General features: G+C 39.2%; 7 protein-coding genes and 1 pseudogene across 12 annotated transcripts; 5 read left to right on the forward strand and 3 right to left on the reverse strand.

Annotated features, from left to right (window-relative positions):
• The first annotated feature begins 14,026 nt into the window (after positions 1–14,026).
• Positions 14,027–19,611, forward strand: LOC104606142 (heat shock factor-binding protein-like). The gene is made up of 5 exons (XM_010271200.3): positions 14,027–14,161; positions 17,026–17,079; positions 18,645–18,668; positions 18,780–18,822; positions 19,238–19,611. The coding sequence occupies exons 1-5, from the start codon at positions 14,042–14,044 to the stop codon at positions 19,381–19,383; spliced, it is 387 nt and encodes a 128-aa protein (XP_010269502.2). The 5' UTR covers positions 14,027–14,041; the 3' UTR covers positions 19,384–19,611.
• A 2,409-nt stretch (positions 19,612–22,020) lies between these two features.
• Positions 22,021–22,722, reverse strand: LOC104606140 (rapid alkalinization factor-like). Its single transcript, XM_010271198.3, has one exon. The coding sequence runs from the start codon at positions 22,712–22,714 to the stop codon at positions 22,295–22,297; it is 420 nt and encodes a 139-aa protein (XP_010269500.3). The 5' UTR covers positions 22,715–22,722; the 3' UTR covers positions 22,021–22,294.
• Positions 22,723–37,339: 14,617 nt separating this feature from the next.
• LPA1 (tetratricopeptide repeat (TPR)-containing protein) lies at positions 37,340–56,125 on the reverse strand. 3 transcript variants are annotated; one of them, XR_736737.3, is made up of 9 exons: positions 55,759–56,125; positions 54,740–54,843; positions 54,268–54,403; positions 53,441–53,672; positions 52,569–52,726; positions 51,790–51,978; positions 51,111–51,207; positions 50,729–50,825; positions 37,340–37,725 (listed from the first exon to the last, which is right to left on the reverse strand). XR_736737.3 is itself a non-coding variant. In XM_010271196.3 (9 exons), the coding sequence occupies exons 1-9, from the start codon at positions 55,987–55,989 to the stop codon at positions 37,651–37,653; spliced, it is 1,323 nt and encodes a 440-aa protein (XP_010269498.1). In that variant the 5' UTR covers positions 55,990–56,125; the 3' UTR covers positions 37,340–37,650. The 3 variants fall into 3 exon arrangements, 2 of the variants coding, with proteins under 2 accessions (XP_010269498.1, XP_010269499.1); XM_010271196.3 differs by having other exon boundaries at positions 51,111–51,211; XM_010271197.3 differs by lacking the exons at positions 54,268–54,403; positions 54,740–54,843 and having other exon boundaries at positions 51,111–51,211; positions 55,759–56,116.
• A 17,571-nt stretch (positions 56,126–73,696) lies between these two features.
• On the forward strand, positions 73,697–81,191 carry LOC104606234 (pectinesterase-like; annotated as a pseudogene).
• A 5,000-nt stretch (positions 81,192–86,191) lies between these two features.
• Positions 86,192–86,635, forward strand: LOC148800784 (uncharacterized). The gene has a single exon (XM_088903842.1). It carries the CDS (start codon positions 86,192–86,194, stop codon positions 86,633–86,635), a length of 444 nt encoding a protein of 147 aa, XP_088759968.1.
• A 12,213-nt stretch (positions 86,636–98,848) lies between these two features.
• On the forward strand, positions 98,849–112,857 carry LOC104606138 (dephospho-CoA kinase-like). 3 transcript variants are annotated; one of them, XM_088904005.1, is made up of 5 exons: positions 98,849–99,385; positions 99,650–101,540; positions 106,352–106,500; positions 111,104–111,249; positions 112,235–112,857. In XM_088904005.1, exons 3-5 carry the CDS (start codon positions 106,393–106,395, stop codon positions 112,677–112,679), a joined length of 699 nt encoding a protein of 232 aa, XP_088760131.1. In that variant the 5' UTR covers positions 98,849–99,385; positions 99,650–101,540; positions 106,352–106,392; the 3' UTR covers positions 112,680–112,857. The 3 variants fall into 3 exon arrangements, with proteins under 3 accessions (XP_088760131.1, XP_088760132.1, XP_088760130.1); XM_088904006.1 differs by lacking the exon at positions 99,650–101,540 and adding an exon at positions 103,574–103,663; XM_088904004.1 differs by lacking the exon at positions 99,650–101,540.
• A 609-nt stretch (positions 112,858–113,466) lies between these two features.
• LOC148800785 (vesicle-associated membrane protein 724) lies at positions 113,467–117,880 on the reverse strand. Of its 2 annotated transcripts, none has more exons than XM_088902614.1 (5): positions 116,500–117,880; positions 115,311–115,452; positions 114,808–114,928; positions 114,086–114,148; positions 113,467–114,014 (listed from the first exon to the last, which is right to left on the reverse strand). In XM_088902614.1, exons 1-5 carry the CDS (start codon positions 116,690–116,692, stop codon positions 113,991–113,993), a joined length of 543 nt encoding a protein of 180 aa, XP_088758740.1. In that variant the 5' UTR covers positions 116,693–117,880; the 3' UTR covers positions 113,467–113,990. The 2 variants fall into 2 exon arrangements, with proteins under 2 accessions (XP_088758740.1, XP_088758739.1); XM_088902613.1 differs by having other exon boundaries at positions 113,467–113,981; positions 116,500–117,879.
• A 21,750-nt stretch (positions 117,881–139,630) lies between these two features.
• Positions 139,631–141,552, forward strand: LOC104606231 (cytochrome P450 86B1-like). Its single transcript, XM_010271331.2, has one exon. The coding sequence runs from the start codon at positions 139,700–139,702 to the stop codon at positions 141,299–141,301; it is 1,602 nt and encodes a 533-aa protein (XP_010269633.2). The 5' UTR covers positions 139,631–139,699; the 3' UTR covers positions 141,302–141,552.
• Positions 141,553–144,179: the final 2,627 nt, after the last annotated feature.

Here is a 144,179-nt window from a genome sequence, read left to right on the forward strand (position 1 = left end):
GTCATGCCTCAATTCAAGAAAAGAAGTATGAAGCCAAGCAAAAATCATGTTGCAGAGATTCCACAGTCATCCAGCATGTTTCCCAACACTTGGGACACATAATCAATATATATAACCACTCAAAATATTCATATGGTTGGCAGATGTACATGTGATTGGTGCAATAAGGTCAGATGGATCGAGGAATTCAGCATTACAGAACATAACCGAATCAACTATTTTAGATGGTTCGCGATTTAGGAATTTTCATTATTTCGATACCAGTGGTTTTTCTTAACATTTCTCTTTTCCTTTATTACTTGAATAGTGTAGATGAAATCGCATTTCAGTATTTATTTTGCATAGTAGTAGACCGTATATGTTAGCTAGAAGTTTACTTTCCATTACTCTTAGACTTATCATGTCTGCACATATGCTTGCATATGATCACTTCATACTTTTATTTTTCCATCATTTGATCTTTCATTTTTACCTTATCATACAATTACTCTCCATTCATTTCTCTTTCACTCATTATTAAGGATCATAGCACATGTCAGTCTTGAGTTTTGCATTCCTTTGTTCACTTGATTAATAATTAAACATCTTACCAATTTTTCTTGGGTTCATATCCTAGACACCCCACATTTGAATGCAGCAATCCTTCAAGAAAGTTAATTTCTAATCAGATTTGCATGACCACCTTTTTTAGCATAGATACGTAGAGATTTCTGTTATTTCTCATTTATCTCCCTTCAAATTACTGGCTTATTTATCATGTTTTGACCAGCCTTTAACCATTTCCCACGTTAGGTCATATTACCAACCGGTCTCACTGCATCTAGTCATAGGCATCTTTCAATTCATGGTATTAGTATGGTCCCATAACTCTTACGAGCCTTGGGCCTTGAGCTGAATTCATAGTTAACCATTTGGGCCTTGGATGACACCCAAGTCCGAGGCCACAAGACTCCCTACAACTACATAAGTAAGGTTGCCTGCTTCCCAGCCCAACTACAGGTAATCTGAATATCGGTGCACCATGGGTTAGTCTTAATCACACATTTGACTTTGGCTTGAGCCAAGGCCTAACAATTTATCGCAATAACTTGATTTGTTAGATCCACCATGGGCTAGACTTAAGCCCATATTTGTCCTTGGATCAATCAAAGGGCCTCACAATTTTGCAGAACTACTTGACCCACCATGAGCTAAATTTCAGCTTATCTCAGGCATAGGCCCAAATCTAGGGCCACACAGCTTTCAACTACATCAAAACTTTAAGCAAAACTCCCTTTATTCAAGCATGAAGCGGTTCAACCAAGGACCCATTACTAATTTAGGCTCATGTCTAGAGCCTTCACATGTTTTGCAGGATGAAAACACTACCAATCAAAGAAAACATCATGATCCAACTAGATTAGCGTTGCCCAATACTTCGACGCTCCCAATCAAGTAAAATACAAAGTCATGCATGATCCCCTTTTTCTAGTGGTTGTTCATCATCTTTACTTTTATCCCTTTATGTGGCCTAGTCAACAACTTTCAAATTCAAATTGTTTTTGCATTTTTTCACTACTTTTCCCCATCCCCTGATAGGACGGACCCCTCTCTTCCCCGAACTCAACAACACTATACATGATAAAAACAAAGAACGAAATCAAGGGGAGAGACTCACCTAGAATGAATAGACTGACCTCACCGACTACACCAATGACTTCGACAACACCGAGCTCTATGATCTCAATGTGCACTAGAACTCTAGAGTTAGGGACGAGTTAAATGGGCCCCTGAGAGTCCTATTTATAGATAGTTGAACCGAGCTATGGATGGTTGAGATTGGTTGGATTCAACGGTTAGCAAGGACACGATGGTTCGTATTCTGAGGCAAAATTAGTTTAGTGTGTTTTTTATGTTTGTGTGACCTAATGGCTGCATGGCATCCGTGCATGCCTGGAACGCTACATAATGCCTAAGTTGAACTGATCGAGCCAACCTGATCCTGATCCATTGGTTGGACCATGATCAAAGTCGAAACTCGGACCAAATCACCTCAGGTTAATACTACTCCCTCACCGGACTGGTCACACCGGACTAGAGAGTGGTAGGGCAATTAATGAGGGGTGATTTGGTCTTCCAATGATATCACGACACATGACATTGCAGAATAGTAGAGTGACACATTGGCACCACGTAAACCGACCTCAAGAGCACTTTGAACACTTCACAATTGCCTTGACGACCTAGGCACCACTTTGGTAGGCTGAATTGCGAACGACTAGACAAGACCTCAAGTCAGCATAAGAGGTGACTTGCTTCCACCGATTTGACCTGACTTCAGTTAGCTACCTGCCTGACGCGTTGGGCGACCTCCTCCTTAAGTGGGCTATCGTCTTCGACTTCCTCAGGATCATGAAGCCACATCAGAAGAGCCAGTTGTCACCCTGCTTGCTTTGGGCATGATTGGATAAACATTACCCGCTTACGTAGAGCCCACCTCTAGGCATGAAACCACCTCTAAACCAAACGGGCCGAAGATCCTGGATGCACTTCGTGAGGCTCACAGTAGCTTACCTATATAAAGGCCTCACCTTTAACCTCACAAGGTACACGCGATTTAGATTTCATATATTCTAGCTCTCTCGCATTCTTGTAAACACATTATCAGTTCATTGACTTAGGCATTGGAATGCCCACCCCAGGTAAACGCAATCCAGACACTCTAATCACTTCTTTCTTGCAATTCGACCAAACAACCTACTCAGTTCGACGTCTGAGTTGTCAGCCAATCGGGAGCACCAGATCGCACATCATTAATACCATTTATCAGCATTGCCATATAAACTTGCTACGGAAGCCACCATTTATCCACTTAAAAAGAAAACAATCGATGTAAATTATATATTCGGTAGATAAATCACTCTACATTATGCGATTCAAGGTCTATCAACTGACGAAAGAATTTTTCAAGTTACTATTCATATGGGCTTCATTCCTTAACTTTAGAGATGTCATAAGGAACTCTGGCAATGCAGTATTTTTTTTTTATTTGGAATCCAGAATCATTTGATTGGCTCAAAATTTGGCCTGGGAGATGTCAAGGAACAAGTCCACAGGTGGTAGGACACAGGAGAAAACTATAGAAGAGTGGTGACAATGAAGAAGAAAATGAGAATTCCTGAAACAAAGAGTCAGAAGACGCAAATCCTTTTTTAAAGAAAAAAAAGTAAGGGCCCGTTTGGTGCGTCTTTCTGCGCAGGCTTTCAGTTGTTTACAAGTCGGGTAGACCAATTTTTTGTCTATTTCCGTTTGGCTCATGGAACATCTAGCCACGAAAAGCCCATTTTGGACTGATTTCAGGAAGCTCCAAATGAAGCTTTTCACATCTTTTGTGTTTTATTCTCGCACGAAAAGACATGAAGAAATGCACAGAAAGTCGTGTATCTACCAAACTTGCTTCAGGCTACTCAAATCTTCATGCAAAAGCTTAATGCATCTTTTGATTGTCAGAGCTATTAGAAGATTTCCCAAAAAAAATGCACCAAATGGGCTCTAAGTCTATATAGATAAGACCCTGTTGTGTTGTCTATCCGACAATTACTAGAGTATTTTTGGGCCAATTAGGTTTTGAGAGAGGATGGAAAGTAAAAGAAAGTAGAGGAAGTTTAGTGAAGTATTTTCGAGGGGCATTTGTTACAATATAAAAGTTCAGGGTGGTCTTTGTTGCAAGTTAAAGTATAAGGTGTCTTTGTCATTGAACTTGAACTTATAGTAAAAGGGGGCTTTTGTAATATGATTTAAATTTTGAATTTTAAAATTTAAAATTTGAAGGACTTGGCTCAAATGAATGATTTGAATGGCTTACTGTCAGTTTGATTGTTTCCTTGCTTGGAGTTGGATTGACGATGTTTAACCAAATCCGAATCAACAAATTCGGTTTAAAATGCATCCGTCATTGTCTTTGGGTCACGAATCAACCGATATGAAGCATTCGGCTAATCCTATATACAACACAGCCATCCCCCGTTCAGCTTATCTGGATCCAGACTTGCACCCTATGGCATACGAGTAGTTACGATGCTGTATTAAGGGCATAATTGTGTTTTTGAAATATTTTTTTATAAGGAAAATCTATGATGCAGAAAAGGTATGGTATGGGAAGAGTTTTTATCAATCAAAACCCACCTAGGAATGGCAATAGGGCGGATTCGGGGCGGAGATTACATTCCCCATCCCCGACCCCGACCCCCAAATCACCCTTCATCCTTGTCCCGATCCTCGACGGAGAAAAGAATCCCCCCTCCATTACTGTCGGAGACCCGAATCCCTGAATTCCCCATCTTCTCTCTTTTTATTTTCTCATCATAGCATTAATTTTAAATTTATTCAAATAAAGAAATTTTCTTTATTTAGTGCAAGATGTATGAGGTCCAATTTTATAAGTTAGTGAATGTGTGTGCTATTGGTTTGAACATGTAGAGTGTGGTCATGTTCTGTGTGGAAGCCACAAAGGACCCATTAAATCATATTTAAAACCATGGACTTGAGGTATTAGTGATGCACAAGGTTTCTGATGCTAGCATTGTTCATCATTTTGTAATAAGTGCCATAGGAGAATCATCTAGCTCCTTCTACAAACAAAACCCCATCTGACTTAAGTGGCTACAACTCCATCCTGGAAGGGTGGAGAGGAAAGGTAGGTGGAAGGTTAGGAAAGTAGCACAAATCCAAGTTTTCCTGCCTGTAGAGAGTTCGTAGTGGTTTCAAAAGGATCCTCTTCTTTGAATCTAATGTAGGATCTTTGCGATTCAGCAACTTCTCTTGCAATGAAACTCAGTTGCAGATATGTAGATCAGAAACAAATAGCAAAGAAGAAGAAACAATAGAAGAGGTGGATGGATGTAAGACAATAGCCCTAGGCAATCACACCTAATGATGAGGCCATTCATATCCTAAACTTGGCAATCACAACAAATTCTACAGAGAAACTTTATTTGTTCATTATTCAAAATAGCCTTTTGGCTAGGCAAAGACCTACAAAACGGCATAGCCTCCGATAAAGTTATCGATCTCGAACTATCAGAAACTGACTGAGCCACCAAGAAAGAGCCATCGAAATCTGATCCAAAATACTAGCTAGCTTGAACATTGACCAAAAAAATTCCATCTGCCCAAGCTAAAGAAAAATGTATGTGAGGAGCACTATTCATAGCAACCGGGACTCTAGCAACACCTAGCACCTAAGTTTTCATGTACCACTATGCTTTGAGATTGTATCAATCAGCATAAGCAGTTCAAGAGAGAACATCTAAGTTCCCTCATCACATTGTTGACCCTAAAATCACTCTTTAAAACCATGGAAACTCTATCTCCATGGATGACTCATTTGACTCCCTCCAACTTACCTTTTCATGATGAGGGTGGTTCTGGAACAATTGAAACCAATTTGTCTCTTAGAATGTTTGGCTGGGAAAATTTTAATTATGAAAGCTTGACTAACAACCATTAATATATGTATATATGTATAGGTAAAGGAGTTATGTTCTTGTAAATATTATTATTCTTATTACTGGTTGAACTGCAATTTCAATTCAAGTTCCTCGCCTATTAGTATTGACAGCCTTACACTAATACTTGCTGCCATTAACAAAAACAAATTTCCTTAATCTACAATATCATCATACAATTTGGTTGGATAAAACATTAACTGATGCATACCTCTTCCTGGTACAGATTTGGGATCAATTAATTTGATGCCTTAGCAGCTTGAAGCATCTCCACAATAAGAGTCTTCACATCCCTACAGGGAAAAATTTTCATTAGACAGGAAAACTATCCCAAATCAAATACTGCATAGAAGCATGAGGCTACAATTGGATTAGTTTGATTAATAAAAAAGCATTTTTCAATAAGTGAGTATCATAATACATATGAAAGAGTGTTAGCCACAGTTTTAACCAATCTGAGATCCTAGGATTAGAGCAAGCCAAGATGATGCCCTTTCTAGTCCATGATTTCATGTAAGAAACATACTCAAGTCGCATCAACTCCACCTTTTATGTTGACACGAATCATGACACATGGGGAAGATGTTGGCACCATTTGATACCACTTAAATTAAAATTGGAATTGGTGCTATCGTCATGAACACAACTATATCACTAGATTCACAAGTATGCCCAACATGCAAGGTGCCTCTCTGAAGTTTATGACTAGCATTGCTTTTTCCTTCCTGGAAAAATGAACATGTTTATGTATAAAAACACATAATATATTTTATTGCATGAGTTAGTTTTCACTTCACTGAAGCATTAAGGATGAGTTAATAGAACGGAATCAAATATCATTTGAACTTTTGATGGAAAGCAAACAAGGTGCAATTTGACAGGTTAAATCGGTTTTACAAGGGGAATGGGTTATGAAACAGCAGTTTTAAGGGATAAAATGGGATTTAATATTTCGGCTCTGTTTGTTTGTAATAGCATCTTAAAACAGTAGTCTTAAGGTGCAATTTGACAGCTTTAACCGGCTCCGTTTGTTTGAATGCAATTTCATTTGCTCTAATATAAATTCATGAAAAAAAATGCAAAATCTGGTCCACATTTGCTACAGGTTTACTTCTACAATGCAAACATGCAAAACAAGGCAAAATCTGAAGCAAAAGTAAAGCAGAGTCTACACTAAAATCATTTCCACTTCCATGACTTTGCATCACTATAGATGAAATTGCATAGGGGCGAGAATGGGTCAGTTTGCGTCCTAGGTTTTTGCCAGATATGGAAATACTTGTTAACAAGAAAGTATTCAAAGATGGAGCTACTTGTTAACAAAGAAAGTATTCAAAAGAAGGAAATAGCCACATCACATGGAAATACTTATTAACAAAGAAAGTATTCAAATCTAAATTTTTAAGATCTTGTCTATCAAAAGATGGGACTATTTTTAAAATCAAAGATATTGAACTTTTTTTTTAATTTTTAATCAATAGTAAACTTTGATCAAGATAAAAAAAAAGGATGAAAAACGTGACCAAGTGAAACAAGATAAGTTCAACCAACATAAATACAGCCAAATGGGAAACCAAACGGGTTTCTTGATGATAACTAAGAAGTTATAGGGACAAATTAGATAAACCAAAGACAAGAAAAAAGAGTATAGTTTGGGGAATTGCTCAATCCAAGTGTAGCAACTAACTTAAACTGAGAGGACTTTCTCAACTCCCAGTGCCTAAGGGGGATGTGGGGCTTCTGGTTTTCATTTTGGTTCAACCCTCTAGTCCCAACAATCCCTTTTGTCATAGAAGAATTCAATTAAGGGAGGACTGATGAGAAATACTAACATACCTTGGATATGGAGACCCTTTAATGGGCTTTTGTCCGTATTTTCTCCATGAGAAATCATCTTGAGGTATATCTGCTAGCTTGCTACTTACAGCAAGAACTTTGATTGCTTTCTTTATCCTCAACTTCCTACCACTAATGAAAGAAGATCGAGTAGTGAAGAAATTAAGTGGCAGCATAGGAAATTAAGCAATTCAAGGAAAACTCTATGAGGAATAATACATACAAGTCAAAAGCAGAAGGAAGGTAAGTATATGAGGAATAATACCTTCACTTTGAGCAGTGACAAACTCCAACCTGTTTGAGTTGCAAAACTACATCCAAACCACCATTAATAGTCACTGAAATTTCCTCTTACATTGAAATAAAGATAGAACACTAGGGTGGTGATTACTTGACATGAGAAATGAAGAGAATGCTAAACAAAGTAAAAGAAATGAAGAGAATGCTAAACAATAGTTTGGTTTCTAAAATCTGAATACTCCAACCATGAAAAAAATAGGAAAAAAAAGACCAACTGACCAACCTACAAATGGTGTTTACTGTGTTAATGGAGAGAGAGAGAGAGAGAGAAGGAGATTCAACACTACCAACATTGAAATTAAAATTTGCCTGACATTCAACACCAAGTAAAATGTACTAAATTAAAAATAGTTTAACTTCAAAACAACCCTTTCATGGTTTATAATGACATCATAAAACATTCAAATAGTCTGACTTGATTGAGATTGACTTGTCAAGAGACTTTCCTGCAAAAATTAAAGTAATTATCAATTACAAATACAAATAAGAATCATAAAATTCATGAACATCAATAATCAAATTAAGAAGCACATTTAATACCTCATCAACATCAGAATCATATTCAATTGTGTGGTAATATGCATTTGTAACTTTCGAATGAAGACCTAAAAAGAAAAGACAATAAAATAAAATTAAAGGCATCAAATTAGATATACATCAAAGAAAACTAATAGTTTATAATATTAATTCCAATACCTTGTACTTGCTTCAATAACCAATTTTGGGTACACATTAACGCTTCCAAAGTTTCAACATGAAGTCTACTGCGATAAGGATTCACCAATCTACCACCGGTACTGAAAGCAGACTCGGAAGCCACAGTTGAAATGGGAATAGCTAAAATGTCCCTAGCAATCTTCTGCAATGTTGGATACTTGATTCCCTTGGACTTCCACCAAGCCAATATATCAAAATCTGGATCTCTTGGCAAGACTTTCTCATCCAAATAATGATTCAACTCAGATTTCATCATTGTATCATTAGAATCATCAACAAATGAATCATACCCACAAGGAAAATTAGAATCTATAGAATCATTCGTTGTTGGACAACGAGATGAAGATGAAGGAATTCCCTTCCGCTAATGAGTATTCTTGCTAGAGTTTGATCTTGATTGATACTCATTGAGTAAATCACAACAAAGTTGACGAACCCTCATAATTTCATATGAAGAAAAACTTCCATAAAGTTTAGGAAAGAAATACTCTAATAGCTTCAACTTGAACCTTGGATCCAAAACACATGTTACGACCATTACTCCATGAATGATGCACCAATACTTATCAAATTTCGCCAATTTACTTGATGTCATTGTTCTAATAATCTCATTAGAACATGAAAGCTATTGAGATAATGAAAGTCTAATCTCACAAATCAATGGAAAGAACTTGTTTGCCGTTGGATATTTAGTTCCAAAAAATATTTCAGTCACATTATAGAATACTCGCAACCTCTCACAAATCTCTTTAGCTAAATCCCAATCCTTATCAGTTGGCAAGCGTTTATACAAAGGCTCTCGCTGTTTCAACCGATGAAACACATCTTTATAAATTAAAGCAACACTAAGCATCAAGTATGTCGAGTTTCATCGGGTCTTACAATCAAGAACCAATTTTTTTGAGCTTGATATTTGCAACTGATGTGCTACTTCTCTAAAAATTTGCTTTCTTTTGGGTGATGTTACCCAAAAAGCCACACTATTTTTAACCCTTTCTATGCCTTTTCCAATAATCCCCAAACCATCTTGGACAATCAAATTGAGAATATGAATACAACAACACATGTGAAACAATTTTCCATCTAACATAAGTGCACAGTGTTAAGCTTACTCAAGATAATCTCAATGAGGGAATCATTAGTGGAGTAATTATCAACTGTTATCGTCGACAACTTCCTATAAATATTCCAATCCATCATGCAATCGACTAAAACATTAGAAAATGCTTCTAAAGTGTGTGGACAAGGCACATAAACAAACCTAAAAATGCAATATTAATTTACTAGTAAGAACAAGTCTCAAATTTTTGTTTTAAAATCAAATTACTAATAATACAAAAAGAATTTTGACTATGTATTAAGGAAATTAAATTTCAAAGTATCATGTTGAAAACTAAATACCTCATAATTCGACTTTGCATTTCCCAACTATCATCAATGAAATATGCCGTGATAGCCATAAAGCCTTTCTTTTGGTTATTAGCCGTCCACATATCAGTAGTTATTGCAACCCTACTAAGATTCTTCTTCAAAAAGTGCAATGTTTTTTATTTCTCATTGTCATATATCTTCAAAATGTCACTTTTGATAGTATCCCGAGAAGGAACCTTAAATAGAGGTTGAAAACTAGTTGTGTATTTCCTAAATCCACAATGTTCAACCATTGAAATTATCATGGAGGCTAGGTCTTTCCTTGAAGCATCTTGATCAAAATGATAATTACTAACACAAACTTTCCCATTAGCCTTTCTTTGTTCTTTTACTAGAACATGTTACTTTATATCTTCATAAGACCTTCTTGGACAAGTCTTATAATGGTCATGCAAATGAGTTGTCCCATTTTTACTACTGCCTCCAAGCTTTTTATGACAATAATTACACTCCGCCTTATCCACCCCAGTCACTTTTATCTTTTTGAAATGATTCCAAACAACATATGTTAATTTCCTTTTTACACCAACAATAGCATTGGGGGCTTGACTAGGTGAGTCTGAATCATCAACCAAATTTTCATTAGAATTTTGAGCAGGATATTCAACAGGTGACTCACTTGGAGAACCAATTGGAGTTGATAAAGCTAAAGTTTGAGAGTGTTCATGTTCAACCCCAATTGGAGATTGATGAGAGAGAGTCTGAAGGGTGAAAGCGACAGCGATGGCGATCGGCGACGATGACGAAGGTCAGAGGTCGGCGAATCGGCGTCCGCGATGAAGACGAAGTCTCTTCCTTAGTTCTCTGGCCTTTGTCGAGACTCGAGACTCGAGTATCTCTTCCTCTCCTCTGTTCGATGTCCGACGGGCGAGTGGGCAGTGGTGACAATCAACGACGGTGATCGGCGAATTGGCAACGAAGATGAAGCTAGGGCTTACTGGTTCTGTGGTTCAGTCGCCTCACGCCTCTCTTGAGTCTTCACTTTGTCAAAGAACGAAGACTTAATTATTTGAGGGTTAAGGTTTTCTAACTTTTCTTGGAATTCTGTTTTAGTTTTTACTGTTTTATGAATAATTATACTTATATAATATAATATAATATTAATCGGGAATGGGTCGGGGCGGGGATTGCATTCCCCGTCCTCGTCCACGTCCCTGATTGGGGATTCATGGGTAGCCCCATCCCTGACCCCAACCCCATCGGGTCGGGGAGCCCGGGTACTCGTCGGGGATGGGGAAAATTGCCACCCCTAAACCCACCCATGAATTTTGATAAATAATACTTGATTGGCTACCAGGTTTATGATTCCAGCTGACTAGTCAGATGTTTTTCAGATATGATAACTTTTCCATATCATAGTTGAAGCCTTTTTTATATTGGAAGGTAGTCTCCTTATCCCTTTTATTTTAGGGTAAAATACAAAAACTTTTCTTAAAGTTTTTGACAATCATAAAAATCTTCCCAATAATTTTACTTTAACAAAACCTCCCTTGAATTTTTAAAGAATTCCACAAAACCTTCCTTTCCTCAATGATTCAGACGAAAAATGTCTATATTTACGAAATTACCTTTGAAACGTCATTCAATGAATTTGTAAAATACCTTATTTGCCCTCAATCGAACATCTTATTCACATTTGTTGTTTATTTTGTCATAGCAAAAAGAAATCAAAAGAATATAAACCCTTACAATTGCATGGCGCTATTTCCATTTTTTCAAAATATTCCATCCATTTTTGCAACAACTATTATTCACCATATACTTGATCGGAAAGTGTTCTCTAACTCGTTATTTATATACTATTCATCATCTCTCAGATGCTATGACATTTCTGTTGTACACCTTCCTACCCCCATACATGTTAGAATGGATGAAGGAACAGGAGAAATGCCTTCCTCCCCCATCCCCCACCTCAAAAGGAAATACAAGTCAACAAATCAAAAGAAAACAACAGCCTTAAAATAAAGATTTTAGCATTTTAGGAATGACTGAAACTGGTGGCGATGGGAATGATGACCAATATGATGAGAATTTGGAGTAAAATCAACCCCACACACATCCACTTCCTGTTGTTCTTCTTGAGACGGTGGAATTCCAAAAGAGGAAAAAAGAGGTTGGTCAGAGCGGAAGAAAATAAGGTAAATTTCTTAAACTATTCTTATTATTTAACTAATTGACTAATTCTACCCTTATTGTTTAATTATTGACTTAGTGTATCCTTAAATTTTCTGACAATCGACTAAAACTTTTCCTACCGTTAACTTTCTGTCATACTCAATCACATATAACATCATGTGACCAATATTTTTTCCAAAAGTCCCGAAAATACCCTGTTTTTCAAAAACCCCGGCCACTACTGACAGAATTCCACTGTTGTCCAAAACCCCTCGGCCACCACTATTGTCCAAGAGCGAACAGTCAACATGCTATGTTCTCCTTCTTGCATAGGGAGAACAGAGAATTCATTGCTTGTGAACCCCTGTGCTTTTGCTTTTTCGGTTTTTCCTTCTAACTTCTTTCATCTCTCTCGATCCATCGAACACAATGGATCAACAAACATTCGACGAATTGATCTTCTGCGACCTAACTTGCCTGTCGGAACTAAAGTTGGAGGAGTTCTTGAGGCGAGTAATGGCGCCGAAGACCGACGAGAATGAGAACAAGAGCAAAAGAGGAGAGAGCTAGAGAAGATAACATCCATAGAGCGAGAAAATCTGGCAAAACTGACGGCTTCTCCAAAGCCATGCTCTCTGTGCCATAAGCGATAGAGAACATGATCGTTGTGCCGGAAGCGACAGAAACAAGGTCGTGCGGGCTGAGCCCCTCAAAATTTTCAATCGGCAAAGCTGCTTCTATTGAAATGGGGAAGTTGCTTCCCCACCGGCGATGGAGAATAGAGGGATATAGGAGAGTAGGACGGGAACCAAAGGGAAGTTCTTTGAAATTCACAGTCAACGATAATAAAACAAGGGAGAGAGAGAGAGAGAGGACCTAGTGCGAAACTGACTCACACCATCGCTGTCAGTTGGTTACATCCAATGAGGCTTCGTCTCAGGTCTCTATGCATTATACAGAAATGAAGAAGATCATGTTCAAGGCTTCGTCTTTGGTCTTTGGTTTTTGTTGGGCAGTGTTGTTGACCGGCGAGTTTAGGACTTGGAGGCATTAAAAGAGCACTCAAAGTTCGCGTGCGAGACGGACCTGCCAGTGTTTTCTTCGCCTTGAGACAGGAAGCTTTGACGGAGCCAATGGCCATCGGTGGCCATTCAAACACAGTTTCGAACAAAAAGGTGATTCATAGCAGTAATGGGAATATTACGAGAGAAGATTGAGGATATGAATGGTGGAGATGGGTTAAATGGCAACGAAGGTATTAGCTCGAACAGCTTCTTCAATAGTAGTGGTGATGGTGACGAGGACGGCGATGACGATGATGGCGAGGACAGCTTCTTCTTCTTCTTCTTTTTCTTCTTCTTCTTTTTCTTCTTCTTCTTTTTCTTCTTCTTCTTCTTCTGTAGAAATGGAGATTGCGGCAACATGCTCATTAAAAACACCGGCAACAGCGAAGAACATCGCCGGATCTGCACTTCTCTTTTTTTTCTTGTGCGTTTTGGCCAAACAAAGCAGCAGATCGAGCAGCGACGGATCTCCCCTGTTCATCTTGTTGAAGCTCTCCGAAAGCTGGCAGATCCGCCACTACTCTTTGTCGCTTGGTCTGACCAAAACACACAGCAAAGCAGCAGCGGATTTCCTGTGTGTTCTGTTATTCTATCCATGAACCCAACAAACGATGGAAAAAAGGAGAGAGAAAGAGGGAGAGGTCGATGGGGAAAAGAGAGAAAAATAAGGATTGTGAGAGAAATAGATCTAAAGGGTAAAATAGTCTTTTACCTTTTGTTAACGGGAATTAAGGGGTATTAACGGTAAGCGAAATATTAGTCAATTGTAAAAACAGTAGGGGTAGCATAAGTCAATTTTCAAACAATAAGGATATATTTAGTCAATTCACTAAATCATAAGGATAGTTTAATAAATTTACCCAAAAAAATAATAGGTCGATTTCAGTATAAATGTATGCAAATTAATTTACAAAATGGTAAAATGGGTATTTGGAATGACGTTTTCTGTTTGGGTCATTGACTAAAAGAAGGTTTTTGTCAAGTTCTTTAAAATTTTAGGGAGGTTATTGCTAAAAAAACTATAAGGGAGGTTTTTATGATTGTCATAAATTTGAGGGGAGGTTTTTATATTTTATCATTTATTTTATATAAATGTGCGATGAGTTCCTGTTACTTTCTTTAACTTTTGAATTTGTTGGAGCAGCTCCCGTCGCTGGAGAGAGGAAGAGGAAGAGGAAAGTCAGGAAAGAGAGGTTACGCAGGAACAAAATGGTAGGTTTTCTTGTTTATTCTAGCCCAGATAAATGATCGATCATGTCTATCTTCTTTCGTTAAGTTTTTGTCTGTAGAACTAGCGATCGATAAAATGTGTCTTGCTCTTTAAATTTTCTTACAAATTGCTTGATGCATATTATCAATTGGCACTTGTACCTGATACTGAGTTAGGGTTTTGATAAGTTCTGAGTTCATTTTTTATAGTTCTACGTCTCTGGTTAAAACCATTGATCATTGTATCATGTTTAACTACTTCCGTAGATGCCATCTTTACTCTTTAGGAAGCCAAACCTCACTTTTCTCTTACTTTAACTTCACTGGTTTAGTCATCTTATCATTCTTTTTCTGTATTTACACGTAAATAGAAATTTAGACATCCTTGGTTGGCAGCTTTGTTAAGTTGAATCATGTAGAAATGTAGACACCCATTGCCTTTTTTTGAGTGTTGTAGTTGTAGATTGTAAGAAGAGTTTGAGGAGTAATCATGCCCCCCAGTTGCAGAGTGACGGTGGGAAAGGGTTCCTTGATCATTTTGGTGAAATTGATGGGTTACATACATAAATTACACGTATAATGCATTAAAATCGAAATGCACTAAGCGCCGGTGTATATTTGATTAGTCTAATTTGAATGTAATTTGTGGCCTATCCTCTATGGAACCGTCAAGTTTGTTTTGTTCCTTGAGCGAATTAGTATTCTATTTCTGCTAAGCGCAGATCATGCGGCAATGCTTATATGAAAAACGCTGAATACCTTGGTTATTCGTTTTGAACCAACATATGGATCAAACACAATTTCAGCTCATTAATAGTGAACAGCAATATAGGTTGCACCACGTGATCAGAAATTCGTAGTAATGCTTCATTTTTTTCTTACTTGTAATGTTTATTTCTCTTGATTCTTTCTGATAGTTTTTGACATATAAGCAGTGTTTCATGGACATGGGCACGGGAATCAGAACCTGGCATGTGTCCAGGAGTCTGGCTAAGTGAACCCAAAAAACTAGGATTCATAGACACATCTCACATAAATAATATTTTATTTATACATAAAAAATTATGAATTTTATTCTTAGAATCCAAAGAACTTGTAAATATAACAACTTAAATAGCTAAATTACAATTTACCTCACAAGCTTTGCCTATTTGTCATGTTGCCGCACTAATTGCTTTCATTGCTTTCCTCATTTTAATGTTAACTGGAAAAGATCCAATAAATGATGTGTTGTAAGTTATGGGTAAACTGGAAGAATACAAATGCTAGGGTCACCTATTGAACAGTTTAAGTGGTTCAACCACTGTTATATAGAGATGTATTGAAAGCGAGGATTTGTAATTTTGGAGAGTCAACACAGCAGACATTTTTTGGCAAATCTGCCTTTGCATTGTAGCTGAGTCCAGCACATATTTATAAGATCCAGATCAATCAACTCATGGTCATGGACACATGTCAGTTGGCGTGTACCCTTCAAAAGGTGGTGTGTCCATGTAATGCTTTCTATAAATAGAAACTTTACAGAAATCCCTAGTACCTTTTCTCTGTGATATCATGTGAAATTCCTTGTACTCGATTTTTATGATATTTTAATTTTTAACGTATAAACTAAAACCTTCCTGCTTTTTTTTTCTTTCCCCCCTCTTTCTGAAGATAAGTTGAAGAGGTGCAAGTAAGGATTCAAGAATTAGCATTTGCTTTGGATTTGGGTAGCACCCTAGTGATGGAGTTCTGTTCAATGGTTGAACCACAATTATGTTTACAAGTATTTGAGTTGGTCCAATTGAGTTGATTATATTATTATCTACTTACATTGGTGTTATATGAACTGCTAACTGAGAAGAAAAGATTGTTGAAAAAAAAAATACTCCTACAATCAAAAATTGTTTCCCATATCAAGTGTAGTGGCCCGGGAAGGAAATTGAAGAATGTACTAATTTGAGGAAAAAAATTAGTATGACTTATGGAGTTTTTCTTTATCTTATTTCTCTCTAAAATAGGAATGTAGTTGCCACCTGTCCTCAATCACAACTAACTAGGTCAACTGCAGTGATCCCTCGCCTCAAAATGAATGCACCCATTCAAATATGAAGTGTCAACCTGGTAAAGCAGAAGCTATAGATTTAGTTAACAAGTTGCTCTGGTTGGGCAAGTACTTCAATTGTTATTATTAGAAGCATCTTTTGTTTTTCTTTGTTAAAGAGATAAGTTGCTTTACTGGCAGAAAGTATTTGAATCAAGAAGAAATGTCATGCAATAAATGCAACTAGGATCTCCTTTGTTCCAGAAAAGGAGTAATGTGGTAAAGCATTTTTAAGTATCAAAGTTAGTGCTGAAGGGGTGCTCTATTAACACTATTTCTCGATCTTCTAGAACAGACTTGTGATGGTAAAATCATAATTTTGAACTGACGTGAATAGTAGTTAATTCTTGTGATGGCAAAATCTTGGGCTGACAAATGTGAGAATCTTAGTAGTTAGTTCTAGTCTGAGGACTGCCATTTTGTGAAAAATTGGTAGTTAGGTTTTATCCAGTACACCCTTCCCAAGACCTTGGATAGTCAGAACCAGCATGGAGTAATGGCTTCTTTCTTCATGGTTGACATGCAATCCGAGGCGTTATGCAGCTTTTCTTTAAATTAGTTAGGTTGTGTTCTAAACATCGCACACTTGGGACAGGTCGACCTGATTGCATGATCCCAATCATTATAATCTCTTTTGTCATATCTTTATACGGGACTTAAGATTTTGAGTTTGTTTCAGTTCAAAACTTAAGCTTATTTTATATGTTATTCCAAGCTGTGGTTTCTATGGCTATTTTTCAAGTATATATGTTTTGTAGGATAATCTTATGAGTTTTGGTGGCAGGATGGACACGATTCAGAAGATCCTAAGCAAAGCACTGCAGATATGACAGTTTTTGTAAGTTCCTTAAGATTTTATATTATGAATACTTGGTTTCTATGCCTCCTTTTTTCTTTGTGGGAGAGGGGGTTCCAAATGCCCATTATCTGGCCTTGAGGATGGACTTGTCATGATTAAGTGGCCCGTCTCAGAATATAAAGGTTCTCCTTGTCAACTGTCAATCGGGTTGAGAGCCTTGAGTTATGTTACTGCATATTTTGCATAGTCAAGCTGTTAGATTAGGAGATTTCCTATGTGTGTCCCAAATAGACTAAGAACATTGATTGTCATTCTACTGCATTCTTTCTTTCCATAGTTGTTGGATTAGGAGATTATCCATGTGATTCCTACCAAACAGTTGCTATTGTATCTGCACATACCTTTTTTTTTTCTTTTTTTTGCTTCATGGGACTACACAATGGGGAGTAGCCCATCCTCCACTCCCTTAAACCCGCCAACCCTGGTGGCAGCAAGATTTGATCCCAGGTCTCTACTAGGAGTCAGAGATCCTACCAACTGAGCCACCATCAGTTGGTGTGCATTTTCAATTTATGGCATCCTAAAAGTCTTTAACTATTATTTTTGGGTCCCCAAGGGGAGTGGTCCAGTATAGGATAGCCAAATCATGGTGTACTGTGTACGGGTGTGCCAAATGGGTCGGGTTCGGTTGGGAATTTATTAAATTTTCAATGGGCCCAAGCCCTAACCTGAACGTGATGTAATTGGAATTCTTCAAATTGGGCAACCTGACTTGCAGCCCTAGTACCGGGCATATATCTATGTATACCTTGTTTATATTTTTATTCTTTCAATAATGATCAACAAAAATGATCAGTTACCAATAAAATAAAGATAAAAAGTTTAAACATTAGGAAACTAATTATTGAAGGAGACTCCAAGCTGTTTGTGGGTTGAGGAAGCAAAGTTGTGGAAGTACAATAATGAAAGAAAGAAGTTCAGGTGGTTGACAAAGGACATGGAAGTGAGGCTCCATTGGGTCAAAAAAGTGCTAATTCTTTAGCAGATGCCTTAGCCATGCAAGGGGTGGGGAGAGATCAATTCTTTCGGGTACAATTGTGAGAAAAAGGAAGAATTTTTAGGGGAGAGAGAAGTGATTTTATCAATCATAACTTTGTATTTTCACTCTATACTCGGTTTATATTTCGTCATTAATAAAATTCAAAGTTATTGATAAAAAATAAAATAAAATAAAGATGTGATTGATGCAAAAGAAAAAGTGAAAATCACATTCACTTGAGGTTCAAATTTATTTGGACTTTGGAGAAAAAGCTTGCATTGCCTGCGACTGTAGTCACTTAACAACTCAGCAATCCCAGTGAAAAATAAACACAACACTGTTTTCAATAAATCAACACATTACATCAGGTAGTTTTTAATTTCAAGCGGTTTCATGTTCACATTTCACTGGGGATTGCTGAATTGTTCTGCAACGACGGTTGCAGGTAATGTTTTCTCTCGGAGAAAATCGTTATTCTGTTTGTATCATGCATATGCTTACTTGTTTATTGGGTTTATTAGAGCATAGCTTTGGGCTTAACTGTATATTTTACTTGTTTTTCCAGGTGCAAAACCTTCTTCGACAGATGGTGAGTTTCTTATCCCATGTGTTTACACTGCTATTTACACCTGGAGTCCCCATCACCTATATTTCTTTTAGACTTCTCATTTGTTACTAAAATGTAGTTGTGGTCTTGCAGCAATCCAGATTCCAGACAATGTCTGATTCCATTGTCTCAAAGAATATCCTTTTCTATATAAATTCTATTTTCTCAAAGAATACCAGGGGCAACTTCATTATTCTGATGGACATGGTAAGAAGTCTGGTAGATAGGTAACTGCTTGGTGTGCAACTTGGGTCAGGTAAAAGGGCCATTAGTCTATGCTGGTACTGGCTCTCGGGGCATTCTCCTGAGATATGATATAAATGTGTTGCGTATGCCGGGTGGGGGGTGATCACTGATCAGGGCTGTAATCCAGTGGGTCTCTCCCTGATGACCTCCCAATCAAAAATTCAGTTTTCACAAAAGCATTCTAGTCAAAATTTCCTTCATTTCATTAGAGTTCAGATGACAAACAAGTAATTTAAATTTAGTTTTTGGCACTGAGAATAATGTGAATGGAGAAGATGTCCTTGGTTTCTTTAACTGCAGTGCACTCGATGAGATGGGTCACCGAATAGATGAGCTGGAGCAAAGCATCAACGACCTAAGAAACGAGATGGGTACTGAGGGCTCTCCTTCCCCTGTTGCTCCTCCTAAGCCAAATCCGGAAGAGGCCAAGTCATCAGATGTCCCTGCGTGATACACTGATACTTGGATCGTACTATGTGAAATTTGAAGGACTGAGTCCACCCACCCAATGCATTGTTTGTTTGTGTTCACAGGATTCTTTGAAAATTCAGTACTGCTTTAAAGTTTAAGCCACACATGTATGTGCCAAATTTTCTGGAGAATCCACTCCCAACACTTGAATAATATCTGTTTGTCAAAATTTTGCAGAGACAAAAACTGAGATTTGGAATTTGGATGATGTGCCAATCTGTGATTAGGGCCTAATAAGTTTTATAGGTAGTAGCCTATCTGCCAATTGTCAAGTGCCCATTTGGCCATGAATTCAGCCAAGCAGACCACACTTGACTCAGTCGTAGGCGACACGATCAAACTCCCCCATTTTTCAATATCTGAAGCATGAAGAGGAAGAATTATTTTTGGCCTAATTAGGATGAACTCTGTCTGATATGGGAGAGTACACATGAATATGTGGGGTATTCCATTTCATGGTCAGATTGAATATTTGAATTTTTCATACAGCACATATGGCCAAGGAGCTGATCAAAGTGGAGCATGAGTAGCAGAGCATCCAGTTGGTGGGCCACCTGTTAGGTGTGATTTGAAATGGAATAGGCCCAAAAGTCGAGAGTTTCCAGGATCTTTCCTCAAATCCTAACTTCCACGCATGTGGCGTGTAAAGTTGGAAAATTTTCCGTTCATCAGAGGCCTCATGGGCCAAGGCTGGCCGTTGGAAGTGTCGGTTGGCCCGACATGTTCCATCTCCCATGCCCTACACAGGCTCTCTTTTCGTGCAATTGATTTAGGTACCCTGCCCATATCAAAGTAGGTTACCCGCATCTCTATATGTACTCCTAATCTGACGTTAAAATAGGCTATGCTGACGTGTTATCCCTACTGAATCAAATTCCGTAATCAGCAATCATAGCGTTGAAATTGGAATAGAAGTTTTAGTCCAAAATTAAGGCTATGTTTGGTAAACATTACTGTTTATATCTTAAACGTTTAGGGTTTGATCAAAACAAATTGACATATAGGCCCCGTTTGTTTACTGTTATTTAATTTAATTGCGGTAAGTTGGTGATCCATATTGGGTCTTACACTTAAACAAAGTTTCCATAAGAATAATAGTTATTTGGGTAATTGATGGTAAAAGCAAACTCGGTAGAAAGGGGCATTACCGGCATAGTAGTTCAGTTTTGAAATGGCCCAATTTTCTGCATGATAACACAAGAGTACATAACTAGAATTTTCAGCCCAATTCTAAATGGACAAAGAGAAGCAGCCAAAAACATTTAAATAGAAGGCTCTCCAAACAGAGAACTCGTCCTCAGCTTTTAATAAGAAGTTAAGAACCTCCCTTTTAAAACAGCTTTTAATTTAATTTATTAAGGAAAGTAGAAAGGACTGATTAGTAACAACTCATTTTGTGAAAGAAAAGACTAAACAACTAACAACTATCTCTGTAAATAATTTGATCATGTAAGAGCCCACTTTTAATAATTGAGTGGGCAATGTGTCAAATATTGGCCCCCACAGATAGTTGGCGTTGATTTTGTAGGTGTTATGCCTCCATCATTAACAACCCCCACTACCACATAAAGAAATTAAGCAGCATCTTTCCTTTTTTTTTTTTTTTTTTTGATCAATATTAAGCATCTTTCCTGATTAGATCAGGGCCAGAGAAATTTGCTTGAGCCTTGAGTGAAATCCCAAAGCACAGATTTTTTTTAAAGCAAAGGATATCACAGAACGCAATAGCAGCCGTCGATTCTTGACAAACATTGATTGTGATTTTGTGATTTAATCTAAAAAATAAATGATTTGTGGGTCCATTGCCTCATCACCGTTACAGATTTTCTTTTTCATTGTCCCCCACATCCATGATGAATGACAGATTGACAGAGACAGAGAAAGTTTCCATAAGGATGAGGTAGAGGTTACCAATTATCATTCCTGATCACAAAAGAAGGAATAGATTTTCAAATTTTCAAAAATGTTTCTTAGAACTATTTTGCTGCTACACCTTCTGTACTGTCTAAAATCTAAATATAACCCAAAACTAATAAATGCGTGTATCCTACTTAAATTTATCTTCGTATTTGTGGTCATTATTAGATTTAGATCCCTAATTTTGAGCTCTCCACGCGTCAACCCTATCACCTCTGCTCCTGGAAAATAGTCAAAACGGCTTCTTTCATGGATTTTCACTTGCCAAAGCAAGCTTACTTCTTGCTTAAAAACTTGAGGAAGACGAATTAATGGTGTCCACTGTCCACTGTTCTGTTCCTGATTTCTATATAGATTTGCTTAAGATAGAAAAAAAAAAAGAAATCCACTTTTTTCTGCCTTTTCCTTTTCTTCCTCCACTCTTCCTATTCTTTCCTTCACCATACCTTTTCCCCTCGACTACAGTGGAAGAAGGAAGAGAGAAGAATTCAAATTTCAAACAGAAAAACAAGTTCCAGCACAAACCCATAACTAAAAGAAATGGCATTAATTCTATGGTAGACACAGACCCGCTAGATAGAGGGAGATGGACATCAATGAACACATCTCAGAATACCATGAAGAGAAAAACTGTTTTTTGAACTGTTCTATATGGATTTTAGACTGCCTAAACTCCAAAAACCCATTAATCCTTTCAATGTGCAGAGCAAAAGAAAAGATGATCTATATCAAATTATAAACAACAGAAACAAAAAAGAAGAAATATGTAAGTGAATAACAATGATGAAAAAAAAAGAATGTTTTACACAAGCAGCCAATTATAGTTATAATAACACCTCCAATATAATTCAAATCAAACACCCCCCTCCCCACCAGCTTCCTCCTCTCCTCTTCCTCTTGTATAACAATTAACAAACACCCCCATTAAATCCCAGAATAAGGATCAAAGAAATAAGTGAAAGGAAAACACAGAACTAGCTCCGGCACCGAGTGATGGCGCTGCAACCTCGGTTGTAGGGATTGGCTTGAGCTCCGGGTTTGCAATTGTAGTAAGATGCACCGCGTCGGGAGCAGGGTACAGTGTTGCGCTGCAGGGCTCCGTAGCTGATGTACTGGCTGGTTGCTAGAATGCGGCGGTTGATCTCGGAATCCATTTCGAACTCGTTGCCGCCGGCCATGCACTCCTCCATGGAGCCTTGGCAGGTCGATCTCGTCGGCAGCCAACCCAATTGGTACTCCCCGCTGGCATCAATGGTGGTAGAAGACGAGATAAGTAGAGCCGTGACGAAGACGACGAACATCACGAAAAACCCAGAAGAAGTCGCCATTGTCCTGTTCGGTTCCAAGCTCTTCCCTCTTCTCTCTCTCTCTGTCCTTCGCTGCTGCTGTGACATGAAGGATGGGCAGCCAGAAAGAGTTATAATGTAGTTCTACACAAAAAATTGACATTCATTTGTTGATTATTTACGAAAATGACACTTGATTCCTTCGTTTAGACTTCCTTCATGGGCACCCACTAACTAAATTAAATAAGAAAAAATGTCAGATGTAAAATTAAATTAAAAAATTATAATTGGTGGGTGCTGACTGCTGATTAATTGAATCAACACTGATGGGTTGGCTCTTACAATAAAATTAGACTTAAATTATCAAAATCAGAAAATTGAATTCAAGGATGAGATCAGACTGATTCACTGTCTGAGGGGCAATTTCGTAATAAAAATGAAAAATGTGGTTGTTAGATGGTGGGCTTAAGAGGGGGATTTAGTTGACCGAAGATTAATATTAAATTGTCATAAAAATTATAAAGAAAAAAAAAAAAAAAAAAAAAGAAGAAAGAATTGGGAAGAAGGCGGCAATGGCATCTAGGGCTTGCGAGTTGCGCCCTTTCCCGAATCCCAGATCCGTCCAAGAATCGGTTAACCGAAACACGTCTGACATCTCCTCCCATTATACCCTACCTTTTCCGTTACCGTTAACACGCTCGCCGACGTCGCCGTTAAGTTTAAATCCAACTTTTAACTGTTTGAACGGATGGGATGTGCAAGTGTACCATGGATCTTCATGCTGCTCAGTCAATCCTCCGTGCACGTGGAGCTAATCGTTCAATCACCAGGGTTTTGGTGCTGGATATTCAAGTGGGGACTGTGGGTGTGAATCCAAAATCCATGATGCGGGAAATATTTTTTAGATAACATATCTTTTTTATATCATAGTCGAATACGTGTTAGGATAGACGGTCTGGATCTACTAGAGTGTCATAAAAAAATGAAAGAAAATTGTAGACCCCAAAGATGGCTTGTTGGATGATGATAAGCATCTGATACAAACAAACGTATTTCCTTTTTCTGGGTGGGGGACAGCTACCGTATGAATAGTCAAAGACCCATATCTGCGCGACACGTGGAATATAACGGGATAGCTAAGACGACCATGATGTGGTGGATCACAGTTGGCAATTTTTTTGGGTAAAGATCACAGTTGGCAATTTTTTTGGGTAAAGATCACAGTTGGCTATAGTTATCATCTTTCTTTTCGTTTTTTTTTTTTTGGGTAAAGCAAGAGGAGCTATAACAGCGGGCCCATCCCCCAATGGCCCAACCCATAACCATAAGCCCCTACAAAATACATTAACACACTTCTACGCAAACACACTTGATGCATTTTGGGTGATTTATGATTTCTTTTATTTCACATTTTGTACAAAAGATCTATAGTAGTTTTAATGAACAAGAAAAAGGTAACAAAACAAGGGAGAAAATAATCCAAAGATAATTTTGTTATATAAAAGTTAATTAATAGGTAAATTGGTTGGTAAAGGTTAGTTTTGTCATTAAAAATAAAAATAACGGATATCAACCAATTTTATTATTTATACGTTTATATGTCATACAAAATATATATTTATCTTGATTTTGATGAGGGCTATAAGAATTAAATCCAAACATCATAAATCATAAATGATTTGATTAATGCATATTTGTCTAACTATAGCATGTGCTCTTATAAAATGCTACTTGATATAAGGTATATATATCAAATTAAAGTGTATAAGAGGAGGCTCTCTGAAATGTTGGAAAAGTCTGAATAACTTTAAAAAATGTTAGAAAAATGAAAAAAAATTCAAATAATAACCTAAAAGTGACTAAACCTGTTCATGGGTTGGGTCGGGCTTTCACTTTGTATTAACAGATTTTTCTAAGGCCTGAGTCCAAATTTTAGCCCATATTGTTATTACTGCTGAAGTAGCTGAATAGTGGGAGAGAGTGAGAAAGAGAGAGATTATAAAGAAAAGAATAAAAAATGTATATATTAAATTATAAATATATATATTTCAATAAATATTATATTATTTATATATTTTAATATATAATGCTGAGTTAGGCCGAGCTGGGCTCGAGCCGGGCTTTTTTGACAAATCCCGAGCCCGACCCAAAACATAGTCAGGCTTACTGTGTTAGGCCCGAAGTCTAATTACATGACCAAGCCCGACCGGGGTGCGGGCCGGGCCATTGGGCTACCCGGCCCATGAACAGGTCTAAGAGTGACCAGACAAAGCCAAACTTAGGATACACAAGGTTAGGGGCTACAAAATCATAGAGAATATATGGACATATAGATAGAAAAGTACTTTTATTATTGGAAGAAACAGTTTACATTGGAGGGCCTCAAAAAAGTTGAAAAGTCCTTCCGCCTTTCAAGTTGTCCCCATTAAGGTAAGAAAATTAGTGGCATCAGATATTTTAATCATTAAAAAGATTTAAATTAATTACGTTAAAGATGTCACAAGATTTTATCTACAGATCAATGCAGATTTTTGAATTTCACTGCAGATCTATAAATATTTAAAATGTCAAATACCCACATTCTATGCATCAATACTTGTCGGTAGATTGGCAACAATTCCGAACTAACACCTATCCTAACATTGGGCCTAAAAATTCTGACCCTGAGCTGAACCATCATTCTCCCTCTTACGCAGATAAAATAAAAAAAAAAAAATAGCATTGATTATATTGATATATATTCTGCCCAGTTTTTTGATATAAGGCTTATCAATATTTTGATCTTTGGCCTTTTTGGCGAGTGGAGAAGAGAAAGGGGATTAATGGTAACTTAGGGAAATTATTAATAGAATATTTAAAGGGGTTTGTTTTGAAGTTTTTGGGATTAATTAAAAGTTAGAAGAAGTTATAGATATAAATTTCGATAAGAAAAAGGAGAAAAACATGTAATAAAATAAAAAAGAGGGAACGGCGCGTTATCCGCGTAAAGAAGAAGAGGCGACGTTGGTTGTTGTGTCGTGTTGAGACCTGATAGTGGGGCCCAGCGCAGATCGCTAGGGCGGTGTTTGCGCGTCTACAAAAATGGAAAAAAAAAATTATAAAACTTTGGGCAAGCCAGCTGTCGTCGTATATTAAATTTATTACTATTAATTAATGCAAATTACTATCAGAACAATTAATCGTTTCACGTAAGTGGAATTAAAAATTTAAAAAGAAAAAAATAAATTCATGCACGACTGTTGCTCAGTGGATGCTGACCGCTCAGGCCGGAGGTCAACATGTCAAATTAGAAGTTTGGGTGTGTTTGGAGTTGAGTTGTGAGATTTTAGGGGAATAGTTAATTAACTGGTAAGCCGTATGTAGTAGTGGATTGGATTGGATTTTAGCTGTAGAAATTGAGATGCTTGGTAAAAGAGAAATAGGTTGACTTGTTTTTCCCACCGAGTTGGTTTACATCTATTTTTAATGATCATCGTTCTTTAATTTCTTTTAACAATTTTGATTTTTTCATTTGTTATTTGTTTTCTAAAATCTTCATTTATAATACAATACTCCCTTATTACAATTTATTCAGTTAAAATCAGAATAAAATGAATCAAAAATTTTAAAACCAAAATTTATACAAAATTAGATCGAAACCAAAAAAATGAAAAACTGAAATAACCAAAAAATTGTATATTTTAATATATAATTTATTATATATATTAATATATTATATAAATAATAAAGTTCAATTAATTCAATATTTTTGGTTAACCAAATTTTCAAACCTGAAAACCAAAATCAAAATCAAAATTTTCAGTTCATTTTTTCAGTTTTAAGTGAACAATGCACAATTCCATTAATCTGTTATTGTTCCCAATTGTACAAATAGATAAAAATTTATGAGGTGGGGGGAATTTGAAAATTTACCCTTTTTTCTATTATTGTCTCGGCTTTGCATCTCTATCATTTGGGTGGATATCAATGAATTTGACTTTCTCCAAATTTGCACCTTACAAATTTGTATTCGTATTCCAACCAAACGCAGTTTAAGGGAATTAATTCAGTGACGGTGGCTTTTAACTAATGCTCAATTGGCTATGAGTACAAATATAATGTTTGGGTATATAGTATACAAGGTTTTGCATTGTACATATTTGTATTTATGCTCTTTAAACTGAGCGTAAACCTTGTAATATCAAAAGTTTTTTTTTTTTTTTTTTTCTGTGCTACAACATTGTGGGCTAGGGTGTCAATTGGATTGGATTTGGTCCAATCCGATCCAGTACAATGTAAGTCCATTAGAAATGGACCAGGTCCAATCGAATCCAATGAATATTTTGGATCGGTCCAATTCAATGTCTAGACCGTTCAATATGTTCAAATTGGTTTTAATTCAAACCTGGTCCATTGATACTTAATTATATTCTTATCTTCTATCAATGGATCAGATATTGACTTAATCCAACCCAATCTAATATAAATTCATTACAAATGGATCAGATCCAATCCAATCCAATAAATACTTTCAACCATTAAATTTAGACTAGTCCAATTCAATATTTTTTGTTGGTCTGTCCAAATTGATTTTAGTTTAAACGGGGTCCAATCCTAAATCGGTACATTGATACCTCTAATTGCGGGGCTAACGTCACCCTTAGAATTCACGGAACCTAACATATAAAGTTGTATTCTCAACTTCTCACCATCAGTATGATAATCGATGTTCTAACCCCAGTCAAAGTCAAAATTCTTAATTCTTTCATTTTATGATATTTCTCATTCAGATTCATGTAAGACGGAACAATTTAGATCTATTGTTTTAAGTTGGGAGTCATCTAGCAATATTCAAAAGTAAAAAAGTAAGAGTGATGTTGCAAAGGGCTCAAAGTTGAAGGATGGAGAATTTTTAGCTCAATTCTGAACCATTGATTAAGTGGAAGATCACAGTGATCAGGAACCACCACCATTGAAGGGTAAGCGCGTCTTATTATTTTCATGCAAAATCATGTAGATGATATTTTGCATGCATTAAACTAAGTCAGTAGTTTTGTATTAACTAAACAAGTTAATACATGAAAGCTCCAAAAACATTCTAAAATTGATGTGATAGAGATAGAGCAAACATAATTGAATGGTGCTTACATACATGATGATATTTGGTACATACACAGAATGTTTAGATGGGACCTACTAATTAAAGGGGTGGGTGCCCATACCCAGTACCCTTGTCTTATAATAAAAAGTTGAGACTGAGACATGAATATATATATAGAAAAACAGGTTGGGAGCTGGGACTAATTTTGGGAGGGTGAAGAGAGCAAAGAGCACACCAATAGAAAAGAAGATACAGGTTTTGATTCAGCAATTCTAGCCAAAAGGATGGATACAACCTAAATGATAATACGGCCATCAATGTAATTAGCAATATACCCACATCCACGAATCATGAGGATAAATCAACCAAACCCAAACGCTTAAATGAGGGTCTGTTTGGTTTATAATCGGAATAGTTTATTCCTATAATTTATTTGGTCCAGGCAAGAATGAGAATGAGAATTAAAATAAGCAGAAATGAGATTTCATTCCTAAGGGAAGAACATGGAATGGTCATTCCCTTAAATGGGAGAATGCCATTCCAGCAGAAATAAAAATGGGATTCCAATTCTATCTAACCAAATAGTTAGAATCCAAATAATCTATTCCGATTCCTCCCATTCCAGACTTCCATTCCTACAAACCAAACGGACCCTGAATATCTACGCTTTCTCTCAATACATAAAGAAAGGGACAGCTCAGCTCAATGTATAAATCTTGTCTCAATGTGGGGTCTGAGGAAGGACAGGTGCAGACAAGCTTACCCTTACGCATATGAAAAAGCTGTTTCCAAGATTTAAACTTGGATCGCCCAAATTATAATAAAGCAATCCAACCATTGCGCAAGAGTACGTAGAGTTGAAGCGTGTGGGTACTGGCTACAGGGCATGGACGATCTTCACAAATGACAAATGACAAATCACAATCAGGTGGGGTAGGGCGCTTTTAGCTTTGACCACCACTGTCGATTTGCACGCGCATGTACCATGCATTCACCACCTTTTCGTGTTTGTTTGGACTAAATGAGTTGTTGGCTTCGCTTTGATTCAATGTTATTGTATCATGTTCATGATAAAAGATCAGAGAAGTGCTTTATTTTTTATTATTTTATATAATAAAATATCAATATATACCTTAGCAATGGTTCAGCAATTAACATTTAGGATCAGTTTTAGGGGGGTTCAACAACTCCTTTCTTTTATTTCCTTCGTGGGTGAGGACAGAGCGGTAGAGGTGTCGATTGGACTGGATTTGGTCCAATCCAATCCAGTCCAATGTGAATTCATTACAAATGGACCAGTTCCAATTCAATCCAATGAATAATTTTGGATTGGTCTAATTTAATGTTTGGACTGTCTAATTTGTTCAAATTCATTTTAATTTATCTTGGTTTTAACCTAAATCCAATCCATTGACACCTATATTCTTATCTTATATCGATGGACTAGATATTGGCTTAATCCAACCAAATCCAATATAAATTTTATTACAAATGGACCAGGTTCAGTCCAATCTAATAAATATTTTAGACTAGATTGATTCAATCCACTATATCTTTTCCAATCAGTCCAAATTGATTTTGGATTAGACAGGTCCCGTCCAAAACCAGTCGATTGACACCCTTACAAAGCAGCATGCATGTGAGATCCATTAACCTTACAATGGAAATCCTACAATTTTGGGGATCTGATCATATACCTTCATATTCAAAGGGATGTCAAGTGACCATTTACTATTGCTCACCGGTGGTTCAATAACAATCAAGCAGTACCGAGTATTGTATCGGACTAATTGAATATGGATACGGATACAGATACGCTTTGGAAACGCATGAATACGAATGAAAGATATAGAAACGCTTGGATACGCTACGGAAATGTATACAAATCGCATAATTACATTAATAATACTAAACTAAAAGTTGAATTATCTATGAATAAGATACAAAACATGAGAAATGCATGCTTCAATAGGTTATATGAAGAGAAATATTACAATAAACAATGTCCACACACTAGAACATTCAAAACTTCATATAGTAATTATCACTCTTTCAATTTTTATAATTATAATTTTAAATTTTTATTAATTTTTGGAAATATTTATTAATTTAGTATTTTTATTTAAATAATAACTCTTTTTTAAATAATAAATATATTTTCATTTAACATATAATTGTAAAATAAAACAAATAAATCATTTAAGGTAGATAAAATAAATTATTTATAATTTTTAGTTTTTATTAAATTTTTTGGGGAAATTAAATCTTAAATTATTCATTTCAGTTTTTATAATTATAATTTTATGTTTTCCATTAATTTTGTTGGGAAAATTAATTTATTTAGTATTTTTATATAATAACTATGTTTTCATTTTTAACATATAATTTTGTGTAAAATAATATATATATATCAACTAAGGTATATGAAATATATTATATTTATAATTTTTAGTTTTTACTAAATTTTTTGAAAAATTAAATCTTAAATTATTTATTCTGGTTTTCATAATACTATTTTTTAATTTTTATTAAAGATGAAAAACAATCCAAAAGTAGTCAATATACAATTTTATCAAACTAGGCACAGATACGCCTCCATGTCAGTGCATCAGACCGATACGAAGACATATCATGCCGAAACACATGACTCATGAGATACGTATCCAATCATGGATACAAATTGCCCGTAGTGAGAGTATCTTATCGATACCCAAAGCTCAGGCCCAATATAGTGTAAAATCTTCAAATTGAAAACCCAACTTACAATCATATGCCGTAATAGTCTTCAATGCCCATAGTTATATCATTTATGGATTCGACTATGATACCGGATCAAAAGACATGATATTGGAAAAACTTGCAACAAATCAACTGGAATCATAAAAGTGATAATTAGGTGGGTTTTCATTAAAATTCATGGAAAACCTTTCTAATATCATATTTTTCCGGTATCATAAATTTTCTCATCATTCATAACTTCATATATCGAAACCCCAAGAAGATGTTGATAGTAGGTGGTCTTCACTACAGTTGCAAGAAATAAATTAACACCGATTGCTACATATGTATGTGATGCAATTAATTCTTGCTGGTTATAGAATTAGGGTTCCATCCAGCAATTAAAATACATAGTAATGAAAATTAAACAAGGGTATATATGCATGTCATACAGAAACAGCAAACTCAGAAACATATACTTTATATGACAACGACGCTAATGCAAACTGTTTCATAAATCATACAGACACAGCTAATAACAATCACAATAAAACCAGCTCACCACCCTTCCTTGTACAAGGACCAAGAAGGAAGACTAAGCACCACCTCCTTCTCTCTGTACAAGGAAGACTGGAAGAGCAGTTGCTGCTCTCCTATATCTTATTTTCTTCTGAATGAAATGTAAAGGAAGGACAACTAACTAGTTCGGCATTGAGATATTTTGCTGCAACCGCGGTTGTAGGGATTGGCTTGACCTCCTGATTGGCAGTTGTTGTAGTAGGATGTACCGCGTTGCGAGCAGGGAACGCTGTTGCCACTCTGAAGTGCCCGATAACTGATGTAATCGGTAGTTGCTAAAATGCGTCGGTTGCTTTCAGAGTCCATGTCGAATTCTTTTCCACCCAGGCACTCAGCGATTGTGCCTTGGCAGCTGGTTTTCAGTGGAAGCCAATCTAGTTTGCTATAAACCCCACTAGCCTCAACGCTGTAGGGTGAGGATGTAATCATCAGAGCACTGATAATCAAGGTGGCGACCACCATACAAAGCCCAGAGGAGTTTGCCATTGTTGTCTACTCCAAGCTTCTCCGTCTATCTCTCTGTGCAGAGAGGAGGGATGGGTGGTCTGGGTTTATAAGGACATTTGGGTTTGGGATTTGACATTGGTTTAGTACAACATTTGCACACTTGCCACTTGACTTGGTTATGGTATAAACTCTGGAATGAGTCTTTCAACAACCACTGTTATTAATTTCCTTTTGCTTGTTCTAACAAAGTGGGGAAGAACAATAAAAAATTAAAGGAAGAAATAAAGAAAGATGGGGTGTAAAGATGCCCAATTCAACGATAAGGCTACAAACAGCTTAAATTTAATCCCATTAAGGGTGACCCAAATTTGATCCATTTATAGTTGGATAAAATATGCTCATATATAATTAAAATTTAATAATATTGTATCTATCAATAAAGTTGTTTAAAATGTTATATTTTTATTAAATTTTCTTAGGTTCAAGTTTCATATAACTAATTTTCAATTAACTTTGTCCAAAAAACATAGTTCCAAAGTCCCTTTGTTCATTTTATTAATAAATACCCAATTACAATCTGAATTCGATTCAACATAATGGATAAGATCCAATTCGAATTTGAAGATAAATGAATTAAATTTGGGGATTCATTTGGCAGCCCTATTCAATGATTCATGGACTCGATTCCATGCAGTTTCATCTTTGGCTGTTGTTGGGTCTATTTTTGGAACGAGGATGATGATAACTTTTCATGGTGTTACATGTAACATAAGCTTATCAATGATCTAAATCACATATTATTAACTTTCTTTAGTATAGATTGGTTAAATTTGATATTCAATTATATTTGTGGAAGGAGAAAAGGAGTTTGAAATACTACTGATGAATGTTGTTAAAACGTCAGATTATTTGGTAGGGTTAGGTTTGATTTATGTGATTAAACCAAATAGTAGTTTTGCTTTTGCAAATTATTGCAATTACATTAAACAGCAGAAGGTGACACTTGCACTGTTGGTAAGTGGTCCAAAAGCTAAGAGGAATTGTAGTTAATATGACTTCACTTAAAATTGATTAATAACTAATGTAAGGATTGGGGAATTGATATGGAACAAAAGTGCACCAATTTCCATCCAAATCCATTCCCTCAAGAATTAGCCTGACTTACCCTTGATGGATCCATGTGGGGGGGCATCATGTTTGTAACTTTTTGTTTCATGGGTCTCATTTCATCATGTCTGTAGGGCGAAGAACCCAAGAGTTGCACACAATCGTTGTTTAGGGAATTTGTGGAAAGTTGTCGATCGACGGCAAACTAACACAAAAAGTCAAGAACAAGCACGTGGGCTTAGGAGTACTGTGGTTATTCTGTATCCTCCATTCGTCTCCTTCATGCATAATTATAGAAAACCTAAAATCTGACCTTTTCAAAACCTACCAAAAGGAAATATTCTTATACATTTACACCAAGTGATAAGATAATTAAACATTGCTGAAATGGCACATTCCCTCCCTTTTTTTTTTTTTTGACCTTTCTAAACCTACTACGAGAATTGTGTGTATGTGTGCGAGAGAGATTGAATAACAGGTTTAGGTGAATATTTGGTTCAGAGGTCAAAGTCCGTGATTTTTATTCAATTCCATATAAAATAAAACAATTTAGATCTCTAAACCTAATCTTGAAAAGAGAAGGTAAGAGTAACGTTGTTTCATGCAAAATCATATAGAAGGGAAGAAAACTCGCTCTGATAACACGACTGTAGCTACTAGTTTTGTATTTAACTATTTATATTGGACGATGATAATAGAAAATTTTATATTATTAGAGCTAGAAAAAACATTCCAAAAATGAATGTTGTAATAGACCAAACAAAATCCAATCATGCATACGCATGCTGATTTTTGGTGCACAGAATGTTTTACATGGGACCTACTAATAAAGGGGTGTGACGTGTCACTGCCTTTTTAGAAAAAGGGGGTGCCAATTGGGTGGGCTGGGCTGGGTTTAATTTCAACCTAGGCCTAACCCTAATAATTGGGCTAAGGCCTGAGACTTGCATCAAGCCCAATCTGTTCAACTCAGGTCCAATTTACAATGAAATTTGATGCACTTGGGTTGGGCTTGGTCCAGGGCTAGGATTTGGTTGCTCATTCAGCCCAAACTAAAATTTGATATAAAGTATATATACATATATAAAATATGTATGTATGTATCTATATATGTCATGCAAAAGTGTGTTTATGTATATATGTATGTATGCAAATTTGTGTTTATATATATGAATGTATACAGTCGGGCTGGGCTCCAGTTGAGATAAAATTGGACCTGATTTGATTAGGGTTCAACGTACCTACTAAGGACTAGGCCTGGGCTCAGCCTGAAACATAAAAACCAAACATTTGGACTCAGGCCCAGTCCGATGAACAAAAATCCAAGCTCAACCCATGTAAAAATGCTGGTTGGATCAGTTTGGGCTTGGATTATACCCATGTAAATTGCACCCTTAAAAAAAATGAGAAGAAAAAATGAGAAACAATGGGTTTGATTCAACAAATCTATCCAGAAGGATGCAACATGATACCAACACTGTAATTAGTAATTTCTGCCCACAACCACATTGAAGGAAAAAGTAGGGATACAAGGTTTATAAAGGTTTCCCTACTTTTCCCTTTTTTTCTCTATCTTTTCCTTCAAACCAAACATAGCCTTAATGTTATTGTATGATATTCATCTCTGTAGTTTACAAAAGTTATAATTTTTTATTTTTCTATTTTTGGAATAAAAATATCAACACATACCTTTTAACTGTAAACATTTATTTAATTAACGTCCTTAAAACAACAACAAGAAATCACTGGGTTTGTGGGTTCATCAACAGCTCGGGTTGGGTTGGGTTTGTGGGTTCATCAACAACTCCGATTGGGTTCGAGTTGACCCCAGGTGGCTTGGCTTTCAATACAGGAATATATGCATGTCTTATACAAACTAACAGTAAAACCAAAACAACGACTTCAAATGCAAATTACTATTTCATTATTCATAGAGACACAGCCAATGAAGACAGTCACAGCAACACCCACCAATTGACCATCACAGCCTTCCACGTACAAAGGGACCAAGTGTAGTATAGTTCCTTCCTGCTCCTACATCTTATTTCCTTCTAAATGAAATGCCAAGGAAGGAGGATTGGTTTGGCTAGAATCCGAAACAATCCAATAAGATAATACTTAGGCCTTGTTCGTTTTTCAGTAAGTTATTTATCCGAATAAATGCACTTATCTGGGTAAGTCTTTCTTGGAAAATATTTGCTCAGGTAGTGTATTTATCCATGTTCTTTTATTTTTCATGTAAATAAGGCAATGTCCATTTTATCCATAAAAATCCATTATTAAAAGGGGCATTTTTGTCCCATTCAAGTGTTGGTAACTTTTCCCCTAGGTGGGAAAGTTATTTACCCACCTAGGAGATGGGTATCACTTACCCGGATAAGTGATACCCAGGAAAATAAACTTTCCCTGGTCCCCATATAAATTTAAAATAATAACATGTGATTCTTGGTCTATGGGAACCAAAATCCCATTGACCAACTCTCCCCCTCTCAAAATCCAGAAAAAGAACGCCCCCTTACTATGTATGTATGTATGTATATATGGTTTGGGTCAGGTCTGAATTGGTTTGGGACCGGATAGAACCAGTTCCAAATCAATAATAATTGAGACAATATATTAAAAACCGGAATTGACACATCAGTACTGATCCTGGAACCAAAAACCTACCCAATCGGTTTGGGTCCATCAGATGATACCTAACTCATTGACAGCCCTAAATTCATGGCCAATGATTCATCAACTCAATTCAGTGCAGTTTCACCTTTGGCTGTTGTTGGGTCTATTCTTGGAAGGCGGATGAGGATAACTTCCATGCTGTGACATATAACATAAGCTTATCAATATCTCATATTATGCATTTTCTTTTATTGATAAAAGCAGCTGTTAAATTTGATATTCAATTATAGTTGTAACAAGGAGAAGAGGAGCTTTGAAATACTATTGTTGTTGTTAAAACGTCAGATTATTTGGTGGGGTTAGGTTTGATTTATGTGATTAAACTAAATAATAGTTTTGCAATTACATTAGAGAACAGAAGTTAAGTGGTCCAAAGCCAAGAAGAATGTTGTTTTATAGTTGACTTCACTTAATATTGGTTATTGAGTTAGGGAATATGGAAGAAAAGGACACCTTTTTCCTTCCAGCAAATTCATTACCTCAAGAATGTTATTATATTAACTTAAAACAGGCCCAATTGATATTAGAGAAAATCTTTCATTAAAATTAACCCGTTCAAAACCTACCAATAGGAAATATTCTTACATAGCCATAATTAAACATTGAGAGGACACATTCCCCTCCATATTTTCTTTCCTTGATCTTTCTAAACCTACTACCAGAACTCAGAGAGAAAGAGAATGTCTTAGTACATCAAACTTTTTTTTTTTGTATTAATTTTTGGACTCAAAAACCTCGTTCTTGGGCCCAAGGACATCATTAGGGATGATAATTTTGTAGGAATTTTTGGATACTCAATCCATCCGGACCCTAATAGGACCTAATTACCAAAACACTATAGGGTTTCGGTTTTGTCCTTGGAATACCTGATGCCTGAGCCTAATTATATTTAGCATAGGTACCCACTCTCATTACCTAATTATAAACCCATGTATATATTGGAAATTTATGGTGCTGGAAAGACATGATACGGGAAGAACATGAACTGATCAAAACTCTTATGAATTTTAATCAAAAATCATCTAATTTATTACCACTTTTATCATACCAGGTTATAAGTTATTTTGGTATATAATCAAACCCTAGTAAATGCATTTTATGTGTTTTATAAGAAATAAGTAAAAAGGATTAACAGAGGATTCAAATCCTTCCCCTTGTCTCCCATTATAGAGTCCAGATCTCCTACTCACTTTTTCTACCCACCGTGTATTGCAGCCACACATCTCTCAATTCATAATAGAGATGTATGGTTGCAATTCACAATGGGTAAAGAGTGGGTAGGAAAAGTGAGTAGGAAATCACGTTTGCCCATTATAGGCGTGTCTTCACCACTAGCCTACCACATCACTTACGCTTAAGAGGGCCATCACATTTCACTTGTGTATGAATTTGAAGAATTGGGAGTTAAAATTAAATGGATTTGAGAATGGAAAGGAAAATTTTCACGGCTACCCTATCTGTTTGCATCCCTAGATGTCATGCTAATAAGATCTACCAACTCAATCTTCTAGGTTTATTAGATAATCAAAACCTATTCAGGGCCCTCAACTAACAGTTTTAAGCTTTTTCAGTTGAACGGTTCCTTGAGAGGGTTGATGAACCTCATCAAGGAGATTTCCTGGGAGTCTGGGACCCATTGAGTGGTAGGGCCCATCGCCCTGCATCTTTTCCACAGATATGAGATATCCATTTCTTATTTCCACAGTATTCTCTGGAGGCTGGAATTAGTCGATCTGTATATGACTCCATCTAGTAATGTTGTTGATTTTCTGACACCGAAAAAATAGCTCCTGTTACCAAGAACCATGAGGCCACCAAGCCTGAAACAGCCCCAGTACTTGACTGATCAAGTAAACTGATACACACTCATTGAAATACCACCAATTAGAGGCCAGCCCCAGAGTGAGATAATGCATGTAGCTTCCAAGTAGACGTACGTTTAGCTCATTGCCAAAAGTCAAGGAGAAGAATTTTTGTGGCTCCGTATTGATCCATTATAATGGGCGTTCATTCAAGAAGATGCTCCCCTGCTCATGTGCACAGTCAGGAAACATTCAATAGTTTACAGTTCACATAAGAAAGAAATCTCCTAGTTCCAAAATCAGTGCACTCACGCAAGCATTCAGTTTGCTTCTGTTTACTCTTTTTATTATTTTTGTGCTTAATAGATTACATAAACAATCTCAAAATATCTACAAACATGGTAGGAGGAATTTCAACATCAAAGACCCCAAATTGATGAGGCAAATTACAACATCAAAATATCTTGATAAAATTGACTAGACGACATTAAAGATTGAAGGAGCTATTGATGAGGCAAATTACAGAAACCTTTTTTCTTGTGAAATGGAAATTATAAAGCATGATAGACAGTTCCTAGTGCTTCATTTGTTAACAAACAAATCTCTATGAAATGAGGGAAGCACAGAAAAAACTTTTATCTTTCTAGCTTGCTTAGAAAAGCTTCCATTGGTGGAACTTCCTTCACAATTTGTTGCCAATCGGGCATCCCCTGCAGATCAAATGCAACCAATTACCAACAATAGCATGGTACATTGAGTAAAGTTTAAATTTAAAAATTTCATATACCACCACTAGTCTAAACAAGAAAAATGCATGGTCAAAGGGATTCTCTTAGGAGAAACCCATGATGCAATTATTGATCCCTGTGGAGTTATTTCCATTTTTAATCAAGAAAACTGAAGAAAGATGACCAACTGTCAGAACACTATGGTTATAATGGACAGAGATCAATAAAGAGACCCAGATCTTTCCTTGAATGGGTAAAAGATAAAACTCTATGCTACCTATTTCACTAAAATTAAATAGGTAAAAGATAGCACTATGGTTATAATGGTGCCTCTGCGTCACCATTGTGAGTATGTTTTCTTTAGGTCTATTTTTTTGGAGATTTAAGGTCAGATGGTGCAGTCGGGCCTCCCCAACACAACCATGGATATCTAGCCTTCGTGGCAGGTCAAAAGTCTCGGCAACAAAGGCAGCATATTTGCTGCGATATGGCCAGTTTGTGGGGAAAAAAGCACTGGTTTTTTGCTCAATGAGGCTGTGGGTATGGTGCTTTCATGGCTTTCTGTTCAAAAGGATATTGAAATAGTAGACTAAAATCTATTTTTGCCTCTCATTTCTATTACTTTACAGGATAGTTTTATTTCCCTTTCTTTCTGGAAGCTTAAAAGGACTCCCATCAATACCTCTTTGTAGTACATGGGTTATACTTGTATGGATAGGCTTTTTGGCATATTCACACTTAACCATTTTTGAAATAAACAAACAAACAAATAAATGGTCAAAAGGATCTAAAGAAAAGTTCAACATCTATTGTTATCTCCATGTCATCCTAACTACATTCACAAACCAAGCTATACTATATTTGCCAAATTTTAAGATGAGGATACCTTATCATTTATTTCTCAATTAGGTAACTTGTATGCTTTTTCATCTTTATCTACTCTGAAGTCTTGAAGGAACTGCTGATAATAACAGAACTGTGAATAGCCCATTTAGGCCCATTAAACTAGTGTATACTGGGGACCTCACAAGATGGCCCATTATGGCTGAAAAGGGGGTAACCAACATTTATAAATAGTCAATGAAACAATGCGAAAGGCATTGAGCCATTTCAGAATCTCTCTCTCTCTCTCTCTCTCTCTCTCTCTCTCTCTCTCTCTCTCTCTCTCTCTCTCTCTCTTCTAATTTCAGGAGGCAGTCTCCCTCATCAATTCTCGTATCCATGGTTTCAAATGTCGCCAAATGTCGCTAATGTCGCCCGACATATGTCGATGTCGAGGCTCACCGACATGAAAGTGGATGGTAATATAAAAATTACATTATGTCGGTCGACATTTCCTATATTTCAGAAATGTCGACCAAATCGATCCAAATAACCAAAAAAAATACAGTTTTTTTTATTATGTCACAGGATGTCAACTAATGTACATTAAAAATATAATATATTAGTATATTATATTAATATAATACAGTATATTAATATAGATTATTCCATTAATAATTTCTATTTAATATTTCAAATAAAATATTTATAAAAAGAATTAACAAAATATAAAAACAAAAGAATAAATTAATTACTTTATAATATAAAACATAAAATATTTTTCAAGTAATAAAATATTAACTAGTTAGTATTTTTTTAAATATTTATTAAAATCAGAAAATGTTTATTAAATTTTATAATAAACCATATTCTACATTTAATATAAAAAATCAGAATAAATTTAATAAATTTTATACTAAATCATAATTTATTATAAATTTAGTATTAAAAATCATAATAAATTAATTAAGTTTTATAAGAAATCAGAATTTATCATAATCTCAATACTACAAAAAGGAAAATCAGTTTATTAAATTTATAATAAAACATAATGTATTATAACTTTAATATTTAAAAAATCAGAATAAATGTATTTCTATTTAATAGTGTTAAATAAATATAATAAATCAGAATTAAAAATAAGAAAAGAAAACATCAGATAACCTTGTAAAAACATCAAAATACATAATAAATCAGTAAATCGTCATTTACTAATTTGTTATTGATCTTAGTTTCTTAGCTTTATATGGTTGGGAATAAGATAATAGTCTAGAAATATGTATTAATGCTTCTTTTATCATTTTACAAAATATCTTTGCATATTTCCACATTTCATAATATTTCAACAATGTCTCTAATTTTTACAATATTTCCCCTCGACATTTCCGACATATGTCCTATATTTTGGTAAGCGACATTTCCATCGACATCGACATTTTAAACCTTGCTGGTATCAGAGCTTGAGATTTTGTCCAGAGAAGTGGCTATCCATGTTGCATACCAAATCAGCGTCAGTAGAAGAGAGAGTGGATCGAATTGAGGTCGATCTACACAAATTCTCCGACGACCTGCGAGAGATCAAGGAAGCGATCTCAGCGGTGATGTCACAGTGTGAGAAGATGAATGCATGATCAAACAACAAAGAAAATGGTGACGAGAGTTCAGCCAAGACAGCTCTCGCCGATTCGGCGGAAATAATCACCGGCAAGTCAAAGTGGACTTTCCGGCTTTCAGGGAGAAGATCCTCTTTCTTGGATCTACAGAGCAGAGCTATACTTTGGTATCCAAGAGATCGCGAGCCATCAGAGAGTAGTGATCGCTTCGGTGTACTTAGAAGGAGAGGCAATCAACTGGTTTCAGTGGTACAAACGATCGCATCCTCAAATGATGTGGAAAGAATTTCTAGAAGCCCTCTGTATCCATTTTGGACCTTCCTCTTTTGAAAATTTCGATGAAGCTCTATCGAAGCTACGACAAGTAGGCACTGTGCGGGAATACTAGGTTGCATTTGAGCGACTGGCAATGAGAGTGTATGGCTGGCCGGAGAATGCGCTCATAGGATGCTTCATTGGCGGTCTCCGAGACGAAATACGGGTAGAGATGAAGGCTATGCAACCTACCACCATGTCCGCAGCCGTTGGACTGGCTAGACTCCACAAGGACAGGCTAAATAGCTTGAGGAAAATAAACCGAGGCACAGGACCGATCTTGAAGACTCCACTCAATCGTCTTGAAGGTTTGGCTACCAAGGCAACGACAATACCAACTCAAACAATTTCCTTGAAAAAGCTCTCATGGTCAGAAATGCAAGCTCGTAGGGAACGAGGACTCTGCTACAACTGCGACGAGAAATTTTTCCCTGGACACAAGTGTAAGCAGCATCAGGTGCTCACCTTACAAATCGATCCTGAGGGAGACTATGAAGACGACTGGGCCGACGACAAGGATGAACCAATCCAGTTAGGGGAACCGGGAGAGCCGGCCATTTCCTTACAGACTCTGACAAGGACACATTTAGCCCAGACAATGCAGGTGATGGGCCGGCTTATGGGACGACGGATCGCAGTGTTAATCGACAGTGGTGGTACTTTGAATTTCATTACCGTTGTGCTGGCTAAGCAGCTGGGGCTAGCAATTGAACCAACCATCCCGTTCTCCATCCATGTAGCTGATGGTAACTGTATCTAGTGCGATGGAGTATGCGAAGGGCTCAGGTTACAGATGCAAGGGTGTGAATTCCGAGTGGATTTGTACCCGCTAGAATTCTCTGGGGCTGATGTGGTGTTAGGGATTCAATGGTTAAAAGAGTTGGGTTCAATAACGTGTGATTGGGCCCACCTCACAATGGATTTCCAGAGCCAAGGTAAGCGATGTCACCTTAAAAGTTGGGAACCCGAGCCGATACAACAAGAGAGTTAAACCTTATTCTGAAGGCAGGAACTGGTGCAAAGGGAGCTATACTAACGAGCCTGGGCGTGAGTCAACCAGGCCCAACCTTCTCCGGGAGTGACAGTGAAACCATTTCTGAAACACAGGAAATCGAACTGCAGTTACTACTCATTGGTTACTCAAATGTTTTCCAAGAACCCTCTGGCTTGCCACCAGTGCGGTCACATGACCATCGGATTCCAATCAAACCAGGTGCTATGCCTGCTAATGTGCGACCCTATCGGTATCTGCATTGCCAAAAAACAGAAGTAGAAAAATTGGTGAAGGAACTCAGGCACAAAGGCATGATACAGCTTAGTAACAGTCTGTATTCAGCACCTGTCCTCTTGGTTAAGAAGAAAGATGGCATGTGGCATTTTTGCATCGACTACCATGCCCTAAATAAAATTACAGTCCGGGATCAGTTTCCAATACCCATAATTGATGAATTGCTGGATGAGCTTGGTATGGCTAAGATTTTCTCCAAATTAGATTTACAGGCAGGGTACCATCAAATTAGAGTACATGCTCAAGATGTCTATAAAATGGCATTTAGGACGCACAAGGGCCACTATGAATTTTTGGTGATGCCTTTTGGCCTCACTAATGCCCCGTCTACTTTTCAGTCCTTAATGAATGAGATCTTTCATCCGTATTTGCAGCGTTTTATTCTGGTGTTTTTTTATGATATTTTAGTTTATAGCACGGATTGAAAGTCTCACATGCAGCATTTGCGCTCCACCTTTGACATTCTTAGAGCCAATCAGTTGTATGCTAAAAGGTCAAAATGTGATTTTGGACAGATGCAAGACACATTGTCACCACAGGCACAGCCAGAGCAGATCCAGACAAGATAAATTGTATGTTGCAGTGACCGCCCACGACTATCAAGGATCTTAGGGGTTTTTTGGGCCCTACTGGGTGTTACAGGCGATTCATTAAGGGGTACGGCACTATGACGGCCCCACTAACAAACTTGCTCAAGAAGAATGCTTTCCAGTGGTCGGAAGAAGTGGAGAACGCCTTCACGACACTGAAGATGGCCCTTACGACCCCTCCCATCTTGTCCCTACCAAGTTTTTCAAAACAGTTTGTAGTAGAATCAGATGCATCAGGAAAGGGCATAGGGGCAATATTGTTACAAGACAAAAAGCCCATTGCCTATTTCAACAAGGTTCTCTCACCACTGGCCCAGGGTAAATCCACGTATGAAAAGGAGTTAATGGTGGTTGTGTAGGCTGTGCAAAAATGGAGGGGGTACTTGCTGGGTTGAGCTTTTACCATTCGCTCCGATCAAAGAAGCTTAAGATATCTAATAGAACAACCGTTCTGAATGAGGTACAACAAAAGTGGCTATATAAGCTGCTAGGCTTTGACTTCACAATAGAGTACAAAACAGGTCCGTCCAATCTAGTTGCGGATGCTTTGTCAAGGCAACATGAGTGCTGTCAGATGGTAGCTTCTAAGCTCACTTATCCATTTATGAGTCAGCTGAGGGAGGAAGCCTCTAATGATGAGATGTAAATCAGTCCTCTAATATCAAGATTAAACTTAGTGATTAGCAGAATAGAACAGATCTGAATAACTGTATAAGAGAGGAAGATGGCGAAGAGAAGAGGTAAGAGAAGAAGAAGTCGAATTAATCACCCTTCTCCTCTAACCCTTAATCTCTAAAAATTGATGATGACAAGTATACCCTTACGTGGGCGGCCAGCTTGGCAGTTACATAAAGAAAATAAAAGAACAAATAACAGGCCCATTAAGTGAGGCCCATCAACATAAAATAAAGGATAAAATAAAGGATATCACACGAAAGGTTGTTAGAGCCCATTCGGCCCAGTCTCTTTACTCCCCCTCAAGCTGAGCATAGATGTCAATCATGCCCAGCTTGCTTATATAGTGTGTCAATTTCCCCCTGGGAACTCCCTTGGTCATGATATCAGCCAGTTGCTCTTCTGATGTGATAAATGGTAAACAAACTTCTCCTGAAGAGACTCTTTCCCTTATAAAATATCAACCTCAATGTGCTTAGTTCTGTCATGTTGAATAGGATTATGTGCAATGTTGATAGTAGCTTGGTTGTCACAATAGAGCATCATTGGTTTCTCGTAGTCCACCCCCAATTCCTCTAGAAGGGATCGTAGCCATAATAATTCTGACACACCATGAGCCATTGCCCTGTATTCTGCTTCAGCTGAGGATCTAACAACTACTGATTGTTTCTTACTCCTCCAAAACACAATATTCCCAGCAACCAGAGCACAATAACCAGAGGTGGACCTTCTGTCATCAATACATCCTGCCCAATCTGCATCAGTAAAGGCTTCCAGCTTCATGTGACCATGCTTAGCAAATAGAATACCTTTCCCTGGAGTACCTTTCAAGTAGCACAGAACCCTTTCTGCAGCAGCTAGATGAATATCTCTGAGAGAATGCATAAACTGACTAATAACACTGACTGCATAGGAAATATCTGGCCGAGTCATGCAAAGGCATAACAGCTTCCCAAGCAGTCTCTGAAACACTCCCTTATCAAACAAAAGTTCACCATCTGTGGCAGAAAGCTTATGATTAGGATCAATGGGAGTAGAGATGGGTTTAGCTCCAAGTTTACTAGTTTCAGCAAGAAGATCAAGGACATATTTGCGCTGAGATATGAATATACCATCCTTAGATCGAGCAACTTCAATGCCTAGGAAATACCGAAGATCTCCCAAATCTTTGATTTCAAATTCAAAGTTGAGAAATGCTTTTAGTTTACTGGCCTCTTCAATCAAGAAAGTCACCAGAGAGTCATTTCTCTTCAAGAACAGTGCATGATCAGATTGTGTTTGAATGTAGCTAAAAGAGACAAGAGCAGCCCAAAATCTCTCAAACCAAGCCCGAGGAGATTGTTTGAGACCATAAATAGATTTGTGTAGTTTACACACCTTGCCTTTCATTTCTTTCCCATACACTCCGGGAGGTAGAGACATAAAGACCTCTTCATGCAGTTCTCCATTCAAGAAGGCATTTTTAACATCGAACTGGTGTAGGGGCCAGTAAAAAGTAGCTGCTAGAGAAAGTAAAACCCTAACTGAAGTCATCTTAGCTACAAGAGCAAATGTCTCAAGATAGTCAATGCCATACATTTGGGTGTAACCCTTAGCAACCAACCGAGCCTTAAACCTCTCAACAGAGCCATCAGAGTGATATTTAATAGTAAACACCCATTTACAACCCACTGGTTCCTTCCCTTCCGGCAAGTCCACAATATCCCAGGTATGATTCTTATGCAATGCATCAAGTTCGGTCATCATAGCTTCCCTCCATTCAGCTTGAGATAAAGTTTCCGGTACAGACCTGGGTATCACATGGAAAGAAACAGAGGCAAGAAAAGAGTAGTAGGAAGAGGAGAGAAGGTTGTAAGATAAGTGTTTGGAGATACAATGGGTTGTACACTTCCGCTTGCCCTTGCGAAGAGCAATAGGAAGGTCAAGGTCTGGAGTAGTCTGAGATGGGTCAGTAGAGGGCTGACCTGTTTCCTCAGGAATGATGGGAGTGGCAAGATGCTCTTCTGAAAGAGTGGAAACAACCTGCACATGTCTGAATCTCTGACTTTGGTACCACCTTTGGAGAGAAGGAGCAGAAGCAGGAGGGGGAGCAGGGACATCAGGGGTAGGTCCAGTGGAAGAGATGGACACCCCATGATCGGACTCACAAGGGATGGGAAGAGGAACAGCTGGAGACATAGCAAAGTACCCATCAGATTTCTCCCCCTTAGGAGGAATACTAAAGAAGGGAGTCAACTCTGCAAAGGTGATATCCCGAGATACAAAGCGGGTGCCACGAACTAGATCAAAACAGCAATAACCCTTCTGTGTGGAAGCATATCCCAGAAACACGCACTTATGAGCCTTAGGTTCAAACTTGTGCCTTTGGTGACTATGAATATGCACATAGCAAGTACACCCAAACACACGGAGAGGAAGAGAAAAGAGATCATCATCCGGGAAGAGAAGACTAAAAGGGGTTTTAAAGCCAAGGACCCAAGAGGGCATACGGTTGATCAGAAAGGTAGCAGTAAGAATAGCATCTCCCCAAAACTTTATAGGAACATGGGATGCAAATAAGAGGGATCTGGCAACCTCAACTACATGCTTGTTCTTTCTTTCCGCCACCTCGTTTTGTTGTGGAGTGTAGGAACAAGAACTTTGATGAATAACCCCAAAAGTTTCAAGATAAGTGGAGAGGGTTCTCTCAAAATACTCCTTAGCATTGTCAGAGCGGAATCTTTTGATACGAGTATTAAACTGGGTGAGGATGAGTTCATGAAAATTTTTCACAATAGTTGGTACTTCATCCTTGAATTTCATGAGATAAATCCAAGTGTAACGTGAATAATCATCAATAAAAAGGATAAAGTACCTGTAACCCCCATGGTTGGCATGTGATATGGCCCCCACACATCAGAGTGAACAATATGGAAAGGAGAAAATGATTTTTTATTGCTAATTGAATAGGAATGTCTACAATGCTTTGCCAGCTCACATGATTCACAATGAAGACTCGATAAAGACACTCCTTTAAACATATCTGGGAACAGATGACTCAAAGCAGAAAAGGACAAGTGACCAAACCGAAAATGACATAATAAAATTTTATTAACAGACTCTGACACGACCGACTCTAAGGCAACTCCATGAGGTGGTCCCAAAGCTTGATCTGGTGTGTCCAGCAAGTATATTCTGTTCGCCTCATGGCCACTCCTAATCATCCTCTGAGATTGCAGGTCCTGAAAAACACAATGAGTGGGAAAGAAAGTTATGCTGCAATTCATTGACTTTGTTAAGCTACTAACAGATAAGAGGTTTGTATTAAGCTTAGGGACATGAAGAACAGAAGATAAGAACAGAGTGCCAGAGGTCTTTATATCACCTTTACCAAAGATGGGGGCAAGGGACCCATCGGCAAGGGATATTTTCTCTTTCCCAAAGAGGAGGTGATAAGAGCAAAACAGGTTAGATAGGCTGGTCATATGGTCTGATGCACCGGAATCAATAACCCAAGGGATTTTATGATTACCTGAAGTTGAAGCATGATTCGCAGAAGCACGAGTACCTGAGTGAGCAAAAGCCGATGAAGATGTACTGTTGGAAGGGTGAGTTGAAGAAATTGTAGCTTCCAGGTGATTTAGGAGCCTCCCATACTTCTCAAAATCCAACTTCATTGCAGCCAACTGCTCAATAGTTGATTTTTCTTCGCTTTCCTTACTTCCCCCTTCAGGCATTGTAGCAGCATTAGCAGTCTTGGATTTTCCCACCTAACTGCCCTTCTTAGGGTTATTATTGTTCTTAAACCTATCAGGAAGAAGTTGAAGATGAAGCTTCCAGCAGGTGTCCTTTGTATGTCGTGGTTTCTTGCAATATTCACATATTTGCTCTCTTTTCTCAGTAGGGCCCTTCGGTTTCATTCCCGCATGTGCAAAATGTTCTGTAGATGGACTCTGCAACTGCACCTTCCGCCTACTCTCCTCACTACCTCATCCCTGGCCAAAATGTTCTGTTTGATAATATCAAACTCAGGGTTGAGTCCAATGAGAAACTCAAACACCCTATTTCTCTCCACTAGCTTTCTATACATTTCAGCATCCTTTTTACTCTCCCATACCACTGTCTCCATAACATCAATTTCCTGTCATAGGGATCTTAGTATAGAGTAGTAGATTGCCACACTCTTCTCCCCCTGTCTCAGGTTCTTCACATCACTTTTCAATTTGTATGCTCTAGCTACATTCAGTTTTTGTGAATAGGTCTCAGTTACACTGTCCCATATCTTCTTAGTCGAAGATATCTAGAGATAGTGTTGGCTTATATGGGGTTGCATAGAGTTGACTAACCATCCTATAACAGTATAGTTCTCTTGTATCCATCTTTCAAATTCAGGGTCTGTCTCTTCGGGTTTCACCTTGCTACCTATGAGATACCCGAGTTTTCCTCTACTACAAACATAGATTTTTATAGACTGTGCCCAAGCAAGATAGTTTGTCCCATCTAGCTTAATTGTGGTAACACCAGTCAAAACGAAATCTACTGAAGCAGGTCCAGAAACTGGCACCTGCTTGAACTCACTTCCGTATGCCTCCATTAATCAAACGGAAATCAAAGAACAAAAAATTTTGACTATGTAAACTTACTTGAAGTCAAACCAGAACTTAGGTACTTGAAAAACTAGGGTTTTGCTCCGTCCAGCAGATGGGAGGAAGAGAGAAGACATTGTCGTACCCACCAGACTAACCCAAACTCTTCCAAACCTGAACCGCCCTCCTTTAGCAGTCACAAGACACCTTCCAAGCACAGAGCGCCACACCCAAACTTCACCTTTCCTGGTAACCTCGAAAATCTCTAGTCGGCTAGGGTTTTGGGCAGCAGCAAAACAACATCACTTCTTGGCAAAATCTGGCCAGAACTAAACTCTCCAAACCCTTCTACCAACTAGGCAAGTGATTCTCTATACTATAGAAAACCTATCTCTCCATACACTCTCTTGATTTTAGAGTGTACAGGAACAAAGAAAAAAGAAGGAAGAGGAACTGAACCTGCTCTGATACCAAGATGTAAATCAGTCCTCTAATATCAAGATTAAACTTAGTGATTAGCAGAATAGAACAGATCTGAATAACTGTATAAGAGAGGAAGATGGCGAAGAGAAGAGGTAAGAGAAGAAGTCGAATTAATCACCCTTCTCCTCTAACCCTATTTTATTAATCTCTAAAAATTGATGATGACAAGTATACCCTTAAGTGGGCGGCTAGCTTGGCAGTTACATAAAGAAAATAAAATAAGAACAAATAACAGGCCCATTAAGTGAGGCCCATCAACATAAAATAAAAGATAAAATACAGGATATCACACGAAAGGCTGTTAGGGCCCATTCGGCCCAGTCTCTTTACATGATGCTAGCCTCACTAAGATCAGAAACCAGATTCTGAATGGGGAACAAGTCCCACCTGGTTTCTCCCTTTGTAATGAAACTCTGATGCACAAGGGCAGAATGGTGTTGCCAAGTAACTCAACCCACATTCCGGCCCTCTTAGAGCTTTTTCACACTTCTCCAATGGGTGGACATTCTGGCATCCTACGAACCTATCATAGGGTATCCTCTCATTTTTATTGGGTGGGGATGAAGAGACAGATTCGGGAGTATGTTGCCATGTGTGCAACATGTCAGCGGCATAAATATGACAATCAGTCCCCAGCTGGGCTGTTACAGCCTATACCGCTCCCGGAACAAGTATGGGATGAGGTAACTATGGATTTCATTACTGGTCTACCTCCTTCCGGCGGAAAGACAGTCATTGTTGTTTTTGTGGATGGGCTGTCTAAGTATGCGCATTTTGCACCACTATCACATCCATATACTGCAGCACAAGTGGCCAAAATTTTTGTCCAGGAGGTCTCCCATTTACATGGCACGCCCAAGGCAATTATCTCTGATCGGGACTCAGCTTTCATGAGCCGTTTCTGGGGTGAATACTTCCGGGTGCAAGGAACGAAACTCCATCACTCCACCAGCTATCATCCACAATCCGATGGACAGACAGAGGTGGTGAATCGTTCCCTTGAGACCTACCTTCGGTGCTTTACTAGTGACTACCCCGGGAAGTGGGCCAAGTGGCTTCCGTGGGCAGAATACTGGTATAACACTTCTTTTCATGTTTCAATTGGCATGTCACCTATTCATGCTCTATATGGAAGGGAACCACCCTCCCTACTAACTACCCTATGAGAAGGGATCCACAGTTGTGGCTGAAGTAGATGAACATCTAGCAGACAGAGATGCAGTCCTTAAGGACTTAAAAGCCAACTTGCTAAAGGCGCAACAACAAATGAAGGCCCACTATGATAAGAAACATCGAGATGTTCAGTTCAAGGTAGGAGACTGGGTTTATTTGAAGCTGAGGCAAGCAGAGTAGCTTGGCTAAACGGTCCTCTCAAAAGTTGGCTCCCAGATTTTATAGTCCATTCCATATTGTAACCAGGGTGGGGAAGGTGGATTATAAGTTAGACCTCCCTAGCTCTTCCAAGATACACCCAACATTTCATGTATCCCTATTGAAGAAACATTTAGGGCCAGTCCCTTCGGTTTCAGCTTGCTTACCAGAATTTTCTGAGGAGGGGGTTCTACAGCCGAAGATGGATCACATTGCTGACTTCAGGTGGATCCGAGATGGCAATAAGTCAGTTCAGCAAGCCTTGGTGGTATGGAAACACCTTCCACCGGAAGACGCCACATGGGAAGACTACTGTCAGCTGCAACAACACTACCCCAGCATTAACCTTGAGGACAAGGTTGTTATAAAGGGGGGAGGAGTTGATGGAACTGTTGATAATAACAGAACTGTGAATGGTCCATTTAGGCCCATTAAACTAGTGTATACCCGAGGACCTCGCAAGATGGCCCATTATGGCTGAAAAGGGGGTAACTGACATCTATAAATAGTCCATGAAACAATGAGAAAGGCATCGAGCCATTTCAGAATCTTTTGCTCTCTCTCTCTCTATTTTCTGATTTCAGGAGGCAGAGTCTCCCTCGAAGAAGATTCCTGTGGTGAGCAGGCTCTCATCAAATGTTCACTACCTAGAACAAGCCACAACTTCTCATCTTCCTCCTGCTTTTAATGTTTACCTTTAGAATTCCTTCTAAGTTTTTTTTTTCCCAATTTCCCTAGTTAAATATGAAATAATAGATGCGAAATAACCAATCAAAAAACAAAAGATGGGAAATAAAAGGTTAGCTCCAAGACCCAAGATAGTATTGACATTAGGTAATGTTCCTTTTAGATGGGAGATAAAAGCCTTGGCATAATGGTTGGGTTGCTCCATTGCGACCTGGTGACCAGGTTTCAAAATCTTGGAAACAGCCTCTCTATATGTGCAAGGGTAAGGCTGCATGCATCTGTCCCTCCCAAGACCCTGCATTGGCAGGAGCTTCATGCACTGGGTTGGCCCTTTTCTAAAAAGCATTTATCATTCTAAGAGTTGACAAATTTTAGATGATTGTAAATTGGAAACTTGATGGATCATTAAATAAACTTGAGATTAGTTTTGCAAATCATAACTAATATTCTCAAAACAAACTTACTCATCCACTATGTCTTCTGCTACATAAGAGTAACCTATATTCTTATTGATTTTGCATGCCATCTGTTTTCATTTAACCACATAAGAAACAAATTCCATGATTTATATTTTACCTTCCCTGATCTTCTAATACGACCATCCAGGCGCAATATTATGTATACATCCTCACCAGGAGTAACACCTTCTGACTTTTGTTGATCACGAATCCACCTGAAGGATTAAAATATTTCAATATCTGGAAAAGGGAAAAATAAAACTGGGAGTAGAAAAGTTAGAAATCAACTGATTCTGAACATCTAGATGGACCCAATAACCAAAAAGAGAAAAATAATTGAATAAGTCAAGGATCATTAGCTTCAACTTCTATTTTGTTTAAAAAGGTGCTATCTTTTCTCATATAAGATCTAGAAGAAAATAGAATGGTTTTGTTTCAATCACACTACAGAATAACCATTTTAGAGCAAAAAAAAAGGTGAGCGGAGAGTAGCATGTCACCTTTCCCATTCAGCAGGTGATACAACCTCAGCCTTAAATCGCACCTCTGCTTTCAACCGTGACTTTGCAATAATAGATTGTGCACGCTTCTCAAAATCTTCCTACCGTTATAGCATTACATAGTGTCAAATTAGTAATAATGGTCAAATGTTAAGAACTGTCCTGGTTTGCAATAAATTGTCCAAAATTTAAATGAAAGGCCGTTACCCAATGTTGGGAGGGGCAGACTGGGAAATTTGAAAGGTTAGGCATCACTATTGCAACTGGCTATGTTTGGGAAGAAAATTTGAAAGGTGTTGATGTACATAAGAAGCACATGCATGCTTTCAACCAACACATATAGACATGCCAGCCACTGACCCACAACATAATTTGTAAGACATAATTTTAACTAATATAAAGTCTATTGAGTTTCTCACAACATACAAACAGCTTTTTGATTTATAAAAGAAGTAGAATGTAGCATACTTCTTAGCATCATGACATACAACAATTACAGTATTCAATACTTAATCTATATACTACATGGTAATTTATCTAGAGATCTGATGATTAACAGGATAGAAATTATGAGAGCTAAATAGTGATGCATTTTTCTCATCAACCTAAATAGTGATATAATATTAGCTCCAGGGATGAAATATTCAATAATCATATAGATAGAACCCATATATCTTACCCCAATAGAAGGAAGAGAAGTAGCTGCCTTTGATGAAACACCAAAGCCTTTTCTCTCAGTTGGCTGTGTTCGACCTTCACCCCAGATGACAGGAACTAAAAGAACTCCTCGCTTGAGGAGCTCAGTTCTGAACCTTTCAGCCTTCTGAATAGCTAGAGAAACAGTCTCTTTTTTCCCAGCTAAAATCACCTAAAAGCATAACTTATTGAGAATGGAAAAATGTACAGATTAAAAATGTAAGAATGATCACTTATTGCAGCATGTGAAAAGACCAAGAATATAACCATCCTTATTATATGAAGGGTGTCTATCAGACATCTAAACACAGTTTTAAGGAATTTTTGAAAGAAAAGTCCAGCTAAATTTTTTAACCTTTTGTGATTTTGCTTTTTCTATTGGGAAATTTCATCAAATTAGACAAAGCAAAATGAGGATTTTTCTTTTACTTGAAAATCAAATACATTCCAAAATAATTTTGAACACTATGGATCATGAAAATTTCCTGAAATGTATACAGATAATTAAGAGATAAAATTCCATAAAAGGTCTATGAATTTGAGTTATAATCACAACGGTATGGCTGTGTATAAAGTGAAAACTGAGAAGGCGAAGAAGAATGACCTAAATAGTTGAAAGAAGGATTGGCTTGGTGGATGACAATGATATAATCATCCTAATGAGAAATTATATTATTTGGTCTTTTCTGAAAACAAAAATTCTGAACGTAATGATAACAGTTATTGCATTATAGAAAGGGAAAGGAAAATGCTGATACTAACTGGCCTAACAGTGTCTCTTAGCTGGACAAGCTCAACAACTCGATTAGTTGAAAGCCGCAAAGGCAACCTTGAGAGTGTTTCGTCCCTGGATATTTGTGCTAGCTGTTCCTCCTCTTTCTTGTTGTCCCAGAAAAATAATGCCACAAGTACTATAATACCTGTAGAGGTACTGATTTAGAAGCTTAGTCAATTTAAGAAACTACTTGTTATTTTCATTTCTCAAAACCATGGAATCTTTTTAAAATAAGTCCAATAGAACAATGTAGCTTACATTTCACTTGTTCCAGGCTGATGATAGCAAACCATGTGAAAGCAGTATAGTTAAAGGCTTGAAGTGTCACCTACTGAAAAATTAGGAATCTTGAAGGCCTATCACCGAGGCAACCAACTAGGGAAGTATATAAATTAAGGCATCTTAGTGCTTGGAAAAAATGCAATATGGCCCCTCTATATATTGAAATGAGTATGTGTAAGTCATTTTGGGTCCGCAGGACGGTATCCTGAAAATCAGGTATGTTATACTTTTCATTTAATTATTTGATTTATATTTTAATCGTTCATATGTGTGTGCGTTGTCTACAAATTACCTGCCACTTTATCCAGATAATGGCAAGGGCACGGATGGACAAGATGTCAGAAATGAAATTTAGACTGAAAATTGAAACATCAGACACAGTATGAAACCCTTATACAGCTATCTGGGTACCATAGGTTGCCCGAAAACCTTAACGTACATTGTGAAAGGTATGACAGAGGGTAAAAACAATGAATCTCCGAATCACTACATCTTTTTGATTGTTTAACATTAATATTTGTCTTTTTAATGCTCCACTACCACCAGCCACCATCCCAAAACGAAAAAAAATATTTACCTACAATGTTAATGGCTGCATTTCCAGCAGTTTCCCAGAGACCTGGAGCTCCATCACCACCTTTAAGTGCACGGAACAATCTAGGTACTGTGAAGAATGTTCCAATTCCTGCACCCGCAGTAAATGCAAAATAAAAAAATCTCCTAACCCCACGAAATGGTGCTTGGACTTCACTGATGAGTTTGAGATCTCTCCTGAAACTGTAGCCAATGTCCTCTCCACCAAGCCTAGCCTGTAATTAAGGCCAAGATTTATTAAGGGCTTAACACTTAATGGATAAAAAATTAGTTAAAAGGATAATACAATATATCATTATGAAGGTATTAAAGAAACCCTGGTACCAGTGAGATAGATCAAGGAAGTTCTATGAACCATGCCAAGCATGTGGAGCACATTGTACTAATTACTCAATACTTCAACATAGGAGACTTTGCGCATCAACCCAATAAGATTACTGGATGTGTTCCTTGTAGATCATTTCCTTTTCCAGCACAGTTTTACACAACTTTGCTCTCTTTTCATGAAAATCGGCATATCTAGGATGCTAAAGTCATTATATGAGGCATTTTTATATGGGTAAAGCCTAATAGAATGGTATCCAGTACCCCTGCATATGCAGTGTTGTAGTCTATGCCAGCAGTTGACTAGCCATAAGTTCCACAAGTTTCCCATTTAACAATATGGGATTTGTAGGTTTAAAAATCATTTGATTTCCATTCAAGAGTTAAGTGATGACAGGCAAACTTTCTGGAGAAAGCTAGATTGAATGTGCATAAATTAAATTAGGAAAGTAGTTACAAAGTAGACTTTTGTATAAAACAGTACACCTCCTCTTGTAGTTCTTTAAATTCGGGCAAGGCTCTGAAGGAGGCCAAGTCTGGATCATTAAGAATAGTGCCAAATTTGAGATCGTATTCTCGTAAAGCAGTACGCAGGCAATCTGCAGCCTTCTTTCCTTCACCTCTAGCTCAAGAAAGGAAAAAAATAAAAGAAAATCCATCATGTCATATAAGAATTCTCAGCTTCAACTTAAATGATACCCAACTCCAAATTCTCTTAGGAACAGTATGTGGCAAGAAATGAAAGTAAATTGAGATATCTGACTGGTTTTCCATTATTAGAACTTAATTTGTACAAATGTGCAATTTGCAACTCATCCAAATATCAGTATTTTAATCTGATTGTAGATGACACAAGTGATACTTACTTCCTCATTCATTTTAATGTAGATAAGTTGAGTTTTTAACCACTGGAGGATCAATTAACAACTCATAAAAACAAAAAAGTTGAAAGTCCTACCTGTAAGCATGACAGCAGGCTTTATTATAAAATGCAGCCTGAGCTTCCATTGGGTTTGGATTTAAAGTAAGCGCTGTTTCAAATTGAGAAAGGGCATCTTTTACCTGGCACAACCATCAACATGAGAAAGGGCATCTTTCAAATTGAGAAAGGACATCTCTTAAGATGCCACAGTGCATGTTAGTTAAACTTTTTGAGAATGCATTGCAATTCATTCATTGTTTAGAAAAGTGTAAATAACGGTTTCTATTAGATTATTATTGGATTAGAATGTAAAAGAAATATATCTGAAACATTATATGTGATCACAAATTGCTTTTTCTTTCTTGGGAAGAAAAGACTCCCTTCATATCAACTTAAAGATGTTCATTTTGTCTGGAAGTGTCTAAAGAAATCATTAAGTCTGCCGCTATATGTTTCTTCAATTTGGTTCCTCTTTTGTTTTTTATTTGATTTATAACACCATCCTCTAGCCGTTGTAAAAGCCCTATCTGAGGGAGAAATTTGGTCCAGAAGATTAAATTCACCAATGTTACATTGCTTGCAACTACCTCGGAAAAAGTTTCAGAAAAAAAATAAAAAAGGGTATCAGACAAACGGTGCATTCCTTTATAATCAATGATTTAATAAAAATCACTACCACTCATTTCTCGTTATAGCTCTAAAGAAAGTTTATTATCAATATGAAGAAAAAATATTTACGCCAGCCCATGAAATCATAAATATTCGCAGTCGGAAAACAAGGTAGATATTTCTTCTTTTTGGTAGAGAAAGGAAAACCAGATGAATGCTTTAAATGTATAATAAGAAACATTACACCTAATAATTATATAGAAACTAAAATTAACCAATCCAACCCTTTCCACAGGGCATCTGTTAGGAATATATAGGCATCTCATAACTGAGCAGTCGAAGGAATGGAAATTGTGAAATAGGAGCAGCCGGGAGCAGAAAAGATGAATTTAAGTGAGCAGGCTAAGATGTAAACTAAAAACACTGGTAAGGGAAAGCTAAATTACCCGTCCTTTGGAGAAAAGGGAGAGACCCAGATTGACGCATGACTCTGCAGTCTCTGTTGTGGCTTCCGGTGAAGACGAAGGGGAAGAAGAAGAAGAAGAAGAAGAAGAGCATGAGACGAGAGAAACACGACCAATCCTTTGGGATTTTAGATGGGTTCTGTTGGGAAGCCATGTAGTTGGCTTTGACAAGTAGAGCAGATGCTGCTGCAATGCAAGAGCAGCAACGGCCATTTAGAAATCATGAAACAGAGCAGCTGCCTGAAAATTCTAAATCTGGGGAAGGGGAGAGCCGAGAGGTGGGGGAAGCAATCTCCCTCCTTGTGTACGTTATCCAGTCCTCGCTCTTCACTGGTTGCTACTCGCTTTTAGGGTGTTCATGTTGGATGGCAAATCGACTAAACCGACCGGATCCAATCCGATTTGGTCGGTTTTTCAATAAGAGCAGAGGTGTAAAACGGACCGTGCCGCCCCCAGGGATATCTTGGGGGTCGGCCCGGCACGGCCCATGGCCCAAGCCCATGCGGGCCCGGGACGTGCTGGGCCGAGCCTAGGCCGTGCCACAGGTCGTGCCTTGGGCATGGACTGGGCTTGGGCCGTGCCACAGGCCCGGCCTTAGGCATGGGCCGAATCGAGCCAGACTGGTTTTTTACCTTTTTTTGTTTTTAGTTTTTTTTTTATTTCTTTGCTTTGTAAAAGTGTAAAACTAAAATATTTAACTTTCCTTTGCGATTTGGAAACTATTTGAAAAAATAACAAATGAGAAATCTAACAAATAAATGAAAAAAATACTTAACCAAATAAGAATGAAATAACAAATTGGAAGAAAAATAAAAATTTTATTTCATTTAAATTTGAATGATACAAATTACAAAGCATACTATGGTTGGATACTTGGATGAATGAAATATGAAAATTGGAAAATGGAATAAATTAATAAAATATAAAAAAGACAATATAGTTACAAATTGAAAATACAAAATTACATTGTTATACAACTATCATTCATGAATCATGACTTTCATCATTTGCTTCAGGTGAAATATCGGATATAGTGTCATGCCCTCCTTTGTCTTGTAATATGTCTTCAGCATCCAACCAATTTTTAAATCAAATACACATCTCTATATTTACATCATTCATACAGCTTCTCTTGTCGTCCAACACCCTAGTACTTGCACTAAAACAAGATTCTGATAGAACTATAGACACCGGAGGGGTTAGTAAATCACATGTCATAGCGGCAATAACTAGATAATTTTTTGAATATTCACTCAACCAAGCCAAAATATCAAAATCATTTATTCCTTCACCTAAAGAAGAAAAATTTACTTGTAAATAAAAATTAAGTTCAGTAAATGAACTTATTGTTGAGGTAGTAGATTTGTGTCTTCTACTTATTAAATAAAAAAGTTTCTCTTCTACTAGGGTTCAAATTCAAATTCAGAAGTAGAAGATGCAACTTTACAACTTGTAGAATTATTTCCCATTACTTCATATTCATATAAATTATACATTTCAAATAATAAATTATTAATTTATTATTTTTTCTTTCCAATTTCAATATTCATATTTTTACATTATGTTTCAAGTAAAATATCTAAACCATCTTTCTTAATCCTAGGATTTAATATTGTAGCTAAGTAATAAAGAGGAGAAATGTTCTCCCAATACATTTTTAAATTTATCTTCCATTATTTCAACAATACTTTTAAATTGTGGATTATTTATATATTTTGCAAAACAATCACTAATCACCATTAATTAATAAGGTAAATTACAACTAGTTGAATAATAAATACCCGATAATTCATTAGTTGCATCATAAAAATGTTTTGAAAAATCTCTTATACAAATTGTGATTTCCCAATCTTCCTCATATATAATATCATTAGGCATTTTTGCATTATAAAAATCACTAAAAATTTGTTTATGAGAAATACAACTTTCTAACATAGCATGGGTATAACTCCATCTATGTTTAACATCTAATATAAAATATTTATATTTTAAACCATAATTTTGACATAAATATTTAAATTCTTGTTTTCTTTCTCTAGAACTTCTAATATATAAAAAAATTTCTAATTTTAAAAATATGAGTAGAAATAATATTTAAAGCATCCTGAATACATAAATTTAAGATGTGACATACACATCTGATATGAAAAAAGTTACCATTTAAACATGGTTTTAATTAAGATTTTAAAATAATTATTACAAAATTATTATTACTAGCATTATCAAAACTAATAAAAAATAATTTATTCTCAATTCCATAAGCATGTGAAGTATTTAAAATGCTTGTAGCAATAGCTGGGCCAGTATGTGGCCATTAAAGCCTAGTAAACTTAAAATTCTTTTATTTAAAAGCCATTTTTCATTAATAAAATGACTAGTAACACAAATATAACTTATGTTAAATTTAGAAGTCCAAACATCAAAAGTACTTGCAACTTTAGAATTAAGATTTGATAAAATATAAGTTAAATTTTGTTTATATGAATAAAAATTTTTTAATGCATCTAATCTAATAGTATTCCTAGAAACTTTTTATATTGTGGATTTATAGAATTACGTAACCATTTTTCAAGTTTAGTATCTTCAGCTAACAAAAATGGTTGTTCAGCATGTACAATGTATTTTGCTAATTATTGCCTCATTATTTCTTGAAAATATTTAAATCTACCAAAATCTCTCCGCCCAATTTGTTTTTGTGTTGTTTCTCTCCCTTCTTTTTCTTCATTCTCATGGTTGAGCAAATGCCTGCCAAAATGACCAGTGCCACTCTTGCTACAATAGCTAAAGTATTTCCTACATATTTGGCAAATAGCTCTTTTTCCCTTCCCCTCAACCTATTCTACTTTAAATATTTTCCAAACCAGGCTAACCAACTTAGTGGCCTTCTTTTTCTTTCCCCTAGTATCAGTACTAGGGGTGAAAGTTCCATCAATATCAATAGCATCCATATCAGTGTTAATACTATAATGATACAACTGAATATCGTCAACATTAAACATGTTGGGGAATCGGTTTTGGGAGGAGCTAGCCATTTTTTTAAATTCTAAAAAATAAAAATTAATTTAATTGGACTTACTCGGATTACAGGTTCAGAATCCCAACTTGATTTCAATGGTTGGGATTTGAGATACTTAAGCCTCTCAAATTGATTTCAACTCCAAGAGTCCAAGCCTCCCAAATTGCTAACTGCTAATTAATTTGAGATACTTAAGCTAGTTGAGCAGAGCAAGCCTTCTTCTTGTTGAAACTTCAATAAAGTTGAGAACAACCCATCAGAGTTTAGATCAATTAAGACTTCAGAGAATGTATGAGAGAAGAGATTAAGAAATTGTTGAATTGGTGTGATGAAAATGGTGGAGGACATGGCTATTTATAGGAATTGAAAATAATTCAATTGCCCAAAATACCCTAAAAACTAGTCATTTTTTAGTTATTGGGATGGGCATTTTGGTCATTGTAAAGTTATTTATCACTTTATCCAAAATGCCCCCTAAACTAGCCAAGGTTCAAAGTATCGAAAACGTAAGGTGTATCAAAAAGACAATTTTAAGAGACGTATCGGGATATGCTTTGGATATGTATGGATACGGATGAAAAATTAAGATACGCATAAATATGGTAAAAATTTCAAATAAATCATAAAAAATATATTACTAACTATATTTACAAATTTTATATGATTGTAAATAAGTCATTTAAATGTAAAAAACTATAATTTAATGGTTTATATAAAGTATGACATATTGGGACACAATTAGTTACCGTTTAAAAATGATTGAATAACTAAAACGTAAAATAACAAAAAAAAAACAAAAATGAGAATGTCAATTTTTAAAAACCAATATAATTAATATTAATATTTATTAGTATATAAATTTTAATAATGAATTTTAACATTTATTAATAAACACTTGTCACTCATTAAGAAAAGTGAGAATTTATATAGATTATAGCAAACAAACATGTGTGGCTCGTTGGGGGGCATTTGTATCATTTTTTCTCCCCCCCCCATAACCAAAATACATAAATACCCACCCCCTATATAGCTATTTATAGTTGTTAGGGGGTATTTCTGTAAACCCTCCCAAAAGCGGAAACTAGCTGTTGGGGGGTCCCAACGACTAGTTTTTGGGTGGGCCGCGCTACAGTCCCGCAGGCCGTGTCATGTTGACCAGTGGACTTCGAACCCCAGGCCTAGCACGGCCCACATGGTCATGTCGGGCCTGGTACGACCCATGTGCCATTGTGTCAGGCTGGTCCAAAGTTGGGCGAGGCCATGTCGGGCCACAGGCGGCCCAACCCGATTTACACCTCTAAATAGCACCAACCGGTTTTGGTTTGTGTAGGTAATTAAACCAACAATTCGGTTTGGTTTTGGTTTTCATGTTTGAAAACCAAAATCAAATTGAACCAAATCGAACATGTAAGCCTTTAAGTAATGGGTAAATTTCTTAAACTACCCTTATGGTTTAGCTAATTGACTAAGTGTACCCTTACTGTTTGAAAATTGACTAACATTACCCTTACTATTTCTGACAATGGATGAACTCTTCCCTTACCTTTAACGTCCGCTAATGCTCCGTCAATATCTATGCACATGTGACTGCATGTGACCAATACAAATTTTTTAAAACCCAATATTACCCTCATATCTTGAGCCCCCCATTCTCTCTCTCTCTCTCTCTCTCTTCTAAGACCTCTCCCTCCACCTTTGTCCCTCTCTCCATTCTCAATCCCCCCACTCTCTCTCTCTTGCCCGCACATTAACCATTGGTTCAGGACGAGTCTTCCCCTTCTCATCATAGTAGTTCTGCCATAAATCATACGACAAAGCAAATTTTCTCTACTTGTTTCTTCGTTGAAAAATTCAACATTTGAAAAAGCTTCTGGTATGACAAATAGACAAAAAAATAAAAGAAAACAACGAAACAGAGTAACCAAAGATCCACTCTTTTCTAATTTCTTACCTCAAAAACCTTGACTTCTAAGGAGTATGGAGATGAGGGAGAGGGAGGAGAAGACTAGGAGTATGTTCGGATCTGTGTGCGCATCTCTTCGTGGCTCTAGACGAAAAAGGCAGAAATCATGCCACCAATGAAGTGGCTTCCCATGACACCATTCTTTCACTCAGGAGAATTCAACAGCAAAAGTCGAGTGAAAGATGGAGGGGGATAAGACCCAGGTAACGTATTCTCGATAGGAAACGGTGACACGAATGAAGTGGGGCTCTTGTTTATACTCAACCGGCCAACACTACTTCTTGCAACCGATGAAGACATACAACATAATTCAGATGTTTGTTCAGTATCGTCGCAACTGAATTGCCTTTGTAATTTTGCCAGCCTTGCGTAATGACCGTTTGTTTTGTTAATGAGCTCATTGTGAGACCCAAATTCAATAATGGAACATCCATTGAACACTGTGATTTGGTCTGCGTTCTTCACCATCGAGAGATTGTGTGCAACCACCTGGTTATTAAATTATTGGTTATTTTTCAGAGTAGAAAAGATTAGACATTGATTTAATATACTGTTCAAACTTAATCAGACAATTGAAATCATCAAATCATATTGACTTTTAATCTCTCTCTCTCTCCCTTAGTTGGATTTGGGTGAGTTGGCGTAGTGTTTTTCAGAGAAACCCAGATCTGAGATAACCCCGATGAGAGCCACCAGAGAGATCAACAACAGCGGAGATCCGAGAGAAAAAAATGATTGTCTTGTATTTGAACTTGATCTGAGATAACCCCGATGAGAGCCACCAGAGATGTTAACGGTAGTAGATATCTTAGAAGTGGTTGCAGAACCTGAAAAAACAACTTTATGATCTCAAACCTAGAGTAGAAATGGTAGTAAAAGTGAAGATGAGTAGAGAGAGATTGCAAAAGTGGAGAGGAGGAAAATAAGGAAGAGAAGAGAAGGGATAAACGGAGAAGGACGAATCAGGTTGCTCATGCCTAAGTAGCAACAGGAAATTCCAGTTTAATCTGAGCACAGGCGTAGAGTTGGGGCGAATCCTCTCTATCTAGCCGCTAGCGCAGCGGCGGCCTCCGGCTTATCTCACGAAACACCACACACACCCTAACCTTCCAAAGATCAGCTCTAAAAAAACCTGTAATGATCAGTTTTTTCATAAGAAAGAGGACCGAGCTGGGGAATCTCTCTCTCCATCTGTAAGTGAGAGTTGAAGATGGCGAAGGGACAAGTTGAGGATTTGCCATTCTCTCTCTTATTATTTGTTATTTTTTTTTCACTCTCTGTGGATTGGAATAAGACTATCAAGTGTTTCTCTCCCCGTTCTCTGTTTTATTTTGAAAATTTGAAGAAAGGGTAAAATAGTCTTTTTCATCTTTCTGTTAACAGACATTAACAGAAAGGGAAGAGTTAGTCAATTGTCAGAAATAGTAAGGGTAGTGTTAGTCAATTTTCAAACAGTAAGGGTACACTAAGTCAATTAGCTAAAACATAAGGGTAGTTTAAGAAATTTACCCTTAAGTAATTAGTCCCTAGTAGTCTTTCCCTAATCCGGTAATCCCTATCCTATTTGGTTTCTAGTTAGCTACTTAACATTAACATAAAAAAGCATTAATTAAATTGGAATTTGTTTTGTCTTTGGGATTGCTTTTCTTTCTTGAGTTGGAAACTTTGCACCAAATAATACACATTGGATACGGGGGAAAAGACATAATTTGAGTCAATCTTTTTGGGATTAGAAAGTATTGCAAATAAGATCCTTACACCTTTAGACTTGTTAAATTTGGAAAGTTGATCTTCTCAATGGAGTTTGGACAGTGGACATGTTGGAGACTTGGAGTCTTGCATTTTTGGGAAGAGTCAAAGAGAGGTTCCATACTTTACACCAAATAGGAGTCTTGTTGTATTGAAGACCCTGAATCTTGATTTCTCTTTGGCTCTTCCAATCTTCATCCTTATCCTTCTACTACCTGATCCACCTCAAGCTGCAAGTTTGCAACTCTCAAAGCTTCTTTCATCCACCAATACAAATATAATACAATGGTACAATACTTAATTAAGTTTTTTATAAATTTAAATATATATTTGCACAAAAATATTCAGTTTTGTATAAAAAAAACTAACGGCACCTGAGAAGATGGAAAGGAAGGATTCCTGGGGATTTTACCCGATGGGAATACTCCGATGCTTAAGTTAGAATGCAGGGGAAAGAGAAAAGAAGTGTGTGGTAGCTAAGAGTGTAGGTCACACTTTTTCACTATGCTTGACCGATTAAAAGTCTGAAAAGAAGTTTCTCCTCTGCCCTGAGGGCTTTTATAGGGGCGTTCTTGTCAGATCGGGCGTAACCGCCACTAGGCCCCTGCCACAGCCGTTACCTGCCAGTGCTGCGCAGGTAGTCGTTGCGACGTACTCCTTGCCCGGGTGAGTGTCACGTCTCCAAAGGGCAGATGCGCCTCCGCCTGCTGAGAGACGTGGGTGCAGAGTGTCAAAAGGACTGGGACTGCACAGTCAGTTAAGGGACGTGGCGCAGTCTGATCAGTACGGCCTATCAGATGGAAACTTCCTGAGGAACGCTCGCGCTGCTCATTCACAAGCTACTTTGTAGCGAGCTCGGAATGCTTCAGGGTTACCCTTAGTAGAATTGGTCCCTGGGATGACTTATCTGCTTGGGGGCTCGAGCTCGGGGAACCCGGAGCTCGCGTTGTGGCGAGCTCCTTCTTTTGCGAGCTACGATGTAGCGAGCTGCTTTATGGGCTCGTTACTTGGTCGTACTAGGCCACGATGTTGAGCTGTTGCTCGTGCTGAGTAAGGTCCACGTGTCACCATTTCGTAGGTCGGGCCAAATCATCCTCCATCAATTGCCCCCCATTCCTCGAGCTGAGAGCGTTGCCTTAGCGCGAGGAGTTCATGAAGTTTGATGGACTGATTTGACCGAAATTCAAACTTGATTGACTACTCACATTAAATGCATTCGCGGGAATCAGGAGATCTTCTGACTTTTCAAATTCCGAAAATGTGCTGAACTGGCTCTTAACTCCGGACATCATGTAGCCATCATTACCTTAATCATGGAAGACGTGCAGCCAATCGCTTTCGGTTTTCAGAAGGCGTGTGGTCAGTACGCCTGCGAACCGTTGGATCTGCTTTAATCTGGGCCGTTGATTCAGAGATGTGGGGGCTATAAATAGGAGGACCCTCTGGGTCTCATTTTCCCTCACGCCATCTTGCTGTCTTCGGATTCTGAGGTCGCGCATTTGTCAAGTCTACTCGAGTTCCTCAACTCACTTCACCCCGTCCTTTCCGGTGAGTCTCAATTACTATCAGTCATGTCGGGGTATCCGTACCATATTCGTCACCAGGGCGGTAACCAGGACGATGATGCTCCCTCGAGCTTGAGAGCAGGTTCTGGGGCCAGGGAGGCCTCCGGTGAAGGAGCCTCCACCTCCCGGGGAAGGGAGCCCGACACTTTTGGCCCTTCCTCCATGATAGAGGGGAGACTGAGGTCTCTAATTAGTTATTTCCACCTCCCCAGGGACCTCCTCTACTACATTCCCACCGGTAACTTTCCGTGGGAGTATGATCCCAATGAGATAGTCATTTACCAGGAGCATCTCGAAGCTGGCCTGCGTTTCCCCCTGCACCCCTTGATAGTGGCGGAGCTAAACCACTTTAATGTCACTATTGATCAACTCCATCCCAATGCCATTCGGAACATGGTTGGGACTATATCCTTGTGTTGGGAATACTGTCTTCCCTTGAATCTTGATATTTTTTTCCGCTATCCTCTGTATAAAGAATGCCACCCCTGGGGCTCCACCGGAGAGGCGTCTCTATTACTTCTCTCCCCACCATGGCTACAAGCTCTTGCATGAGCTCCCAAAAAAGATTCCCGCTTGGAAGCGGGATTATTTTTTTGTCCGCAACCCTGAAGGGTGGCCCTTCCCTACTTCCTGGAGGGGCGCCATCCAGGACTCCGGGGTCGAGCTGGACCCCGATACTCAGAAAACAATGTTGTCCTGGGCATCAGTAGGCTTCCTCTATTCGGACTACTTGACCGAGGAGAAGCTCGTGCAGGCCGGCCTGAGCCCGGGTAGGTTGCCTTTTCAGGTCGCGTAGTACTTGTCATAACGTTGTGTTTATATACATATACTTCGTTCTTACCGAACTAACACTTTGTGGTTTCTTCTTAGCAGCCATCATGTTTGGTATCGACTCGCGCCACCTCCTTTCAAGCAACTAGAGGCGCAGAGAGAAGAGGTCACACTCCGATCGGACTCCCCCCTCGGGGGGCACCGAGTTCGGATCGGCCAAGCCAGTCTTATCCTCTTCGCCGCCTGAGATTCCACCACCTCCCCCCGAAGAAGGAGTTAGTGGGGCTGGCTTCGAAGGGGGCGAGCTCCCACGACAGGGGTGACTCCCCGTAATCCTCTCCAGCCATTCCCTTATCTGCGGTTCCTAGTGGGGAACTGGGAGGGGGTGAATGATTACGTTGTGGCTCGATGAAAGAGCCGGAGGGTGATCTGTAACGACGAGGTTGCCAAGTGGGGGGAAATGAAGCCCGAGGACCTCGCCGCGTTTGCCTCCTCTCACTGCATGGTGGTAAGTGATTCTTTCATTTTTTCTCTCATTTTGCTTCCTTTTGTTGTCCTCTGATCCTCCTTTTGTTGGCAGGTGAATACCGCCATCCATGCTATGGCCCTCCAGATGCGCATCCACCGTGGCAACGCCATCGACCAACGGGCTACCAATCAGAAGCTCCAGGGTGAGCTCAACTGGACTCGGGGCGAGCTCCATCACACTCGCAAGGGGAGTGAATCTCAAGAGTTGCTCGTCCGCGACCAGGAGGCACAGATTGCCTGACTTTCTGAAGAGAGCGCGCGTTATAGGGAGGAGTCTTCGAGGGTGGTGGCGGAGAGAGAACTCCTCCGGCAACAGGTGCGAGACTTGAAGTCTACTCTTCTGGATCGGACTCGGAATTTTGACCAGATGGTGGAGGCTGAGCGAGAGAAGGCGATCTGGGATTTCAAGGACTCCCAGGGGTATCATGACCTCTAGGTGGAATACGGCTCAAGTTCGTACCGCTCTGGGTTTAACCTCTGTCGGTGGTTGGTTCGGAAGAAATTCTCCGGGCTCAACCTTGACGACATCACTATGAAGGGCCTGTCTCCCGAGATGGCGAACCAGGCAGAGGAAGAGGAGCCTGACTCTCCGGAGGACGAAGATGAGGAGGTGGATCCTTGAGGCTTTGGCGGTGTCTTTTCTGGACTTATGGTGGTTCCCGGGTACCATAAACCCGGTCTTGCAAAGATCTTTGGTTGGGCGGTTATGCCCTTTGATTGTCAGTGTTTCCCGAGCTGTCTAGCTTGGTTATTGCCTTGTTATTTTTTTTATTTTTTTTTGTGGTAATGAAATTTCTTCCTTTTCTTCCAAGTATGATGTGCTCTCTTTATTATTGCTAAGGTGATCTCAACACCCGAGCTAATAGAGCTACATACCCAAAGGACTTCTCGATAGTCATTATTTTGAATTGTCCCTTAATCATTTAAGGCATCTCTATAGTGCGCAGCGAAGTGATTACCTTGTGTGTCCGAACCAAACACTTGTCGGTTGTTCTTTAGTTCAATCAACATACTGAAACGAACTATGCATGGGAGGGTTTAAACCCGAGCTGCTTACGCTTTTCATACTTTACCTTCATCATCGGAATGGCTAAGTCTTTCTTGATGTCGAGGTGTTAGTTAGTTCGGTGTTTTAGCCCGTAAGTCGGGGGGAGACTTATAGTCCGCCCTGGGAGTTTGCCCATGCTGCGGAGATGACTGGGTCTTATTACGCCGAGGTCACGTTAGCTCGACATTTTGGCCCTTAGGCTCTGGGAGTGACTCATAGTCTACTCAGTTGTTACAGGTAATACTGTCTTAAGTTGACAATATTCCATATCCGAGGTACTTATTTCCCTTCGAGGGTCTCGAGCTCATATGTTCCTTCCCCGAGCACTCGTTTCACTCGGTAAGATCATTCCCAGTTGGACCCGAGCTTGCCAGCGCCGGGCTCTGGTACCATAACTTTACGCAGGACCAAGTCGTCGACACGGAAGTTCCGCTTCTTGAACCTGGTGTATAGTACCGAGCTACTCTTTGTTGGTGAGCTGCGGTCCTGATGTACGCGAGGTCCCTTACTTCGTCAAGGAGATCGAGGTTGGTACATAGTTCATCTTCATTCGTCTTATCATTGTATGCTTCCAGTCGCAGCGTAGGTACTTCGATTTTTACCGGGATAACTGCTTCGGTGCCGTAGGTGAGATTGAAGGGAGTCTCTCCTGTGGCGATTTTCTCCGTGGTTCGGTAAGCCCATAGAACACTGGGTAGCTCATCTACCCATAATCCTTTAGGGTGCGGTCCTGATAGCTCTGTTTGTGACTTCTGCTTGACCATTTGCTTGAGGGTGCACGACCGAAGTGAAATTCTATCGTATCCCCATATCTTGGCACCAGTTCTGGAATTTGATGTCCTCGAACTGCTTGCCAATGTCAGAAATTAGTACCCGAGGTAGCCTAATGTGGCACACAATGTTCTTCCAAAAGAAGTTTTGGACGTTCCGGGCTGTGATCGTTACAAGAGGTTCAACTTCTACCCACTTGGTGAAATAATCCACTTCTACTACTAAGAACTTACTCTGGCCTACCGCTGGCAGGAACGGTCCAAGTATGTCGATGCCCCATTGTGCGAAAGGCCACGGGCTGGTGAGATACTTGAGGTCGGCAGCAGGCTGATGGTGAATATTGGCATGCTTCTGGCATTTGTCACATTTTCTGACGAGCTCGATGGCATTTGCCTTCGTTGTTGGCCAATAATACCACAATCGTAGTGCCTTATGGGCGAGGGCTCTGCCCCCCAAGTGTCCACCGCACAGACCCTCATGAGTGTCGCGGAGTACGAGCTCGGCTTCGGTAGGTCGCAAGCAACGCAGGTAGGGGAGCGTGTAGGATCTCCAGTATAGCCGTTCGTCTATTATGACGTATTTGGCCGCCAGGCGCTTTATCCTTCTGGCTGCATTACGATCTGCAAGGAGGGTCTCGTGTAGCAAGAAGCTCGCGAGCGGGTCAATCCAACTCGGCTCTGCTTGAACGACGGGAGCGACCTCCTCTGCCCCCCTAAGAATGCTGGGCTGAGGCAGGTCCTCTATGTACACGGTTCTCATGGTGATATCGGTGGTGCTGGCTAACCTGGACAGGGCGTCGGCCTCAGCGTTCTTCGACCTCGAGATTTTCCTGATGAAGTGTGACTGGAAGTTTAGCAGAGCTTCGCTTACTTTGGCTAAGTAAGCAACCATGGTTGGTTCGCGAGCTTCGTAATCTCCTGTGACTTGGTTGACTACAAACTGGGAATCGCTGCAGATGACGATGTGCTTGGCTTTTACTTCTCTAGCTAAAGCTAGTCCAGCTATCAACGCTTCATATTCTGCTTCATTATTGGATGCCGCGAACTAGAAGCGTAGTGCGTACTCCAATTTCATGCCACTTGGGCCGTGCAGAACTATTCCGGCTTCGCTGCCTTGTTGGTTCGAGGAGCCATCCACGTGAAGGATCCATGGCTCCTCATCCCAGTTCGCGCTTGGCCTAACTAGAAGAGATGCCACACTGGCTGCTACCTCACAGGGCTCAGACTCAACTATCCTGGGAGCTCCAGGCTCACCCGAACTGGGGGCCTCGTGCTCAACCGGCCTGGGGACCTCGGAGCTGAAAGTGCACTCGGCAATGAAATCTGCTAAGGCTTGGGCCTTAATAGCAGTTCGCGGCTAGTATTGGAGGTCATACTCGCTGAGCTCAACGGCCCACTTCGTCAATCGACTAGAGACCTCGGGCTTAAGTAAGACTTGCCTTAGAGGTTTGTCGGTGAGGACGATAATAGTATGAGCCTGGAAGTACGGACGGAGCTTCCGAGCTGCAATGACCATTGCGTAGGCTAGCTTTTCTATCTCTAGATATCTCATCTCTACTCCCTACAATAGAGATGAGAGGTACCGAATTGGACCCGATCTACTTCCTTTATTAGTACCGAATTGACCACTTCGTCGCTTGCTGAGAGGTACAACTCTAAAACATCGTCCTCTTCGAGCCGTGTTAGGATTGGCACACTAGCGAGGTATTTCTTAAGCTCGTCAAAAGCGAGCTGGCAGTCTTGGGTCCATTCGAACCCATTGCTCTTAATTGCCTTAAAGAAAGGCAAACAGCGGTCCGCCGACTTGGACATGAAGCGGCTCAGGGCGGCTACGCGGCCATTCAACCTCTGAACCTCCTTCAACTTCCAGGGTGGTCTCATATCTAAGATGGCCTTAATCTTATCCGGGTTGGCCTCGATGTTGTGCCGGTTAACGATGTATCCTAGGAATTTGCCCGAGGTGACACCGAAGACACACTTGTTGGGATTCAACTTCATGTTAAATCGTCTCAGAATTTGAAAGATAGAAAGTAAGTCTTGTATTAATTCGTCTGAGAATTGAGTTTTGATGACCATGTCGTCTACATAACACTCTATTTTTCTACCAATTAATGGCTCAAACAACTTATTTACAAGCCTTTGAAAGGTTGCCCTAGCGTTTTTCAACCCGAAGGGCATAACCTTGTAACAATATAGACCAAACTCTATGTTGAAGGCCGTCTTTTCTTCATCTGCCGGGTCCATCCTGATTTGGTTATAGCCTGAATAGGCGTCTAAGAAACTCAGCAACTCGTGCCCTGAGGTCGCGTCCACCAGGCAGTCGATTCTGGGGAGTGGGAAGCAGTCTTTTGGGTAGGCTCGGTTTAGGCTGGTGTAGTCGACGCACATGTGCCACTTGCCATTAGCCTTCTTTACCAGAACGGAGTTGCCTACCCAGCTTGAAGTCAGCTGCGAGGAGCTTAGCAACCTCCTTGTCGACCGCTTTCCATCGCTCCGGGGCTAGGTTGCGTTTCTTCTGTCTAACGGGCCTAACTACAGGATCAATATTGAGTTTGTGAGTCAAAAGATTAGGGTTTATTCTAGGCATCTCTGCCGCGGACCATGCAAAAACAACTAAGTTTTCAAGCAGGAAACTTACTAGTTCAGATCGCAGGGGTTCCTGGACTGAAGCACCGATCTGAAGTGTCCGAGCTGGGTCCGCTGCTGAAGTCGGAACAACTGTTTCTTCCGTGGGTGCAGCTCGCTCTTCGCTCTGCTCCGTAGGCCGCTCCAATTCGAGGTCGTTGACTGCCTTGGTCTTCTCCTTAAGGACGACGACATAGCACTTGCGGGACTCAAGTTGGTCACCCCGCGCTACCCCCACACCAAAGTCTGTAGGGAAATTCATCGCCAAATGGTAAGTGAAGACCACTACCCGTAGGGCATGGGTGATCGGCCGGCCTATTATGGCGTTGTATGGGGAGGGGGTTGCGACCACTAGGAAGTCATGGTTGAGTCTGACTATGCTGGGCCATGTGCTGACTTTCACATGTACTGTTACTTTCCCGAGGGGCCTGACTTCTTCTCCGTTGAATCCCACCAAGGGAGTGTTTACGGGCCTCAAGTCACTTCCTGCAACTGAAGCTGGTCGAACGCGGCTTTGAAGAGGATGTCCGCCAAGCTACCTGAGTCAACGAGGACGCGCCTGACCTCGAAATCATTGATCCTTACTTTTATGACAAGCGCGTTGTCGTGGGGGTAGTGGACCCTGCGCGCATCGCCCTTCGTGAAGATCAGTTCCTCCGTCTTCGGCCGCTTTGGAGGATTTTGTTCCTCTTTGGCAGATTCGTGAACTGATGTCCGAGCTGCCGTTGAGGTACAACCTGCAATGATTGAGCCTCCCACTATCATGTGGATGGTGCCCCGAATTGGCCTCTCTTCCGGAGGCTGCCTCTGTGATTGCTCGACCGGCCTGCTGCTGGACTCGGGAGCATCCTTACCGTGCTCCCCTTGCCGACCTGCCTTATTATTATTATTATTGTTATTCTGTACAAAGTTTCTTAGATATTTGCGACGAATGAGTTCCTCTATCTCGTTGCGGAGATTCTTGCAATTCTCAGTACTATGGCCGTGGTCTCTGTGAAAACTACAATACAAATTATTATTTCTTTCATTGGGATTCCTCCTCAGGCGGGGTGGCCACTTCACGTACGAGGCGTCCTTGATTGCCATCAGGATTTCAGCTCGCTTCGCGTTCAGTGGGGTGTAATCAGTTCGGTCCGCTATAGGGGGCCGGAACGGCTGACCCGGCTTTGCCCCCGAGCTACGTCCTTCTTCTTTCGGTTGTCTCCATGGCTAGAAGGTTCACGTTTTCTTTTTCTTTTCTCGAGCGCGTCCTCACCCTTCTAGTTGATCTCTTCTTCTGTGGCTATGAACCTGTCCGCCAGCTTAAGGAATTCATTTATGGTCGCCGGTTGGTTAACAACCATGTGCCACTTGAACTCTTTGTGCGTCACGCCCTTCTTGGCTGCTGCGAGATGCATTGCGGGATCCAAGCGCGGTATCTGCAAGCATGCATCATTGAATCGCTTGATATAGCCCCAATGGACTCTCCCTCTCTTTGGACTATGCTGATATCCAGGTGCAAGGTTTTGATATCACGTGCGGGCCACTCCTCTAAAAGTGGTGGAGAAGGCCACACACATGCAAGACTCACTGGCCCTAGCCAGGTGCATCTGTGACTGGAAAGCGTCTACATGATCATTCGGGTTGAACGACCTGTCATACTTGTCGAGAGGGGGGAGCTTGAAGTCCTTGGGCATTGGAACAGCCAAGAGCTCGGGAGACAAGGGGGATGGAACAGAAAGGAGGGGAGCTTTAACTTCACCCGAGCTTACCTCTTCCCTACCTTTGAGCTCGGGAAGATTGTGGGAAGTAGTTTGGCGAGCTGGTGATTGCTGCAGATAGAGGGGTTCTGCTTAGAGTCTACAGCTAGGATCTCGAACTGGTTCTCCAGAAGTGGGGCTTCGAACTTCGATTGCTAGGGTGATGTAGACCGAGCTGGGGTCCTCCCGACCTGACTGCCCGCGGCGAGACCGGAGTGGCTGGTCTTTCCTTTCTGCCTCGAGAGGAGGCTTGGCTCTTAGGGGGGTTCTGGGAAGCCTCTCCTTGGCGAGAAGGGCGTTCATCCTGGCGGCGAGACCTAGCTTGTCGTGAGGCTGGGTGTCGAGGAGGGAGATGGGGTTGAAGCTGAGGCAGCTGAGGGAATTGCTGCTGATGGTGATACTAAGAGACTTGGTGCAGCACTTGCTACTGATAGAGCTGGAACTGCTGAAACTGCTGCATCTGGGCCTGCATGGCCCGCATGGACTGCACCAGGTTGTCAAGTTGGCTTTGGCTTGTCGTCGGAGGGACAACAGTTGGTTCAGCAAAGGTTGTCTCAATGGAGGGGGGAAGGGGAACACTCACATGCCACTGCTCGTGGCACGTTCAAGCTAGGGACTCCGTCCACTGAAAGGGGAATGGTGAACTGCCTAATGCAGACCACGGGGGCTTGGAGCTGTTCCCTGGCGATGTCCATCTCCATGCTACGTCCGACATTGCTTGAAGAAGCCATGGGTGCTAAGTTTTCAGAAAAGAAGGATCTGTGAAAGTTTAAAGGGAGGCTTTTAGAAGCGGTTCCCATAGACGGCGCCAAATGATGTGGCACGATCCGGGCACTCCTAGTTGGCTGCTGACTGGGTCCTTGTTGGCGACGGACGACACCTGAGAAGATGGAAAGGAAGGATTCCCAGGGATTTTACCCGGTGGGAATACTTCAATGCTTAAGTTAGAACGCATGGGAAAGATAAAAGAAGTGTGCGGTAGCTAAGAGCGTAGGTCGTGCTTTTTCACTATGCTTGACAGATTAGAAGTCTGAAGAAAAAATTTCTCTTCTGCCCTAAGGGCTTTTATAGGGGCGTTCTTGTCAGATCGGGCGTAACCGCCACAGCCGTTACCTGCCAGTGCTGCGCAGGTGGCCATTGCAACATACTCCTTGCCCGGGTGAGTGTCACGTCTCCAAAGGGCAAGTGTGCCTCCACCTGCTGAGAGACGTGGGTGCAAAGTGTCGAAAGGACTGGGACTACACCGTCAGTTAAGGGACGTGGCGCAATCTGATCGGTACGACCTATCAGATGGAAGCTTCCTGAGGAACGCTCGTGCTGCTCATTCACAAGCTACTTTGTAGCGAGCTCGGAATGCTTCAGGGTTACCCTTAGTAGAATTGGTCCCGGGGATGACTTATCTGCTTGGGGACTCGGGGGAGCTGGTTTCCCTAGCTCGCAAGCTAAAGTTGCCTCGGAATATCCCTTTCAGGGTAGCTCGGGGAACCCAAAGCTCGCATTGTGGCGAGCTCATTCTTTTGCGAACTACGATGTAGTGAGCTACTTTATAGGCTCGTTACTTAGTCGTACTAGGCCACGATGTTGAGTTGTTGCTCGTGCTGAGTCAGGTCCACGTGTCACCATTTCGTAGGTCGGGACAAATCATCCTCCATCAATTTTAATTTAAATATATATTTCAATTTTGCATAAAAACTAAAAAGAAAATAAACTTAAATATATATATATATATATATATATATATATATTAGTTTTAAAAATAAATATATATCCAAAAAATACATATTCCGAAATATATCAGATATATATTTCTGAAATATATATTTCAGTTTTAAACCAATAAACCAACCCAAACTAACTTTTCATGTTTGAGTTAGTTTTGCTTCATGATCGATCAGTTTCAGTTTGATGATTTAGTAACTCGACTAGATTGAGTCGATTGAAGAAAATGTCTTAAACCGACCCAACCGGACCAATGAACAACCCTACTCACTAGTAGAGGCTTGGCATCGGGTGCCCGAGCCCGCGATCTAGCACCTATTAATAGGTGGGTCTGGAATTTGGAACGTGTACCGTAGTACCGCACGTGAGACGTCAAGAGGAGAGATTTGGTTAGGATTCGGGTCCTATGGACGGGAACCTTTGGGTAATGGGCAGGGCACTGAAAGTGAACACGTGTGAGCAGGGTTTCAAATTTGGGTTTCTAGCCGATAGAGGTAACTTTTCACTCTTAATGTCATTAAAAGGTATGCTCCTTTGAGAATGTCAGCTTTAAGGCATCTCTGTTAAAACCCCAATCACTTGTTGCTTTCTGATGGCTTCCCAACATCGGTCTCTATTGTAGACCAAAAGCTTCTTTATTCACCCAGTGCAGCTTTACGAGCTGATGTTGTGGTGGCCATAGATGGTGTTAATGTCAACTATGTAGGGGTATTTTTGTCTTTATGCTTATGTTTAAGTTGTTGATGTGTAAGGTTATGTTAGATCTTATGTCTCTCACTTAAGTAGGGGCACATGTGTCATTTCCTGATTAAGTGTTTTATAAAAACAAATCTGGTTGAATGGGAGAGTGATCTTTTTTCTTTCTTATTCGAAAAAGAACTTTCTCTCCCTTTCTTCTCTTCTCTTTCTCTCTCTCTTTCTCTCTTTCTTTTTCTTCGACTGTTATCAGTCTAATAGGATTCAAGGGCAGGCCGAATCCTAATATGGTATCAGAGCCAAACTGAGCAAATTGAAACTACCCAAAATTCTATTCTTTGCACACCTAGTCTTGGGTTTTCTCTTGTTCTCTTCGCCATCAGTTGGAAATAAGGGAAAGGGATGAAAAGGAGTGATCACCCTCTTCCCTTGGAGGTTTCTATGCCTCCAATTGTGTTGTTCGTGGTTGGTTGCTGTGTTTTCTAAGAAGCCCTTCCCAAATTGATGAAGAAAAGAGGGCTGATTCGTGTGGTGCAGTAGGTGTCTTGTATAGTCTGATTTTCGGGTGATTAGGTAAGAGGTTTCTATTTAATAATGATAAATGTGTTTCAGAATGTATGGTGGGAATTCAGATTGTAGTGTGTTAGGGTTTATGCAAATTTCAGTGTGATTCAAAGGGGGAGTGATCCTCAAACAGTGTGGTGAGATTTCAGGTAGTCGTGGGGTAGGGTTGTGGTGTAGAGAGTGCAGTTTTCAGCAATAATAAGTGTTGAAAAAGTGTGGTTCAGTGTGCAGTGTGGTTTAGTTTGCAGTGTGCCGAATTCAGCAATGGGAGACAACAATGACAATGAGACTAGTGTGATGGTCCCTACTGACTACCTGAATGTTCAGATGACCTCTTTTAAACTGAATGGAGAAAATTATGTATCGTGGGCTAAATCTGTAGAAGTCTTTCTTAAGGCAAAGATGAAGGTGAAACACATATGGAAATAAAGACCTTCCACTGATTCTCACGAGTATGATGACAGGGAACAAGAAGATGCACAGATTATCACATGGTTATGGAACAGTATGGAATCCAAGATTTGTGTGAATTTTATGTTTCTTGATATTGCCAAGGAAGTGTGGGACCATTCTAAGAAGTTGTATTCGGGTCAAGACAGCACAACTAGAGTATATCAACTGTATCAGGAATACTTTAATCTACAACAAGGTAATTAGTCTTGAGGAGTCCTATTCTTGTATGAGAAACATTCATAATGAATTAAATGTCTATCACCCCTCACTTCCGATGTCAAAATTCAACAACAACAGAGGGAACAACTAGATGTGACTCGAATTTTGGTGGGGCTGAAGTCTGAATATGAACCAGTGTGGGCTCAAATACTAGGAGGATCAACTCTCCCTTCCTTAGAAGAGGTGTTTGCTCGATTTAGGAGGATTTCTATTGGATCTACCGATAACTCTAGTGTTTCCGACATATCAGCTTTTGCAGTTTCAAGGGGCTATGGTGTTAGAGGTGGAGTTTGGAGAGCTCAGTCTGGTCGTAGTGGTGGCAGTGGACCAGTATATGGTTGTAGTGGTGGTGGTGGACCTACATATAACCGTGGTGGTGGTCGTACTGGAGGTCAAGATTCAGGGGGAGCCTGTGGCAGAGGATGTAGTTCAAGTCCAAGGAGATGTACACATTGTGGTATGGATGGACATACCATTAATTATTGCTATGATTTGCATGGTCCACCTTCAACTTGGGATAATCATGCCATGACTAGTGATAGGAGCTTCAGACAGGAGAGTCGTTCAGCTGATCAGATGCTTCCTACATCCATAGATATTCCTAGGAAGGAGATGATGAGTGTTCCCCATGATGAGTATGAGATGTTTGTCAAGGCCGCATCTCAGCAGAACACGACCACTCTTGCACACTCAGGTATGGCTTGTTTGGCATCCACACCCAATCCCTGGATTATTGACTCTGGGACCTCCGATCACATTGCTGGAACTCCAGGTGTGTTTTCTTCCCTCTCTCATTGCCAACGTCACAATCTGTTACCCTTGCTAATGGTTCCACATCCTCCATTTGTAGTTTTGATAATGTTAACATGGACCCTTTACCCTTATCCTCAGTTTTGTATGTCCCTAAATTAATGTTTGACCTTATGTCAGTTAGTAAGTTGACCAAGTCTCTCAATTTCTCTATTATTTTTTACCCTTCTTCGTGTATTTTCCAAGATCTCAAGACGGGGATGAAGATTGGTAGAGGGCATGAAGTTGGTGGATTGTATTATCTTGATAGTGGTAGAAGTACGTCAACAACTCTCCAGTCATCTCTTTCTCCTCTCCACTGGCACTATTGATTTGTTCATCCTTCGCTAAAAGTTTTGAAGTCTTTGGTTTCTTCATTGAATCATCTTTTTGTTTTGGATTGTGAATCGTATCAATTGGGGAAACATCAACATGTTTCCTTTAGTCCTAGGGTTGATAACCGTATGTCAAGTTATTTTCCTTTGGTTCATTCAGATGTTTGGAGTCCTTATAAAGTAATGCCATACAATGGATATAAATATTTTGTCATTTTTGTTGATGAGTACTCAAGGATGACGTGGCTTTATTTAATGAAAAAAATGAGTGAATTGTTTGCCATTTTCCAAAAATTTTATGCTGAAATGCTGTGAATATTTCTTTACATCATTTCAATAATATTTAGACCAACATGGCGTTATCCATCAGACTTCATGTACCTACATCCCACAACAAAATTGGGTGATTGAGAGAAAGAATCGTTATCTTTTGGAAATTGCTCGATCCCTCATGCACCACGTGAATGTACCCAAACACCAAACCTTTTTGGAGTGATGTAGTGCTTATTTCTTGCTTCTTGATAAACCAGATGCCCAAGTCTATCCTTGATGGTCATTCTCCATTCACCACTTTATTTCCTACATTGTCTCCATTTCCTCTTTCTCCTTGGGTTTTGGGTGTGTCTGCTTCATTCCTAATCTAGGGCCAGGAAGGGACAAGTTAGATGCACGATCCATAAGTGCATCTCCTTAGCTATTCTCAGACTCAGAAAGGGTATAAGTGTTATCATCCTAGCTTTTGATGTTACTTTATGTGTGCTGATGTTACTTTCTTTGAGTCTACTCCATTTTTCTTGGGGTCCAGTGATGCTTCTTCCTCCTCATTACTTCCTCCCCTTCCTCTTCCAGTTGCGGATTCTGTTCCTCTTGTTCCAGTTGTGACCAAGTCCTTGCCTCTGGTGCCACCACCTGTTGAATGGCCACCTATTTGTTAAGTGTATACACATCGCCAACATGTACGGGCTCCTCCTCAGCTCCATCATCGTTGACAGATATGGTAGTTGTCCCTACACCAGCCCCAACCCCAGTATATGATCTTGATCTTCCCATTGCCTTGCGGAAAGGTAAACGTAGTTGTACCCTTCATCTTATTTCTAATTATGTTTCTCTCACTCACTTTCTGGTTTTCATCACTAGTTTATCTCCTTGTTATCCTCTATTGTTGTCCCTAAGGATGTCTAGGAAGTCATTGCCTCTCCAGGGTGGCACCATGCAATGGAAGAAGAACTATCAGCTCAAACTCATAATCATACATGGGACTTCACCACTCTTCCTCCTAATAAGCAGGTTGTCGGTCGTAAGTGGGTTTATATTGTTAAGTACTTACCTGATGGTAGTGTAGAGCAACTAAAAGCTAGAATAGTTGTCAAAGGTACTCCCAAACTTATGGTATTGACTACATAGAGACCTCCCCAATTGCTAAGATCGGCTCAGTTCGTATTGTGATTTCTCTTGCTGCTATGTATGATTAACCCCTCTATTAGCTTGATATCAAGAATGATTTCTTGCATGGTGATTTTCTCGATGAGGTCTATATGGAGCAACCACTAGGGTTTGTTGCTTAGGGGGAGGATGATAAAGTGTGCCGACTAAAAAAGGCCATTTATGGGCTTAAACAGTTTCCTGGAGCATGGTTTGGTAGGTTCAGTGAGGTGGTAAAAGAGTTTGGTATGAAACAGTGCCAAGTTGACCATTTAGTCTTCAGTCGTGACTCTCAGGCTAGAAAGATCCTATTGGTGGTGTATGTAGATGATATTGTTATTACCGGGAATGATAAAGTGGGAATTGATAGGTTGAAAACTTTTCTGCAATAACATTTTCAGACAAAGGACCTTGGTAAACTAAAATATTTCTTGAGGATAAAAATAGCAAGGTCTAAGCATGGTATTAACTTGTATCAGAGGAAATATGTCATTGATTTGTTGGAAGAAACAGGTCTGTTAGGTGCTAAACCAGCTGAAACACCAATGGAAACAAATACTAAGCTGAGTAGTGATATGGGTGAAGAGTTTGAAGACCCTAGCAGATATCAGTAGCTTGTAGGTAAACTGAACTACCTAACCATTACCCAGCTAGACATTTCATTTGCAATTAATGTGGTAAGTCAGTTCATGCAAAAACCTCGGGTTCCACATTTGAATGCAGTTCTAAGGATTGTAATGTATTTAAAGGGGGCTCCTGGTTGTGGTTTGATATACAAAAGTGGTGGAAAACTTGAAATACAAGGATATACTGATGCTGATTGGGCCGGTTCTATATCTAATAGGAGATCTACTACAGGCTATTATACTTTTCTTGGGGTAATCTGGTGACATGGAAAAGTAAGAAGCAAACAGTTGTGGTAAGAAGCAGTGTAGAGGCAGAATATAAAGCTATAGCACATACTACTTGTGAATTAGTGTGGCTAAGGAACCTTCTACAGGAGATGGGATACACTATTGACACTCCAATGAAGCTCTATTGTGACAATCAGGCTGTAGTCTATATTTCCTTTAATCCACTGTTTCATGAGAGAACCAAGTAAATAGAGGTTGACTGTTACTTTGTGAGAGAGAAGGTGCTAAGTGGAGTGATAGATACTGCATATGTTAACACAGGAAACCAGTGGGCAGACTTGTTTACTAAAGGGTTGAGTCGGGGAAGAGTAGACAACATATGTAACAAGCTAGGATTATATAATATATACTCACCAGCTTGAGGGGGAGTGTTAATGTCGATTATGTAGGGGTATTTTTGTCTTTATGCTTATGTTTAAGTTGATGATGTGTAAGGTTATGTTAGATCTTATGTCCCTCACTTAAGTCAGTGCACATGTGTCATTTCCATATTAATAGTAATATAAAAACAAATATGGCCGAATGGGAGAGTGATCTTTTTTCTCTCTTGTTTGAACCAAAACTTTCTCTCCCTCTCTTCTCTTCTCTTCTTTTTCTTCTTCTTCTTCTTCTCTCTCTTTCTCTCTTTCTTTTACTTCAACTATTATCAGTCTAGCAGGATTCAAGGGCAAGCCAAATACTAATAGATGGGTCTGGCAATTACAAGTGTAGGATGGGGATGCAAGGCTAGGTTGGAAGAGAGGCCTCTCGAGTAAGGGAAAGTGAAGGTCTTTAGGTAAAGGGCTTCGAAAATGAGAGGATTGTGGATACTCGACAGTATCAGTAACAAATACTTAAGATCCGGATGTGTTCTAATGTGAGGAGGATCTCTATATATGGAGGAGATCCCTAGATCCTAAAAGGTAGGAGATTAAGATATTCGTTCCGTATCAGGGAAGGGAATATTTGATTCGCTGTCAATCATTGGGTGTGCTACTGAGGTATTGACACGTGTTTCCTAAGGATCTTCTTAAGGATTAGCTTTCATTATCGTTGAGATTCCTCATTACTCACGTGTACTACTACCTTTTTGCGCATCATGACTATTCCTATGTGGCAACAGTGACGTCACCGTTCAGCGGTACTTCGTCAGTTCTATGTGGTGGCTTGCAAAGTACTTTGTTGTCTTGGGTTTGCGTCTGTCTGGGTACACACGGGCCTCGTTGTAGGCTCGGCTTACTATCCTTTCTATCCCGTTATCCAAAGTGGGCTCGCAGGTCGTAAGTTCATCAAACGTTATAGTGGGTGTGGCTTTATCGCACACTTAGGTGTGTTTGGGTCTCTTGGGTGGGTCTTTCTAAGGTTTATTTAAGTTTGGGCGTTAACTAAACTTGGTGAGCAGCGGGTTTTTCACAACTTTGCTTAATGTTTTGCGGGTTTATCGCAAAGGTGGCGATGTACTGAAAGTTCATCGCAGCTTGTGGGTTGATTGCAAGCTGCTTGTGAGTGTTTCTATGGCATTAATCTTAATATCTAAGTGTTCTTTAAGGGTTTGGGTGATTTGTACATACCTACAACAAGACCATCTCTCAAGCGGTGACTATTGCTCTAGGAGGTGGGTTGAAGAGATTTGTAATATATGTGAAAAGAGGAGTTTACAAAGAAACCATTGAGGTTAAGGCGCCAAACATCATGTTAATTGGAGACGGGATCGATGTTACAGTTGTTACCAGCAGTAAGGGTATCCAGGATGCTGGCACAACTTTCCGATCAACAACAGTTGGTAATTAATTATGCTCTCTCTCTCTCTCTATATATATATTGCATGTGTGCCTCATATATAAGACATACTTAGATGGGTTATGGCATCTCTTCAAGGATCACTGGCAATGGGTTCATTGCTCAGGATACGACGTTCGAAAACACAATGGGACTCTAGAAGCACCAAGCAGTTGCCCTCCACTCATGTTCGGATCTCTTGGTGTTCTACCGATGCAGCTTCAAGGGTTACCAAGACACCTTATATGAGCACAGTAAGCGCCAATTCTACCGCAACTGCGACTTCTATGGCACAGTTGATTTCATCTGGGGAGATGTCGCCGCTGTTCTCCAGAATTGCAACATCTATGTTAGAAAGCCCATAAGCGGTCAGAAGAATACTGTGACTGCTCAAGGACGGACAAACCTCAACAAGAACACAGGCATTTCAATCCACAATCCACTGATAACAACCTCTTTTGACTTGAAGGTTGTTCAGGGTTCATTCAAGACATACCTCGGGCGGCCATGGCAGAAGTACTCGAGGACAGTGTTCATGAAGACATCTCTTGACGGCCTGATCGACTCGGCAGGGTGGCTCAAGTGGAGTGGCAATTTTGCGTTAAGCACTTTGTACCATGGGGAGTTCTTGAACACTGGTCTCGGTGCAAGCACAAGTGGGCGAGTAAAGTGGGTAGGTTTTCACATCATGATCAAAGCTTACGCCCAAAAATTCACCGTCGGGAGCTTCTTGGGAGGAAGCTCTTGGATTGCAGCTACTGGAGTTTATTAGCAACAAATAGATGAACAGGGTTCCATATGAAGAACGAAGGCAACAATAGGGTTTATTTTCAACTTTGGAGAGAGAGGACTAGGATTTCTTATAGTTTTTCATTTCTTTATGAAGAAGAAGAGTGGAGTTTCAAATGTTTCAGTCGATTACCAGGAAGAGAAGGCGGAGAGATTTCTTTGGGTTTTCGATACATTTTGTAGAAAAGAGGAAGAGGGGCAATTTTATCATAAAAATGCATCAAAGGCATTTCCCATTTCCCATATGGTAGATGCACCACGTGTTTTACTGCCCTTTTGTGATATTACCTTGCAAAAGATGCCTTGTCTTTGATATTTTACAAACGAACTACTTTTTATTGCTAATAGAGGTCAAAAGTTACCTCTTCATGCCAGAATCCCTTCAAATTTCAACTTTCAACTCGGGCAGGTTGTATTGGGCCAAATAATAAGACTTGGACCTTGGGTGCAAGCTTCAGCCTACCCCAACCTAGGTTAAAAGCCTGATATGACCAGCCCAAAACCCAATCTGACCTAAACCTTACACAATAAAATTCAGTTGGGCCTCAGTTGGGGTGGGCTTGTGTGGACGGTGTATAATAGTCTTTTAAATCTAGTGTATGCGCGTACATGGCAGTTTGAAGTGATGATGATAATAATAATATTTTAATGTTTTTATTAGAATTCATAAAACAAAGAAAAGTGATCAAACCATGATGTTAAATTTATTAGAATCCAAATGTTCTTATGGTTGTGTTTGGAAACGATGCAAATGGAGTGTAAATTCTGGTTTAGGGTAAATTTGCACTCCGGTTCACTTTTGCCTGTGTTTGGCAACATTAAATTTATTAGGGGTGAGCATTATTCAGTTAAAACCGAAAAACCGAATCGAAAATTTCGGTTTTGGTTTTTTTGGTTTGTAAAATTTCGGTTCCGATTTCGGTTTTCAGCTTTAGAAATTCGGTTAACCGAAAAACATGAATTAGTCAAACTTTATTATCTATAATATATATATTAACATATAATATGTATAAAATATATTATATTGTATTATATTATGTATTAAAATATATAATTTATTATATACATTGTATAATATATATTAAAATATATATAATGTTGAAATATAGTTTTAACTGAAAACTAAACAAAAAATTTTGGTTTCGATTATTTTGGTTTCGGTTTTGGTTTTTCATTTAAAAATTTGGTTTTAAAAATTTTGGTTTATTCGGTTCAGTTTTTAACCGAATAAACTATTTGCTCACCCCTAAAATTTATGCATTGACAAATGACAAACCAATGCATATACATTGATAATAAGATGTAAAAGTACATCAATAAAAAAAGAAGTAAATTTGCATTCAAGCGGGCTTTTGATAAAAAAAAAACATATGTTTTATTGGAATTCATGTTTGCATCCATTACAGCTAAAAGTCTATTTGGTAGGAAGGTAAATTTGTCACTGCGAAACTAACCCAATTTTGCAATTTATATGAACCGTTTTACACTCTACATATTTGCATTTACACTTATTTGCATCGTTTTTAAACGCAGCCTATAGTTTCTATCTATGTTTTCAATATGTGGTTGAACTATAGAGTTAAATTTACTAGTTTGTTATTTGGACACATTTTTTAAGCATCTTTTAACCTAAACCACTTTATATTATATAAAAAAAAAATCATTGACTTGGTCAACAACCAAATGAGGTCCTTCTTTATTAGTGCATCCTCAGTGGTGTTTTTCTTTTCAAAGTACACCAGATTTCCCTTGACGTTTTATAGGTACTATAAATATCAAATAGAGAGTAAGACAACGAATTCAAAATCTGCCCCTAATATAAATATCATCCTTCTTGAATATTTGATTTACAACAGTCCTAGCAAGTTCATGTTCTTGATTCGATTCAACAGGACAATATATAGGCTAGATTATGATTCTCAAGGAAAATCGTGATTTTCTTAGACCACCTATGATAGTTATTTCCATCAAAATGTTCAAACTTTTACAAATCAAGGTGGGGATTCATCATAGCCATTAAGACAGTTTTAAGATTATTGAAAAAATATGAAGTAATATGGTTGTAACGAAGATGAAACCAGTTCCCAAACAACTAAATCCGAACTACAGAAAAATAAAATAGTGACCTGATAAAGAACGAATGAAACTTATAGATGGTAGTTGAGTCGCAGCAACTGTTCGCTCTCCTTAAACTCGATTTCCCCACCTCTCGGAGTATTCCTGTTGGTACAGAAGATTTCTGGTGGTCGGTCTCCAAGATACAACAGCTCTCAGCCTTGGCATTGTGTGCACTCACAATCCAAAGCAGCAAACTAGTATATTAGGTATGCCCAATACGTCCAATAGAGAGAGAAAATAGTAGTGGGAGAGAGAAAGAACATGAAGAAAGTAATTTTCGATATGCTCAAAATCACAGAAAACTTGGCCATTGAGTAGGCTTAATGCCAATATAGCAACGTTTCCCACTAACGTTGGGAGTTCTCCCATGATTAGGAGAGTATGGCGGCTACAAGAACTTTTAATTAAAATGTTAAAGCCTTAAAAGAAAAAAAAAAAGAAAATAAATAAAGGTAGAGCAAGGGCCCTAGACCTACAAGCGTGACACAACACAACACGACATGACAGACACAACGGGCAGGCGCACGCGTGTGTTAGCCCAGCCCAGCCCGGTGTGTGCGTACATGTGATGGTCCTGCAGGTGCACTCTCTCCAGATGCCTCAAAAACAACCCAAAAGCACAATGTATAAGATAAATCCAAGAGGAATGCTCTTTCTAGTCCATATGAGACTCGAGCCACTCCAAAAGTAAACAAAATAAAAAGCAGATAGCATTAATTTGAATCACACAAAAAAAAGACAAAATACCAACAATAAAATATTTAAGTATTATTTTTCTGCTCGTATTTATTAGTAATAATCTTGGTTTTAATGTTATATATTTACTTTTTTTTAGGAATATTAAGTTGCATTTAAAATATGGGAGAGGTTGAGAAAAGGTCAATGTTTCAAGTCTCATAAAACCTTTTTCATGTGGGGTGACCTAACCAAGCCCATTTGAGGATGGGAGGCCCAACCCATGAACGCCAGAGTAGGGAATGGGATCCGCTACAGTAGGGGTTACCCTGCCACCTTCGTATGGAACCAACCACAGTGCTACCACATGGTCCTGTTAGAACCGCTAACAACCCCCGTATGGCTCCCATCTCAGGCGTTCATCTGCACCTACCTCCAGGCAGGTCAAGTATAAATAGGGGTGCCCCCCTCCAGGTAAAGGGGTTACAATCTACATCATATAACTATTACCTTAATTGCTCTAGCCTAGAGCTAGCCACTAGGATCCTCTCTTGGGGCTTTCTCTCTCTCTTTCTCTTCTCGTACCCTGTACTAACTTGACCGTCGGAGACTCCGCCTCGGGTTCTTACCCGGGGTCCTCTAACGAGCTCCTGTCTTCCAGTAGAGATTGGATATCTACCTTTGGCTCCTACCGTACTCGGAGACCACCCTGCCTCGGATTACACACCTCGGCCTCGGCAGCATCCCATCCGAGCCCTCAAAGCCTTCGACCAACCTTCAAAGCTCGGGGACCAAATTACCATGTTGTCCTCAACCATTCCGAGAAGCAACAATTGGCGCCGTCTGTGGGAACCGAAAGCAAATTAACTAGTCCCCGAGCACCCACAATTCAATATGATACGAAGAACGAGAAATACCCAAAACCTCGAAACCAATGAACAGATCTAGGTCGTACTTGACCGCCTGGAATAGTTGACATAGCGAGTTGAGCAGAACCTCCCCCAAGCAGAAGGTCTTCCCCAATGTGATTGCCCCACCGGGGATGGGGAGTCAACGCAGCCAGGCCAGCACGGGTCCATCACCTAGTCGGCCCCTTGCGCCGGCCATGCACAACGAGCCGATCCCCCAGAATCTGGGAGCAGTCGCCCGGCCGACCCACGCTCCATCACTTTCATGCCTCCCAGCCTAAGGGATGATAATTCTGGACCCCTCAGCCAAAGAGGGGGGAACTCTAGACCTCCCAGCAGAAGAGAGGAAGAACTAGGACAGTCGGAGGACAACCACCAACCCTCCAAACAGCATCACCGATGCTAGAGGGCCGACCCAAGGGATGAAGGCGGTAGCCGAGACCGCCCAAACGTTCACTCCCGAGCCTCTTCCCCTCATGTCACGGACCTTCGAAACATTCTGAATGACCGTTGCGCTAGGTGCAAGGCGCGCGGCCTCGACTCTGAGCACTCTGGCGTCCGCACCGAACACCATTGCACCCACGAATAACTGGAGGTCCACGACCTCGACCCTTGGTCTCCATGCATGCCACCATCAGCGGACTCCTACCCGGCTCAGTCCTCAAATGCTCCGTGGCCAAGAGCCAGCCGAAGACGAAGCTGGAGTTCTTAGAAAGGGCCTAGAAATACATTGCAGTTGAGGAGGCTTCGACCACAGATGCCCAAGAGAGGGGCATGGAGCATTGGGACAGAGCCCCCGAGAAGAAGAGGAAGAACGGAGACCAGAACCATAACAACAATAGAAAGCTTTTGGCCTCGGCCTTGGATTACAACCAATACATGCCACTCAACTCCACCCGCACGTAGATTCTGATGTAGATCGGGCAGGAGAAATTTATGAAGTGGCCTGAGAAGTTGAAGAAGAACCCTCATCGAGGGAACCCTAAGAAGTACTGCAATTTTCACCGAGGCACAAGCCACGACACTGAGGACTGTTACGATCTCAAGAACGAGAGAGTCCCTCATTCGTTGGGGGCACCTCAAGCAGTACGTCGCGGGCGAGGCTGGCACCTCATCCCCTCAGCAACAACAGCAACACCAACAAGCAGCAGGCATCATTGGCGTCATAGTGGGAGGCACGGCCTCGGGTGGAGCCTTGGCTTCGGCTCGCAAAGCCTACGCCAGGTAGTTGAACATCCAAGAGTCGGCCCCCAAGAAGTTGAAATGAGAAGCCCTCTCCGTCATGGACGTGGACCTGAAGAGGGTAGCAATCCCCCATGATGATGTATTGGTGGTTTCAGCCATCATTTCAAACTCCATAGTCAAGAAGATCCTTGTAGACAGCGAGTCTTCCGTCGACATCCTCTTCTACGAAGCCTTTGAGAAGATGAAGATAGCTCCGGAGTGCCTTCAGCCAGTAGATGCCCCACTTGTCGACTTCTCCAGCAACATCATCAAGCTAGAGGGCAAGATCTCCCTACTAGTCACGAAAGTGATGGAGCCCCAACAGGTGACGAGGATGACAGAATTCCTGGTCATGAAGATTTGCTCACCCTACAATGCTATCATGGGACAAACGACCCTCCATGCACTTCGGGCAACCATCTCCTCCTACCACCTCGCCCTGAAATTCCCCACCGAGCATGGCATCGGAGTTGTTCATAGGGATCAACATGCTGCCCGCTAGTGTTATGTGGTAGCACTGACGGGCAAGAGCAAAGAGACCTTGCCACTTGAGGGCCTCGACCTCAGAGAGGAGCCAGCGAGCCGAGGCCAACCAATTGAGGACCTCGTCTCAGTTCCCCTAGACAAAGACGAGCCCGATAAGATCGTCCGCGTTGGGTCCAACCTTCCTCCCGAAGGCCTGTCTGAACTGGTAAGTTTCCTCAAACTTAATGCTAACGTCTTTGCTTGGTCCACCGCTGATATGCCTAGAATTGACCATTCGGTCAATACACAGTTTTCCTTTGCCAAGGACAGACCGCCTCGTCAACGCCACTGCAGGGTACGAGCTACTCAGATTCATGGACGCCTTCTCCGGATACAATCAAATAAAGATGCATCCAGATGATGAAAAAAAGACTCCATTCATCACAGAGCATGGCACGTACTGCTATCGTGTGATGCCTTTCGGCCTCAAGAATGCTGGAGCCACTTATCAGTGCCTTGTCAACAAAGTGTTCAAAAACTATATGGGGAAGAACGTCGAAGCCTACGTGGACGATATGGAAGAGCCTGAATTCCGAGGCCCATGTCTCGAACCTAGATGAGACCTTCAACACCTTGCGGAGGTATAATATGAAGCTCAACCCCAGCAAGTGTGCCTTCGATGTTACCACGGGCAAGTTCCTAGGCTTCGTCGCCACTCAGAGAGGCATTGAGGCTAATCCATAAAAGATACAAGACATCCTAGACATGGCTCCCCTACGAATGGTGAAGGAGACCCAAAAACTCACCGGCTGGATAGCTACCCTGAATTGTTTCATGTCAAAATCAGTAGACCATTGTCTGCCCTTCTTCCATGCCATCAAGAAGTTGAAAGAGTTCCAATGGACGGAAGAATGCCAGCACGCTTTTGATGAGCTCAAGGTCTACCTCTCCTCGCTTCCCCTCCTTGCCCGACCGGTCAAAGAGGAAACCCTATATTTGTACCTTTCGGTCAGGGATGAAGTAGTCAGTTCAATTTTCATCAGGGACGACGGTGTGCAGAAGCCAGTTTACTACGCCAGCAAGGTCCTCTACGACGCCGAAACCGTGTACCTCGAAGTAGAAAAGTTGGCATTTGCCCTCGTGGTCTCAGCTAGGAAGCATCAACCGTATTTCCAGGCCCGTACCATAGTGGTCCTAATGAATCAGCCCCCCAAAGTTGTCCTCGTTAAACCCAAAACCTCGGGACGCCTAATGAAATGGGCCATTGAGCTATCAGAGTTTGACATCCAGTACCAATTGAGGCCCACGATCAAGGCACGAGCCTTGACAGACTTTATAGTGGAATGTACCTTTAGCCGAGCCCCTCACCAGCCCCTGGGAGAGGCCGAAGGAGACCAGGGGGACGACGAGACTTGACCCCGATGGAATCTCTTTATTGATGGTTCCTCCAACGCTAAAGAAAGTGGAGTGGGCGTCATTCTCCTCACCCCAGATGATATCGCCTTGGAGTATGCGCTAAGGTTCGACTTCCCAGCATCAAACAACGAAGCCGAGTACGAGGCCCTCCTCGTTGGTTTACAGCTGGCCAGGGACCTCGGCTCCTCATACCTCGAAGCCTTCAGTGACTCCCAGCTAGTGGTGAATCAGGTGAATGGCAAGTACGGGGCTAGGGAACAAAGCATGTCCAAGTACCTCACCAAAGTCCAAGACCTAGCCCACCACTTCCAACGCTTCTCCCTGCAATGAGTCCCGCGAGTTGAGAATGCATGAGCAGATGCCCTCTCCAAATTGGCATGTACCTCAAGCGGAACTCCTAGCCGGGTCATGCACGTAGAGAAGCTGCTTTGACCCTCCATAGAGGAAGTCCAAGTATTCCTTGTAGAAGTCGAATCCTCATGGATAGACACTATCGTCAACTTTCTATCAATTGGGTGGTTGCCTGAAGGCAGAAATGAGGCAAAGTGACTCAAGCGATAGGAAACTCACTACACCTTACTGGAAGGGAAGCTATATCGAAGATTCTTCACATTGCCTTACCTCTGATGCCTTCGTCCGGAGGAGGGCAACTATGTGCTATGGGAAATTCACGAAGGCATCTATGGTAATCATCTCGGTGGAAGAGCCCTAGCTCAAAAAGCTCAGAGACAGGGCTACTTCTGGCCTACCCTCCACAAGGACCCAACAAAATTGGTGCAAAAGTGTGATTCCTTCCAGAGGCACGCCAACCTGTGCCATCAACCGGCCACCACTCTCTCGGCCCTCAGCAGCCCGTGGCCCTTTGCCAAGTGGGGCATGGACCTCCTCGGCCCCTTTCCTCAAGCCACCGGGGGGGGGGGGGGAGAAAGTACCTCGTTGTAGCAGTTGACTACTTCACCAAGTGGGTCGAAGCCGAGCCCTTGGCCGTCATCACGACGTGAGCCACCTAGAACTTCTTTTGGAAGAACATCATCTGTCGCTTTCAGCCTACCCCACATGTTGGTAACTGACAACGGAAAACAATTCGATGATGCTAGGTTTTGAGAGTGGTGCACCTCCCTCGGTATCAGACAACAGTACACCTCAGTAGGCTACACTCAAACTAACGGCCTAGCCGAAATCACCAGTAGAACAATACTGGAGGGACTGAAGACTAGGATGGACCGGGCGAAAGGCCTATGGGCCGAAGGACTGAATAGCATACTCTGGGCTTACCGAACCATAGCTCAAACAGCCACGGGGGAAACTCCATTCGGCTTGACCTACAACACAAAAGTAGTAATCCCAGTAGAAATCGGCCACCCAACACTCCGAGTAGAAGTATACAATGAAGTCGAAAATGATGAAGCCCTTAGGGCAAATCTAGATCTGTTGGCAGAAACCCGAGAGCAAGCGCAGATAAGGGTAGCCGCCTAACAGCAGCGCGTGGCCCGCTACTACAACTCTAGGGTAAAAGAAAGGCATTCTCAAGAAGGAGAACTAATCCTCAGAAAGGTCATGGTCCCCAAACCCGGAGTAGGGAAGCTGGGCCCCAACTGGGAAGGCCCTTACAAAATCAAGCGAGTTCTCGGCCCCAACACCTTCCACTTGGAGCACCTAGATGGAAGACCTGTACCTAGGACATAGAACTCAGAAAACCTCCGGATGTACTACCAATGATTGTAATATCTTTTGTAATCAATGGGTAAATGAAGCAAGGTTCCTCTTCGCCTCAATGTTCAGTGCGTGTACCTACTAAGTTCTGATAACTCTTCGGCCTCGCGATTGGCAGGGGCACATAGCCTCCTTTGAGGACCATATCCCCTCGTTGGACCGGCGCCAAGACTTAAGGAATAGGAATAAGTAGTGAACACCTTAGCTAAAAGCCTAACGCGTCAGAACAGACCAAGATGGTCGAGGCCCTATGTGCCTCAACGCCCTGTCTCGATGGCAACTAACCTCCTGAACCTTCACACTCGGTGTTACCAGCAAAAGAAGTTGGCCTCCTCGGAGCGCTGCGCTTGACCTCATCAAGACAAGTGCGTGGGGATGCGGGAGCCAGGCGAGCCCCAATTCAGCCTAGGCCCCGCTGAGCCAAACGAGCCACAGCTCTATCTCGGCCACCCCTCAACATGGCAGGCCACCTCAGCCTTGCTAAGGCTAGTATGTGGGGGTACGGGAGCCAGGCGAGTCCCAGCTCAGCCTCGGCCCCACTCTACATCGGCAGGTCACTTGGCTATTTACTTAAGTACAAGTAAAGGGAAGAGAGCCAGGTGAGACCCATGCTCCGCTTCAGCCTCTCCCCATCATAGTCCTCTTCAACCTTGCCTAAGTGAATGCCTAAAAGGGTGTTAGGTCAGATAAGCCCCGGCTCTGCCTCAGCCACCCCTTCACCATGCTCCTTATGCGCAAAGTAAAACAAACTGAAGGGAACTACACTGGTCCTACGCTGCGATTACCCTTTGGAGGGGCAAGGACCCTTCGTCAACGATGCAAAAGCACAAAGTGCAACAAAAACAAGAAAAAGCAACACAAGGAATAGCAATGCAAAAAATAGCAACACAGCAAAAACACAAGCACACAAGACATCAAAAAATGCCCACTAAGCTTCATTCATTTTATGTATTCCTTCGACTTTACAAAAAGTCTCATGGCCCCTTTGGCCGAATACATCTACATGTACAAAAAAAAAAAGAGAAGAAAAAGAAAAAGGGAGGAAGCCCAACTTACGGTTCGTCGCCAACTGGAGGGAGCGCGGAGTCAGTAGCCTCTTCAGGAGTATCGGGGATCACCTGTAGAGACTCAACGTTGAAAGCAGCCTCGACCAGCTCGTCGGTCTGCTTCTCTGCTTCTTGGACCCCCTTGTCAACACCCGCTGCCTTCTCCTCGGCCTTAACAACCCTCTTTGCTGCCTCCTCGGCCCTCTTCTCCACTTCGGCTGCTCACTTGTTCGCCTCGGCCTCGGACATAAGGCTCTCAACCCGAGCCTTCTCCATCTCTTCCTTGGTGAAGAGGTCCTACGTCTTCTTCAGCTTCTCCTCGGCCTCCTTGCGAAACTTTTGCTCATCCACGGCGACCCGCTGCATCTCCCTTCGCTTCTCCACAGCATGGGCAGCCGTCTGCTGAAGCTTCTCCTTCTCCACTTCCAGCTTGTCTATGTTGGCCAGGGTCAACTTCAACCAGTCCCCTAAACCAACGTAATTAAGGCAGACCTACGACGGAAGAAAGAAGTCAGCACAAAAAAAAAAGGAGAAAGAGAGAGGGAGACAAAAGAGGAAGGGACAAAGTGTCACCTCGGCTAGGCTCTATAGTCCTTGGTTATAAAGCTTCTCAGGGACCATTCCCAGCATCCGAAAGCGGTCCCGAGATAACAAGGCCCCGATCACCAAGGCCGGGCTAACCCCCTCGTTGCAGACAGAGTCCCCTTCACAGACCTCCCACTAGGGACGAAAGATCTGGTCGGACCGCTAGGCAAGCTCCTCCAGAGGCGTAGGAGCCGAGAAGGGTCCCATTCGCTCACTGTACGACCTCCCGGAGGTGTCATCCATAGAACATGCGTCGCGAGCAGTCTTCTTCTGTGGTTGGCCCTTTACGGGCCCCTCAACCGTTCTCTTCCTGCCCCGGTTGGTCTTCTCGGCCTCCTCAGCAGGCCTTCCTGGCCCTTTGACCAGCTGTAGCGGCACCTACTCACGCCCCAGGTGGGCCTCCTCGGCGGGCCCCTTCCCCTTCGCAGCGTTTTGGGCGATGGCCCCCTTAGTGGGAGCCAAAGAAGAAGCCCTCTTGGTGAGGGCCTTCATCTTCGTCCCTTTGGAGGGGACCTATCGATTCGGACCCCCCTTCACCGAGGGTGGCACCTTCTCCTTCAAGGCGGGAGCATCCCCGGTGGCCCACTGAGGGGTCTGAGCACCGGTCTTCGCCCGCTCCTTCTGCATAGCATGGGTGCGCTCCACTCTGGTCTTTCGAGCATCAATCGATAGATCTACAAGCAAGGCAATGGTTAGTACCACTATATAAGAGCGAAAGACAAGGAAGACGCAGAAAAAGATGGCATGGCCCGTCCTACCAAGGGAGCAGGGCTGAGCTCCGCGAAAACTAATGGCATCTCCTTCTCCACCAAGGACTGGGCTCGGACTCTCCCCAAGTTGAGCAACCGCGCGAGATTGTCACTCTCCTCTCTAGTAAGTAAGGGGACACACTTCTCCGCAGACAAATGGGGTTCTCCCCACCCTGATTTGAAGGACTAGCCCTTGGAACAAGACAAAAAAATACTTACTCTTCCAGTTATGTATAGAAGAGGGGTTATCTACAGGCTTGGACTTACGGGGTTGGAAATAGAAAATACCTGCCTTGAAAGATTGCTTCCTCAGCGCAAAAATTGCTCGAAAGAGCTTTGACGCCAACTCCACCCCCTGGAGCCGAGCCGCCACCAACATTGCCACAATGGTCCCAACCGCATTGAGCACAATCTGGCTAAGGGTAATCCCACACATCCTCAGCAAGTCAGAGATTAATGGATGTAGGGGAAACTGAAGATCGAATTGGAGGAAATGCTGATAAACGCAGATCTCCCCCTCCTTGGGAGTCCACGGCTGATCGTCTGACTCAGGCACCCTAACCCCGTAAGATGAGGGAATGAAGTACTGCCCAGTCAAGGCCTTGACCTGATCCCAGTCTAGAGAACCTTTGAACTCTGGACGAGAAGGGTCAGTCTCGGCCATCGCCTTGGCAACACTCTCAACCCTCCTCCCGGGGACGGGGTCTAGGTCTTGCTCCTCCTCGGCCTGGGGGGGACCCCTCGGCCTCCCTCAGCGTCATGGAGGCGGCGCTCTCACAAGAAGGGTCATGGCCTCGGCGGATGCGTTCGGCTCCCCTAGAGGCTACCCTAGCCCGGAGCACATCCACCTCGCGCCGAGGGAGCATGAAGACGAAGGGGCTCGGGGGGGAAAGGGGTGAAGGTGTTCGAGTAGAGCTCTCTTTCGATATGTTCGGAAGTTCATAGCACTCAGGTCTAGAATCTGAGAAAGACATTGTTGATTACCTAGAAAGGAGGTGGAAGGAAAAAAGGAACAAAGATGGAGTGTCGAAAACTGGAAGATCTGTGAGGTGAGTTCACTCGAAGAACGAAGACGCTTGGAGGAAAATGACAAGAATTTTGCCATCGAAGCTGCTATTTAAAGAAGAATGAACGGCTCAGATCTCTCAAGATCCAACGGCTGATAAGCCACCGCCTACACGGTTCAATCACAACGCATCGCGTGACGGTCACCCTTGGAAGACGAAACAACGCGCTGGCAACGGCTTGGATTATCGCAGATCCGATGGATAGGGAGCACCTCTGCACCTGCGATCCAATCGCGCCGCACCCCTGAGCACTCACCCTCGGAAGACGGAACAACGCTCATAACGGACCAGCGAAGTCCACCCAAAGCAACCCGCCGGTCTGAGAGACTTGTTCTCACGGATGAGCATATCGGTTCGACCAGAGAGTCATCTCCCGCATGGATCCTGGGGCCTTTCGGCTCCCTCTGGTCCTCGGCCCGACTCGTGAAGATGAACTAGGTAGAGACGCAGGAAAGGATGCCACTGCAGAGAACACCTCGGGTGTCGGGCCCAATGGCGCTCACCATTACTACTCCCTTCGATCAAAGCCGAATTCTTCTCCTCGGCCTCAGGAGTGGGGGGCAAATGATGTGGGGTGACCCAACCCAGCCCACGAGCGCCAAAGTAAGGAACGGGATCCGCTACAGTAGGGGTTACCATGCCACCTTCGTATGGAACCAACCACAGTTCTACCACATGGTCCTGCCAGAACCGCTGACAGCTCCCGTACGACTCCCATCTCAGGCGTTCATCTCCACCTACCTCTAGGCAGGTCAAGTATAAATAGGGGTGCCCCCCCTCTAGGTAAAGGGGTCACAATCTGCATCATATAACTATTGCCTTAATTACTCCACCTCGGGTTCTCTCACCTAGGGTCCTCTGACGAGCTCCTATCTTCCAGCATAGATTGGATATCTACCTTTGGTTTCTACCGTACTCGGAAACCACCCCACCTCGGCTTACACACTTCGGCCTCGGCAACATCCCATCCGAGCCCTCAAAGCCTTCGACCTACCTTCAAAACTCAAGGACGAAATTACCTTATTGTCCTCGGCCATTCCAAGAAGCAACACTTTTCAAGTCATTAATAGTATTTAATTGATAGCATATAATATTCTGATTTACAGTATTGTCAGAATTTATTAGTTCATTTATTAATGGGTAAGATATAATATTTCTGATCATTTTAATTTAATATATTAATGGTGTTTAATATTTGGACTTGAACTTGTTATGTTCTTGAGTATTGTTCTATAGTGCAGATTTGGAGTAGGTTCATACCATTTACTCAATGTGTTAGCTCAGGAATGATCATAACTCTAATTTCTACTTATTTTACATGAAAAAAAGTGGATGGCCATTCTTCCTCATCTCGTATGTACAAAGTACACCTAAATAATTAATATGGTTTCTCGTGGATTGGACAATTTTTTTGATTGTGATTGTACCCGTAGAAGAGGGTTGGGAAAGTTAAGCATTTATGAGGGCTTTACCTCCATGTACATTTGCATGTGATATTTCCTAATTCAAAATTTCAAACACCTCCATCTAAACACTAATATCCGCTCATGTATTGACATTAATTTCAAATTAGCACCTACTTTAATTATAATTAAAGTAGAGTTAATATTTATGAGGTGGATTGAACAGTAAAAACCTCTAGTTTTAAATAATAATAATAATTTTAGTTTTAATTTTTTATGAAACCTATATAACAAAGATGAGTAAACAAAGCATGCTGTATTGGTGGATTTATTGCCTCCGACCTAACTTTAGATCTTCTTACTAGTAGTCATATTAATGTTTTCAACTTGCAATTGATCAACACAATTGAATTGAATTGTCAAGTGTAAGGAGAAGGGAAGAGTAGCAAGCTATTGGGGGAACCACTATTCTTTCATATGGAACTTAGGTGATTGACCCGGTGAGCCATGCATTCTTAGAGGAGAGAACTGAATCAAGGCGAGCAAGATTTGCAATCTCAAGAACAGGGGCATCACAGTAAGTTGGAGACGATAGAGCCCATCAAGTATGGTGATGTGTTTCTTGTCTCCAGCGAACTTGCAGGCAAGTCCATAGAACCACAAGATGCTTTCATGACGCAGACCACGGTGCATGGATAAGCCTGAAAATAAATTAGAAAAGAGTAATTAATTTAGGTATTTAGAAAACTTTAAATAGTCAAATAAACTGACTGAACACTAATGGAGGGGGGTCTTTGCCTAATAGACGAAGCGTAGGGAGTGTTTGTCATAAAAAAGTGTAAGGGTCTTTGTCACAGACCTCATAATACGGGGGGATCCTTGTAATTTACGCAACAAAAAAACCTTATAGGGATCAATAAGAGAGAACAAGAGTTAGTATCTTAAATATGAGACTTAATGATACAAAATAAAATGAATTGAATACAATATATCAAAATTATAATTTTGCCCTCACAATATAATATACATATATGCATACAGAGAGAGAGAAAGCAACTATAGAAAAAATGATATTTTGTGAAGATGAGGTGTAGAAGACCTGGGGAGCTATTCCAAAAACGTGGATGTGCATTGGATATTATGATGATGATTTCAGTGCTTTTATCAATACCCCCATATGTAATGAAATTAAGTAGTTGGAGCATGTTATTTTGGTGGAATTATTCCCTCTCAAAACATATGACCTAGCTTCAAATCTTCTTGCGGTTTACATCATTGTTTTTCAATTTATAGTTGAAGTAGACAACTAGATTGATTTACCTCATTCATTAACAACCAATGACCTTATTATTGGTTGAATTGCTAACCTCGGCTATTTAACCAATGAATGGGTTATGTATAAGACAGTTTTTTTTTTTTTTTTTTGCCTTCTAACAATTTCCATCATAAATAACAATAATTCTCACTTTTCACATCTATTTTTGTTTAATATGATAAGTATATATTATCAAAGACATGCTTAAGTTTTCTATAATTTTGATAATATTTTATATTTATATTTTTATTATTTAATTTCTGACATCACAAGTTGACACAGTTAGTGGGGTCATAGGTTGGGCATTATTTCTCTTTTTTCCTAAATTTTTGTTTCATTTTCATCATTAGTTAAATCTATTTATCGCATTTAGTGTTCTTGAAGCAAGGTTTAGTGTTCTTGAAGCATTCTCATGCAGCCATAGATCGGCCGACTGCATGAAATAAGAAGGGGTTGATCAATCTACTTTTGATTGCCCGGTTCTTGGATTTTTTTGGTGAGATCGAGTCATCAGGAAGGTGATATTCGACTTGGCATCAAATTCATGAGGAACTAGAGTATGGGGAAGAGTTCTATAAAAGTTAGGCTCTTTGTGCTTGATATGATCTTGGGCGCACAGGTATCATTTGATTTCTTTTATTATTCTGTAGAGGGCGATTAGCTTTCTGGACCTTTCTAGGCCTTTTGGAGTGGTCGTTTCAGTCTTCTCTATGTTGGGAGACGATGGGAGGAGAGAGATTTATCTCCGATTGGGGTTTTTTCCTATAGCTGTACACTTGATTAATCGTGTTCCTTTACGTATTTTGGGGTTTAAGGTGCCATTCAACCTTCTTTTTCCAGATGTAGAGATGTTTCACATTCCTCTAAGGGTTTTCGATTATGTGCTTTGTTCACATTCTTGGCCCCCATCGCAAGAAATTGGATCCTAAGGTCAAAAATGTTTTTTCCTTGGGTATGCTCAGAACCAAAAGGGTATTGTTGTTATGACCTTGTGTCGATGAGCAGATTTGTCACTATGGATGTTACTTTTTTTTAATCTACCTTCTACTTCTCAATTGGTTCTCCTCAGGGGGAGAGTTTTAGGGAGGAGAACTTACAGTTTGTTCCTTTTCCTGTTTCCTTTGTGCCTCCATCAACATCCCCATTAGTAGCACCTCCATCAGTTTCTTTACTTGAGTAGCGCCGACAGATGATGGTTGACTCCATACATCAACAACCCACACCACTCTCCATTAGTCCTTCTAAAACTCCAAAATCCGTAGATGCAGTTCCAAGTATTCCCGTTGAGCCTGAGCCTGTCATTTCTTTAAATGATAATGTTCCTGCACCAAACACTATTGTTTCAGTTGATCCCACTAACCTTGATCTTCCCATTGCTCTTCGCAAAGGGAAAATAAAATGTACAACCCATTGCATTTCACACCATCTTTCCTATATTGCCTTATCACCCTCCTATCGAGCTTTTCTTTCTTCCCTGGATTCTATATCTATACCCATGAATGTTATTGAGGCTCTTTCCAAACCTGAATGGAAAATAGCCATGCAAAAAGAAATGGAAGCCTTGGTTAAGAACCAAACTTGGGAAATAGTTGATCTTCCCCCAGACAAGGAAATAGTCGGATGTAGATGGGTGTTCACCGTGAAGTATATGCTTGATGGCAGGATAGAGAGGTATAAGGCAAGGTTGATAGAAAAAGGGTATACTCAAACATATGGCATTGATTATCTAGAAACTTTTGCACCAGCAACTAAGATGAGTTCAGTTCATATTCTATTATTTCTAGCAGCAATCAACTCATGCCCTCTGTTTCAGTTTGAAGTTAAAAATGTATTTCCTCAATGGTGATTTGCAGGCGGAGGTATATATAGACATTCCAACAGGCTTTTATGAAAATAATGGTAGAGGAAAGGTGTGTAAACTCAGAAAATCATTGTATGGCTTGAAACAATCACCTAGTGTCAGCACCTGATTTTTGCTTGGTCCGTAGCCTAAGCCTCTAATTCACCCCAAAAACTCGATCAGACCCTTCCGACCTCTCCGAAACATCCAAAAACCTAGAAAAATCAAAATTTACCCCGTTAAACCAGCCCGATACCTATCCGATGACCCCGATTGACTCTCACTTACACCTCAACCATTAGATCAGGCACAACCATCAGACCGAAGACATCCCAAAACACATACTCATAAAATTTGAACTAAAAATTCCTTCGTTCACCCGCTCATCAAACAAAGATTCCATTTCGACCATTATTGTACCCATAACCCATATCCACTTGATTTGAACACATCTAAACCAATCAAACTTTTCCAATCACCCTAGAATACCAAAGGACCTCTACATATGAAATTCCATCCAAAAATACTTTCATTTACCCTCGATCACACAAAGATTCCATTTTGAGGCTCTAGATTGACCAGATTCTAAATCTGCTCGATCCAGGCCCAATTGGCTCAATCTGATTTTACTAATCATATCAGAATACCCAAAAACCCCACCCGGAGAAATTTCACCCAAAACTGCCTTTATTTTCCTCTTCATCTCACAAAGATTCAATTTCGAGCCCCCAGATTAACCAAATCGAACCCTTTCAAAATCTGCCTAATCCGGGCTTAGTTGAGCCAATGTGACCCCACCAATCGATACAGAGTGTCCAGAAACCCCACCCCATGAAATTTCATTCAAAACTACCCCCTTTTGCCTCTTCATTCAAAAAGATTCCGTTTCCACCAATCTTACTAGTCCACATGCATCGAAACCCTCTTTGGGGGCAGACCAATCTCAACCCTTTAATTTCTAACCCAGAATCTCAGTCATCCATCCCGAATCCCGGTTTGACCTCCCTTAGACCGGTTTTGACCAACGTTTTCCTAAATTATACTTTCCCTTAATGCTTATAGAATTACATAAATACCCCCTGGCGCCATTTAAAAGAGACCGACTCCATCATTTTCGCCTTAAGGCAGAGAAAGGTGATGAGAGGAATGTTTATCATCTTCAACCTTCGAACCCAAAGCAGAGGGGCAGCGACTAGAGATTCGTCTTCCTCCGATTCCTTCTTCCCTCTTATTCTCCGATCCTTCTCCTTTGCTTTCCACCTCCCTCACTATCTTCTCTCTCGCCGGTGAGCTGCTGTTCACCTTCTCCTCAGTCGAAAATAGGGGACTTGCAGCGGCGATTTTCTCCCCTCCATTTCCACTCGAATCCACTAAAAACCCTACCGTTTGGTCACCAGTTAGCCCCTTCGTCCCACGTCGCTTTTCTATCATTTGGTCACCAGTTAGCCCCCTCCCTTTAGTTTCATCCTCACCGCTGGCGGAGCAGAGCCTGCGGTAGCATCAACGGTAAGCTTAAACGTGAATCACCGGAGGCATCGTCTTTACATCGTTCTCCCTATCGCAATCAGCGTTTTCTGTAACCGACTGAAAGCAAATCCATCGAAACGAGCTGAGATTCCCCCGCAGCAGCGATTGATTCCAGGCCGACATATAGTAAATCTCGTCATTCTCTCCCACAGTAGTTTCTCCTTTAGTTCTTTTTTTTCGTCATTGTCTTTGTTTGATATTTGAATCGATTGCGAGTTGGGAGGAGTGAGGTTCGGCGGAGCTAGTAATCGGCTCCGTTGAACCAGCTCCCATAGGTTTCAGCTCTAGTTATGGGTTTTTTTTTTTTCGTTTTTTGATTTATTGCTATTTTTTTATCACTGATTTATTTTGATGATAATTTCTTTCATGGTGGAACTATGGTTTGAAAAGAAGCAGAGAGAGTCAACTCGATGCAGAACGGGTTCAAATCTGTTGCTGCTCTGCTTCTCTGTGAAGTAGATGAACACCGTCACCAAGTTGAACTGTTCATCAGACTTGAACACTGTCACCAGATTGAACTGTTCATCTTCTTCATAGAGAAGCAGAGCGACGACAGATCTGTTCACCCTCACCAAGTTGGAGCGGAAGTTGGACCATCGAATCGACTCTCTTGAGCTTGGAGCGTTTGGAGTCGTTGGTGCTGAACACTGTTCCCGCATTGTTCACCGCCACTATTCGTAGACCTTGGCTTTCCACTCTCCAACGGTCTTCGTTCTCTCTTGCCTTCTCCAGTTTGTTCTCCCTACCAGCTAGCCTTGGTAATGTCCAAGGCGCTAAACACTCATCTACGGACAGAGCCCATACCCAATAGGAGGAAAGAAGTTGTCTTTGTTTCGGTGGTCGCCAATCCTTGGGAGGAATTGCAGGTGCAAAGGAACTCGAAGGTGGAGGGTAAGAGCGTTTGGACTCCTGCTTCATGCCTGGTGTTTGGAAACGCTCAGGGAGTTGGGAAATGCCACTACGGGTTTCGTCGGAGTAGCAGAGGAGAACCTCTACTGGAGGGACCTCGAGGCCGTGAAGCTACTGATCTGGGCGGGAGCACCGCATGAGATACTTAAGGCTCTAACAATGAAAGTTCTCGGGGAAACCTTCGTTGTTATCTTCATGGTAGAAGGTCTGGAGTCGCTGGTCTTGAGACATTCTTTAGGGCTCCGTTGGATTGAAGTGGAAGAAGAGTTTAAAGGTTAAGGGCAGCTAAAGGGGGGCGGCGACGGTTCTGGTATTGGGGCTCAAGAGGGGAGAGAAAGACCTCAGGTGGCTGAAAGAGTAAAGGGAAGATCCCATTGGCGTTGGAGGATGAGACGCCACCGATCTGGTTCGGGTGTTTCCAGGTGCTCTTCCCTAGCCGAGAATGAAGATGGGTCATTGCTGTTGTTGGAATTGAGGGAGGTGTCAGGGGATCGATGATATCGACTCAAATGCTAATGCGTTCAAACGGGGAATTGAAGTTTGGGCCGTCGCTATCGTCTGCTCATCCCAACCATACACGAAGGTGGAAACAAGGGATCGATGATGTGCTAGGGAAGCTGGAGTATTGAAATCGCCTGGTATAAGTAACAATAACAGAGGAACAATGAAAATAGAGGGGTTAATGAGGTAAAATGGACGAGAGAAAGCAGATCGCCGTTGCTGTGAGTTGCGGCAGCGGTGACAAAAACACAGAGAGCGAACGGGGGAAATGAAGAATATGATATGATCCATCTATATTTGTCTCTAGCGTCGCCTGTACAATTTATGGTATTCAATGGTGGGGTGATTCAGACAACCTGCTGCTCAATGGTGGATTTGAAGTGGGACCAGCTTTCCCCAATGATTCCACTGAGGGGATTCTACTTGATGCAGAACCAAGTCACACTCTATCAGCATTACAACAATGGTTTGTGATAGGGACAGTGAAATACATAGACTCCAAAAACTACCAAGTTCCACAAGGCAAAGCTGTAGTTGAGCTTAGTTTTGGAAGCTTCAGCTAGGATACAAACAACAACAGAGCTCAATAAGGGTACGACCTATAACTTGGAATTTGTACTTGGAGATGCTTGTGTGGGAGATTTCATTGTGAGGGCACAAGCAGGATCTACGTCAATGAACTTCACGATGCAGACCAATGGAACCGGCTTGGCCCAAAGCTTCCTCATGACTTTCAAGGCAGATTCAGCTCTAACAAACATTAGCTTCGTTAGCCTAACCACGAGTCAGACAAGAGATTTTGTGTTTTGTGATCCTGTGATTGACAACGTGGTACTCCGTGCTTCATTTGGGCTCAAACCACAAATGCAGAGTTGGGTGCTATTTCTATGCTTGGTTTTCCTTGTAGATGTTGTATAGATTATTGAGAAGTAGAGCCAAATCTGAATCTGTTTTACCACTTATTATTATATATATTACTGTTATTTTTTTTTACAAGTTCCTTGTAAGTTGTAACTGAATAATTTGATTTTGAGTACTTGGGTAAAGCATAGCTGGCCTGATTCCTTTGCCTGTAGAGATTGATTGGATCTCATAGGTCCAAAAACTTTTTATAAATTGCACTCCTCCAAAGGTTCTGATGGATTGATTGAAAGAGAATGATTGGTTTAGTAGTTGGCTAATGGACTTTATTTTCAATAGTTCTGGGTTTTGGACAAAACAACTGTCTTGATAATGCGTTAATGTAGATTAACGAGGTCTCCATTGAAGGAGTGGAATGGCAGGGTATTAGATATAAATGAGTAGTTCTATACATTGAGACCCTGTTTGGGTACCAGTAAGGAAAATCGTAATGTTCTTCAATTTCAAACAAATCTAAAATCTGAACTAATTTCATCGCACGGTTCTATTACCAGTCATCAGAGGATCCATCTTCGATAGTGAATCTATGGGGTATCGGAATAAAAATCATTTCGTTTCATGTAGCGCCTTAACTCTAAACAACGTGTGATGAAAGGGGGTAGGTGCTCGTGGGAAACATGGGTCTGGGTATTGGAGGTAGTAGGGATATTTTTGGCTCTGGAATTATTACTATAGTGAATTTTGATGGTACAAATTATCTAGAATGGGCATAATTGGCCAAGATGGTCATTGGTGCTTGTGGGAAATTGGGGTACATCATTGAGTTTGAGAAGAAACCTGATACAGATCCCTCCTTGTGGGTACATGAGAATTACATGGTGATAATCTGGATGTGTAGTTCTATGTTACCTCACATTGGTAAAAATTTTTTGTGGGCTAATACTGCAAAGGAAATTTGGGATGGAGTGACTAAACCTATTCCTAAAAACAAAATGTAGCTAGAGCCTATCAATTAAGGAATCAGGTGATTAGTACAAAACAGGGAGATAGACCTCTTGCCACCTATTTCTCCATGCTGAAAACCCTTTGGCAGGAGATCGACCACTTTGAAACTGTGGTTTGGAAGAGAATGAAGGATGCAACAACCTATCAGGGGTTGGTAGAAAAGAATAGGGTTTTTGAGTTCTTGGCTGGGTTGAACCTTGAATTCGACATTGTCAAGCAACATCTCCTTTCTAAAGAAGGTGTGACTCTTTCTTAAGCTTATGCCTTTGTCTCTAAGGAGGAGAGTAGGAGGAATGTCATGTTGAGACAGCCTAGGATTGATCAGTCAACTATGGTTAGTACAATTAAATCTAAGCCAAATGGAGACAGGGGGAGACGAGGATAGTGAGGCTAGGAAGGAGGACAAGAGGGATTTGGTGTGTGACTATTGCAATAAGACTAAGCAGACCGGAGACACCTGTTGGAAGCTTTGCCCTCATCTCATACCAGCTCAAATCAAGAACAAGAAGGGAAATGCAAATGTGGCAACTACAGGAGACCCTTTAGGACCCCTCTCCTAGGCTGATTTGGAGTCCATTGCAACAGCAACAGTGAGGATTGAATTGGAAAAGTATGGACAACTTATGAGTAAGAAGGATTTAACCAGTTCTAGTTCTTCAAATGGGCAGAACAGTGCAAGAGCCAACCATACTACTTCCTTTGCTCATACTGGTAGTTCATATGCAGTTGCAAATCATGCATCCACCTCAGGTAAGGTGGGACCTCCCTAGATTATGGACTCAGGAGCATCTGAGCACATGACCAATATATCTACCATCTTTAGTTTTTACCAGTTGTGCTCTGGTAGAGATAGTCTCTACAGCAGATGGTTTGCATATTCCCATTGCTGGGAAAGGGACAATTAGAGTGACTAATGACATTACTTTATCATCTGTCTTATATGTCCCTAAACTCCACACTAATCTTCTTTCAGTAAGCTTTTTGACAAAAAAATTGAACTGCTTAGTGACCTTTCTTCTTGGTAATTGTGTTTTACAGGATCTGGAATAAAAAAGGATGATTGGGAGTGGTCGTGATGCGAACGGAGTCTACCTTTTGGATGAGAATCCGAGACATTAGAGCCATCATGTTAGTAGCAATAGTAGTAGTGGATCAGAGTCATGAGTCAAATTATACATTGGCATAATCATTTGGGTCATCTTTCTTTCATTTCATTGAAGTTCTGTTTCAAAAGTTGTTTGAGTTTGTTCAGTTGTGTAGTTTGGAATGTTAAAGCCGTTAGTTGGGAAAACATTGTAGACATTCTTTTAAACCAAGTAATAAAAGAAATTCCTTTGCTTTTGATATTGTTCATACTGATGTATGGGGTCCTTATCAACAGTCACTATATGGCTTGAAACAGTCACCTAGGACATGGTTTGACAGGTTCAGAGGAGCACTTATCCGTTTTCGGTACACACAGACTCAACCCGACCATACTCTCTTTGTAAAAAGGAGAGAGACACTTGTCAGTATTGGTTGTATATGTAGATGGTATAGTTGTTACAAGAAATGATCTAAAAGAGATTGATGCACTCAAGAAGTCACTACAACAAGAGTTTGAGATCAAGGATCTAGGTGAATTGAAATACTTTCTGGGGATTGAGGTTGCAAGATCCAAGTATGGGATTTTCGTCTCTCAAAGGAAGTATGTGTTGGACTTACTACAGGAGACTAGGAAGCTAGGAACTAAACCAGCTGATACTCCTATTGACCCCAATCATAGAATTGATGCTTTGGATGGTGAATTGGTTAAGGATGTGGGAAGATATCAGAGGATGGTAGGTTGGCTACTATATTTATGTATGACCCATCCATGCATCTCCTATGTTGCTAGTGTTGTGAGTTAGTTGGACAAATTGTGTAGTCTATAGTGGTAGTTTTTGATTATTTATTGTTTAGATAGGAAGTGGGGACCATAGCACTCTTGTTGGGTCCTTTTTGAGCAGTTATTTTAATTGTTTTATGTGTTAGCCACCCTATAAGGGCATATTTGTCTTTGTACTCTTTATTATTTTAGACTATAAATAATATTTAAGAGGGTGGCCAGCATCATTGCTCTCTTTTCTCTCTCTCAAATCTCTTCTCTTCCTTCTCTCCTTTCTTCTCTTCTTCTTCTTCAAGAAATATTCTTTAACTCTTTTCTTTTACAGATTTTTATTTCAGCACCTTTCTACTACAATAAAAAACAATAAATAAAAATAATGATAATAAGAATATATGTGATAAAAATAGAATAAATAAATGGCTAATGCCGCTAGGGGTGAGCAAAAAAGACCGAAAAACCGAACCGACCAAAATCGAATCGGAAAATTGGTTAACCGGACTGGTCAGTTCGGTTTTGGTTTGGTGTTTTTAAAAAACCGAAGGTACCGGTTTGGTTTTGGTTAACCAATATAAAAAACCGGTGGTTAACCGAATCGACTGGTATACATGTATTTCTATATATTATATATATTTATGTATATTATATAATATATATATTATATTTTTATATATTGTAAATTAATAAATATGTATTATAGATATAATTATATATTTATAATATAATATATTATTATTTATTATTTAAAATATAATATTATATATTTATAATTTTTTATTATATATTTATATATATTTTTATAATATATATTGTTAAAACAAAAAAACCGAAAAACCGGTGAACCAAACTGGTTAACCGACTAGTTTTGGTTCAGTTCTGGTACTACCGGTTCGGTCCAAAAAAATGCCCCACGGTTCAGTTAACTGAACTATGAGCACCCCTAAATGCCACTAATCCAATAAAATAAATAATCAATAAATATACAAATAAGGTTCCATAGGAAAACAATAATAAAATAAATAATTGATAAAATTAAATAAAAAGGGAAAATAATAAATAATGAATAATAAAAATGAAGATCTATATATATATATCTATATATATATACATATTGTATAGTAATATTAAATAAAAAATAATAAAAAGATAGGGGGACTCTCTTGTGTTGGTTTGTTCTTGTCTTGTTTTGCTTTATTTATTATTAATATGTTCTTAGTTAATTCATTTATAAAAAAAATATGCTCTTAGTTAATTGAAGAATTGCTTGTTTGTGCTAATGCTTGTATGCTCCTAGTTAATTGAAGAATTCCATGCGGACCCCATCTATTGGAACTTGGAAAGGGGTAGCTAACCCTTTCCACCTCCCATCTGTCTCTTACCTAGATTGGTTTAGTTGGTACCTTGGGTTTGGAGTCACTATCAAATGAAAATATTTTTGAAAATCATTCTCAGAGGTCTCATTACCTCCATTTCCTTCAAATGATGGGTGACGACTCTAAATCAGCCCAAGAGAGCTGTTTGCTAACGCTCACGATGATTATATACCGAAGCCTTATCCCAACTATATGGGGTTAGCTACATGCATCCTGTTTCACCATTCCATTTTGTTTAATGCCATTTCCTTTGTTAAATTATTGGCACTTATATATTTTAAAGAAGGGGAAAAATCATGATATGTAAACTCTTATTTCTTAATCTATGTGGATAACTCAAATTTATGAGTTTTCTTAACTGTTTTGACATAACATTTTCCTTGTACAGCATAGTTTACAAGTAAATTTAGAAAACGAAATCGGGCAGCCTCTTAGGTAGAGTGCTTAATTGGCCTATAGGCAGGCTATAATTGCCATGATTACTTTCCAGGTTGTTGAGTAACCTCACTTGGATGAGTTTATACAAGGTATATGCTTAAGGTTCTTGGGATACAAAATAACCTGTTGATTTACTGGTAGGGATTGGGCAGAATTTGTAGATATCCAACTGAGGAAAGAAAATGAGGATTGTGGGACTGACAGGAGGAATTGCATCCGGGAAGAGTACAGTCTCCAATCTGTTCAAGGGCAAAGGCATTCCTGTGGTTGATGCTGACCTTGTTGCTCGTGTATGTATCTATCTATCTGTTTTTTTTTCTTTTCCTTTTCCCCCTCTCTTTTCAATGATCCATTTGTGTATGTGGATATGTAGATATTTCTATCATGTCTTTACTGTTTTCAACAGTTTTCTTTGATCAGTTTACTATTTTCAACAGTTTGAGAGTTTAACTCAAGATATATTTCAAGCTCTTTCTGTAAAATTTAGTTCATAGCATTGATTCAATTTCACTTGACCTTGAGATATGTGTGGCTAAATTATTCTTTTCTTTCATTTCATTTCTTAATTCTACTCATAAATTTGATCTTTGATTTGAGTAGTTGAGTGTGCATGTTCATTCTCAACTTATTGACTGGAACATGTGTTCTGGGTTGCATTGCAAAGTGCTCCATCTTCTCTCCCTATGCAAAGCTAGATCCAATTCTTAGGACCTGCCCATATGTTGTGTATTTTTTGGTGTGCTTAGACATAATTATGTTCCTCTGGGTCTCTGAGTGGCCAACTTATCCAACAGGACCAACACAAAATTTGGTTCCCTGCATTTGGCAAAACTAGATGATAATTCTACTTGCAAAGTAGTAAAGGTAATTACTTAAACTGGTCCTGGGCCTCCTGGCCATCTTTTGTACTGGGATTGATGAACTGGATATGGACCTAACATTTTTTTTTTAAATTTTGGGATAATGATATGGATCTAACATTTAACATCAAGTGCCCAATCTCAGACTTGAACCTGAGTTCTCATGCTTGTTCGGCCCAAGAATTTATTATTTTGCACAAAGCAACATACCCTTGTTGCAAAGAAAGTAATGTGCTTCTTAATTTGATATTTTATGAAACAGCAGGGTTGGGAGTGGCAGAGGGGATGTTAGAATGTACAGTTCTTTTGAATGGTATCTCCCTTCCTCCTGGCATCAAAAGGATGAGCATGTTAGCTAATCAGCAAGATCATGAGCAAATAATTGTCTGGATCTAGTTCTTCCTCTTACATCTTTATGCAAAGAGTCTTTGTATCTGATTGAGGAATTTTGTTGCAGCTTATCTATTAATATATGAAGCCAGTCTGGCTAGTTCATTGGCTATGAGTTTGGCCTTGCATTTTATGTTTGTCCTTTGTATGCGGTTTTGTAAAATTGAGAATTGAGATTCACAATTCCTACAACCAACTGTTAATATTCTACCATGCCATGGAAGTGCTTTCTTATATTTATAAATACTTTATTGCCTTTTGGGGATTTCTTCTTATCACTGGCTTTTGGTTACCAAATGTTGCTTCCTAAAGCTCCTTGGAAATACCTTGGCAATCTCAGCCATTATTGTAGTTCTGTCCAGAAATTTCCTGAATGCCTGGCTCCCTGCCACTACAGAATAACCTTAGCAATCTTGTACTACACTCACCAGTAAGCTTTAATCAAACACCATATCCATTGATATTTAAGAACCTATGTCAATATTGTAAAAGGGTGCTCTATTTAGTATTCTTTTGGCTTTTATGTGTAGTCTCTGGGGTACTGGTATTCCCATTGTCACTAAGGATGCTGTTTTCCTCTGGTAAGAGAAGGCCAGGCAAGGTGGACAGCTATAAAATGTAAAATGTAATGTTACAGCCTTTTCAACAATCATAGAACTTGGGATGGTATAGAGCTTTTGCTATATGGAAAGACCCACCTACACACCTCCTTGTTGATCTGTCATTCAATGCATTTTGATCTCACCAAATCCATCGCATAACTGTTTATAATGAATTCAGAATATTTGTTATCTCTTTTATATAGTTCTCCAATTTCCTTGGATCTAAGTTGACTCTATCGCACCTAATTGCATCAACTGAATTTCCAAGCCTTGTTCAAGGGATCATAATCTTTTCGTGATCCTTGAACCAATAAGGGGTTAGTGTCCTAATAGGTCCACTAAAGTGCCAAGTTGGTAAGTCATCTTGATCATTAAGACACACTGGTGGTCATAGTTGTCAAGGCAACGCCTAATCGCCAAGCAGTTTTCTATAGTGTGTTATAACAAACTTTTATGTTATTAATTTTTTGAGGTTACAATTATAAAATAGGCATTTTTAAACTAAAATATTCATTTTGTATGTTTATATACTAATTTCTTTTTGCTATTTTCTTATTTGTTAGGGTTTAATCAACACAAACATTGCTAAATGCTGTATTGAACCCTCAAAGACTTCAAAACCTGAACCAATAAGTAAGAAAGAACATAAAATGTTGTCCAATCAACTCATTTTCTTCTTTTTCTTTACTAATTTTGTGTTTTTATATACTATTTTTTTTCTTCTTTTTCCACCTTTTCTTTTCTTCTTTTCCTATAACAGAAATAGGGGTTCAACCCCTATGTTTTTCTAATTTTCTTTTCTTTCTTCTTTTTCTTCTCATGAATATGTTGGAACATGTTGATTTTCTATACTTTAACATGAAGTTTATACTTATGGAAATTATTTAAGGAAATATGATTATGGAACCTAGGGAACTACCCTAGGATACATGTTTTTACTTAAAAAAAATCCATCGTCTAGGCAACTAGGTGACTAGGCCCCCCCCTGTCGCCTAGCCTTGGCGCCTTGAAAACTATGCTGGTGGTGGAGGGACAAAAAAATTGATTTGGCAAAATCCTATGGTTATGTTGAATTTGAACTTTATGGTGTTATTAACCAAAGGTGACAAAGTTCCTTGATGGGTCTGAGTTGGATTATCAATTGGAGGAAATGGACATGAAAGAGGAGGGACTGAGTTGGATAATCAATTTAGTTTCATGGATTTTAGGCAATTTTATTCTTCAGCTTTCAGAAATGGCCTCCTATTTCCATCATAAAAGCCTCTGACATTGTAGGGTCAAGATAATAAATCTGGCATTCCTTTTAGGCATTAGAATTCTCACTAGGTGAAAAAGAACTCTAGATTCCTATATCAAGTTTATGACAATAAATTTAGAGCATTTGGGTTTCAACTGCATTCTTTTATTTGTTTACTGTGTAACTTTGGTTTTGTATATGTGGTGCCTAGCCAATGGACAAATTGCCAACTTTTAATTATATTTGTTGCAGTAAACTATAAGAATAATAATAGGAGAATGCAAAACAACAAAGATAAAGTGGAGAAAGTAGTTTATGTGATTAGAACATATTTCAAGGGGAAACCATAAGGGAACACAAAATACATACACAGGCATCCTAGCCCGCAAATTCCTCCAAGTATGATGAGACCTTGATTTTGCTAATAGGTATTGGACTTAAAGTACTATATTGGAGATATAGTGACTAATTTTGTCTCAGAAATTTGGTGCCTCTACAGCTGCTTTGTAGTATATGGCTGTTCCAACACCATGGCAGGCACTAGATGTCTTAACCAGGTATAGTAGTCACAGCTCACAGGTCACAACCAATAAACTAAAATATATAGTTGGAGTCCTTTTCTTCCCCTATGTGGAGACCAATGTAAGCCCTGTATAGACAGAATAAAGATGAAAACTAATTCTTTAACAGAAGGCATTTACCTTCAATAAACTAGAAAAAGTTTAGAGGAGACAGATGACAATGATGATCTATATGACAAGGCCTTTTTATGATCTAACCATCAAAATTTGAATTTTGATCTTTCTGATGCTATGGACATTACCCAATGCTGGTCCTTGCTGTCCAGGGTCTTGGGAGGGGCAGTATAGAAGGCATTTGCCTTCAATAAACTAGAAAAAGTTTAGAGGAAACAGATGACAATGATGATCTATGACAAGGCCTTTTTATGATCTAACCATCAAAATTTGAATTTTGATCTTTCTGATGCTATGGACATTACCCAATGCTGGTCCTTGCTGTCCAGGGTCTTGGGAGGGGCAGTATAGAAGGCATTTGCCTTCAATAAACTAGAAAAAGTTTAGAGGAAACAGATGACAATGATGATCTATGACAAGGCCTTTTTATGATCTAACCATCAAAATTTGAATTTTGATCTTTTTCTGATGTTATGGACGTTACCCAATGCTGGTCCTTGCTGTCCAGGGTCTTGGGAGGGGCAGTATGGATACGGACCTATGCTTCGAACAGTCATTTTTTCACAAAGTGGCTGTTGTCAGATTCAAACCCACATTCTCACGTTTGTCACCCAAGATTTTACCACTGCATTAGGCAATGCCCCCTTTTTGATCTTTCTGATGTTCTTTGTATATAATTCCTTTGCTTTTTTATCAGTATTATGCTGTTGTGTATCAAATGATCAAATGTATATTTTACTTAAAAATTCCGTGTCTTCTGATATTTTAGGTTCTCCCAATTTTTGCACGTCTCTATTATTAGGAAGAAGAGATTTCATAAATTCAAGCAATGCCAACTTTTGGCCATGCCCAGTACTCTATGATTTCTGAGACATGGTAGTGCCAATGGCCATGTGTTAAACATTCTTGGACATTGAATGCTCTAAAACAAGTATCTCTATTGGTGGGTGTGGTGATTTGTTTTGGCATTTAATGTCTGTTGAAACATGATATTTGTGTCTGTCTCCATTAATCTTAGCTAATGGTTATTCAATTAGTATCTAGTTTTTCTCATTTTAGTTTTATCTTCTGTTATTTATGCTGGATATCTGCACTTTGCTTGCTCAAAGGAAGTACTGCAGAAAGGAACTGGTGGTTGGAAAAGGGTTGTTGCAGCATTTGGGGAAGATATTTTACTAGGCAATGGAGAAGTTGATAGGGCACGTCTAGGGCAAATTGTCTTCTCTGACCCTGCAAAGCGCCAACTTCTTAACCGGTATGGTTGATTTTCTGTATTTGAATTGCAGACAAGCTACAGTTCTAGGAAATTTGGAACTTTTTCTTGCAAAACCTAAGTCAAACATGCTGTGCTGCATGGAAAGAAATTGTATACATTTGGACCAGAGGATTTCTTCTATTTAGGGCATTGCACCACAACAAAACAACCATTGGTTCCACCAAGAATATCAACTACATCATAGACTGCAACATTTATCACAATCTTTGGAAGTGTAAAAATAGGAAAAAGAAACAGAAGTGGAACTTGTTGGTTGGGTATAAATGGATGCTTATGATCACTCAGCATGCAAGTGTTGGTAGGAGATACCCTGGAAAGAGCTCAAATCTTTCTCAGATGTAACATTAGCCACTCATTATGTTCTTCCTCAGGTACCTTAGATTTCCTGTAGTGAACATTAATTATGCATTTCATGGAATATCAAATGGGCACTAAAGTTCTGAAAATTGTTCTCAATGTTGCATGGACTCCCCTAAATGGTTGAAGGGTCTATGTCAGACATGTGTCTGATTCCAAGACTCCAATGGATATGGCATTAAACCGTCAATGTACATTATGAATGCCATTTTTCCTACAGAAGTTAAGTAACAAGAGACCTTTTTTTTCTGTAGGCATATGGTGTTACAATTCAAAAATATATGGTTTATTTTAATTGTATTTACTTTTCTGTATACATATCTGTGACTTGATGTTTTTTTTTATTTTGCTGAGTTAGACTCCTGGACATGTGTTGGAATCCAATTGCTATGTTTGTCCAGGCAACACTGTTATTCACTCGAAGCCAAGTCCCCTTGCATACTCCAAATTACTTTGATGCTACTCTCTTGAACAATAATTTTTCGTGAAAGATGTTTTTGAGGTCTCACAAAACTATGCTGTGCCTAAAGATCAAGTCACTTATCAGATAATCGGTTGGAAGACATCTAAGGTTAGTTCTGAAACTTTTGTTTTTAACTTGACGCAGGTTACTGGCTCCATTTATTTCCTCTGGCATATTTTGGGAAATTGTGAAGTTATGGATGAAAGGCTCCGAGGTTATTGTTCTTGATGTGCCACTGCTATTTGAGGCTAAGATGGACCGATGGACAAAACCTATAATTGTCGTATGGATCAATCCTGAGACGCAGCTTCAGCGACTCATGAATAGGGATGGAATATCGGAAGAACAAGCCATAAACAGAATCAATGCTCAGATGGCACTAGATTTGAAAAGGACAAAAGCAGATATTGTGATTGATAACTCAGGGACAATGGAAGAAATGAAGGAACAATTTGAGAAGGTATTTGTTCAGGTCACTAGGCCTTTAACATGGAAGGAATTTGGGATGTCTAGGAATGGTGCCCTTTGGGCTATCGTTTCTATAGTTGTAGCTGTTCTTGTGTACAGGAACACTTTACAGCAGCATTGATGGTCTATAGCCACAAGTCTTCTCAAAGCGGTGGTGATTAGGTGGAAATAGAAGAAACAAATTGATTTCGCTCATTTATTTGCTTTGAACCTATCTGGGATCATCATCTATCAAGTCCTGTTTTTCTTTCTTTCTTTCTAGAAATATATGCTTATCAACGACTGATGGATCATTTGCATATCAATCTCACAAATTTTACTCACCATAAAAAAACCATTAAAACATATAATTAGGAATTGTTTTATAAATTTTGACTTTTTTTAAATATTTTGAAAAATCCATGGATCTACTATTACAAGTAAAAATATCACAAATTTAACAAGAAATCAACATATCAATGCATTTTTACACATCCAAATACATATCATATCGCTAATTTGAAATTTGGCTCTGCAATGAAAGATCTTTTAAAAACAGGAAGCCAGTTGTCATCACAAGATGTATCAGGTTTCACTGTTCACATTATGCAATAGCAAACCGAAGAGCAAGGTTCAAAATATCAATACGGGCATATCGGGCGATATTGATATATTTTTTTTATTTTTTTATTTTTTTTTCAAAACTAGTTCGGAGGGTCGGTTTAAGGCTCCCTTTGTAGGGGCATATCAGATATCTCCTAGAATGGATATGTATATCGGAGAGCTCCTGGAATGATATGTATCGATCGATATAGGCTGATATACCTTGAACCTTGCCTAAGATATGCTGAACATTGATCTTCCATTAAATTTATTATTTGATATTTTAGTGCCGGAGCTAAATATTCTGTACATTAGCTCAAATCTTGCAACACTAAAGTGAGAACTCCACTCTAAGAACCGTTCACAATTGCACAGTAGTATGTAAAGAAAAAAAAAGCAACAAACAAAAAGGAAAACCCAGCATATCGTTTTATTATTTGACCATTAAATAATGTAATACCTAATGAACAACCAAGATATGACTCCACATTTACAATACTATCCCCGCTCCACACACACAAAAGAAGAAGAAGAAAACCCCATAGCTTAACCAATGCTGCAATGCTTCTGATAGAGTTCTGTTAATCAATCACCCTCAAGCTGCTCTATTTTTCCCTACCCTCTGTTGAGTTCCAATCATTTTGATTGAAGCTTCATATACATAATTGAAACATGTGCATCCAAAGAAGTATTAGTTGGTGCAATCGAATCCTTGGCAAACAGAAACCCAGATAATTAGGACCAGAAGCAAGAGTATTCCAAGAACAACCAACTTTATTTTCATGTTTTGGAACCACATTTTCCGCCGAACTTGTGTTCCTACTTTCTTGAATTCTTGGGCCTGTAAATTTCATCCATTATGGCTGTTCAATGCCTGTATAATGCACTATAGTATAAGAAAATTGCGAGCTGGTTTACATTTACCAAGTGAAATGGTTAACCCACCTGAGAATGCAGATCTTCTGTTTTGTCCGCAAGAATATCTAGCTTCTCTCCTCTATCAAAAGCCTGAAGAGGAATTCATCAGGTCAATAAATGGCGAATAATTGAAGCAAAATAATGTTGAGGTAGGAAAACCACCATAGCATGATGACAACAAGCAGAACTGTATAGACATATTAGAAGAATCTGTCCATAAAAAGAGCCTTCTGCTCAACTAAAACATTTCTATTGTCTAAAAATTATAGCTGATTGAGCCATTAGCTCTATATGGGTAACACAATAATCTCCCTCCCGCACCCCCAATATCCATTTTTCTGACGTTAAGTTGAATTTGAAGTTCTACTGTACAGTAGATCACTTCCCTAACTAAATTTCTTGGATACCTGGTCATCCACCTTAGTTGTAAATTCTTTTGATGGATGATTTAAATTTGTACAGCGTGTGATCAGAGGTAGGGTGGGGAGAGATGAACATGGGATTGCATCAGGTTCCACAAAGGGCACATATACAATGTTATTTCAAATAAAGGCTATTACCCAATGCTGGTCCCAGCTATCTGGGGTCTTGAGAGGAGTAGACTGGATATGGTCCTAACTTTCGGCATTTTTTTTTTCACATAAGCCTGTATTCTCATGCACAACTAATTTCAAATAGTTGTATATATACATAATCAGTAGACGTGTGCATATTAGTTTTAGGACAGTGTAAAATGCCAGTAAATATACCTTGTCTATATTTTCCAGCATAATACTTTTCACTTCTGAAACCTGAGCCTTCACTTTTAAAAGCTTCCCAATCTCTTCAGCATGGTCAATGATATATTGCATGTGCTCTTTCATAACTGGGCTGCAATTTCAGAACCATTTTCCACTGGTAATTATTGTTATACCAAAAAAGAATGGAAGAATATGAAGGGGCTATAAACAAATTTCAAATTTTGAAGCAATTCATTATGTTTGAAATAGGATAGTACCAGACGAAATAGAGAAGATATAGGGAGGATAAAGATGAAATAGAGAAGAAACAGGAAAGGGAGAGAAAAAGAAAATAAATGGGGGTAAGAAAGACATTTTCACTTTCCTTTTTATGATTAAAACACTTGAAACTTTGTCCATATTTCGGTTTGGAATCAGGCCAAAACCTAGTTTGAAGCTGAAAACTGAAACAGAGAAACCTTGGGTAAAGATGCAACCTATTCACAAAGGTGGTATCTCTTGAATAAACATACCCAAACTCCTTGTTAAGACTCTTGGCAACGGCTGTATCAGCTTTACCCCCACCATATCTCTTTTTGAAGTCTGCTTTTATGCGTTCAAGAAAAGCTATAGACACCTGTTTCCCAATGGATTCTTTGGCAACAACACAATATGCTATGACATCCAAAGAGCATCAAGATGTGAGAAGGATGTGGCAGAGAAAGTTCTCCCTGTCAAACTTAATCATCAAGACCACATTAACCTTAACAAACAAAAGATAGAAAAGAAAATATTCTATCATCCTTGCACTGCATACTTAACTCTTTTAACTCTTGAGCACTTGGATTGTAACCACAATATGTGGAAAGGATAATTGCATTAGGTAAATATATGTGCATTATATAGTAGCATTACCCCAAACATGCTTGACGTTCACCTTAAAAAACCAATGGTTTTTGTAGACATATGCTGTGAACATAAAGCCAAAGGCTAGGCAAATTCCCTGTCCATGAATGGAGCAATACGATTTGCACTTTGCAGGTATAAATCAACTGTTATTTTGATCGAACATACCCTCCACAAGGTTTGAATTTGTCCCAGAGAGAAAAAAGTAGAGTCTAAGGAAATTCTCATTCTCATCCTAAGAAACGTCTGAGAACGTTTTTCAAAAGAGAGACCCTGGAAATCAAAGGCTTCACCAGAAAATAAAGCATTTTCAGATTGGTTTCTCCATCTAAGTCTGTTACTACTTCTTTCATGCTAGTTCTAACAACTCTTCAGGTTCTTTCCCTTATAAAGGAACTCTAACCAGTCAATTACATCAATCAAAACCCTCACCCTCACCAAGGCCAATTCATGCAAGTCTAGAGAAAAACACTCCAATTTATAGACAAAAGGCATGATAATTCCCTATAAGATTAAAAGTTGAAACAATACCAACTACGACAAGAACAGCAATTTTTCTTGTTTCTTTTCTATAAGTATTCAAGTTCATGGCTAAGAAGCATATAAAGTTCTCTGGATCGGTTAGGTCATGAGATAATCCTATTATATCCATTTCAAGTTGTCTAAAAATTCCAACTTAAAATCAACTACGATGGATAGCAAATATCAACCAACCATGATGGAACAACTAGCGTCACTAAACTCTATATCTACTAAAAAATAAAGAAAAAGTGAAGGAAAGAAAAGATCTGCAGAAGCAAGCGGTGGAATGAATACCGTAGCCGTCTTCGACGAGGAAGTTGAAGGTGTGGTGATCGCAGTTGTAGGTGAACTTGTTGTTGGAGGAGGGGAGCTTCTGAAGGCACTGGGACGCGATGGCAGGGAAGTTGCCAGTGAACTCAGTGTACTCAGCCAAGATCATCGTCCCTCGAGCCACGAAGCTGTAGATAAACGATTCCTGCTGGCTCATTTTCGAGTGGGCCGAGAAATCGAGGAGGAAACAATACCAACTCACCGCCGGACAACTCTTCTTCACTGGAGAAACCTTCTCTTCCTCCTCCTACTCGGTAAATCAAGTAATCAACATTTCTATTTTCTCAGAAAACTCTAGAAGTTGCTGGGTTGGTTTCTGAAATTCGGCGGGTCTCGCTTTAATCCAAAAAAAGGGGGAGAAGCAATGCCTTTATTTACAGAGCAAGCAAGGTAACCAAATTACAGAGCATCTATTCAGACAAGTCTAAGTGAGATTTGATTGAGAGAGAGAGAGAGAGAGAGAGAGAGAAGATACAGGGATGGAGTGTAGTGATGGGTTTGAGAAAATTCATTCATATATTCTGCTCTGCTCTCTCAGCGCCAGAACGCAAATGGCCAAGAATGGCGGTGAACCTTCTTTTACGTGGCCCGGTCCAAGGGCTTAAAATCTCAGCAATCGGATCGGATCGAATCGGATATATGGTACATCCAAATCATAGACGGATCGAATTCGGATTGCCCAGTCAACAAGAACTGAAGAACAAACAGTTATTACCTTTATAAATCCAAAACCCTTTGATTTATGATATCGCTGTTGAATTCCTTACGAAGCTTCTGCTTCCATGGTGGAATTCTCAATGCAAAAATCATAAAGGTGATGCGATGTCACTGTTAAACAGGGCGATTGCCCATGTTCCTTTGCTGTGTTCTTGTTCTTTCTGGTTATTTGCAGGCATCCTTTTCGCTCGATGTTGCACTATATTTTCTGGTAATTGAGTCTGTTGGTGGGGTTGTGACAAGGTTGATCCCTGCAACACTCTGCTTTTGAGTCTCCGTCCAATAAGTTTCAAACAAGAGACTGTGTTGATTCTGTGCTCAATTTTGATTTGTTTAGAGGGGTTTTGCTTTTCAACGTAGGATAAGAGGTTTGATGTTGATGCAATCATGCACGCGCTACAGTGAGTGCTAAGAAGGCAGAGGACAAGGCTTCAAACAGGGAAGAGTGGAATTATAGTACAAATGATGTCTGCAGTCTTAATCAGGAAGGGATTGAGATGATGGTGAAAGAAGCAGCAGTCTTTGCAGAGGAAGACAAGAACGTTAAGGAGAGGATTGATCGATGTCGAGAATAGGTAGGAGTTTACGACATCAACAGCATCACCATTGACAGAGAGAGAGAGAGAGAGAGAGATGATGTGAAGCAGATATTTTAATTTCAAATCAATCTGATTGAAGATGATATTAGTAGCTACATCAACAGTCACAATGTTTGCTTGATTGAAAATGTAGACACATGAACAGTTGGATGAAAGCAATTGAATACCCAGAAAAAAGGTAAAAAACAGAGATCTCATACAAAAAGTCTATACATTTATAATTATAAACCTACAGATTGATCTTATCTATCGGAAAGGAGCCACAGAGTTTTGACCAGTTGGATGTGCATTGGATATAGAAAAAATGATATTTTGTGAAGATGAGGTGTAGAAGACCTGGGGAGCTATTCCAAAAACGTGGATGTGCATTGGATATTATGATGATGATTTCAGTGCTTTTATCAATACCCCCATATGTAATGAAATTAAGTAGTTGGAGCATGGTATTTTGGTGGAATTATTCCCTCTCAAAACATATGACCTAGCTTCAAATCTTCTTGCGGTTTACATCATTGTTTTTCAATTTATAGTTGAAGTAGACAACTAGATTGATTTACCTCATTCGTTAACAACCAATGACCTTATTATTGGTTGAATTGCTAACCTTGGCTATTTAACCAATGAATGGGTTATGTATAAGACAGTATTTTTTTTTCTTTTTTTGCTTTTTAACCATTTCCATCATAAATAACAATAATTCTCAATTTTCACATCTATTTTTGTTTAATATGATAAGTATATATTATCAGAGACGTGCTTAATTTTTCTATAATTTTGATAATATTTTATATTTATATTTTTATTATTTAACTTCTGACATCACAAGTTGACACAGTTAGTGGGGTCATAGGTTGGGCATTATTTCTCTTTTTTCCTAAATTTTTGTTTCATTTTCATCATTAATAAAATCTATTTATCGCATTTATTTTTCAATATGACAAATTTAGAATACTAAAAATGTGCCCATATTTTCCTAGCTATAAAGTTTCTAAGTTTTTACAATTTATTGAATTTCTATCTATTACTAAATTGTTATTATTTATTTTCGACACATGCATGGGTTGACCCATTAATTTCAAACTAATTAAAGGCAACAATTACCACTATTAATTCCATTAGTTATGAATTTTTAATTCTTTCCATTTATCTCTCTTTATTAAAAAACCAATTTGTAATTAGTAATACTTAATCAAAGGTCACCCCAATCAAAAATATGATCTTACACCACTAGCTTGGACCATCTTTCCATGTCATGCTAACAAGTAAAATAAAATAGGTTTTATTTAACTTAGCATCCACATGTAATCCAAATAAATAATAACATCTATCTATCTATCTATCTATGAATGCTCAATAAAAATTAAAAAGAACAATAATTCAAAATTAGTATTTTATAAATGTTAATGAAATGAATAGTCTATCAAATCCACTAACCCAAATTTAGGAAATTTATAAAAATAAAAATATTGATAATAGAAAATTATGATAATAATTAAAATTTATGAATTTGCATATGATTCATATCTTAGAAATTCTATTAGATAGGATATAAGATATAATTTTAGTTAAGATTATTTATTTTTATAAATTATTAATTAATGTCTTAATTTACATTTATAAAAATAAAAATATTATTTACAAAATATTTGAGAATTTAATATTAAGTTGACTTTTTTTTTAAATTATAGAGTATAAAATAATTGAATTAATAATTAAATTTAATAGTTGCATATGATTTGTGTCTTGGATCTTCAAAATTCTTATGAATTTAATATATATTTTAGGTTGATTTTATGTTTTTTTTTGTAATTATCAATTGATAATTTAACTTAAATAAATAACAAATAATAATGGATTCATTCATTTAGTAATTTGTAAAAATCTATATGATATGTGTTTTGGATTCTTAATTAATGCACTATCAATAAATTAAGCCATGTGATATCTACGCATTCTACTATATTAATTGTAATGCATTTCTTTTTATGTACAAATAAAATATGCATATCCTATGTATTTATACCTTATTTACAGTTACTCCAACCTTGAATTTAGTGATAGTATTGTATTTGTGGGATTTATAGGAATTTTCCAAATGTCTCCAAGTGTATCCATATTCTTTAATTTTCACCATATCGGTACATATTCAAATCATATAAGTCACCATTTGTATCCATATTCTGATATCCAGTCTTATCTATACAATACTTAAATCCAATGTTTTTTTTTTCTTTTTTTTTTATATACACTAGAGGAAAGAACAAAAATCGAAAAAACTAAGAAAAGAAAAGCAATGTGACTAATTAAAGTAAACGAGGGAGAGATCTCCCAGAAATATCCAAAAATACAATAAGATGAAGGATCCCGGGGAAATCCTCAGCTAATCAACTTGCAACAATGATGACCCATCAAGGCTCTCCTTCACTGTGGGTCCAAAATCTTTTGGACAATGTTGCCCTCACCAAGGGCCCAAACTTGGTGGCTATTTGACATTTCACCAGAATATGATCTCTATCCTCTGGTTGGTCATAGAAGGAATTTGGTAGGGATTTTATCTAGAATAACCAACCATATAAAAATCTTTATTTTACATGACATCTAAAGCTTCTAGTTCTTTTAATGCAATTAATTATCCTTGATCTCTTATCAACTACTTTGTAAGGGATTTGTATGTCAGAATGCCTTTTGTTGAGTCTAGTCTGGCTATACTCTCTTGTATTCTTTTTCGATTAGTGGGACATGGATTGCTGAAAATTCCTACCATATATTTTGGGTTTAGTCACTTTGGTCCTGAACTTTAAAATGCGATAATTTAATATTTAGTGTCACAGGAAGGAACCACCTCGCTCCGAATGCTAACAGCGAGAAGAAGAAGGAGATCAGTCAGATTGGCACCCCGTCGGTGTAGTCGGTGTCCCGCACATCGCCACTGGCTGCCGAAATCCTCACAGCCCCATAGTCTAAAGACTTTAACACCCCTAATCTAGAATCCTATGATGAGATAATTGACCCAGTCGACCACCTCGACAATTTTCAGGCCCTGATGCAGCTACATGGGGCAAACGATGAAAGCCTTTGAATGGCCTTTCCGACCACCTTTCAGTGCACAATTTAGATGTGGAACTCTAGATTGGCCATGGGCTCAATAAAAAGTTGGAATCAGTTCGTCGATCTATTCACCACGCACTTCGCGACGAGTAAGAGGTGCCTGAAGTCGGAGACTTATTTACTAAATGTCGTCCAACGACTAGACGAAAAGCTCCCGGATTACATCAAAAGATTCAACCTAGAGCGGTTACAAATTCCTAATCTCAACCTAATTGTCCAACTCATTGCAGCGGTCAATGGCGTATGTCATCCAGACTTGCGCTGGAAGGTTGATTTGAACCTTCTGGCCTCGATGGAGGAGTTCCTTAACCAAGTGACCAAGTTTACGAAGTCATAAGAGGCACTCGGATCCTGGTTAGAGCTGAGTGGTAAGTAGAAGAGGACAGAGGACGAGCCAGTGAGCAATAAGCAATGTCGAAAAAGCTAGTCACCGAGGCGCACTAGGTCCCCCGCAGTCGACGTAGTATGTCGCCATAGAGAAGAAGCAGGTCTCCGTACAGAAGCAGCCGGTCTTCAAGATGGTGCTCGCGCACTCCCCCCGTCTAGAACAAGAACTACACAACATTGAATGCAAAGAGGGGGAAGATATTGATGCAAATCAAGATGGCCAAGTATATTACATGACCACCCCGGATGAGAGGAGACCCTACCAACAGGAATCCTAATAAGTACTGTCATTTCCATTGGGACATCGCCCATGATATAGAAAACTGCCGCAACCTCAAGGACAAGATCAAGGAGCTGATCCGCTGAGGGTATTTGAAGCAATTCATCAAGAGGGAAGACCGAAGCCAACCTGCCAAATAGTCGAGAGATGTGCCACAATTGAGTAGTGATCAGGACAGGGACCAACCTCCTCGAGACCCACCACCAACAGAGCAGCCCATCCGTGGGGTCATCAACATGACCACGGGTGGGTTCATAGAAGTAGGATGCAACACCTCGACACGTAAAAATTCAGTTCAGGAGCTCAAGCACGAGGACGAAAACCTGCCAAAGCACCCTCATGTGGAGGAGGTAATTTACTTTACCGAGGATGACACTTGCGGGATCCAGTATCCACATGATGACGCCCTCATGGTCAAGTTGCTAATAAATGACTTTGTGGTAAAGCGGATTCTGGTCGACTCTGAAAGGTCGGTGGACATCATCTTCTTGGAGGATTTTGAGCGGATGGAGCTCGAAAGGAAGGACTTGTACCTGGCTGACGTCCCCTTGGTTGGCTTTAGTGGAGAAGTAGTCTAGCCCCTAGGCCGAGTGAGGTTGCCAGTAATGACTGGCTCAGCGCTGAACTCAGTACGGTTCGATCACGATTTCCTAGTGGTCACGACCCCCTCACCCTACTTTAGAGAAGGTACGCATGATTTAGCTATTGTAGCACTCTAGTTCTTCCTCTCTTTAGCTCTCTCCAAAATCTCTAATTCATTGACTTAAGCATCAGAGTGCTCACCCTGAGTAAAGCAGTTTGGGCACTTTGATACTGTCTTTTAGTATATCAGTTTGACGAACTTGCTAGCTCAGTACCCGAGCTGCCCTCCAACAAGGGAGCACTAGATCGCACATCATCAGTACCCTCTATTGAACTTCTCCCAAACTCAAATGTTTTCTATTTTGAGTAGTTTGTTTTGTCGGTGCCAAGGTGATGTTGTAAGCAGACCACCACCACGATAATTCATAATTTCTGGCAACTAAAAACAAGTAAACATGCAAGGTTGTTGGTAGTTCCCACATGTATTTCTCAGTTCATGAAAGCCATGTGCAGAACTCTTAAAAGGCGGTAAAATTGGTTTCATTGTTTTCCTTTCCCAATAAGTTTAAATATATTTTAAGGAGAAATAGGAGTTGAAATGGTGGTCTATATTTATTTGATTGTTGGCGAACATGTATAGTATTCTTTTCTTTATTTAATTCATAAAAAAAGGAGCTAATCTTCGGTGATCCTTGCAATAGCTGGGTATAATCAAACAATTCGGTTTTTGGAGTCAAAGAGTGGACAATGCTATCAAACTCTTCAATACCCAGATTCTCAAGTTAATCATCTCGAAATAACCCCAAATAAGCAACACATGCCTGCTATTGGAAACCCTCACATTCGATTATTTGAAGTTTGTTGAAGTTTGGACTTTTTTTGTGATTATTTTAGAATAGTTGTGTTATGTTAGGATTTAGAGAGGTACTGGGGACCATAACAGTTATGTGAGTCCAAATATTATTATGTTTTTGACTCCTATTCAAACTGTTATATTTTTTTTTATTATAAATAACAAGTGAATGGGGCGAATAGAATAAATCTCTCATACTTCTCAAAATCTTTTCTTCTCTTCTTCTCTTTCTCTCTTCCTTCTCTCTTCAAGAAAACACTCTTTTCTTTTATATTTTTTAATCTAGCAGATTTCTACTTGGTATCAGAGCAAGGTTTAGCGTTCTTGAAGCATTCTCATGCAACCATAGATCGGCCGACTGCATGAAGTAAGAAGGGGCTGATTGATCTGTTTTTGATTGCCTAGTTCTTGGATTTTTTTGGTGAGATCGAGTGATCAGGAAGGTGATATTTGACTTGGCATTAAAATCAGGAGAAACTGGAGTATGGGGAAGAGTCCTAGAAAAGTTGGGCTCTTTGTTCTTGATCTGATCTTGGGCGCACAGGTATCATTTGATTTCTTTTATTATTCTATAGAGGGCGATTAGCTTTATGGACCTTTCTAGGCCTTCTGGAGTGGTCATTTCAGTCTTCTCTATGTTGGGAGACGTTGGGAGGAGAGAGATTTCTCTCCGATTGGGGTTTTTTCTTATAGATGTGCACTTGATTAATCGTGTTCCTTTACGTATTTTGGGGTTTAAGGTGCCATTCAATCTTCTTTTTCTAGATGTAGAGATGTTTCACATTCTTCTAAGGATGTAGAGATTTCTCCCCTCATGTATCACTGTCCATGTGTCAACCTAGTCAGTTAGGCTGTCAGCCACCTTTGCTTTGTTTTCTTCCGTGCCCCTTGTGGGGCCCACATCAAATAACAACATAAAATAAAAAATATAAAAAGGATAAAAAGTCAAGAGTCCAAAAAACAAAAAAAAGTAAAACCAAATATTAAATAAATAAAAAAATAATAAAAACAAAAGGAGTAATAAGGTGAAAGAGAAAAACAAATCAAATATACATAAAAGAAAATTAAAAAAACAAATAAAAAATTCCAAAAAAGTGAAATAGAAAATAAAAGAGAAAAAGGGGTAAAAACAGAAAAAAATTAAAAATCAAAATTCCCATTAAAAAAGAAAAAAATCGAAATCACATAAAGAGTCAAAATTATAATAATAAATCCAAAAAATTAAAGAAAGTACTTCGGGCTCTAACTTGTGACCATTTGAGTTCAAATCTAGGTTTGTTTATTTCAAGTTAGGAAAAGTTGAATTTGCTTTTAAAGTCCTTTGATGTTTTCCAAATGCCAATCCTGGATTTTACTATCAGATTTAATAAAATATTTTAGTTAGTTCTTGTAGTTTAAAAGGTCTATTTGGATCTCCTGTCTTTCTAATTTAATAAGATCTGTTATCTTTAGCTTCTCTTTATTTACTTTTCTTTTTGTTTCCCCTCTTTTTCTCTGTTCTCTGTGCTTTGATTGCCGATTTAGCCTTGTCTTAGGCTCTCACCTCTGTCATTCATGTTAAGGCTTTTAACTATATGGATGAGAATGGCACCAACGCTTATGGTCCTTTGCCCTTGGGATGAATTTGAGTTTGAAACACTTTTGCCTAGGAGACTTTGAGGATAATTTTGGACCAGTTTTTATGTCATCGATCATTTAAATCCTTTGAACTTCAGTATGCCAGAGTTAGTGTTGCCAGTCCATACCCAATTATCAGATTGTGCCCTTTAGGGCAAGAGCTGTTACTTCCTTTTCAAGAATGACTTTCTATTTAGTAGGTCATGACTTTTGAGCAGAACTTCAGTAGAGCAGGTGAACCATTTGTATGCCCATACATTTAATTAAGACAATTTACTTTTCAAAGAATAAGGGCTTTCTTCTCTTTCTGGTTATTTCAGACTTGGATACAGGTTGAAAATCCCTAGCATTAACTCTTAGGCCATTTGTCTTGATGGGGTAGATGTTGTGGTTATCCTTGAATTTTGCACTTAACGAAAATGCGGATTTGTTGATAGAGATGGACCTCAAGTTTTGTCCCAAAGTGAGATGTTGCGCTTGCATGAGATTTTTGAATTCAGTACCATAGTTCATTTTCTATTCTTTGGTTGCAAATGCACTCTTGGATTGTAAATCTGAGCCTAAGTTTTCTGGATTTGTTTTTTGTGTGAACTTGCGTTTAAGTTTTGAAGCCATGTTTATAAGGGTTGATTTGATATCTGGTTTCAATGATAATCCATGACTCCCGCATTTTGTGCACAGATTGGTTAAAAAATTCTGGAATATGTGAGGAATCTGAAACTTGGGTTTGTTTGTTTGGTTTGATTTCTGTTTCATGGTTTAGTTAATGAGCTGTAGTTGTGGGAAATATTCGTCGAGGTTGGCTTAATGGTGTAGCCTCGATATAGCACAATAAGGAATTTGTAGGCCATGGAATCACATGTTTAAATTTGATTGTCTGGGTTTTTTATCTATGAATTTGTTTGCTGTGGAATTGTTGGCTTGAAGATGGTGGATAGTTGCAAGAAACATATTTGAACCTTTCAAAATGGTTACACCTGGCTATCATTTGTCTTGCCTGTGTTGGCCTGATAACAATAAGAAAGAAGAGAAAGGGGCAATGCAGTTGGAGATAGCTCACTCTAATGAGTAGTAGGTCCTTAAGCGTGCTTCAACTCCTGTCTTGTCATGTTTGTGCACAGTCGGCTCTCTCAGTTGTGAATGAGTGGACATCTTTCTAGAAAGTTGGTTGTGTTACAGGGATTCCTCGCAATCTCCTTTGCAGCCTCTCATGGAGAATTCAGAGATCCAAAGGTTTTTTTATTTAATCTCGAGGAGGGTCTACTTTGGTAGCCCAAGGTTTTTTATTTTGGTTCATCGTTTGTTTTAAGTATTATTTTCGGAGTGGTTAATTGAATATTTCTTTCTTTTCACAAGCAGAAATAGAAAATAATATATGGGGTTACTTCAAGGGCGATAGTGATGCAATGTTTTTGGGCTTGTCCAATTCTGGTGTTTGCGTTTATGACTTCAACTTATGTCATATGAAGGAAGGAGTGATGCATTTGGGATAGCAGCAGGAGGGTCGGGGGAAAACTCCCAACTAATCTCTAACTATAGAAAGCCCACGTGAGTGAAGGTTTGAAGGCCGGAGATTCTGAGACCGTGGGATCCGGGTTCCCCCTTTCAATTCATGTATCCAGCCGCTTGCGTGTTGACTTAGACTCTAGGGATCAGCCACCTCATTTGTCATTCATTGCATGCTCCATTTTAAATGGACCGTAAATTAAAGATAAAAAATAAGAAGGGGAAAACACCGAAATCAATAAAATAGAGAAAAATCCAAAATCAATAAAAAAGGGGGAAAATACAAAATACAAAAAGGGGGAAAACCAAAATACAAAAAAAGGGGAATATATTAAATAAAAATGGGAAAATCCAAAAAAGAAGAAAAATCCAAAATATAAAAAAAATGGGAAAGCCCAAAATTCAAAAAAAAAAAGATAAAATATAAAATCCCTTAAAAAAAGGGAAAAGTCAAAATACAAAAGAGAGAAAAGCCAAAATTCAAAAAAAAAAGGAAAAGTCCAAAATTCAAAAAAGAGAAACCAAGAAACAAAAAAGGAAAATCCAAAATCCAAAAAAAGGAAGAAAAGTCAAAATACAAAAAAAAGGAAAAAATCTAAGATACAAAAAAGGGGAGAAAAAAACACAAAATACAGAAAATCAAATAAAAAGGGGGAAATTTCCAAAAATAAAATCCAAAATCAATAAAAAAAGAAAAAAAATACAAAATACAAAAAATGGGAATATATAAAATAAAAAATGGGAAAAAAGAAAAAAAAAATCCAAAATTCAAAATATAAAAAGAAAATGGGGAGGGAAAATTCAAAAAAAAAAAAAGAGAAAATGAAGTAGCTCTTAACTGGGTTGTGTTGACAAGAGAGCACCATTAAGAGTCTTTGACCAATTTCTCATCAGAAGATCAATTATCGAGTCATGGCACAAAATCTTTTCCAAAGCCTGGCAATCACTTCTCAGCTAGCAATTTTATTCCTTCTTCCTTAATAGAGCTAAGGGTATCGATCTTAGTTCCATTTTTGAATTACATCCGACCTGATCCCTTTCAAAGGGGTACGTAGAGCATCTCGTCTCATGGGTTTGGCCACTTCCATATATAAAGTATTTTTCCCCCATTTCTCTTTCCCTTGCCTGAGATGCTTACTTATAAGGCAATGACTAGTCCATTCAGAGTTGTCTACCCACAGAAGAAGGCAGAGTTTGCCTTCTCTCAGAATCCCAAAAGCATGCATGAGGAAAGTTAGTTGTTGATCAAAAGCTCTATAGTTGAGCTTCCTGTTTACCTCTCAATCCATAATAAAGCCGTCCTTGTCCAAACTGGGGCAAAATTGCAACAGCCAAAGCATAGCATATTCCCTTTGAATATTGCCTGAGCCAACACAGAATAAAGGCACTATCCTAACCTAGTGCTCTGTCGATTAATCAAAGAAAGGACTGGAGGCCATCCTCGGTTGTTTCTCTTTCCTCATCGATCCCTTGAATTTGTAAAAGTCGCTAGTTAACCAGTTGAGCTTATACATTAGACCTTTTTTTGGCGAACTAGCCAAACCCACATAATGCACCCCAGGGATCATAAAAGGGCTAAAAGACAAAAAAAAAAAAGAAAAAAAGAAAAAAAAAAGAAAAAAATGAACAAAAGAAAGAGATAAGAGAGGAAGGAGAATGCCCTAAGGGTTTTGCTCGACGTATACTATACTCAACATATGCTTATTCAATATGCAACATGTAGTTAATAATGAAGGTAGGCCATCCTTGGCTGCTTGCTTGACCTTGTACATTCAATCCTGATAATATGTAGTAAAATCCTCTAGTTGGTCCTTTGAGCCTTCCTATCAGCCTTTCACAATAATCATCTTCTAGTGAGTGGGTGTCAAAATAAGCAGAATGCGATTAGAGCAATCATGCAAGAGCAAAAATAGAAAAGGAGAAGAGAGAAGAAAAAAGAAATTTTGGTAGCTTTGTTGAGAATGAAATACTCAAGTAAAGTGGGGCAGTTATCAAGGAAGATTAATGCAAACGTTGAATTGACAAACAAAAAATCAAGAAGCAGTCAGGAGAAACTAGGGCAATTAATATGATTTTATCATTACGAGAGCTTTTATGATGACACCCACATGTAGTTTTGATTTTCTCTATCCATTTATATTTCGTCCCAAAATAAAGTCCTCCCTGATCAATAAGAAGGCATGATTCATGTTGATGAAGAATGTGAAGAGCAATCTCCATCCATATGGCTAAGAAGAAAAACCTTGATAAAAATCAAAAGAAAAGGAAAAAAAAAAGAATGATGATGAAAATATGATGATAAGAGCAGACCCTGAATCGAATTTCCTAAGAGGTGGTCCATGCATTTGATGCCTCCCATTAATTGTTATTTGGGCCTTTTAAACCATCATTTGTAACCTCCATCCCAGACCGTGTTTTGTCTTAATAAGTAAGACCTCCTTGACCTTTAAAAAATTGGCAAATTAGCACTAGATAGACCTATTTGGCTAGCAATGAAGGATCATAGTTGTCACTCACTCCTTTTAAGTATCAGTTTCATAGCCCACCATTGTTGTTAACCAAAAAAAAAAGAGGAGAAAAAAGAAAAAAACAAAAAAAAAGAGAAAAAGAAAAAAGAAAACTGGGGCAAACCCCCTCTAGTAAAGGCTCTTCTTATAGTGAATCCCTTTTTCAACAACTTATAATTCCATCATGCATGCCTTTGAATTCAATGAGTTTTGAGAATGACCTTGAAGAGAGGATACACACTCTCATCTGATGCGAATTAGACATAGACCATTTGGACATGATTACTCTTATATAAGTTGAGATTGAAGGCACTTTTGCCCCTAAGTTTTGAACCTTTTTCTTCTTACCATTCCCATATTTCATATCCTTTTACCCTGATTCTGTAAGGTTTTTGATACCTAGGAGGGGCCCTTTTTCAAAATAAATAGTTTTTATATTATCAGTTGTTTTTATTGTTTTCTTTTATAGCAAATGTACCCTGATTCCGAAGGCTCTTGATAACCTAGGGAGGGTTACATTTCCAAGAATAAAATGGCCTGAACATAATGAAGCGGTGATGCACAAGAGCTCCTCTTCTTCTTTGCCTTCCCTCACCGTAATCCTCCCTCATCGTCTCACCCTTCTTTCAAGCCTGCCCTTCGCAAAAATCTCTACGTGCTTCTTTTTAGTCTTTGTTTGTCAGCACCTGATTTTTGCTCGGTCCACCGCCTAAGCCTCCAATTCACCCCAAACACCCGATCAGACCCTTCCGACCTCTCCAAAACACCCAAAAACCTAGAAAAAGCAAATTTCACCCAAAGCGCCTTCAGATCCACCGTTAAACCAGCCCAATACCTATCTGATGACCTTGATCGACTCTTACTTACACCTCAACCATTAAATCAAACACAGCTATCAGGCCCAAGACATCCCAAAACACCTACCCATGAAATTTAAACTCAAGATTTCTTCGTTCACCCATCCATCAAACAAAGATTCCATTTTGACCATTCTCACACCCGTAACCCATATCCACTTGATCCAAACACATCTAAACCAATCAAACTTTTCCAATCACCCCAGAATACCAAAAGTCCCCTACATATGAAATTCCATCCCAAAATACCTTCATTTACCCTCGGTCACACAAAGATTTTATTTCGAGGCTCCAGATTGACCAGATTCTAAATCTGCTCAATCCGGGCCCAATTGGCTCAATCTGATTTTACCAATCATCTCAGACTACCCAAAAACCCCACCTGGAGAAATTTCACCCAAAACTGCCTTTATTTTCCCCTTTATCACACAAAGATTCCATTTTGTGCCCATAGATTAACCGAATCGAACCCTTTCCGGATCATCCCAATCCGGGCCCAGTTGGGCCAATCTGACCCCACCAATTGACACAGAATGTCGAAAAACCCCACCCTATGAAATTTCATTCAAAACTACCCCCGTTTGCTTCTTCATCCAAAAAGATTTTGTTTCGATCAATCTCACTAACCCTCACGCATCGAAACCCCCTTTATGGGCAAACCAATCTCGACCCTTCAATTTCTAACCTAGAATCTCAGCCATCCATCCCGAGTCCCGATTTGACCAACCTTTTCCTAAATTATAAAATTACAAAAACACCCTCTAGCGCCATTTAAAAGAAATTGACTCCTTCATTTTCGCCCTAAGGCAGAGAAAGGAGAGGAGAGGAATGTTCATCATCTTCAACCTTCGAACCCAAACTAGAGGGGCACCGACTAGAGGTTCGTCTTCCTTTGATTCCTTTCACCCTCTTATTCTTCAATCCTTCTCTTATGCTCTTCACCTCCCTCACTATCTTCTCTCTCGTTGTTGAGTTGTTGTTCACCTTCGAACCCAAAGCAGAGGTGCAGCGACTAGGGAGATATCCGAGAATGGTAGGTCGATTGTTGTATTTGTGTATGACACGACTAGATATTTCCTATGCCGTTAGTGTTGTGAGTCAGTATATGCATGCACCTCGGGTTCAACATTGGGAAGCTATTGAGAGAATACTTGCATACCTGAAGAAGCACCCCGACAGAGGCATTCTTTTTTCAAACCATGAAAATCTGAAACTGGAATCCTATACAGATGCAGACTAGGCAATGTGTTCAGATGATAGGAGATCTACATAAGGAGTATGCACCTTCATAGGTGGAACCTTGATCTCTTGGAAAAGCAATAAGCAATTGTTTGTGGCTAGGTCAAGTGCAAAGGCTGAGTATAGATCCATGGCCCATAGTGTCTCAGAACTACTTTGGGTTAGATCTCTATTGAGCGAGATTGGGGTGACAGCAGGGGAACCTATGATGTTATATTGTGACAATCAGGCTGCAATCAACATTGCACATAATCCAATCCAACATGACAAAACAAAACACATTGAAGTTGATAGGCACTTCATAAGGGAGAGGGTAACCACTGGAGAAGTTTGCTTGCCTTATGTCTCTTCAGAGTCACAGTTGGTGGATGTTCTCATTAAAGGAGTTACAAAGAACAAAATTGAACACGATCTACGCAAGTTGGGAATGTGTGACATCTACTCCCAACTTGAGGTGGAGTGTTGAAGTTTGGACGTTTTTTTTTGTGATTATTTTAGAATAGTTGTGTTATGTTAGGATTTAGATAGGTAGTGGGGACACAACAGTTATGTGAGTCCAAATCTTATTATGTTTTTGACTCCTATTCGAAGTGTTATATTTTTTATTATAAATAACAAGTGAAGGGGCAGACAAAATAAAGCTCTCCTACTTCTCAAAATCTTTTCTTCTCTTATTCTCTTTCTCTCTTCCTTCTCTCTTCAAGAAAACACTCTTTTCTTTTATATTTTTTAATCCAACAGATTTCTACTAAGTCAATTTGAACAACCCTCAACCGGTGATGAGTTATGACTCGCATATTAGTAATGGTAGTGGGATTCCAATTTTATGGAAAATGGTTGTATTTTGGTTTTGAAGATGGGATGTAAGGATTTGGGATTTTAAGGCTTTTGGATGTCAAAGGGAATGCTACCATTCAAGTAATTTTGCCCCAAACTTACTTCGGAAAGGCTGCATCATGTCCCCAAGTCTTTAGGGATCTGGTTGAAGAGATTTTCTTTTTGGAAAGATTTGGGCATTTGGACGGTTGATAAAGAAAATTAGATGACACCCAAAGGGCATTTGTGTCTTTTCATATGCCACTTAATGATTAGTTAACGACAGGTACTAGATTAACCCACTTTGAAAGTTTGGGTACTAAATTATCACATTTTAAAGTTCAGGGACCAAAGTGGCACTAGACCCAAAGAACAAGGTACTAATCGGGAATTTTTCCTTTTATTTTATCAAGTTTTGAGAAATTAATTCATTGAGCTTGTTTTGATCTTATGTGTTCTGGTCCCAAGTTATTAAGTCCCCCACTTTAAGTCTAGATTTTCTCCATACCAGTCTTTGTCTTGAAATAAATCTATTGGGCTCATTTTGGAAAAGAGTATACATATCTTGTATTTTATATTATTTTATATGTATTTATACTTTACATATTTGCATTTGTATTCTTTTCAAACTAAACCTTAGGCTATTTTTGGTTTGAAGGAAAAGATAAGGAAAGAAAGTGAAAGGGAGAAAAATCTATACAAGATATGTTAAGATTCCCCTACCTTTCACTTTCTTTCCCTCCTTTTTCCTTCAAACCAAATACAAACCTTACGGATCCCATTCCAACCCAATTGGTCATCGAGGGTTTTCCATCAAATACTTTAGACATTGGACCAAAAACCATCTCAAGTCGTACATGTTAAAAATAATTCTTTTTATCAGGTTTGTTTCCGCACAGTATTATTTCTTAGTACATTAATTGATTCTTATCTTAAGTTTCTGTGCAATTCTCTATCACATTTAATTGATTGATTCTTATTTTCAACAGTATTATTTTTTGTACAAAATTTTCACAAATAAAAAGGAAACATTATGAAGCCCTCTATGTGCTTGACTAGTCTATGACCATATAACAGATAATAGAGGATAAAATGCTTCTCTGTTAATTCGGATTTTTCTGGTAAGACTGTTAATTTGGATGAATGACCCAGATTTTCGTTTTCAACATTTTTACCCTATTCTTTATTTTGGGGGAATTAATATAATTTATGGTAGCTAAACTGAATTATTACCATGTTTTTTATACTAGTTAAACTGTACACAGATTTTACCATGGTATATTTATACTATGTATTTTTTGGTATATATTATTTTTTAAGATAAAATACAAAAAACCTCATCACAATTATATAAAAACGTTTATTATAGTTTCATTTTATCAAAAAATTCCCTTTTATTTAAAAAAATTTAACAAATACCTACCTTCCGTCAATGACCAAGACGGAAAACATGTATACTTACATTTTTACCCTTTCGTCAATGACACTGTAAATTGCTACTTGCTACTTGTAACAACCCCCAACTTTACTCCACCTGCTGCCTACGACCACCATGAACAAGAAAGACAAGTGAACCAAGTCAAACCATGAGTTCAGTTGCTACAGTAACCCAAAATGAAAAACCCCCTCTCTCCCAGGTCCCAGTAGTCAGTATTCGGTTAAGAGGCTAAGTGACCAAGTAGATTGGCATGGCGGACGTTGAGAAACGATGATGTGGCTGCTGTTGCTCTATATTGAGCTCTCTCAGGCGAGCGGTCCCGACGTCAGACGACAGCTTGTCTGGCATGGTGTGGTCGACCACCTTATGCTCTCTGTTATGTACAGTGGCCCAGATACTGCTCCCCTGCAAACCCGGTTCCTGCGGTAGACACCGTCCTGGCCGTCATTGGGCCTTGCATTGTCGGTCCACTTCCATTTCCAGAAAAGGAGAGCATTTCTCCACCACCTCTTCTTCTTCTTCTTCTTGCTCTTCTTCGAGTCTTGCTTCTGTAGTTTGAAATGCAGAGCATCCATGGATTTGAAACTGTCCCGCTTATGCTTCTGGGCTTCTTCTAAGATCTTTTTCGGGAAACACATAGAAAATATATGGTAGGAAGATCTGAAAAGGAAGATTAAAAAAAGAGGGAACAATGATAGAAACAAACAGAAACAGAGTATGACCTGAAAATAATCGATTTGGGGGTCGAAGCCGTAGTCGCTGAAATGCTGAGGCTCCGATTTGGGGGTCGGGATCTCTTTGCATTCTTTTTATCAACCCTTTCGCTAGCTGTTGCAGCAGCCGAATAGAAAAGAGGAAACTGAGAAAAAGAAGAAGTAAAAGGGAGAGAGGGAACCGGGAACGAGGAGAGTCGGAAAGTAACTGTAAAAGGTAGTATTCGAGACGTTGATGACAATGAACAGTATTTCTGATTAATTAAATGGGGTATTTTAGTGAAAGTAATGTACATTAATTCGTAAAAGGGTAAAATAGGTATTTTGTAAAATGATCATCAGTTTAACATTTTTTGTCTAGGTCATTGACCGAAGGGAGGTTTTTGTAAGAAACTTCGAGGGAGGTTTTTGTATTTTGCCTTATTTTTTATTTTAGAATTTAAGGAATACAAAACATTTTGTAGCAAATTGAAATTAAATATATATTTTTCTAGAAAAGTCTAAGAAGGAATTTTGGTAAGAATTCTTGCACATTTGAAAATCGTCTTATAAAGTGTAACTAAACCTGAAAATTTTGTAGCAGTAGGTAGAAGTTGCCTTCCTCTCGTTCTGATATTAAATTCTGTGAGCGGGAAACTGGTGGCACCAAATAAATAAAAAAGTAGTTGCATAGTTGGAGTGATTATTTGGAGTCATTATTCGGTAGGGGTACAGACGTACAGTTGCGTGGGGGGAGGGGGGTTGCTATTGCACTCGAATTTGAATGCATGTAACTCACAGGTGGATTCAAGTCAAATTAAATATTTGGCTATTCGAACTTGATTCGTTGAAATTGTGTTAGGTTTGAGACCAGTTTGGTTTAAAGCTCACAAGTTTTAGTTCGATTATAAGTCAAGTTCTTTTAAATAAAAATTATATATAAAAATATTTTTATTTTATATACAAAAAATAAGAATTATAAAAATTATTTAATCTTATATATATATATATATAATAAAAATTATTTATTATATATTTATATGCACATGTACATATATAATAAAAATTATTTATTCTCTATACTAGACTCGATTAGACTGGGCTCGAGCTCAGTAAACAAGTTTATATATCAATTTATCAAATTCAAGCTCGACTCGAAGTTTGGTTTAAATCGAGTCAAACCAAATAATAATTTGTGAAAAGCTCCACTCGTAACCATCCCTAACTACCGTATGGAAAGAAAGTATTGAGAAGGAAATCTCATTTGGAATGCATAGAGGCCATAGATAAAATATATGGGGAATTCACACCAGCTGTAAGGGAGATGTTGCCAATACATGCAGCACATGCTGTGATGCATGTGCATGTGGGTGATGATGTGATCTCATGTGGGGGAGTCTATTCCAACTGTTTGCAGTCTTTCCCCGCTTCAGTCATCCCCACACACCTACCCATGAGGAGATGTTCCCGGTGTGCAGCTCCCTTTAAGCGGGCTTCAGCCTTCAGTTAATTTACAGTAGTTACTTTCACCGAGCTGCTTTAAATAAGCTGTTAAAACCATCTACATCCAAAAATTAATGTTCTGCCGAACGGAACATTAATCTATATATAACATGCATTAAAATTTGATGGTCCATGCTAGCATGTTTTTCTTTTAAGATAAGTTATTTATTTATTTTTTCAAATTTTCTTTTGTTTTAAAATATAAAAAAGTAATCATTGCCTGGTTTGATTACATTAATAAAGCTTTACATTATGAGAGAGACCTTTGAGTTTTCTAAGGTCTCTTATTTTGATGCATATTATTATTATTACATTTAAGAAATACATTTAAGAGAGAGATAGAGAGATATAGAGAGAGAGAAATAAAGAGAATGAGAGTAAAAATACTAATATGTGTGTGTGTATAAAGCCTTTGTTGAGTGAAAGTAAAATAATGGAAATACATAATAATAAACACATTTTTTCTGATTTCCATTGTAACACTATGAACAAATATCATCCTAGGCAAGGATTATAGTGTTTAAATTATATACTTTATAATTTATACGAAAAAACAAATGTATATAAATACACTATGAACTAATTACATTTATTTCTTGAAGATTATTGATAATTAGTATATATTTTCAAAAACTAATTTTAATTGTTATATTTTTTAATTTTTGGTAATTTATCATATTTATTGGAAATCATGTTAATCCACTTTTGATAATTTCTTGGATAATTTATCGGTACTTTATTTTTGGTTGTTTTCTTGGTTAATTTTTGTTCATTAAATGCAATTTTTTATATATAGCTTAAATTATATTTAAATAAATATTTTAAATATAGTTACTTTTAATTACAGTTTAAAATTTAGTTTACTTATAGTTTCAAATATAATTTAAATAATATTTAAAATACAATTTAAATTATAACTTACATTAAATAGATAAATTGCTTCTCTCAAAGAGACATGCTGACATGTGCCATCCAATTATATATATATATATATATATATATATATATATATATATATATATATATATATATATATATATATATATATAGATATAGATAGATAGATAGATAGATAGATAGATAGATAGATAGAGATCCAAGCCACGTGTTGCTCCCCTCCCCCTTCAAATTTTGCTTCAAAATCCCCTTTTATATTTTTATAAAATTTTAAATTTTTTAAGTCCACGTAATTGAAAATATATGTTTCAGAGTTTCCTACCTCCAACAAACAAGTTCAAATTCATTAAAGGTAATGTTCTGCTATTTATAGCTTAAATTATATTTAAATAAATATTTATAAAATATGGTTAATTATTAATACTATAATTATTAAAAATACTGTTAATAAAAAATATATTATTTTAATAAATAATGATAATTAATTAAAATACTGTAATTATTAAAGTTCTATATTATTTAAAAATATTTTTAATTAATGAATTTAATATTTTACGAAACACTTTTAATTAATTAATAATACCATAATTATTAAAAATATTGTATTAATTAAAAGTACAATTAATATTGTTGATTAATAAAATACTGTAATTATTTAACTATTTTTAATTATTTAATAAATATTGTAATTGTTAATACTGTTTTTAATAAATTAATTTACATTATATTGATCAATAAATACATTATTTAATACTATTTTGAGTAAACACTGATAATTATTTAAAAATACTATAATTATTAAAAATATTTTTAATTAATAAATACATTATTTTTAATAAATACAATTAATACTATTAATCATTAAAAATATTGTAATTATTATTAATACTGTGAATTTTTATTATAATTTACTGTTATTTTTATTTTTAATCATTAATTATTGAAAAGTATAATAAATTAGCATAAATTATCCAAAATTACTGTCATTTATTGTAAATATCAAAAAACTCCTACTTAGGGTTGACCATTTATAACTTAGCCCAATCTGGATTAGACGTATAAATTTTTTAGTTCAAGCAATTATTTTCTTTTAAGCTAGGTCTAGCTCAAATTTATTCCAACCCCACACATAATGTAAACAATAGGAGTACAAATGGATTGGATGTAGATCAGATCCATCTACATCTACATCCGCCTTTTATTATGAAATCGATAGATTTACATTCACATCCCATTATTATGTCAGATTTTGGATTATATTTGGATTTAATCTGTAACCATCTTATTGTGTTTAAATCTGCATCTAATTCAATTATTAATTGGATGGAAGCGCTAACATTTGAATATAGGATAATTGGATTTGGTGTCAAATCAACTATTGGATTTTCGGGGCCCAATGACAACACTAGTGGACAAACTCAACCTAAAAGCTACATTCATATATACATACATACATACATACAAGTAACAAAATTTATATTAATGTATAGGTATAAATTATATATATATATATATTATAATAAAGTAAAATTAAATATAAATTTTAATTAACACAGGCAATCATGTTCCTTTCCCAAGCACAAACAAATATTATTATGCCTAAGGTGTGGGCCAAGATGGGCTAGGCAACCTATAAAATTGTTAATATACTATCAAAATCTAGTGCGAGATCTTATATGTTTTTTGGTTCATTAGGCTACATAATGATGGTAGCCCATCCCCCATAACTCCTTCAGAGTCAGCTTAGGTGATTTCCACATTGTTCCTATGAGTGCAACTTAGGGGATTGGGTCAAGTTGATGATCAACCAAAGCTTGAACTCGAGCTTAGATTAATTTAATTATAACTAAAAATTAATGTAGAGATCAATTTAATCATGACTACAATATATATGTATTAATATTTAAGTAACATTTATAAAGAATTATAACTTTTAATAATTAATAAACTAAAATAAATAGATAATATGAAAAACTAATTATTTTATTAAGTAATAGTTGCACTTTATTATTTTTGTTAAAAATTATTAATACAATTAACTAAATTAATAAATTATTTTGTAACAAGTTACTAAAATAATGATTAATGATTTTAAACAATATTACATTCTTTCCTTATAATAATTATTAATTTTCGTTATTTCAATTCTCTTTCATAAATCCCGTATATCACACGGGTCCCGCTAATTAACAGTAAAAACATTTATCGAGGTTAGTTGGTGTGTTCATGTACAAGGCTGTATTTTGGTTTGACAATTCTATCCCCAACCGCAAGTGACGCTATCATTCATTCTCCTTTGTCCTTTCTTTTGTAGGTGGGAGTAGTGAAGGTTCCTTGTACTGCATGTACCATATAGAAGATCTGGGACGGTCCAGATTAGGTAGGGATAGCATTGTAAATACACTCAATGAGCATTTATAATTTTTTTATACATATCCCTTTTATTTTTTAAAAGCATTGTTTTAAAACGTTGTTGAGGCGAGGCCAAAAGCCTAACCCTCGAGACGAGGCTAAGAGAAAGGCCTCGCCTCAATAGCCACAGGCCCACAGCCACTAATAAGGAGGCTTATGCCTTTGGACTTTAAGATTTATATAGGGGTAAAACAGAAATTTAATAAAAAAATAATGTTTGGTTTTGTATAGATTGATGTATTGAATAAATAAATAAACATGTAAATAACAAAAAAATGCATATAAATGTATAATAAAATAGTTTGCTTTATTATTCATATTTTATATCTGATGATCTATTTTGCATCACATAGGTGGTCATTTTCCACTAATGCATACAAGTGCAAAAAACTAAATGGAAATGCTTTACTCTTATAACACTGTTGGTTCATATCCCTGGTTTGACTTATGTTCTAGTGTTTAGATGTTAGGAAAAAAAACTACTATGTTAAGTTAGGTTCAAACTATCGTTACGATACGCCATTTTTAAGGTATTTAAAAAACTCTTTTTTAATAATTAACATAAAACGAACCATGCTTTTGATGCAAAATTTAAAAAAATAAAAAAATAAAACAAAGGATGTGCATGGTTCCAAGTTTTGATATTTGATACACCCCTCTTGGGCTATTGGGGTGTATTGATACTAATTTTGTGTTTAATATATCAAACAAGCTATATAAGATCTTAATTTTATGTTTTTATATCTTTACTGTTTATAAATTATTATATGCTTTCTTTTTGCTTGAGGTATAATCCTTACGCCTCATCCTATGATACCCAACTTACCCTTGAGAAAGATTAAAAGCAACTTTTGGACAATTATCGCTCATGTAGTACTTAAGCCCCACGATACACCACAGAGAGTTCAAATCAGCCCCCACCAGATTGCCCCCACAATAACGTCCCACAGCGCATCCCCGCCGTGTATTGTGAATATCTCTTGATGTTCCTAATAATACACCTCACAACACATCCCGGCCATGTATTGAGAATATCTCGCGATGACAAGTACAGAAGAATCGGGAGAGAACGGCTCCTTTATAGCCAGAGCTATATAAATATAACCGGATATGATCACGGCTTTCACGGTGAATTAGGCAGAACCGCAGAAAAGATGACATTCTTCTTTCCATGTGTTTCATCTGCAGGTTCAGAGTATCAAGTTTTGGTAGCCATTATTGTTTTCTTCTTGTGTTTGAGATGGTTGTTCAGACAAAAGAAGCAGCAAATCCCACCGAGCTGGCCACTCCTAGGCTCACTCCCTGCTCTAGTCTGCAACATGAACAGGGTACTTGATTGGTGGACTGACGTTTTCATCTCGCTTGGAAAGAATACCTTCTACCTGAATTGCCCAATCTTCTCAAACCTCAACTACGTGGTCACCTGTCATCCCAAGAATTTCGAGCACATCCTCAAAACAAAGGCGGACAACTACCCCAAAGGGAGGAGCTTCGACGAGGCATTTGACGTTCTGGGTGACGGTATATTTAACGCAGAGTCCGACTCCTGGCTTGCACAGCGGAAGACTGCAAAATCCATCTTCACTACGATCCAGTTCCGAAGATTCGTCAACGACACGCTCCAGACGGTGGTCGACGAGAAGCTTCTGCCCCTGCTTGCTCGTGCGGCCAGGGAAGGCTCTACCCTTGATTTGCAGGAACTGATCATGCGGTTCACCTTCGACGTCATTAACATTACCATCTCCGGCAAAGATTTGGGGGGTCTTTATGAAGATTTCCCTTCCGACGTGCTTTCACAGGCCATTGATGATGGTCAAGAAGCCATACTTTTCAGGCTTTCGACGCCAAAGCCGCTGTGGAGCCTGCTGCGATTGTTGAGGGTTGGGCCAGAGAAGAAGTTGGCTAAGGCATGGGAAACGGCGGATGGCTGCATTGTGGATCTTATCTTGCGCAAGAAAGAACAGTTGCTTAAGGGTATAGAAAGCGAAGCAAACTCGCTTCTCTCCAACCACATCAGATCTCAGGGAGAAAACAGCGACTGGTCCAAGGCTAGGGTCATGTTCCTCAGGGACATGGTGCTCAACTTTTTTCTGGCCGGACGGAACACTACTGCTGCTGGCGTTATGTGGTTCATCTGGGCGGTTTGCAGAAACCCTCGTGTGGAGGAGAAGATCCTGCAAGAGTTGAGGCTCGCGATCTCCCGTAAGCAGTCGAAGGAAGGCAGCAAAGACAGTAGTGATCAGGAGTATAAGAACAAGCAGCAGCCATGGAGTACGTTCGATTTAGACGACGTAGGAGACCTGGTGTATCTCCATGCAGCAATCTGTGAATCCCTGAGGCTGTATCCAGCACAGCCCATGAACTTGAAGAGTGCAATCAAGGGAGACGTGCTCCCAGATGGCAGTGTTGTGAAGCCAGGGGTGAAGATAATGATCTCCATGTATTCTCTTGGGAGGATACCGTCGATCTGGGGGAACGACTGTCTGGAATTCAAGCCGGAGAGATGGATCCTTCCCGATGGGACTCTGGACAACGACAAGATTTCTAAGCTGTTTTTCGCCTTCAGCACAGGGAAGAGATCTTGCTTAGGCAAGAACACGGCTTTTGCCATAATCAAGTTGGCTGCTGCTGCTGTGATATTCAACTTTCAGGTTCAAGTGCCTGAAGATCAGCCTGTCATTAAACCGGGCATCATGCTTGAGATGAAGGGTGGTCTGAAGATCAAGGTAAAAGAAAGGGCCAGTAGGCCGTTCTAATAAATAAGAAATTTGGATTTTTGTAGGAGTTAATTTAATGCATTGGTTAGGGTTTCTCCCACAAAGAAGATGTATATGCATGCTTAATTATTAGTATGTGCAAGGTCCGTTTGTTTTTGTTTTATTATAACTATGTGGCTAGCTGCTACTCTGGTCGTATTTTAGGTTGTGTTTGGTGGGAGCGAAAGATGTAGAACTACTTTTTAAGCTTTCAGTATTTAACTAATTTAATGTATATATATTAATTATCAGTCTATTAGAACATTGTTTGGTATTAACATATAATTCACTTACAATCAATGGATTTTGGTTCGTCCACAAGGATAATTGGGGTGTCCTACTGTCCTCTTTGGTGGTCTATGTTTCACAGCCTCCGCTATCCACAGGGCCCTGTCCTCGTATGACGTCTCATGTTGGACTAGGGAAAACTTTGGCATATATACTCTCCGTGCCTTCAGCGTGCATGTCTCGATCAAGCAGGCATACTCTGTGAGTAATCTACATGTTTTGCACTTAGACTCGACGCTGAAGTATATTAACCAATCAAAATTCACAGAGTCCGGATTTCCTACTAACTTCCCTCTTCTATTCCCTTCTCTACTAATCCAATAAAATGATTCCAGTTGTCCTTAATCATGTTAGAGGAGTCCACTTTAGTGTAACAACTAACCAAGAGTTTAACCCCTCCGTTAAATAATCTTTTTAAAATATATCAATTCTTCAAACATTAATTAACCTTTTCTTAAAAAATAACTATTTCATTTAAGCTCAAATTCTTCTTCCCCATTAAATACTCTTTTTTGTTCTGTGTGCTTCATCGTTAATATACAAAAATCCCTTTCAGATTTCTTCAATGAACCAGTCTAGCATTTATGCTTTTACGTTATAAGTAATTAAGTATGATCTCCCTCCCTACTCCGCTACTCTCTGATACTCCCTCTCTGTATTCTCTCCTTACACTACATTTCTGTATCCAATGGATCGCGGAGGGATGATAAGAGCAAATCCTTGGAAGAAGAGAGTGATAAAATCAGTCTCTGAAATAATCGTCGCGTCGTTGTTGGTGGTAGGTAGTCTTCGATGTCGTAATAGCTACGGCACTTTAGCTACGGTCAAAAAACCGTCGCTACGGTGACATAGTTGGCGCCGACGCGCCGTTGTCAACAGTGCTTTGTTGAAGGAGAGAGTGGTAGCAAGGCCAGTTATTCCAACTATTAGCAGTTTTGATGCTTGGGAGTTGGGACAGAGATCGTTTCTAGGTTGATGTGTTGACGATCAGCGGATCTTATCAAAAGAATGCCCAAGAATGCATCGAAGCAGTGCGTCGAGTGGAAAAAAAAAGCCAAAGAGGTATATGAAATTAACAATAATGGCGACCTGGAATCGGGTGGGATGTATTACAGATGGGACGAGTACACGCCGAGGAAGTTGGCCGAACAGGGCTGTTTCATGCTAGTTACGGCGTTGTCTTACTTGGGTGTTTTGGAACCATGGCCTCTGCATCATGGTTACAGGGCCGCCATTAATGGTAGATCATCCCATCAGCGGACCAACGACGAACAGATCAGAAGACTGTACGTCTTGTCCATGTTTGACCTCAACAACCAGTTCCCCATTGTAATCCTCAAGCAGCTGATGAAAACTGATTTCTTTAGGAAGGAAATGAATCTGAATCTCAAGTCAGTAAAACTTAAGCGACCGAATGATCTAATGGGGATGGTCTTGTTTGACGTGCTAGTGCAGAAAAACAGCTGGGTTTCAAAACTACAACCGCCCACCCTCCTCTACGCTCTTTCTCATGGGATCATGACACAGCGAGTTTATTCAGGACTTTGATTGCTTACGAAGAGAAGCTCTACGGAGACAAGACGCTACAGTGAAGTGCTGGCATACCTCAAGTTCATGTCGGAGCTTATTCGCACTCCGGCCGATGCCAGAGTCCTGGCGTTAAGTGGAATTGTTGTTGCAGAAGCCGGATTAATGGATAACGAATTGCCAAATGCATTAAGTAAATTAGTCGAAGGCAGAGAGGTACACAAGCACAATCTCCACGATGTTCAGAACCAGATTCGCCGTTACGTGAAATAGTTATTTTTTAAGAAAAGGTTAATTAATGTTTGAAGAATTGATATATTTTAAAAAGATTATTTAACGGAGGGGTTAAACTCTTGGTTAGTTGTACACTAAAGTGGACTCCTCTTCCACTTTAAGAATATATTTTAAAAAGAATATTTAAGGTTAATTAATGTTGGAAATCCGGACTGATCATTATCGCCAATGAATGTCGGATGCGCCTCCTCCTCTTCCTCCTTCTTCCCTCCTCTCCAACTTTCATTATTTTCTTTCTTTCTTTTTTTTTTTTTCCTTTTCTCTCCTTCCTTTCTTTCTTTTTTCTTTCTCGTTCTCAGCCGATAACTATCTCCTTTTTTCTAATAAAAGATCACCAAGAGTAATAATATTAATTGCCCTAATATTCTAAATCGCCTAAATCATTTGACCCAAATGGTCGACCGGTTTTTTAAGCCTTAAGCCTTGGTTTTAAACCTGGCAGGTGAGATTGGGTTCGAGTTAGGTCAAGATATTTTTGGGTCATTTCAGTTCAGTCACCTTTGGGGTTGTGTTGACTAGGGCTGTTCATAAGTAGGCCAAATCCGACCAAACCGACCAACCCGGACCGACCCAACCCGAGTCGGCCGGGTTTTCATCAGCACCGTTCGGTTTCGGGTTGTATAAATTCATAAACCGATGGTTCGTGTCGGTTTCGGTTTTTTTGTGTGAAAACCAAAACCGATCCGAACCGAACCGACTTAGTTCCTACTTAATTATTTAAATATATATTTCGATTTTAAATTAAATTGACCTAATCTATTTAAATATA

The sequence above is a fragment of the Nelumbo nucifera genome, chromosome 4 (assembly GCF_055504915.1).
Source record: "Nelumbo nucifera cultivar China Antique chromosome 4, China Antique-T2T, whole genome shotgun sequence".
Lineage (NCBI taxonomy): Eukaryota > Viridiplantae > Streptophyta > Magnoliopsida > Proteales > Nelumbonaceae > Nelumbo > Nelumbo nucifera.

Bases quoted from the DNA above. Each gene is read 5' to 3' on its own strand.
- LOC104606231 (XM_010271331.2), top strand. From the start codon at position 139,700: ATGACATTCTTCTTTCCATGTGTTTCATCTGCAGGTTCAGAGTATCAA.
- LOC104606140 (XM_010271198.3), bottom strand. From the start codon at position 22,714: ATGTCACAGCAGCAGCGAAGGACAGAGAGAGAGAGAAGAGGGAAGAGC.
- LOC148800784 (XM_088903842.1), top strand. From the start codon at position 86,192: ATGGACGTGGACCTGAAGAGGGTAGCAATCCCCCATGATGATGTATTG.
- LOC104606138 (XM_088904005.1), top strand. From the start codon at position 106,393: ATGAGGATTGTGGGACTGACAGGAGGAATTGCATCCGGGAAGAGTACA. The intron at 106,501-111,103 runs GTATGTATCTAT...GCTTGCTCAAAG, and splicing joins ATGCTGACCTTGTTGCTCGT to GAAGTACTGCAGAAAGGAAC. The intron at 111,250-112,234 runs GTATGGTTGATT...AACTTGACGCAG, and splicing joins AAGCGCCAACTTCTTAACCG to GTTACTGGCTCCATTTATTT.
- LPA1 (XM_010271196.3), bottom strand. From the start codon at position 55,989: ATGGCCGTTGCTGCTCTTGCATTGCAGCAGCATCTGCTCTACTTGTCA. The intron at 54,404-54,739 runs GTAGGACTTTCA...TTCTTGAGCTAG, and splicing joins GCCTGCTGTCATGCTTACAG to AGGTGAAGGAAAGAAGGCTG. The intron at 37,726-50,728 runs GTAAAATATAAA...TTTGATCTGCAG, and splicing joins GTATTAGAAGATCAGGGAAG to GGGATGCCCGATTGGCAACA.
- LOC104606142 (XM_010271200.3), top strand. From the start codon at position 14,042: ATGTGCGATGAGTTCCTGTTACTTTCTTTAACTTTTGAATTTGTTGGA. The intron at 18,669-18,779 runs GTGAGTTTCTTA...GTGGTCTTGCAG, and splicing joins AAAACCTTCTTCGACAGATG to CAATCCAGATTCCAGACAAT. The intron at 18,823-19,237 runs ATATCCTTTTCT...ACTGCAGTGCAC, and splicing joins TGATTCCATTGTCTCAAAGA to TCGATGAGATGGGTCACCGA.
- LOC148800785 (XM_088902613.1), bottom strand. From the start codon at position 116,692: ATGAGCCAGCAGGAATCGTTTATCTACAGCTTCGTGGCTCGAGGGACG. The intron at 115,453-116,499 runs GTATTCATTCCA...TGGATGTCATAG, and splicing joins CCTCGTCGAAGACGGCTACG to CATATTGTGTTGTTGCCAAA. The intron at 113,982-114,085 runs GTGGGTTAACCA...TGAAATTTACAG, and splicing joins CAGAAGATCTGCATTCTCAG to GCCCAAGAATTCAAGAAAGT.